At 40.8% G+C, this 127,534-nt stretch overlaps 2 protein-coding genes and 1 non-coding gene across 3 annotated transcripts; 1 reads left to right on the top strand and 2 right to left on the bottom strand.

Annotated features, from left to right (window-relative positions):
• Window positions 1–14,147: 14,147 nt before the first annotated feature.
• On the bottom strand, window positions 14,148–49,466 carry UBXN8 (UBX domain protein 8). Its single transcript, XM_039221144.1, has 9 exons — window positions 49,120–49,466; window positions 48,325–48,673; window positions 39,007–39,129; window positions 34,738–34,808; window positions 29,258–29,380; window positions 26,607–26,747; window positions 24,563–24,604; window positions 17,487–17,561; window positions 14,148–14,935 (listed from the first exon to the last, which is right to left on the bottom strand). The coding sequence occupies exons 2-9, from the start codon at window positions 48,410–48,412 to the stop codon at window positions 14,768–14,770; spliced, it is 831 nt and encodes a 276-aa protein (XP_039077075.1). The 5' UTR covers window positions 48,413–48,673; window positions 49,120–49,466; the 3' UTR covers window positions 14,148–14,767.
• Window positions 49,467–61,049: 11,583 nt separating this feature from the next.
• Window positions 61,050–109,176, top strand: GSR (glutathione-disulfide reductase). The gene is made up of 13 exons (XM_039221163.1): window positions 61,050–61,381; window positions 76,687–76,713; window positions 79,926–80,014; window positions 81,186–81,255; window positions 85,585–85,732; window positions 88,801–88,855; window positions 93,069–93,168; window positions 96,980–97,066; window positions 98,459–98,617; window positions 101,845–101,956; window positions 104,266–104,397; window positions 106,040–106,173; window positions 108,574–109,176. Exons 1-13 carry the CDS (start codon window positions 61,088–61,090, stop codon window positions 108,721–108,723), a joined length of 1,557 nt encoding a protein of 518 aa, XP_039077094.1. The 5' UTR covers window positions 61,050–61,087; the 3' UTR covers window positions 108,724–109,176.
• Window positions 102,566–102,637, bottom strand: TRNAE-CUC. Its single transcript has one exon. It is a non-coding gene; the product is annotated as a tRNA-Glu (tRNA).
• Window positions 109,177–127,534: the final 18,358 nt, after the last annotated feature.

Here is a 127,534-nt window from a genome sequence, read left to right as displayed (position 1 = left end):
AATGGGGAAAAACTGAGAGCTTTCCCCCTGAGATCAGGAACACGACAGGGATGTCCACTCTCACCACTGTTGTTTAACATAGTGCTGGAAGTCCTAGCATCAGCCATCAGACAACAAAAGGAAATCAAAGGCATCAGAATTGGCAAAGAAGAAGTCAAACTTTCCCTCTTCGCAGATGACATGATACTCTACATAGAAAACCCGACAGACTCCACCGGAAGCCTACTAGAACTGATCCATGAATTCAGCAAGTTGCAGGGTACAAAATCAACGTACAGAAATCGGTTGCATTTTTATACACCAACAATGAAGCAACAGAAAGAGAAATCAAGAAACGGATCCCATTCACAATTGCACAAAAAACCATAAAATACCTCGGAATAAACCTAACCAAGGATACAAGAGATCTGTATGATGAAAACTATGGAAAACTTATGAAGGAAATTGAAGAAAACACAAAGAAATGGAAAAACATTCCATGCTTGGAATGGACGAATAAATATAGTTAAGATGTCATTACTACCCAAAGCAATCTACACATTCAATGCAATCCCAATCAAAATTGCACCAGCATTCTTTTCAAAACTAGAACTATCCTAAAATTTGTATGGAACCACAGAAGACCCTGAATAGCCAAAGTAATATTGAAGAAGACCAAAATGGGAGGCATCACCATCCCAGACTTCAGCCTCTACTACAAAGCTGTAATCATGAAGACAGTATGGTATTGGCACAAAAACAGACCCATTGGACCAGATCAATCCAGAAGACATATTCAGAGCATTCCGTCCAAAACAGAATATACATTCTTTTCAAATGCACTTGGAACATTCTCCAGAATAGATCACATTAGGCCACATAACAAATTCAAAATTCAACAAATTCAAGAAGATTGAACTCCTATCATTTATCTTTTCTGACCACAAGGGTATGGAACTGGAAATCAATCACAAGAAAAAGTCTTGGAGGGGCACCTGGGTGGCTCAGTCAAGTAAGCAGGTAGGTGTTTGATTCTTGGTTTCTGCTCAGGTCATGATCTTATGGTTCCTGGCATCAAGCCCCACTTTGGGCTCTGTGCTAACAGTGTGGAACCTGCTTGGAATTCTCTCACTTCTGTTTGTCCCTTACCTGCTCACACACATGTGCATTCTTTTTCTCTCAAAATAAATAAACATTAAAAAGAAATCTGGAAGAACACAAACGCATGAAGGTTAAATAGTGTGCTACTAAATGGGTCAAGCAAGAAAACAAAGAAGAAATTTAAAAATACTTGGAAACAAATGAAAATGAAAACACAGTGGTCCAAATCTTTATGATGCAGCAAAAACAATTCTTTAAATGTTTTTATTTTTTGAGGCAGAGAGAAAGCACTAGCTTGAGGAAGGGCAGAAAGGGAGGGAGAGAGAGAATCCCAAGCAGGCTCCACTCTATCAGCACAGAGCCTGACATGGGGCTTGATCTCAGAAACCATGAGAGCAGGACCTGAGCCAAAATCAAGAGTCAGATATTTAACCAACTGAGCCACCTAGGTGCCCCAAGCAAAAGCAATTCTAAGACGGAAGCTGATAGCAGTATGGGCCTATGTCCTCAAAAATCAAGAAACATCCGGGGCACCTGGGTGGCTCAGTTGGTTAAGCATCTGCCTTTGGCTCAGGTCATGATCTTGCAGTTTGTTGGTTTGAGCCCTGCATCAGGCTCTGTGCTGACAGCTCAGATATGGAGCCTTCTTCGGAATCTATGTCTCCCTCTCTCTCTGCCCCTCCTCCACTCATCTCGGTCTCTGTCTCTCTCTAAAATAAATAAACATTAAAAATAAAGCCAGAAACAACCTAACCTTACACCTAAAGTAGCTAGAAAAAGAACAAAGCCCGAAGTCAGTAGAAGGAAAGAAAAAATAAAGATTAGAACAGAAATAAGTGAAATAGAGACTAAAAAACACAATGAAACGGGGAGCTAGTTCTTTAAGATGAACAAAACTGATGAACATTTAGTAAGACTCATTTTAAAAAAAGAGAACTCAAATAAAATCAAAAGAGGAGAAATTATCAATACCACAGAAATACAAAGGATTCTAAGAGAAATGTTGTTAAAAATAATATGCCACTAAAAATAATATGCCAGCAAATTAGACAATCTAGAGGAAATGGATAAATTCCTAGCAACATAAAACCTTCCAAAACTGAATCAGGAAGTAATGGAAAATTTGAACAGACTGATTACTAGCAAAGAAATTGACTCCATAACCAAAAATCTCTCAACAAAAGTCCAGGACCAGATGGCTTCGCAGGTGAATTCTACCAAACATTTAAAGAAGAGTTAATACCAAGGCACCTGGGTGGCTCAATCCATTGGGCATCTGACTTCAGCTCAGCTTCCAGCCCCATGTTGGGCTCTGTATGGACAGCTCAGAGCCCTCCCCTCCTCGCACTCTCTCCCTCTCTCTCTCTCTCTCAAAATAAACAAACATCTAAAAATAATAAACAAATAAAAATTAAAAAGTCAGTACCTATCTCTCAAACTATTAAAAAAAAAAAAAGTGGAAAGAAAGCTTCCAAATTCTGAGGCCAGTATTACCCAGATACTAAAACCAGATAAAGACCTAACAAAAAAAGAAAACTAGAGGCCATCGTCTCTGATGAACACAGATGTAAAAATCCTCAGCAGAATGTTAGCAAACTAAATCCAACATACATTAAAAAATCATTTACCACAATCAAGGGGGATTTATTCCAGGAATGCAAGGGTGGTTCAGTGTTTACAAATTAATCAATGTGATACATTCTATCAACAAGAGAAAGAGTAAAAACCATATGATCATTTCAATAGACACAGAAAAACCACTCAGAGTACAGCATCCACATCCATTTATGATAAAAACTCTCAACAAAATAGGTTTAAAGGAAATATGCCTCAAAATAATAAAGGCCATATGTGAAAATCTCACCACTAACATCATACTCAATGTTGGAAAAGAGATTTTCCTCTAAGATCAAGAAAAAGACCAGAAAGCCCACTCACCACTTTTATTCAACATTGTACTGGAAGTCCTAGCCATACCAATCAGATAAAAAAACAAAAGATACCGAAACTGGTAAGGAAACAGTAAAACTTTCACTATATGCAGATGATAGGGGATTATATAGAGACTCCATCAAAAAAAAACTACTAGTACTGATAAATGATGAATTCAGTAAGGTCACAGAATACATCATTAAATACAGAAATCCACTGCATTTCTATACACTAATAACGACGTAGCAGAAAGTGAAATTAAGGAAACACTCCCATTAAAAATTACACCAAAAAGAGTAAAATATTTAAGAATAAACTTCACCAAGGAGGTATTCCAAAAATTTCATCAGTGTTAGACACTGATGAAAAAAATTGAAGATGACACAAACAAATGGAAAAATATCTATGCTTGTGGATTGGGAGAACTAATATTGTAAAAATATCCACACTGCTCAGAGAAATCTACAAATATAATGCAATCCCTATCACACTACCAATGGCATTTTTCATAGAACTTGAACAAATAACCCTACAATATGTATGGAACCACAAAAGACCCCACATAGACAGATGAGTCTTGAAAAAGTAGCACAAGACTGGAAGTATCATAATCCCAGATTTAAAAACTATAGTAATCAAAACAGTATGGTACTGGCACAAAAATACACACATGGATCTACAGAATAGGGTATAGAGCCCAGAGGGACACCTGGGTGGCTCAGTCGGTTAAGCACCGGACTTCAGCTCAGGTCATGATCTTGGAGTTGGTGGGTTCAAGCCCCGCATGGGCTCTGTGCTGACAGCTAGCTCAGAGCCTGGAGCCTGTTTCAGATTCTATATCTCCCTCTCTCTCTGACCCTCCCCTGCTCACGCTGTCGCGTGCTTTCACTCTCTCTCTCTCAGAAACAAAAACATTAAATTTTTTTTTCATTTTCTTCTTAAATAAAAAAATAAATCCACGTTTTTATGGCCAGTTAACTTACGACAGGAGAGGCAAGAATATACAGTACAAAAAAGGCAGTCTCTTCAACAAACTGTCCCGAGAAAACTAAACAGTACATGCAAAAGAAATTGGACCCCTTTCTTACACCATACACACAAAGAAATCTCAAAATGGATTAAAGACCTGAATGTGATACCTGAAACCATAAAATTCCTAGAAGAAAACAGGCAGCTATCACTTTGATATTAGCCATAGAAACACTTTTCTAGATAGGTCCCCTTTGGCAAAAGGTCCCCTTTGGACACAAAACCAAAAATAAACTACGGGGACTACACCAAAATAAAAATATTTTGTGCAGTGAAGGAAACTCCATCAGCAAGGCAAAAAGATAACCTACTGCATGGGAGAAGGTATTTGCAAATGATATATCTGAAAAGGGGTTAATGTCCAAATTATATTTTTAAAAACCTTATACAACGCAATACCAAAAAACCTCACAAATAATCAAATTAAAAATGAGCAGAGGATATGAAGAGATATTTTTCCAAGGAAGATATACAGATGGTTAACAGTCACATTAAAAGGTGTTCATCATCACTTACCATCAGGGAATGCAAATCAAAACCACAATGAAATATCACCTCAGTCCTGTCCGAACGACCAATAAAAAACACAAATAACAAGTGTTGGCAAGGATGTGAAGAAAAGGAACTGATGGGAATGTAAGCTGGTACAGCCATTATAGAAAATGGTGTGGCAGTTCCTCAAAATTTAAAAACAGGGGGCGCCTGGGTGGCTTAGTCGGTTAAGCATCCNGGGGTGGTGGGGAGCACCTGAATGGCTTGGTTGGTTGAGCATCTGACTTCGGCTCAGGTCATGATCTCAAGGCTTAAGAGTTCAAGCCTCTCAAACATTTAAAAAAAATTAAAAAAAAAAAAAAAAGGGGGGGGGCTCCTGGGTGGTTTAGTCGGTTAAGCCTCCGACTTTCGCTTAGGTCATGATCTCGCGGTTCGTGGGTTCGAGCCCCGCGTCGGGCTCTGTGCTGACTGCCAGCTCAGAGCCTGGAGCCTGTTTCAGTCTGTGACTCCCTCTCTCTCTGACCCTCCCCTGCTCACGCTGTCTCTCTCTCTCTCTCCTAGAAATAAATAAAACATAAAAAAAAAAAATTTAAAAACAGAATTGCCACATGATCCAAGAATTCCACTACTAGGTATTTACCCAAAGAAAATGGAAATACTCATTTAAAAAGATACGTGCACCCATATGTTTATTGCAGCATTATTTACAATAGCCAAGATATGGAAGCAACCCAAGTACCCACTGATAGATGAATGGATGGAGAAGATGTGGTGTATATACATAATGGACTATTACTTGGCCATAAAAAGAATGAAGTCTTGCCATTTGCAACAATATGGATGGATCAGAGGGTATAATGTTAAGTGAATTAAGTGGGTCAGAGAAAAGGAAATATCTTATGATTTCACTTATATGTGAAATTTAAGAAATAAATGAATAAAGAAGAAAAGAAACAAAAGAGCAGACTCTTAAATACAGAGAACTAGTGGTTGCTAGAGGGGAGGCAGGTGGGGGGGATGGATGAAACAGGTGAAGGAGATTAAAAGGGCACTTAATTTGATGAGCACCGAGTAATATATGGAACTGGGAATCACTATATTGGACATCTGAAACTAATATAACACTACAGGTTAATTATACTTGAATAAAAAAGTAACTAATGTTGGTGAGAACATAGAGAAATTGGATCCCTCTTACATTACCGTCAAAGAATGTTAGATGATTCAGTCCCTTTGGGAAACTTGGCAGCTTAACTGTAAAATTACCTTGTGACCTAGCAATTTCACTCCTACATATCTACCCAAGAGAAACTACAATACATGCTCACAAAAAGACAAGTATGCAAGTATTTATAGCAACGTTAATTGTAATAGCCAAAAACTGCAAACAATCTTAATGTCCACCAACTCCTGAATGGATAGATAGAGGTTATATTCATACAATGGTGAAATACTATTAATAAAAAAGAAAAAGGGGGGGGCGCCTGGGTGAATCAGTTAAGCCTCTGACTTTGGCTGAGACGTGAGCCCCACGTCAAGTTCTGTGCTGACCCGCTTGGAGCCTGGAATTCTGTGTCTCACTCTCTCTTGGCCCCTCCCCCACTCGCATTGTCTTTGTCTCCCTCAAAAATAAGTAAACATAAAAATATATAAATACATAAAAAGGAATGAATTGAAATGTATTACAACACAGATGAACTTCACAATGTGCTAGTGAAAGAATGAAACAAGAGAAACTACTTATTCCATTTATATGAAAAGTGCAGAAAAAGGAAAATTTATACGAACAGAAGTAGATTAGAGTTTGCCGTGGGCTGGCCAGTAGAAATGGCAACTAACTGTAAATAGGCATGAAGGATCTTACTGGAACAATGAAAATGTTCTAAGACTGATTTATCATCATAGCGGTTTCATTTGGTCAATTTACCAAAACTCTTTTTTTTTTTTTAAGATATTAAGTAATTTATATACCCAACGTGTAGCTCAAACCCACAATCCCAAATCCAGAGTTGCATGTGTACTGACTGAGCCAGCCACGCACTCCAAAAGTCTTTTATTTGTACCCTTGAAATGGGAAAATGTTATATATCAACTATAGTGAAGCTGTTTAAAGAACAAAATAAAACTTGTGCAATGTAGGGGCACATGAGTGGCTCTGTCAGTTGAGCGTTGGACTCTTGATTTCAGGTATGATTTCATGATTCATGGGATGGGGTCCCATGTAGGACTCTGTGCTGACAAATGGGAGCCTGCTTGGGATTCTCTCCCTTCCTCTCTCTCTGTCCCTTCCCTTCCCAACTCATTCTCTCTCTCTCTCTCGCTCTCTCAAAAATAGACATAAAGAAGCCACAAAATTCGAACAATGTAATCAGTATTTATAGGGAAATTTATAACTAAATGCTTGTATTGTAATAAAGGAAAAGCTAAATATTAATGAGCTAAGTGTTTACTACTCCATAAAAGTTAAGTGATTACAACAAATATTAAAAGAAATAAAATATTCCAAAGAAGAGATCAACAAAACCAAAGCTGGTGCTTGAAGACTAATAAAATATGAAGGAAAGGAAGACACAAAAACATGAATTTGCAAAATAGAAGATACAAAAGGGAACAAAAAATGAAAAGTGTACTATGAATACTATTTGCCAATATATTGAAAACAGAAGCAATGAGCAAATTACTAGAGTATCCTGACCTTATCAAAACTGACTTAAAAATAAATGGAATCTCAATACTCATCTTACCAGGGGTACCTGGCTGGCTGAATCAGTATAGCACATGCAACTCTTGATCTTGGGGTTTTGAGTTTGAGCCCCATGTTGGGTGTAGAGAAGACTTAAAAATAAAATCGGGGGCGGGGGGGGAAGGGCGGCTTGGGTGGCTCAGTTGGTTAATGGTCCGACTCTTGATTTCAGCTCATTTCAGCTCAGATCATCTCATGATCTTGCAGTTCCTGTGTTTGAACCCTGGGTTATGTCTGGCTCTGTGCTGAGAGCATGATGGAACTTGTTTGGGATTCTCCCCCTCTCTCCCCCTCTTTCTCTCTCCCTCCCCCTTTCTCTCCCTGCCCCTCTCCCACCTCACTCTCAAAATAAGTAATTAAAAAAAATAAATTTATAGTCTACCTTCAAGTGATATTCCACCACTTCACGTACAGTAGGCCTTTCTCTAGTGTATTTCCATCCATCTCCTCACATTTTCTGCTATTGTCATACATCTCTCTTTTACAAGTATTAAAAATCCCATAGGACATTATCACTCTTGTTTAAACAGTAGACTACTATTTAAAGGGATTTATATAATAAGGAAACCCTTTTCTGGACTTACTCCTATCAATCTATACCATTTGCAGTGCTCTTCATTCCTTCGTGTAAATTCATATTTCTATCTGGTATAATTTTTTTTCTTCTGCCTTAAAGGCTTACTTGAATATTTTTTTAAGGTAAATCTGCTGGTAATGAATTCCTTGAGCTTTTGTGGATCTTAAAAAGCATTTGTTCACGGGCACCTGGGTGGCTCAGTCAGTTAAGCATCTGACGTCAGCTCAGGTCATGATCTTGGGGTTCTGTTGAGTTCAAGCCCGACTTCTTTGGGCTCACTGCTGTCAGCTTCTACTTTCCCCCCAGGAGCAATAAATCTTTACCTATGTCTTGGGAGAGGCAGATGGATCTTAATTTTATTGCTTCTCTGGCGACAGTAGATCTTTGCCGGCGTCCTGTGGGTCTTGGTACTTGGTGACTCGCCTATGGGGGCTTAGGAGGGTTAAGACATTGGCTTTGTAGAGGAGAAGGATTCCAGCCAGCTAGAGGAGCTTTAAGCTTGTTCCGCCACAGCCACCCATCACCTTCTCATTTGCAACCAGGTTGGCCTTCCCTGGTCACCTGCATCGCTCGTGTTCCCCCTCACGAACACCTGGTGAATGAAGGCTGCTGGAGAAGTGCTTTCAGGTGAGTGGAAACTCCCTTCGTGTCTCAGACCGCCAGCCAGGACGGGCTTGGAGGTGTGTGCCCTCTGTGGTCACACCTAGAAGGTCCTAGTGCTTGACTGAATGCTCACTGCCACCATCTTGAATTCTTCATTTTTCAGCAAGATTTCCCACATTTTCATTTTGTACTAGGACCCACAAAGTAAATAGCCAGCCCCATTCCGAAGTGATACAGCAGCCCACACTTGGCCTTTAAAAATGTTCAAATCTTAGCTGGGTTTTTCTTATCTGTTTGTGTAGCACCCAAAGTTCTGCCAGGTTCTGCCCAAGGGAAAACTGTGTGTTCTGTCTCTCCCAGTTAGAGGTTATCCACCTTCAGAATTCTGGTTCCGTGAATCCTTTGCAGCCTCAATCTGAGGCTCAAAGATGTTATGATTTTGTATATCATCCAGCTGTTTCTTGTTAGAAACATTCTTTGCAGCTTTCTTTATCCTAAGTAGAAGGATATGTAGGGCTTAGAACTTGTTATTTTTAGGATCTCAGTTTCAGCTAGCAGAACAATTAACTGCTTAAGGACTAGTCTTCCTGCCCATCTCCCACTGCCTTTATTTTTTAAAAAAATTTTAATGTTTATTTTTGAGAGACAGAGCATGAGTAAGGGAGGGGGAAAGGGGAAGGAGAGAGAGAGAGAAAGAGAGAGGGAGGGAGGGAGAGGGAGAGAGAGAGAGAGAGAGAGAGAGAGAGAGAGAGAGAGAGAGAATCTGAAGCAGGCTCCAGGCTCTGAACTATGAGCACAGAGCCCAATGTGGAGCTCAAACTCACAAACCTGCATATGCTCAACTGACTGAGCCACCCAGGTGCCCCTCCTGCCACTAATTAAAGGGGAATGTCACAGGGGTGCCTGGGAGGTTCAATTGGTTAAGCGTCGGACTTAAGCTTAGGTCATGATCTCACCATTCGTGGGTTCGAGCCCTGCATCAGGCTCTGTACTGACAGCTCAGAGCCTGGAGCCTGCTTCGGATTGTGTGTCCCTCCCTCTCTGTTCCTCCCCTGCTCACACACACACTCTGTCTCTTTCTCAAAAATAAATAAAGAAAAAATTTAACAGGGCAATGTCACAATTTAAACCCTTTTTCCTTTAGAAAAAAAATTTTCCCTTTAGAAAAGAGATGGCTTTATGTTTTTTAAAAAATTTTCTCCTCATGACAAAATACACCTTAGTGTCACAATCATAATAGTAGGGTAACCAAAGGTACATTTATGTTGTTTCGACAGCAGGCAGCTATTGCATTATTAAACTCAAATGAGTAATCTCCCACATCAGTCCAGAACAGTGAGGTTTACAAAGTGAAGCATGAACAGGGATGAAAAGTAATACAATTAGAGGAAATTCTCTCAATAAGGATTGTGGCTCGTGGGCTAGAGAGAAACGGGTCATATCGTGTACTCCTGCTCGTTTTGACTGCATGCTGCGTTTAAATACTTGAAATAGGGGCACCTGGGTGGCTCCGTCGGTTACGTTCAACTTGGGCTCAGGTCATGATCTCATGATTTGTGAGTTTGAGTCCCACGTCAGGCTCTATGCTGACAGCTCAGAGTCTGAAGCCTCTCTGGACTCTCTGTCTTCCTCCCTCTCTGCCCCTCCCCTGCTCACATTTGTCTCTCTCTCTCTCTCTCAAAAATAAATAAACATTCAAAAAATTTTTTAATAAAAAACACTCAGAATATTCTTTAGTATACTTAACTTGTAGGTCTTTTTAAAGTTTTTCAACTTCATTCCTTCACTGAAGTATATTAAAAACAATAATAAACAAACTAAATTGAAACAGGATTCAAGTTAGTTTTCTCTGAAGCTTTTTTTTTTTTAATCTAAAGCTATTTTAAGTCACAGCTTTCTCATAAATCACTTGGCAAACTTATAAGTCTGTCCCCTTTTTAAAAAATCTTAAGCCTGTTGATATCATTAAATAGTTTATTGTGGAAATTATACAGAATTAGAAATGAGTTTAAGCTGGGGCGCCTGGGTGGCTTAGTCGGTTGAGCGTCCGACTTTCGCTCGGGTCATGATCTCGCGGTTCGTGGGTTCGAGCCCCGCGTCGGGCTCTGTGCTGACTGCCAGCTCGGAGCCTGGAGCCTGTTTCGGTCTGTGACTCCCTCTCTCTCTGACCCTCCCCTGCTCACGCTGCCTCTCTCTCTCTCTCTCTCCTGGAAATAAATAAAACATTAAAAAAAAAAAAAAGAAATGAGTTTAAGCTACTCCAATATATCTTTTATTTAGCTTAAATATTTATTCAGCTATATTCCCACCTACTGTTCTCTCCCCATATTGTGAAGCAGATTTTTACCTATTTATTAGAGGTTACCTAATATAATAAATTAGAATTACCTAATATAATTCCTATTATATTGCAGCATAGATCTTTAGAGATAAAGATTCTTTTCTTTCTCACCTAACCACATCACCATCATACCTAAAAATAATTCCTTAATTATGTTTCTAATTTTTCCTTGCAAAAGGACTATAGTATAAAAGAACAGTATTATTAACCAAGAATCTAAGGATTCAAGGCATGTGTCCTTCCAGGGGAAGAAATTAGCTTTGTAACCAAGGAAACAAATAACCATCTATCATTAGCATTACAGCTGTCCATCAACTAATAGTGTTTTCTCTTTGCTTAAAGAAAAATATATTGCTATGCAAAGAAATGTCCCTAATGATGTTTGTATTCGAAATTGGGGAGACAGGAGGAAACTTTATGCCACAGCTTTTAAAGACCATTTGCTAATTGCTAAAATTTTGGCTTTTTAAAAGAGAGCAAAGATTTTTTAAAAGATAATATTTTCTATAGTCCGTATCCTTGGAAATGGATGAGGAAGGACAACTGAAAATAGAGTCTATGAAAGTCTGTGATCAGAACAGGTAAATATGGAAATATTTGTTCATTTTCTATTTATTTCCATCTGCACTTGAGTCTATTTCAAAGAATAGTGGAAGCTTATTGACTCTTTGAAAGGAACCCTAATTAAGACATATTACCAGCCACAGAGACCGAAGCATCTACCAGAACAGCACAAGTCAGTCACCCGAAGGACATTTTAACCTGTTGGGGGAAAATATCCTGAATGTTTCTTGTGTGAGTTCTCCCTTTCCACATAACAAATTGTGGAGCCGGCTACCACAGTTCCTAAGTAGCAAAATTTCTTATTAGGTTTTACAATAATCAGTTTTTCCAGGAGTCCAAAAATGTGGGGTCCTTTCTTGCTTTTTTAATCAATTGTACATAAGCATAGAAAGTCCAGCAGGACAGACAGAAAACCATAATTTTAGTCACTTATTTCTGGGTATTGAGATTATGGGTTATTTTGTTTTTATAACTTTGTAAAGTTTGGAAACTTTATTGGTCCTGAGTGGCTCAGTCAGTTGAGCATCCGACTTCAGCTCAGGTCATGATTTCACGGTTCCTGGGTTGGTTGGAGCCCCGCGTCGGGCTCTGTGCTGGCAGCTAGGAGGCTGGAGCCTGCTTTGGATTCTGTGTCTCCCTCTCTCTCTGCCACACCTCCCCTGTTCATGCTGTCTCTCAAAAATAAGTATTTTTTAAAAATTAAAAAAAATTGAAACCCTTTCACAATTTATGAGTCTTTTATTCACTTTTTTAGCATTTATTATTTTTGAGAGAGAGCGCAAGTAAGGGAGGGGCAGAGAGAGGGAGACAAAGAAGCTGAAGCAGGCTCTAGGTTCTGAGCTGTCAGCACAGAGCCCGACTCGGGGCTCAACCTAACTGTGAGATCATGACCTGAGCTGAAATCAGACGCTCAACTGGCTGAGCCACCCAGGTGCACCCACCCTTTTTTTTTTTTTCTATTTTTTTTCAATGTGGGATATTCCAGAGACCAAAAAAAAAAAAGTTAAAGGTTGAGACAACTTATTTTTTTCAAACATATATTAAGTATATACGGTATACTAAGTACTTCTGGAGGGAGAAAAAGATACAATTCTTGCTTTTAATGAACCAAATGTTTGGGAAAACAAAAACATACCTATAGTACAGTGTAATAAATTCTACAGAAGAGGTAAAAGGAGCACTAAAGAGGAGTCAAGTTTTTTTTTAAATGTTCACTTTTTATTTTGAGACAGAGAGTGGGGTTGGGGCAGAGAGAGAGGGAGAGAATCCCAAGCAGCCTCTGCACCACCAGGGCAGAGCCCACCATGGGGCTCCACCTCACATACTGTGAGATCATGACCTGAGCTGATATAAAGAGACGGACCAACTGAGCCATCCAGGCGTCCCCAGAACAAGGAGCTTTTTACCACACCTGAGAGTGTAACTTGGTATTACCATAAATGAATATCCCATTGCAGGAAAATGAAATGACCAGCTACATTGAAAAAAAATAAACAAACAAAAACTCACCCAACGGTGCCTGGGTGGCTCAGTTGGTTAAGTGTCTGACTCTTGGTTTTGCCTCAGGTCGTGATCTTGCAATTCATGGGTTTGAGCCCCACGTTAGGCTCCATGCTGGCAGTGCAGAGCCTGCTTGGGATCTCTCTTCCTCTCTCACTGCCCCTCCCCTGCTCGCTCTGTCTTTTTCAAATCAAATAAACTTTAAAAAGTGTAAAAAACTCACCCGTATTTTAATATTTTCATTGTTTCATTATTTTTAAAGAGAGAACACGAGTGGGGGAGAGGGACAGAGGGAGAGAAAGAATCGTAAGCTACCATGGAGGCTGACATGGGGCTCGATCCCATGGCTCTGGGATCGTGACCTGAGCTGAAATCAAGAGTTGGACACTCAACTGAGTCACTTGGGCAGGCTTTCATTGTTTTAGTTTTAAAAATATTGAACCACCTGAACAAACTTCCAATGTTTCAATTTAAAGCAAGGTGAAATGAAATAAACTTTGACACTGATTAAGTAAACAAAACATACCTATTAAAAAGAACTTTATTTTTTTTTAAAACCTTAATACCCCCCCTTTTTTTTAGTTTTTATTTTAATCACCCAGTGTTCATCACAAGTGTACTCCTTAATCCCTGTCACGTATTTCACCCATCTTCCCACTTACCTCCCCTCTGGCAACTGTCAGTTTGTTCTCTATAGTTAAAGAATCTGTTTCTTGGTTTGTCTTTTTCCTTTTGCTCATTTGTTTCTTAAATTCTACATGAGTGAAATAATATGGTATCTGTCTTTTATTTTGTTTAGGATTATACTCTCTAGCTCCATCCATGTTGTTGCAAAGGGCAAAATTTCAATCTTTTTTATAGCTGAATGATATTCCGTTGTGTATATATACCACATCTTCTTTATCCATTCTTCAACTGATGGACACTTGGGCTGCTTCTGTATCTTCACTATTGTAAATAATGCTGCCATAAACATATGGGCACATGAATCCCTTTGAATTAGTACTCTTGTATTCTTTGCCTAAATACTTAGTAGTGCAATTACTGGATCATAAGAGTCCGATTTTTAATGTTATGAAGAAACTCCACACTATTTTCCACAGTGGCTGTACCAGTTTGCATTCCCACCAACAGCATAAGAGGGTTCCCGTTTCTCCACATCCTCACTAACACCTGCTGTTTCCTGTATTGTTGATTTTAGCCATTCTGACAGGAGTGAGGTGATACCTCATTATAGTTTTAATTTGCAAGTCCCTGATGATGAATAATTTTAAGCATCTTTCCATGTGTCTGTTGGTCCTCTGTGTGTCTTCTTTGGAGAAACATCAGTTCATATCTTCTGCCCATTTTTAATTGGATAATCTGTTTTTTGGGATTTGAGTTTATAAGTTCTTTATATATTTTGGGTACTAACCCTTTACTGGATATCAAAAAGAACTGTAAAGCATTAAAGACCTTTGAAATGTTTAGTTTCATTTCTGGAAATACAGCAAAACAAACATTTCTACTTAATGGATTTTAAAGAGTTTTGACTGAATTGTGAAAACTTCAGTATGGCAAGGTGGACTGAAGAGGCAGAAAACAAAGTCATATGATTTTGTTTTTCAACATAGTGATAAATGATGTCAGCTAGGAAAAATACAACTCATGGAGTGCCTTACTGTATACATTTTTATCTAGTGTTTAGGTGGTACATTATGACGGCACATTCCAAAAACTATTATCTACAGAGAGCAATCCTTTTCTAATCCTTTGTGTCCATACGTTCCCAAGGATATCAACATTAAAGTGTTTACTGCCTTGAACTCAGTCAAGGTATGGCATGATTTTAACGTGAATCCTTTATTGTCCTGTAAGATCATGGCATAACTGATTTTAGGTAGAGCAGGTCATTCTCATTTCCTAATTAGTTGCTCTGGTCTTTCTCTTCCACGTTGAGTACAGTATCCACAGTTATTCCTATGTCCTGCAGGGACCAGCCTTCCTGCACTTCCAGAGGCCTTCTGGGAAAGGAAGTAGAAAGGCTGTATATGGATGTGTGGTACCCGATTTTCATCATCCAGTGAAATAAGACCTAAAAGATAAAAAGTTTAGTTATCAAATACTGTGCATAGTTGTACCCCTCTAGATCACCATGATATTTTACAATTCTTTCATTGTTAAATCATGCACTGAGTAATAAAACAGAACCTTCTAGAATTTAAAGGAAAATAGCATACCATGAATTGTCAGATGCAAATAACCCTTAGTACCTTTTGGAAGTTTCAGAGAAGGCCTAGGGACTACAAGCACCTATAGACAGCATTTAACAACTAGGAAAGTCCCAACCACAAGGAATGGGACATTTATTCAGTATAGAAAAGTTGAGAACAAAAGTTTAGTTTGGGAAAGAAATTATTTAGATCAAAAATCTAAGCCAAGAGTCCACATCAAAATCATACAGGAACTTTGTCACCAAAGACATAACGAAGCCCTAGGGACTCTGCCTTAGGATAGCCCAATTTGCAATGGGCCATCCCTATAAGCTGAAAACATTTCCTGTTATGAGGATTTCCATAGTAACCATCAAAACTTCCACTTAACTATTGCCTAAAAATGCCTGCCAAAGGACAGTTTGATGCTTTAGGAAGAAGCTGGATACTACAATGTTCTCGAAGGAAGTTGGAGTATCAATTACAGATCATCTCTGACTTCTCTTGCTAACCATCATCCAAGAACCTACTGATATTCCACATAATAAATGTACATCTAGGTCATAAAGCTTCCTAATTTTCCAGTATTTGGATATACCTTAATTCAACCAATCCCTGCATTATTCTTTTGATCATTTACCTTATTTCTATAGAATTCTCATAAATGAAATTAATGAAACAAAAGATCTATTTTAAAGATTACACTGGTAAATTATCCCATAGGAAAAGTGTCCCAATTTATAAATTTATATTCATAGGAACAGTTAATGAGAATCACCATTTTCTCCACACACTGGTCAAAACTGGGTTACTCTTTTTTTTTTTTCATTTCTTTTTTTAATATTTATTTACTTTTTGTGAGAGTGCAAGCGGAGGAGAGACAGAGAGAGAGAGACAGAGGATCTGAAGCAGGCTCCATGCTGTTAGCGTAGAGCCTGATTCCGGGGCTCAAACTCAAGTGGCGTGAGGTCAGGAGTTGACCCATTAACTGACTGAGACACCCAGATGCCCAGGTTACTCTTCTTTTTAATCTTTGACAATCTGATAGGTAGAAAATTATGTCCCATTTTAATTTATACTGCTTTGATTCTAGGTAAAGTCAAACATTTTTTTCCTATTTTTATCTGTCACTTTTTTTTTTCTCTAGGAATCCTAAATATTTATTTAATCTACTGAGGTATTTATCTTTTCCTTGATTTGTATATTAGCTCCTTATAAAGAAATGACTCTAGGGGCACCTGGGTGGCTTAGTCGGCAGAGTGTCCAACTTTGTCTCAGGTCATGATCTCACGGTTCGTGGATTCAAGTCCCACTTTGGGCTCTGTGCTGACAGCTTGGAGCCTGGAGCCTGTTTCAGATTCTGATTCTATGTCTCCCTCTCTCTCTCTGCCCCTGCCTTTGCTCACGCTTTTTCTCTCTCTCAAAAATGAATAAACGTTAATAAAAAATTTTTAGGGTGCCTGGGTGGCTCAGTTGGTTAAGTGTCCGACTTCTGCTCAGGTCACGGTGTCTCGGTTCGGGGGTTCGAGCCCTGCATAGGGCTCTGTGCTGAACATTTGCTCAGAGCCTGGAGACTGCTTAGAATTGTGTCTCCTTCTCTCTCTGCCCCTCCTCTGCTCAAGCTCTGTCTCACTCTAACAAAAATAAATAAATGTAAGGAATTTTTTTTTAAAGAAATGACTCTATCATACACAGATGTAAAATATTTTTTCCAAGTATTTAACTTTATGAACTTTTTCTTTATAGAATGTTACATTTTTTATGCAGTTGAACCTGTCAGTATTTTCCATTACAGTTCATAACATGTTCATCCCAGAAGGTTAAATGCAATCCGGATAGAAAAGTATTTAGCTATAGTTCAATACAATGCACAATTATATGTTTAAATGCACTTAAAAGTAGAAATACACCAAAATATTAGCAACTGACCTTGGCATCAAGACTGCAGATCAAGCCTTTTTTCTCTCCACTTTTCCACATTTTCCAAATTATTACTAACGAACAGAGCATTGTTTTTAAGAGAAAAAAATCTACTGGAATAAAGGAAAATAAGCCCTAAAGAATGATCTGAAAATTACGTATAAGCCATAGGGCTTAGGTTAATAATCTATCAGGGATATTGGGAACCAAGTTAATACTGTCTGCTTCATAAGGATTTGAAAGCATGTTATCTACCAAGCTGTGAAAATGTAATTAATTAAAAACAACAAATAAAAAATAGGAAAAGAACTGGGGGGTGGCGGAGGGGAGGACTGAAAAAAGATCCAGCATGCTTAATTATCCAAGTTTCTGCAACACAGAGTATGTATCAATGGCTTTTACCCTTACCCGAAGGGAGCGCCAGACAAGGGAGAGGTAATATCTCCCCCACTGCATGGGAGTAAACTATTGTCAAATTCAACAAAAACATTTCTGAAAATATGAATTTCTCACCTGTGAACTGCAAGACTTAAAAAACCTTCTTCTCAGGACCTTCCCACTTGGACATCGGAGAGCAATAGCAACTACCTGAGGAATAAAAATGTTCGAATAAGAATTCCAAGTCACTGTGCTCTGCAATTCCAGAATACTACTCCTGTGAAACATCTGTAATTCTAAAAAGCTTGTGTGGGGTTTTGTAGGCATTTAGATCTGAGAGTAGGAGGTCCAGATAAAATTCACTCGAAATATAAAAGTGTCTTCTGAAATGGAAGAGACATCTTCCTCTTGACTGAGATCAGTGGCAAAGCCTCCTGGAGAGGACACCAGACACTAGATGCTTCTATCTGTCCAGATAATATCAACGCTGCACAGGGGCTTCCAAATTTATCTACCAAACCAAGAAGATCCTTTCCACCTTGGAGTCTATAGACAAGAAAAACACTGGGTTGCAAGGAAACAAATGTCCCAAGTTACTCTATCATCGTAAGCTGTGCGCCATGCCCACGTCCCCCAAACAAATGATAGACCGGCATGGAGTTGGTCCTGGATGCTGGAAACTCAAAGAACTCCTCTCCTGGAGGAGCTGCTGCTCCATTTGCTTTACACATTCAGTTTCCCCACCATCTCTCCTTTGTTAAAACAGTTAAATAGCTAAGAAGAGCTTACAAACTACCAGTTAATACTATAAGGCATTTTTTTAAAAAAGGATAAGGAATTAATAATTTATTCTGATGTCCATTATATACTGGTTAGGAAACCCTTTCTTTTTTTTAATTTATTATTATTATTCTTTAACGTTTATTTATTTTGGGAGAGATGCAGGGGAAGTTGCAGAGAGAGGGGGACAGAGTATCTGAATCTGGCTCCGAGCTGACAACAGAGAACCTGATGCGGGGCCTGAACTCATGAACCAAGAGATCATAACCTGAGCCAAAGTCAGACGCTTAACTGACTGAGCCACCCCAAGAGCCCCCAGGAAATTCTGTCTTACGGTTAAACATTATCGTAACGGTCCTGGGAGTCACGGAGGCACCAGAGGATATAGAAATGGTGGTTTTACAGCAGCACCTACCCCTTCAGGAAAGCCATGTTAGAAAATACTGCCATTCAAGTAGGTCACGTATTTGATTCACATCCAAATCAGTTCAATGCTGATCTCTGTTAGTACTTCTACTAATGAAAAGTTTTATAATAACACACAATAAAATCACAAAACAGGTGAATCACAGATTAAAAGCCAAGTATGCTTGTTTATAGATGTGATAAAATTTAACTTTTACAGGTTGTTCAAAAGTTAACGACCTGAAAGCAGAATTAAGCCAAATGGTTTATGAGAAACTAGAGTTTCAAGTACACTGAATTAAAGGGGCACCTGGGTGGCTCAGTAGGTCAAGCATCTAACTTTTTAGTTCAGGTCATGATCTCACTGCTTGAGTTTGAGCCCTGCGAACGGGCTCTAGTTTGACAGTGCGGAGCCGGCTTGGGATTCTCTCTTTCCTCTCTCTGCCCTTCTCTCTTTCTCTCAAAAAAAACCAAAACAAACAAACAAAAAAAACAAACACCAAAAAAACCAAAAATAAAACCTTATTATATATAGTATATAATATATAAAAAATATATTATATATAAACATTTTCCATTATGACTAGACACTCAAGAGAAATCAACTATCATTGTTTGAAAATCTAGCAATTATTCTGTTATTACAATTACTATGAAAATCGGTTGTGCCGTTTCTCATGTTACTGATAGCGTAGAGGAGTGACATATGAATGGGTAAAAGACCTAGGACACAATCCAAATTGGAAAGTAAATCACTGTGCCAAACAGATTGCTAAATGAAAGCTAAACTAAAAGCGGCAGCAGGGGCACCTGGCTGTCTCAGTCAGTGGAGTGTGTGACTCTTGATCTTGGGGTGGTGAGTTCAAGCCCCAAGTTGGGTGGAGAGATTACCTAAAAAAAAATAATCTTAAAAAAAAAAGAAGGTAGTAGCAATAACTAAAATTTAATTCCCAGGGACTCTTTACAATGAAAGATGGTGTACAATAATGAAAATAGTTGCAGGGAGCCTGGGTGGCTCAATCGGTTGAGTGTCCAACTTCGGCTCGGGTCATGATCTCGAGTCATGATCGGTCATGGTTTGTAGGTTCCAGACCTGCATCGGGCTCTACACTGCTTTGTGGAGTCTGCTGGGGATTCTCTCTCTCTCATGCTCTCTCTGCTCTTCCCCAACCTGTACTTTCTCTCTCAAATAAAATAAATACTAAACTTAAAAAAAAAGAAAATAGTTGCTATGGTGGTATGGCTACATTATATAATGAATTACAAAATTATTTTCAAGTTCTTTTAAATTCTATGGTCAGTCTTTTCAAGTTAAAAGTAGAACTGTAATATATGGTAAATATTCTCATGTTTTATTTTATTTTAGAGAGAGAAAACGTGAATGGGGGGCAGGGGCAGAGGGAGAAAGAGAGAATCTCAAGCAGCCTCCACATTCAGTGCAGAGCCCAACCCTGGGATCGTGACCTGAGCTGAGATCAAGAGTTGGACGCTCAACCAACTGAGCCACCCAGGCGCCCCATATGGCAAATATTCTATTGTGTTCTAGACTACCATGAGTTATTTCCTCCTCTCATTTAAAAATTTTTCCCATATTATTTTAGAACTCTATCGATGGCTGTAATAATAAATAACAGGCACTAAGGGGCATCTGGGTGGTGTCTGGGTGGTTCAGCATCTGACTTCGGCTCAGGTCATGATTTCACGGTTTATGAGTTTGAGCCCCACAGTGGGCTTTCCACTCTCCGTGAGGAGCCTGCTTCAGATCCTCCTTCAGATCCTCTGTCTCCCTCTTTCTCTGATGCCTCCCCTACTTGCTCTCTCTCTCAAAAATAAATAAACATTAAAAAAAAAAAAAGACAGGCACTAAAAGAATCAGAGTATACTGCTTAAGTAACAATTGCATTAATTATGTTTCAGATCCCTCTCTTCCCTATCAGAAATCCCATAGAGGCATTAGTTTCCTCATCTATTAGTCCACTCCTAAATCCAAGCAGACTTCTGCTATAATAGCAACTTTCTCATGGTTCATTATTATAGCCATAGCTACCACCTATACAGAAATATCTATATCTATAGTGAAAGCTCCACCTCATTCTGATAACCTTTTATTAAAAAAATGTTTTAATGTTTACTTTTTTGAGAGAGAGACACTGAGCATGAGGAGGGGAGAGGCAGAGAAAGAGGGAGACACTGAGTCTGAAGCAGGCTCCAGGCCAAGAGCTGTCAGAGCCCAACGCGGGGCTTGAATTCAAAAGCCATGAGATCATGTCCTGAGTTGAAGTTGTAGTTCAACCGACTGAGCCACCCACGTGCCCCAATAACCTTTTAAATCAATGTTAGTTTTTTCCCCTAGCAATGCAGAATTAGAAAGATATCCCTCTGTTCTACCAGAATTTAATGGACTTAGCTTCAATAAGGAAATAGAGAATTTCCTGAAAATCATCATTTCCAGTATCCCTAAAGATGAAATTTTTTTGCATATGTACTCATAAATCAGTTATGTAGCTTGGGGATTCAAATATATTGGTCATGACGGGCAGGCTTTACATATGATGATAGGTGATGACTATGCAGTATGATATGTAACGACTGCTACCGGAGCAAAACTGTTAACTTGACAATATAGGAAACAGCATTCGCAGAAAGCCAGGAACAATGAGACTATATAACTTACAAAGACAAATATCCTAAAACTTTGGGTAATTATAGTAGATCTCTCATTCCCTGCTCCAGGCATGCCAGTTTTATTTTGAAAACACTTTATTAGGGTGAGAGGATGGGTTGGAGAGGCACACTTCCCAAACTGAAATGCTTTTTCTTATTTTTAACTTTTATGATGATAATGACACAGCGCGCTTAAGGTCTGTTTTCATTAGTCTGAATAAGTGGGTTACAACGGAGCGGAAAAGCCAGGAAGAGACGTCTGGAGGGACCATGACTGCCCAGAAACAGGGCTTGAGATCAAAGGTAGGTCCACGTCACTGAAAGATGGAATAGGACATTTAAAGTCATCCAGGGAAGGAAAATTGATGGCCTGTGAATGGCTGGTGAGGAATTGAGGGTTTCTGCATTGACTTCTTAGAAATCTAGGAGTAACAGCCACTGCACAGACAGAAAGTCCCTCACCCAATGGGGACTCTGATAGAATCAAGGTATTTTCATATTGATTTTTCTCCTCCCCCTCCAGTTTTATCGAGAAATAACTGACATACATCACTGTAGGAGTTTAAGGTGTAAGCTTGGTGGCTTGGTTTATATATACAGTGAGACGGTTCCAACAGGTGCTTACATAGACACAGTAAGAAAAAGAAAAAAAAAGAAAAAAGGAAAAAAATGTTTTCCTCATGAGGAGAACTCTTAGCATTTACTCTTTTAACAACCTTCCTGTGTGTTACACGGCAGCATTAGCTATGGTCATGTTGTAGACAGCTTTTCTCAGTCGCTACAGAATAGAATATACCGTAAAGTATCAAGTAGAATCAATTCTACATTAGTGGCATTCTTTTTTTTTTTTTTTAACTTTTTTAGTGTTTTATTTATTTCTGAGAGAGAGAGAGAGTGAGCGATCAGGGGAGGGTCAGAGAGAGAGGGAGACACAGAATCCGAAGCAGGCTCCAGGCTCTGAGCTGGCAGTCAGCACAGAGTCCAACGTGGGGCTCGAACCCACGAACAGTGAGATCAACCTGAGACGAAGTCGGATGCCCAACCGACTGAGCCACCCAGGCGCCCTGACATTAGTGGCATTCTTGACAAAACTTCACTATGTAATCTAAAAGTTGCTTGTCCTGATTAATACGATATATACATAAGGTGCATACGTGTGACACGTGATTTTCAGTGACGATTATTTGCCAAAACTGTGTTGACTTTCTTTACCAAAAGCAGAGCGAAGAGGCCCAAAAATTCAGAGGAAGACCAGAGAAGGGCAGAGAATAAAGGGACAGTGCCGCTCAGAGTGAATGAGAGGAGTGCAGGCTATCGCCGGGGAGGCCGGGGTTCTCCAGAAGCACCTCAGACACAATTTCTACCTGTGCCTTCAGCCTCAGGTGAGGAGATGGGGCAAGACGTTTATTCGGGTTGAGTCCAGCTCTAACGTTTCGTTACTCTGACATAAGATTTAATGAGCAAACAATACATTATCTATCATGTATGAGAAAAGGGTAGGGAGGAAATGAAATGGAATGGCTTTAAATAATTTATAAAGGCGAGAACAGTATTGGCTTGCCTCTGTGACAGAGGCTTCTTAACTTTTTAGGGTCGCAGACCTGAGATCCTGAAGAAAAACAGTGTCCATCTACCTACAATCACAAAAGGTACAACTTCCAAGCATTTACTGACAACCTGATGTCTATAATCCGTGCACCCTGGGTGACAAAGTTTCTGTTCTGTAGGAATAATGTCATGCGTTTTATTTATTTTTTAATTTTTTAAAATGTTTTATTTATTTCTGAGAGAGAGAGAGAGAGAGACAGCGTGAGTAGGAGAGGGTCAGACAGAGAGGGAGACAGAGAATCTGAAACAGGCTCCAGGCTCTGAGCTGGCTGTCAGCACAGAGCCCGTCGCGGGGCTCGAACCCACGAACTGTGAGATAATGACCTGAGCCAAAGTTGGATGCTTAACCGACTGAGCCACCCAGGCGCCGCTGTCATGCGTTTTAAAGACCGAGTAAAGCAGATGCTTCCAATCAAACGTGAGCTATGTTTAATTACATCTGTATTATAAATGGTTGTGAGAATGTATAAGGGTGTATGTCAGAACAGACATATCACAGACATGAATTTTTTGGGTATAACAGAAAGAAATGAGAAGTTCCTTCCTTCCTTCCATTGTGTTTTTCCTGGAGGTTCAGTATCTGGATTGCATGCTTCATGGTCTCTATTTTTGTATGACGTTCAGGTTTTCCTCAGACAGCCAGAGTACTCCACTGAAATGTTGCCAGTGTGTTGACAAAATTAAGACCCTCCCAGTGGCAGATTTCGCCACTGGCTTTCAAGGAGTATAATAGTTGCCCAGCTCTAAGAAACAAAACCATCAGGGCTTCCCTTTGCCTAGAGGACTTGCCGGTGTAGAAGACACATGCTCCCAGTACATTAGAGACCTGTCTGAACCTCTGGGCGACCACAGGAAGGTGGCACAGACTGCGGCACAGCAGCCGGGCAGGTGGCTCAGTACAGAGTGGAGGTTCTGTCGAACCCGCCCCCCAATACAGCAAACCGTCCTTCAATTCGAATATCTGCACGGTAGCTGCATCCTTCATTTTCTCTTTGTTAAGGGGAAAACTACAATTTGAAGTCATCTGCTTATTTTTGAGAGAGAAAGTGTACACGCGCACATGTAGGGGAGGGGCAGACGGAGAGAGACTCTCAAGCGGGCTCCAGGCTCAGCAGGGAACCTGCGAGGGGCTCAATCCCACAATGCGACCCTGGGATTGTGACCTGAGTCGAAATCAAGAGTTGGTCCCTCAAATGACTGGGCCATCCAGGTGTCCCCGATTCTCTTTTAATAACAAGTAACTCCTGGGGTTCCTGGGTGGCTCAGTCAGTAAAGCATCTGCATTTGGCTCAGGTCATGATCTTATGGTTCATGGGTTTGAGCCCCATCAGGCCCAGTGCGGTCAGTACAGAGCCCTCTTCAGAACCTCTGTCTCCATCTTTCTCTGCCCCTCCCTGCTTGCTCTCTGTCTCTCTCAAAGTAAATAAACAAACAAACAAAATCTAGAAAAAGTAAGTAACTCCTTTGCTGACCTAAAGTTTTGGAATTTTGGAAAAGCCCATGTATCCTATCCTCTGCCTGATGAGGTGGGGGGGCTCTATGACCCACTTGGCTCAGACGGCGGGCTCCAAAACAGGACACAGGCTGAGAGATTTGCTATTACACCACGTTCAAAACGGACCTAATTATGGGACAATCACATAAACACTTCTGCTCTCTTCTCTATCTAAACCCAAACCGGGACAAAATATACCCACTTGGTGTTAAATAAAACAAAATACATTTAATTTCTAAAGTTAAAAAAATGGGCTTACTTCTTCAGCTGTTTCAGGAGGTTCTTCAGGTAGATCAAGAACCTAAAGAAAATTAAGTATTAGAAGAATGTAAACATTTTGAAGAAAAAAAAATAATCTCGGTGAGAGAGTTCCTTTTAGTTTAGAGTTTAGACACATCTAAGCTGAATGAAGTCTTTTATTTATTTTTTTAAATTTCTTTAATATTTATTTATTTTGAGAGAGAGAGGGAGAGCGAGTGAGCGCACACACAAGTGGAGGAGGGGCAGAGAAAAAGAATCCCAAGCAGCCTCTGACATCAGCATGGAGCCTGATGTGGCGCTCGAACTCAAACTGTGAGATCATGACCTGAGTGAGACAAGAGTTGGATGTTTAACCGACTGTGCCACCCACGTGCCCCTAATGAAATCTTTTAATATACATGTATGAAAAATGTACAATATGATAGGGTTCAACTAAACATTTTTGGGTAATTCTTGCTAAATAGATTATAACAACAGGATATAGTATGACAGCTACCAATCTATGCATATTTAAGAATCTTATTTTTATGGGGGCGCCTGGGTGGCTTAGTCGGTTAAGCATCCGACTTTCGCTTAGGTCATGGTCTCGCGGTTCGTGGGTTCGAGCCCCGCGTCGGGCTCTGCGCTGACTGCCGGCTCAGAGCCTGGAGCCTGTTTCAGTCTGTGACTCCCTCTCTCTCTGACCCTCCCCTGCTCACGCTGTCTCTCTCTCTCTCTCCTAGAAATAAATAAAACATTAAAAAAAAAAAAAGAATCTTATTTTTATGATGGTCCAAGATACTATATAAAAATATACTATTTAAAGAAACAGAGGATAAATATTAAGTTCAACAGACCCCAAAGTTATTTAGGTTCATACATGTACACACTTTAAATGTTTATTTTTCTTCACTGGCACTTCTAGGGGACTGGATAACAAATATTCACTTTGTTGTCTTCATGATTTACTCATGTTTCCTTATTTCTGTTTATCTGTTACAAAACTAGGTGTTCAGACCACTTTCTCTCATTCAACAGGGTTACCAACAATGTAACCTTCAGGGACACTTTTTGTTTTTTAATACTATAGACTCACGTTTTCTAGCATCATATCTAGCCAACATTAATTGCATTTTATCAAATAAACCGTTTATTTTCCTTTGGTATCAAAACCTGTCAACCAAAATTACCATCAACATGAGATGATTCGTGTTAGTAACAAAAAGCAAAGAATCCTGAATTTTAATTAGTCCATAAGATCTTTTTGAAATGCTGGAAATAGGTCAGTGACTTGGCTACCACCCTCAGGCTCCATTATGGAACTAAGAAACCTCAGACCAAGAGGCAACACATTAGAAACTATTTTCAGGGAACATATGGCCTCCCTGTTTTCCCTAAGAGTCAGTGCAAAGAGATTTATTTCCAACCTTTGCAAGATCCAAATGCGAATCAACTTAAGGATTAAAGATTTGAAAGAACAGAAGGAATAATGAACCTCAACACTATTTCAAAGTGAATGGTTGCTAAGCCATTCTTGAGAAGGGCTACTGAGAAAAATATTACCCATGTTAATAATATGAGCCACTCAGGTGCTTGGCTGGCTTGATTGGTGGAGCATGCAACTCTTGATCTAGGGGTTATGGGTTCAAGCCCCATGGTGGGTATAGAGATTGGTTAAAAATAAATCTTTAAAAATCTTTTTAAATTAAAAAAATAAATAATATTAGCCACTCAGTAAATATGGGTTAATCATGTCTTAGTTACCTGTAGGAATATTTCCCATAGTAAACATTGTATTTTTCATTTCTGCATAACCAAATTACTTCCTCAAAAGAACTGAGTATTTTGTAAGCCTATCATTTATCTTCATAGCTTCCAGCTGTGGTTCAGAACGTTAATATTAGTATCAAATAGGAAAAATGATTCTTAATGAAGCTGATCCCTTTGTAAGGCAGTGGGAAGACACCATGTGGATGAAAAGCCAGCCCTAATCTTCACTCAGTATACCACCTTGCCCAGAGGCACACTGATACAATTACATGAGTAGGCATTTGGTAATGAACCTTCTTCTGCGTGGGCTGTTCAGCAGATGGTGAAATTTTGGTTAAAGGCTTAGGCAAGTTCCGTCTCTTTGCTGCTTCTCTGCTATCTGAGGTTTCAAAAGATGTCTGACTCCCATTTTCAAGCACCAACTCTTCATCACCCTGGTCAAAAACAACAGACAATTTCTAAACAGTCTCTATTATAAACTTTATTCGATTCACAGTGGTTCTTTTACCCTAATGGCATTTCAGTAAAAAATGGCATTTTGGTTAAGAAAAAAAAATCAGTAAAAAATACTGGCTGGCTCAGTTGGCAGGGTGTGTGACTTTTAATCTCAGAGCTGTGAGTTCAACCCTCATATTGGGTGTGGCGCATACTTAAAAAAAAAAAAAAAACTTGGACAATATTAGGTCCAGAAATTTAAAGTGTTATCTCCTTGGACAAGAAAACATCCTGTAGAAACTACCCTTATCTACCCTGGGGCTCCCTATGATAGACACAAGACTGAGACAGGTCTTTCCATTTTAGTCAATCCCCACATTTTTCAGTAGGATGGTAGAAAAGAAGAAAACCTGAATGATATTCTTTTCTCCTTTCATTAAAGGATGCAAGACAGTGCCTTAAAAAAATTTTTTTTAAAAAAAAGACAGTGCCTTAAAAAGCTATGAAAAGAGACTATGTATGTAAAAACATGTCTGTGTATGTAACCATGAAATACTTCCATAGCTGAATATGGTCCTAGTATTCTGTTACATATAAACATATTTCAGTTCTCAAATTCAAACTCTGATCTTCCTTTTGAATTAATCACTTTAGAAGGCAAAGGATTTTATTCCAGAAATCATAAAGATTACTTTTTATTAATATTATCCATTAAAACTTTTTCCTGAGCAAAATAATGAACTTAAATGTCAAATTCTCAGATACATACTTATTAGTTAAATAATACCCTTTTCTACATCCACTGACTTGTAAAAGTTCTCATCAGACTAAAATGGCCACCATTTTGGGGGTGTTTTCCCCATTCCTTTATCCTAAGAAAACCTTGTGGAAGGGGCAAGAGCAATGGAAATCAAGAAATCTGGATGCTCAATAGTTAACTGGCCAAACAGGCTGGCTGACTGCAAAGTACCAGGCTCCATCAGCTGACGCCTACACCTTTTCTCAGCAATTGACATTCCGATTCTCACATTCTTCTTTTTTTTTTATTCATCTTTTTGTTAAAAGTGTACGTACATATGTATGTATGTATATAAGTATGTATGTGTACATATGTATGTATATAAGTATGTATGTATGTATGTATGTATTGAGAGACAGAAAGAGAGAGAGAGAGAGGGAGAGAGGGAGGGAGAGAGAGAAAAAAAAAACCAGTGGGGAAGGGGCAGAAAGAGGGGAGAAAAGGCCCAGAGAGCCAGATGCAGGGCTCATATTCACAAACCATGAGATTATGACCTGAACCGAAGTTGGATGCTGAACCGACCGAACCACCCAGGTGCCCCTTGATTCGCGCACTGTTGACAGTCCTAAAAGCCTTAAGTCATAACAATACTAATGGTCTCCCTGGTCCCTGACTTCTTGTTGTCCCCACTAATTAGGTTAAAATATATACTACTCGTGTCATGAAGACATAGCCTAAAAGCAAGGGGCAGAATGACTAATTCACTTTGTGACCATTTCAGAAAAAGGTGTGGCCAGCTAAAATCAGGCTTCCAAACAGAAGACAAACTGAACAGAAGACAAACTCATCTCAGAGGTGAACTCACTCCACAGAGCAGGCACATTTCATGCTGCACATCTTTCACATTAATTTTGTTACCCACCCTTGATGGTTCTATGACATATTTACTATTACGAAATGAATAACAGCTGATTCTACTTCATGATAAGAATCCTGTTTACCTTTACCAGATCATTTTATTTATAGGATGGTAAAAGATGCAATATAAACAGAAAGCAATAAAACCAAAAAGTCTTTGGAATAGAAATGATCTTACATATAAAATCTGTGACTAGTTACTCTGAAACTTAATTTTTTTTAGGTAGGCTCCAGGTCCAACCTGGGGCAGCATGAACTCATGAACTGGAGATTAAGAGTGGCATGCTTTACCAACTGAGCCAGTCAGGCACCCCTAAAACTTAACTCCTTTATAAATATCCCTTTTCCTCTGTAAAAAACAAAAAAACCCTTTAAATTGGAAACTTCCACTAGCAAATGAGAAAGTTCATATTTAATGCCAAAGGAAAAAAGAGTCAGAGGTTAATTTGGCTTTATAGAAACAGAGAGAAACATAAATGAGTATAATGTGAGCTTGTAGTACCTTGGAGATCTTATTTAAGGAAAGATCTGAATTTCCTCATGTAAAATATGGTAATTGGTCAACAGTTTTCACAAAGACAGCTTTATGTTAGAGGTTCTCAAGTATCTGAGTTATATGCTCTTTGGGCACCAAAAGCACTTGACCCTTCGACACACAAATATGCTCTATGTACACTCATTAGCAGTAAAGATTCCTAAAAACGAGACTGGTTTAACACCAGTTGAAATTTTAAAAGTATATATATGTAATATGCCTATACATTGCATGTACTTATACATTATATGTAATATACATATACTGCATGTACGTAGTAGCAGAATTCAAAATATAAAGTGAGACCATTTTCTAACCCCAAGTTTGTGACCATTGCTTAACTTCCAGGTTTCACCCGTCATCTGATAAAAGCGCTCTTTCAGTTTTCTCAATTTCATCTCCTGGTGAGGTTTTAGAACATTCTCTATGTATCTGCTGACCTGTTAAAATAAACAAACAAACAAATAAATAAAGTGTTATTACCACAACATTCCTAAGATCTTACATTGTCTATAAAGGTGTAAATAAGAAACACGTTAACAAATTGTGTTTTCTTTCACGCTAACTCAATTTTGTCAAAAAAGCAGCATCCTCCATTTGTACATTACTCTCTAAAAATCTGCATATACACCGAAAGCAGATAAAAACAAATGTTCAATGCTTATGCTTATTTGGCAGTCAGCCTCTAGATATTTTAATGTGTTTTCAGTGTAACGAAAACTTACTAGGAGCTAGGGATACAAAGATGCATAGGATGTGAGGCTTGGCTTCTAGGAGCTTTAAGTCAAAGCTGTTTGCTCAAGGCATGATGCCCAAGGCATGAAGTCATTTGGAAAAGTGTTAACGAATAGCTTAATCACAGTAAAGTAGAAATATTTTGGGGCTTAAAAGAAATGGAGATTCTGGTGGGGTTTTTGGTTTCCTTTGTTTTTATAAGTTTATTTATTTATTTTTGGGGTGGGGAGGCACAGAGAGAGAGGGAGACAGAATCCCAAGCAGGCTTGCACTGTCAGTGCAGAGCCCAACATGGGGCTTGAACTTAAGAACTTCAAGATCATGGCCTGAGCCAAAGTCAAGAGTTGGACACTCAACCAAATGAGCCACCCAGGTGCCCCAGAAAAAAATATTGTGAACAATTGTAGACCATCATATGAGAAAACCAAGATGAAGTGGATAAACTTCTAGAAACATATAAATTGCCTAAACGGACTCAGGAAGAAACAGGAAATCTCAATATATCTAACAAGATATTGAATCAGTAATTAAAAGCCTCCCAGTAAAGAAAAGTAGATTTACAGGTGAATTCTATCAAATCTTTAAACATTTTTTTCTGTCGTTTTTTTTTTTAATGTTTTATTTATTTCTAGGAGAGAGGGAGAGAGACAGCATGAGCAGGGGAGGGTCAGAGAGAGAGGGAGTCACAGACTCTGAAACAGGCTCCAGTCTCTGAGCTGGCAGTCAGCACAGAGCCCGACGCGGGGCTCTAAGCTACAAACCGCGAGATCATGACCTAAGCGAAAGTCGGACGCTCAACCGACTAAGCCACCCAAGCGCCCCAAATCTTTAAACATTTTTAAATGTTTGTTTATTTATGAGAGAGAGAATGTGTGCACAAGTGGAGGAAAGGCAGAGAGAGGGAGACACATAATCCGAAGCAGGTGCCAGGCTCTGTGATGAGCTGCACGCAGGGCCCAAACCCACGAACTTTGAGATCATGACCTGAGTGGAAGTGGGATGCTCAACCGAATGAGCCACCCAGGTGCCTTCTATCAAACCTTTAAAGAAGAGTTAACACTGTCCTGCTGAAACTCCAAAAAATATAAGTAAGAACAGTTCCTGATTAATTACATGAGGTCAACATTATCCTGATACCAAAGTCAGGCAAAGACACTGCTAGAGTAGTACAAACCAATATCCCTTATATAGATGCAAAAATCCTCAACAAAATTCTAGCAAACTGAATCCAATTAACAGACTGAAAGGATTATATACCAGCCATGTGTGATTCATCCTAAGAATGCAAGAGGTTTCAACATAAGAAAACCAATCAATGTAATACATATCAATAAAACAAATGGAAAAAATACATGGTCATCTCAATTGATAAAGGAAAAACTGGGGCACCTGGGTGGCTTAGTCGGTTAAGCGTCCGACTTTTGCTTAGGTCATGATCTCGCGGTTCGTGGGTTCGAGCCCCGCGTCGGGCTCTGTGCTGACTGCCAGCTCAGAGCCTGGAGCCTGTTTCAGTCTGTGACTCCCTCTCTCTCTGACCCTCCCTTGCTCACGCTGTCTCTCTCTCTCTCTCCTAGAAATAAATAAAAACATTTAAAAAAATTAAAAAAAAAACATTTGACAAAATTCAACACTCTTTATGATAAAAATACTCAGAAACTAGGAATAGGAAGGAACTTGCTCAACATAATGAGACAAATCCCATGGCTAACATCACATTCAGTAAGACTAAAAGCTTTCTGAGACCAGGAAACAAGACAAGAAGGCCTTCCTTCACCACTACTATTCAACACCACCTAGAAGTCTTAGCTAGAGCAATAGGCAAGAAAGAGAAATAAACACCAATTCTGGAAAGGAGGAAGTAAAACTATCCCTATTCACAGATGACATGATCTTATATAGGCATATATTGGAGATATTGCAGGTTCAGTTTGCAATAAAGTAAATATAGCAATAGAGGAAGTCGAATTAATTTTCTGGCTTCCCTGTATATATAAAAGTTATGTGTAGGGGCACCTGGGTGGGTCAGTCAGTAAAGTGTCTGACTCTTGGTTTTGGCTCAGGTTCATGGGCTCGAGCCCCAAATTGGGCTCTGTGCTATCAGCGCAGAGCCTGCTTGGGATTCTCTCTCTTCCCGTCTCTCTCTGCCCCTCCCCTGCTGGTTCTTTCTCTCTCTCCTTGTCTCTGCTCTTCCCCTACTTGTGCTTTCTCACTCAAAATAAATAAACTTTTAAAAAGTTATGTTATACTATACGGTAGTCTACTAAGTGTGCAATAGTATTATGTCTACAAAAAAGCACATACCTTAAAAAAAATACTTTATTGTCTAAAAATTCACAGATTACCATAAAAATATAATAATAAAAACATTTGAAATATTGCAAGAATTACCAAAATGTAACACAGAGACATGAAGTGAGCAAATGCTATTGGAAAAAATGGCACTAATAGACTTGCTTGATGTAGAGTCGCCATAACGTTCAATTTGTAAAAAAAAAAAAAACAACAAAAAAACCCTGTATCTGCAAAGCACAATAAAATGAAGTACAATAAAATAAGGTTTGCCTTAAATAGAAAACCCAAAGAATCCATGCACAGCAATCACTAGAGCTAGTAAACAATAAACAAAGTGCCGGGTACAAGATCAACACACAAAAATCGTTTGTATTTCTATATACTAGCAATGAAAAGTCAAAAAAGAAAACCACAATTACATTTAAAGCAGCATCCAAAATAAAATATATAGAAATAAATTTAGTCAAAAGGGTAAAAACTATGTATACTGAAAACTATAAAATATTGCTGGAAGAAATTAAAGATATAAATAAGTGGAAAGATATTACAGGCTTATGGCTGAAAGTTAATATCATTAAGATGTCAATACTAGACAAAGCAAGGAAGACTTAATATAAAATGTCAAAACTACCCAAAGTAATCTATGGATTTTGATGTAATCCTTCTCAAAATCACAAAGGCCTTTTTTACAGAAATGGAAAAGCCAACTCAAATTCACATGAAATTGCAAAGAGCCCCAAATAGCCAAAACAATATGAAGAAAGAAATTGAATCCCCATCTCACACCATATACAAAAATTAACTCAAAGTGGGTTAATAACCTAAATATAAAAGCTACAACTATACAACTCTTGAAAGTAAATCTTCATGGCTTTCAATCTGGCAATGGACAATGGAATTTGGCAATGGACGCCAAAAGCATGCACAACAAAAGAAATAACTGGATTTCATCAAAACTTTTGCGCATCAATGGACAGTATCAAAAGAATGAAAAGACAACCCACACAAAGGGAGAACATACTTGGAAATTATGTATCTGATAAGAATCTAGGATCCAGAATACATAAAGAACTCTTTAAAAAAAACAAAAAGACAAATAACACAATTCAAAAATGGGCAAAGAACTTGAACAGACATTTCTGGGAGAAGATATAAGAAAACAAAAGACATTTCTCCAACAAGCATATGAAAAGATTCTCAGCATTATTAGTTGTTAGGAAACGTAAATCAAAACCACAATATGATACCACTTCATACTCATTACAATGAGAATTTATTATTTATTTTTAAGTTTATTTATTTTGAGAAAGAAAGTGCATAGGAGGGGCGGAGAGAGAGGGAGAGAGAGAAAATCTCAAGCAGGAACACGGGGCTTGAACTCATGAACCTCAAGATCTGAGCCAAAATCAAGAGTCAGACGCTTAACCAACTGAGCCACCCAGGCACCACTACAATGAGTATTTTAAAGGAGGTAGGAGTGGGAATAATATATGTCCGTGAGAAATGGGAACCCTGGGAAATTGGTGGGAATATAAAATGGAATAGCTGGTGGAGAGAACAGTTTGGTGGAACACAGAATTACCAGATGACCCAACAATTCTACTCCTATGTATATACCCAAAAGAACTGAAAACAGATCCTCAAAGACTTGTGTCCAAATATTCATAGCACCACTATTCACAATAGCCCAAAGGTGGAAACAACCTAAGTGTGCATTAGCAAATGAATCGATAAACAAATTTTGATATGTCCATATAGTGAAATATTCACCCACAAAAATGAATGAGGTACTGATACAGGTATATGGATGAACCCCAGAAAACATTATGCTAAGTGAAAGAAGCCAAACACAAAAGGTCACATATTATGTGATTCCATGCATATGAAATATCCAGAATACACAAATCCATACAAACTGGAAGGAGACGTGGTTGCCAGAGGGTAGGAGTGGGGAATGGAAAAGTGACTATTTAATAGGGACGAGGTTTTCTTTTGGGGTAAAGAAAATGTTTCAGGATTAGAGAGAGGTAGTGATTGCATAACACTGTGAATGTTCTAATGCCACTGAATTGTACATCTTATTTTATTTATTTTTTAATCTTATTTTTTAAAATTTTCCAAACATTTTTTAAATTTATTTCTGAGAGAGAGAGAGAGTGTGTGAGAAGGGGAGGGTCAGAGAGAGAGGAAGACACAGAATCTGAAACAGGCTCCAGGCTCTGAACTAGCTGTCAGTACAGAGCCCAATGCAGGGCTCGAACCCATGAACGGTGAGATCATGACCTGAGCCAAAGTCGGCCGCTCAACTGACTGAGCCACCCAGGCGCCCCTGAATTGTACATTTTAAATTGGTTAATTTTTTTAATTGGTTACTTTTAAGTCATGTGAATTTGATCTCAATAATTAAAAAATTCGAGCACGTGGGGCACCTAGGTGGCTTAGTCAGTTAAGCATCTCACTCTTGATTTCAGCTCAGATCATGGTCTCAAAAGTTAGTGAGTTTGAGCCCCAAGTCAGACTCTGCACTGAAAACACAGAGCCTCCTTGGGATTCTCTCTCTCCTCTCTCTCTGCACCCCAACCCCCTACGATCGCAAGTGTGTTCTCTCTTTGTCAAAGTAAATAAACTTAAAAAAAAAAACTTAAATAAACTTTAAAAAAACTTAAAAAAAAGTCTGAGCACAAACAAGGAAAAGCAACAGACCTCAATTTTAAACACCCCAGATATTCTGTATTCTCTGTATATATACTGTCTAAAAATTATCCTTTACCTTTTCGCCCTGTGCCTCCTGTTGTTTTTTCCTGACAAGTTTTTGCTTTTTTTCATTCTTCTCTTCTTCTTCTAAGACATCAAAACAAAAAATTCTTTTTAATTCTCAAATATTGTAAGTTGAATGCTCTGAAAGTGGTCTGTAGATAACATTTTGGAAGAGACAAGCCTTCAAAAAACAGACTGTATTTTTTAAATGATGAAAATGAGGTACATGTAGACAGTTCAAAGAAATCCACAAGTAAAATCCGTAAGAAAAGGTCTGTTCTGAGACAAAAATTCTTTCATACACATTAATAAATATTACAGTTTTGGTGAGGAGGCTTCAAGAATGATTATATTGGGTTTTTTGTGTTAAGGCTTCAGCTGCTCCAAGACATGGCATGAAAGCCCATTTCTGCACATCAAGTGCAGAGCGGTGCCCTATAGGCATGTGTGCGATTTGGTCACCCTTGACATGACAGCAAAGCAACATGCCTGGGTGCCTGGTTAGCTCAGTCAGTGGAGTGTGCAGCTCTTTTTTTTTTTTTTTAATGTTTAGTTATTTTTGAGAGAGAGAGACTGAGCATCAGCTGGGGAGGGGCAGAGAGAGAGGGAGACACAGAATCCGAAACACGCTCCAGGTTCTGAGCTGTCAGCACAGAGCCCAACGTGGAGCTCGAACTCACGAACTGAGAGATTATGACCTGAGCCGAAGTTGGACGCTTAACTGACTGAGCCACCCAGGCACCCCATGTGCGACTCTTGATCTCAGGCTTGTGACTTTAAAGCCCATGTTAGGTGCGCCTGGGTGGCTCAGTCGGTTAAGCGTCTGACTTCGGCTCAGGTGATGATCTCACGGTTCGTGGGTTCGAGCCCTGCGTCAGACTCTGTGCTGACAGCCAGCTCAGAGCCTGGAGCCTGCTTCGGATTCTGTGTCTTCCTCTCTCTTTGGCCCTCCCCTGCTCATGCTCTCTCTCTCTCAGAAATAAATAAAAAAGCATTAAAAAATAAATAAAACCCATGTTAGATGTAGAGATTACTTAAAAATAAAATCTTTTTTTTTTTTAATATTTTTATTTTTTATTCTAGGAGAGAGAGAGAGACAGCGTGAGCAGGGGAGGGTCAGAGAGAGAGGGAGATACAGACTCTGAAATAGGCTCCAGGCTCTGGGCTGGCAGTCAGCACAGAGCCGAGCCCGACGCGGGGCTCGAACCCATGAACCGCGAGATCATGACCTAAGCAAAAGTCGGACGCTTAACCGACTAAGCCACCCAGGTGCCCCCAAAAATAAAATCTTTTAAAAATAAATAAATAAAGGGGCACCTGGCTGGCTCAGTGGGTAGAGCATCTGACACTTCATCCCAGGGTCATGAGTTCAAGCCCCAATTTGGGCACGGAGCCTACTTTAGAAAATACATACAGGGACACCTGTGTCCCTGTGTCCCTGAGCGTCCAACTCTTGGTTTCGGCTCAGGTGATTTCTTAGTTCATGGGTTTGAGCCTCAAGTTTGCATTGATGGTGCAGAGCCTACCTGGGATTCCTTCTGTCTCTGTCTCCGTCTCTTTCTCTCTCTGCTCCTCCCCAACTCTCTCTCTCTCTCTCTCTCTCTCTCACACACACACACACACACACACACAAAACTTAAAACAAACAAACAAACAAACCATACGTACACATATATAGATTCCAAAAGTGGAGTTTGCTTGGAAACTCCCATGACTGAACCAATATTAGGTTATTATCCACTGAATGGTAAGAAAAAGGATTTTTGCTGTTGTATAACCTTTTTTATTCCAGGTACACTAAGTATCATTTGAATTAATTTCATTTAACTGTATTCCCTTGAGGAATTATATATCTTCTTAGAAACTATATCCTTTAACCTGCCTGGCTCCTTAAATAGGAGTGTTCCTTTCTGTCAACAACTTTCTCTCCTGGCAATAAATATTTCCTCAAGTTTATTAAGGAAAGATCAGGGCAGCAAACCACATAGGAAATCAGAAGGCCACTAACTTGCTATGTGATGAGTCAGACTTAGTGATCTTCAGGCTCTCCCTTCTGACTCTGAATCAAAGAATATAGCTTCTAAATAAATCAATAGCAGTTGATTAAGGGGCTTTAATACTTTTCTTTTTAAGTAGGTTCCACACTTAAAATGAGACTTGAACTCATGACCCCAAGATCAAGAGTCACATGCTCTACTGACTGAGCCAAACAGATGCCCCAAAGGGCTTTAATCCTTAAAGCCACTGAGCACTGACTGCTTCTGAAGTTTTAATACACTTCATCATGCAAATCTTTATAAAACATGGGGGATTAAAGTTTGGGATGAATGTGAAGTCTTGTATATTAATATCTGATAACACTAGGGAAGACAGAAACTGTATAAACGAGAGGATTTTTTACTCATTTGAAGAAAATCTGACAATAATTAAGCAATTTTATACGGTCTTAATTACTTCTTAAATAGTTTTAGCCTTCAGTGATGATTATGCCTCAAAATCATTAATCCATAAATGTACCAGAATGATGTACACTCCAACAACAAAAAGGTACAATTTAAACTACGAAAACTATGTCAAATACACGTTTCCCTTATTTATAAAACATAGATTGCTTGACCATTTAATGCATACAGTAAATATCCTTCTGATGTCAATGCACTTAACACAACATTTCCAAGAAAAGTTACAATGCTCTTATTTAATTTTCCAATGGATAGTTTGAAGTATAATTTACCAAATAATTTACTAAAAGAAGAAAACAATTTCCAAAATCTATGATTGAGAGATCCTAAAACATCCAGATTGTCTTTTATGTTTGGGTCGAACAGTATAACCTTTTAGGATTATGGGTATATTCATGGTTAATTTGGAAGGGCTATACATGAAACACTGCTCATTTTCCTGTTATTTATTTACATTTAAATAAGTAGCAAGATGAAACAGAATGTACCAAAATCACTATTAGCAAGCTTCTTTGTAGAAGGGTACAAGAATGCAGGCTGGGTGGCTTAGTCGGTTAAGCGTCCGACTTTCGCTTAGGTCATGATCTCGCGGGTTCGAGATCATGGGGTTCGAGCCCCACGTCCGGCTATGTGCTGACTGCCAGCTCAGAGCCTGGAGCCTGTTTCAGTCTGTGACTCCCTCTCTCTCTAACCCTCCCCTGCTCACGCTGTTTCTCTCTCTCTCTCTCTCTTAGAAATAAATAAAAAAAAAACATTAAAAAAAAAAAAAGAATGCAGGCTTTAGTTTTAGGATTCATCCATTCTGAAGTGAACTACAATATTGAGTTGTTTTTTTTAAAGTTTATTTTTATTTTTGAGACAGAGGGAGACAGAGCATGAGCAGGGGAGAGGCAGAGAGACAGGGAGACACAGAATCCAAATCAGGCTCCAGGCTCTGAGCTGCCAGCACAGAACCTGATGCAGGGCTTGAACCTGAGAACCGCGAGATCATGACCTGAGCCACCCAGGTGCCCTTACAATATTGTTTTAAAAGGCTTCTAACATTTTTAACACTGTCAAAGTCTTTGACAAATATTTACCTACCAAAATTAAAGTAAAACTTTTTGCTTATCAAACATAAAATATGAACAAGCATGGTTTCCTAAAATTAAGAGTAAGCACTTAACTATACAGATAGATAAGTGTGTAAACAAAAACTGCCAAAGTAAAAGGAAAAATAAACTGGGTTGAAAAGCCTCTCCAGATTAGTGGTAGATACAATTACCATTTGTTGTATCTTAATAGTTTATAAACTGAAAATATAAACATCAAACAGCAATGAAACTGCACAATTTAAAATTAGAAAATCTGTAATGTATCAATATAGAAATGCTATCATTTCAAATGTATATACAAGGATAATGTACAATTTCCCATAAAAATGTTGGGATTTATAGTCCATTAAAAATCAAGACTAATGTGAGGCGCCTGGGTGGCTCAGTCGGTTAAGTGTCTGACTTCAGCTCCGGTCATGATCTCATGGTTTGTGGGTTCAAGCCCCGCGTCAGGCTCTGACAGCTCAGAGCCTGGAGCCTGCTTCAGATTCTGTGTCTCCTTCTCTCTCTGCCCCTCCCCTATTCATGCTCTGTTCTCTCTGTCTCAATAATAAATAAACATTAAAAATTTTAAATAAATAAAATCAAGACTAAAGTAATGATCAGCTGAAATTATATGTCACATATTAGCGGTAAATGATTCTAATTATGCAATATCTTAGAATACATAAAGGAAAGAAATTTGAGTAGAAAATTATAAAAGGGTAGCATAAACAATAAACTTACCTTTAAGATACACTTGGGAAGATTTAAATGAATTAAACCATGAGGTAGTCACAGAAATAATTAAAGTAAGAAGAGCAAGCAGTAAGAAAATCCGGCCACACAGCAAAATTAGATCTTTAATTCCTTAAAAAGGAAAAAAAAAATTATTAAAATTCAAAATATTTTCCTTTTTTAAAATAATTAAATTAAATTTATATTATGTTTAAAAATTTACATACAACTTAGTTAGCACATAGTGCAATCATGATTTCAGGAGTAGAATCCAGTGATTCATTCCCTCCATATAACACCCAGTGCTCATACCAATTTAGCCCATTTAGCCCATACGCCCACCCAAAACCCCTCGCCAACCCTCAGTTTGTTCTCTGTATTTAAGAGTCTCTTATGTTTTGGGGTGCCTGGGTGGCTCAGTCAGTTAAGCATCCAACTCTTGGTTTCAGCTCAGGTCATGATCTCACAGTTTGTGAGTTTGAGCCCTGCATTGGGCTTTGTGCTGAGTTGGCTTGAGATTCTCTCCCTCTCTCTCTGCGCCTTCCCTGCTCACACACACTCTATCTCTCTCTCTCTCAAAATAAACTTTTTTTAAAAAAGTCTCTTATGTTTTGTCCCCCTCTCTGTACTTTTTTAAAACTTTTTTATGTCTTTATTTTGAGACACAGAGACAGAGAGCAAGCAGTGGAGGGGCAGAGAGAGGGAGACACAAAATCAGAAGCAGGCTCCAGGCTCTGAGCTATCAGCACAAAGCCTGACGTGGGGCTTGAACCCACGAACCGTGAGATCATGACCTGAGCCAAAGTCGGATGCTTAACTGACTGAACCACCCAGGCGTACTCCCCACCCCCTCTGTTTTTATATTATTTTTGCTTTCCTTTCCTTATGTTCATCTGTTTTGTATCTTAAATTCCACATATGAGTGAAGTCATATGATAATGGTCTTTCTCTGACTAATTTTGCTTAGCATAATACACTCTAGTTCCCATCCACGTTGTTGCAAATGGCAAGATTTCCTTATTTTTGACTGCCGAATAGTATTCCATTGTGTATATATACACCACATATTCTTTTTCCATTCATCAGTTGATGGACATTTGGGCTCTTTCCATGCTTTGGCTACTGTCATCATCACTGCTATAAACATTGGGGTGCATGTGCCCCTTTGAAACAGGACACCTGTATCCTTTGGGTAAATACCTAGTAGTGCAATTGCTGGGTCGTAGGGTAGTTCTATTTTTAACTTTTTGAGAAACCTCCAACTGTGTTCCACAGTGGCTGCAACAGTTTGCATTTCCACCAGCAGTGCAAAAGGGTTCCTCTTTCTCTGCGTGCTCGCCAACATTTGCTGTTGCCTGAGTTGTTAATGTTAGCCATTATGACAGGTGTGAGGTGGTAGGTGTCTCGTGGTTTTGGTTTCTATTTCCCTGATGATGAGTGACATTGAGCATTTTTTCATGTGTCTGTTAGCCATCTGGATATCTTCTTTGCAAAAGTGTCTCTATTCATGCCTTTTGCCCATTTCTTCACTGGATCATTTGTTTTTTGGGCATTGAATCTGATAAGTTCTTTATAGATTTTGGACTCTAACCCTTTATCTGATACATCATTTGCAAATATCTTCTCCCATTCTATCGGTTGCCTTTTAGTTTTGCTGATTGTTTCCTTCACTGTGCAGAAGTTTTTATTTTGATGAGGTCCCAATAGTTCATTTTTTGCTTTTGTTTCCCTTGCCTCCAGAGATGTGTTGAGTAAGAAATTGCTGCAGCCAAGGTCCAAGAGGTTTTTGCTAGCTCTCTCCTCTGGATTTTGATGGCTTCCTGTGTTACATTTAGGTTCTTCATCCATTTTGAGTTTATTTTTGTATGGTATAAAAAAGTGGCCCAGTTTCATTCTTTTAAAAGTTCCTGTCCAGTTTTCCCAACACCATTTACTGAAGAGATTATCTTTATTCCATTGGATATTCTTTCCTGCTTTGTCAAAGATTAGTTGGCCATATGTTTGTGGGTCCATTTCTGGGTTTTTTTATTCTGTTCCATTGATCTGAGTGTCTGTTTTTGTGCCAGTACCGTACTGTCTTGATGATTACAGCTTTGTAATACATCTTGAAGTCTGGAATTGTGATGCCTCCAACCTTATTTTTCCTTTTCAGGATTGCTTTGGCTATTTGAGGTCTTCTCTAGTTCCATACAAATTTTAGGATTGTTTGTTCTAGCTCTCTGAAGAATGCTGGTGTTATTATCATAGAGATTGCATTGAACATGTAGATTGCGTTCCGTAGTATCGACATTTTAACAATATTCTTCCAATCCATTAGCATGGAATGTTTTTCCATTTTTGGGTGTATTCTTCAATTTCTTTCATAAGCTTTCTAATAGTTTTCAGTGTATAGATTTTTCACCTCTTTGGTTAGGTTTATTCCTAGGTATTTTATGGTTTTGGGTGCAATTGTAAATGGGATCAATTTCTTGATACTCTTTCCACTGCTTCATTTTTGGTGTATATAAATGCAACTGATTTCTGTGCATTGATTTTATATCCTGAGACTTGGCTGAATTCATGCATCAATTCTAGCAGGTTTTTTGGTGGAATCTTTTGGGTTTTCTACATAGAGTATCATGTTGTCTGTGAAGAGTGAAAGTTTCACTTCCTCCTTGCCTATTTGGATGCTTTTCAGTTATTTGTGTTGTCTGATTGCTGAGGTTAAGACTTCCAACACTATTTTAAATAACAGTGGTGACAGTAGACATCCTTGTCATGTTCCTGACTTTAAGGGGAAAGCTCTCAGTTTTTCCTCATTGAGGATATTAGAGTGGGTCTTTCATATATGGCTTTTGATCTTGAGGTATGATCCTTCTATCCCTACCTTCTTTGAGGGTTTTTATCATGAAAGGATGCTGTATTTGTCAAATGATTTCTCTGCATCTATTGAGAGGATCATGTGGTTCTTATTCTTTCTATCACATTGATTGATTTGCGAATACTGAACCAGCCATGTTTCCCAGGTATAAATCCCACTTGAATAATATATTGCTGGATCTGGTTGGCTACTATCTTGTTGAGGATTTTTGCATCCATGTTCATCAAGGAAATTGGTCTGTAGTTGTCCTTTTTAGTACAGTCTTTGTCTCATTTTGGAATCAAGCTAGGGTTGGCCTCATAGAATGAGTTTGGAAACCTTCCTTCCATTTCTGTTTTTTGAAACAGCTTCAAAAGAATAGGTGTTAACTCTTCATTAAATCTTTGGTATAATTCCCCTTACTTTCCTTGATACTAATAACAAATACTAAGGCATTAAGAAGAGTATTTGTAGTAGTAAAGAATAGTAAAAGTTAAGTAACCATCTTATGATTTTTTCAAATTCTCCTCTGTGAACTAAAATTCATCATGGTCGATTATTATCAGAACAAGTTTTCAGAAAACAATTTTAGAACATCTTCTGTCTCATGAATATGGGTATAATTCATGTGACTAGCTACATTATAAACATAATGACTATCAATAATGCATAAATCCTGGTTTCCCTCTGTCTAGAGAAGTAGATAATATTATCCCATTGTAACATTAGCATCTAGTCAAATTCTAGTTTGTTCATTCATTCATTTAAAGATTCTTTAAAAAAATGTTTTTAAGTTTATTAATTTACTTTGAGAGAGAGAGCAAGTAGGGTAGGGGCAGAGAGAGAGAGGGAGAGAATCCCAAGCAGGCTTTGCACTGTCAGCAAAGAGCCTGATGCAGGGCTTGAACTCACAAACTATGAGATGGTGATCTGAGCTGAAATCAAGAGCCAGATGCTTAACTGACTGAGCCACCCAGGCACCCCTAAAGATTTATTTTTATTTTTTTAAGTACTCTCTATACCCAACATGAGACTTGAACTCACAACACTGAGATCAACAGTCACACACTCTACCGACTGAGCCAGTTCTACTAAATTCTAGTTCTACTTAAACACAGTCATTCTGAAACAACTTCCTATTTCTCACAGTTCAATTACGCAACTGTATACTTCCCTATTTCTCAATGTTTATTCAGTCACTTGAAAATAAAATCATTATTTACATACCTGTTTATCTAGAAAAAAGTAAAATTTCAGCATTTAGTCTTATTTTAAGAACAAAGATGAACGACCCAGCAATCGCACTACTAGGTATTTATCCAAGGGATAGAGGTGTGCTGTTTCAAAGGGACACATGCACCCCAATATTTATAGCAGCACTATCAACAATAGCCAAAGTATGGAAAGAGCTCAAATATCCATTGATGGATGAATGGATAAAGAAGATGTGGTGTATATATATATGGGGTATTACTCAGCAATCAAAATGAACAAAATCTTGCCATTTGCAACTGTGTGAATGGAACTAGAGTGTATTATGCTAAGCAAAATTAGTCACAGAAAGACAAATATCATATGACTTTACTCATATGGACTTTAATAGACAGAACAGATAAACATAAGGGAAGGGAAGCAAAAATAATATAAAAACAGGAAGGAGGATAAAAAACATAAGAGACTTTTAAATATTGAGAAAAAGGGGCGCCTGGGTGGCTTAGTCGGTTAAGCGTCCGACTTTCACTTAGGTCATGATCTCGCGGTTCGTGGGTTCGAGCCCCGCGTCAGGCTCTGTGCTGACTGCCAGCTCAGAGCCTGGAGCCTGTTTCAGTCTGTGACTCCCTCTCTCTCTGAACCTCCCCTGCTCATGCTGTCTCTCTCTCTATCCTAGAAATAAATAAAACATTTTTTAAAAATTTAAAAAAAAATATGGAGAACAAATAGAGGGTTGCTGGAGGGGTTGTGGGAGGGGGGATGGGCTAAGTGGGTAAAGGGCACTAAGGAATCTACTCCTGAAATCATTGTTGCACTGTATGCTAACTAACTTGGATGTAAATTTGATAAATTAATAAATACATAAATAAATAAATAAAACAAAGATGGAAATTAAATGGGCAAAAATGTAGTAAGTACCTACTTTGTGTAACACAATTTGCTAAACGGGGAGGGAGCGGATACAAAGATGGGTTAAAATTGGTTTCTACCCTCCAGGGGTGTTCTCAAAAGTCACCAGGCAGAGGTACAGAGGAACCATCTTACCTATGTGATCAGGGCAGGTAGTCAATTAATGATTAAAAAAGGATTTATATATACAGACTTAAATATTTATTTTTATTCAAGTATAGTTGACTACACTTGTGATAAATATTTTATTTTTCATTTAAAACTGATATATAGAGGTGACTGGGTTGCTCAGTCAGTTAAGCATCCAACTTTTGGTTTCAGCTCAGGTCATAATCTCACGGTTTGTGAGCCTGTATCAGGCTCTGAGCTGACAGTGGGGAGCCTGCTTGGGATCCTCTCTCCCTCTCTCTGCCCTACCCACTGGTGTGCACTCTCTGTCTCTCAAAATAAATAAATAAACTTAAAAAAGAAACCTCAGATACATGCTATCCATGAAAAAAAAGCAATTTAATGCTGTTTATTTTTATTTATTTATTAAAACCAATTTTTTAATGTTTTATTTATTTCTGAGAGAGACAGAGACAGCGTGAGCAGGGGAGGGTCAGAGAGAGAGGGAAGTACAGAATCTGAAACAGGCTCTAAGCTCTGAGCTAGCTGTCAGCACAAAGCCCAATGCGGGGCTCGCACCCTGCTCATGACCTGAGCCCAAGTTGGATGCCCAAACTACTGAGCCACCCAACTGCCCCAATTTAAAGCTGTTTAAAGAACTTGTTTTGTTTTGCCCTCTAACTTTTTGCCAGCATTAGCTGTTGATTCAAGAGTTGTTCAAGACAACACCTAATTAAATCTAGGGTGTCTCTGGCTATTACAAAAGTAATTAAATACCTAGAGTATTGGTACTTAAAGAAACTGAGTTATGGGATTTATGTTCTATGATACTGCTTTTTGTTCAAACAAGCAAGGAAGTTGCAAATGTCATATGGGAATATAAAAGAACTAGACTTGTGTTTGTTTACAACTTTCAAGTAAAACATTTTTTTATTAAATTGAGTTTGTTTTGGTTTGGTTTTTTTTTTTTTTTTTTTTTTTTTGGTCCATATTCTCAAGAGCCCATATGCAAGACACTTTAAGGAACAACAAATGAACAAATGTAAGGAAGCAGCATTAAAAAATTAGGCGTGTGGTGCCTGGGTGGCTCAGTTGGTTAAGCGTCCAACTTTGGCTGAGGTCATGATCTCTTGGTCTGTGAGTTCAAGCCCCACAACAGGGTCTGTGCTGACAGCTCAGAGCCTGGAGTCTGATTTAGATTCTATGTCTCCCTCTCTCTCTTCCCCTCCCCTGTTCACACTCTGTCTCCCTCTCTGTGTCTCTCAAAAATAAATAAATATTTAAAAAGTTTTTATTTTATTTTTTATTTTTTTTTAATGTTTTATTTATCTCTAGGAGAGAGAGAGAGAGAGACAGCGTGAGCAGGGGAGGGTCAGAGAGAGAGGGAGTCACAGACTGAAACAGGCTCCAGGCTCTGAGCTGGCAGTCAGCACAGAGCCCGATGCGGGGCTCGAACCCACGAACCGCGAGATCATGACCTAAGCGAAAGTCGGACTCTTAACTGACTAAGCCACCCAGGCGCCCCAAAAGTTTTTAAATAAAATATTTAGCTTTAAGTACAAGTAAAAATGTACTGACAATAAAGGCTTTTACACAGTAGAAAAAGACAGGAATCATTTTTCAATGTTTGTCCAAAAATACAGCCCAGTTGAATGAATGAGTCTGGGAATTCTAGTTTTCCAGCTAGGAATTCAATTAGCAGCCCAGCTAAAAGTATTAGTATCTATTAAGGACTGTACCACACATAACTAGCCCTGCAGCTGTTACACTGGGATGTGTGATTTGTAAAACAGACTTAAATACTATTACTGGATATTTGGAAAACAAGTATCAGGAAAGCAAAGCAGGAGTTCCTGGCTGGCTCAATTTATAGAGCATGTGACTCTTGATCTCAGGGTTCTAAGTTTGAGCCCTACGTTAGGTGTAGAGATTTCTTTAAAAAAATAATAGTAATGGGGCACCTGGGTGGTGCCCAACTCAATCAGGGCTTAGGTCATGATCTCTTGGTTCATGGTTTAAGTCCCTTGTCAGGCCCTGTGTTGACAGCACAGAGCCTATTTGGGATTCCCTCTCTCCCTCTTTCTCTCTTCCCCTTCTCCACTTGCACTCTCTCCCTCACTCTCAAAATAAACAAAATAAACTTAAAAAATAATAGTAATAGGGGCACTTGCGTGGTTCAGTTGGTTGAGTGTCCAACTTCGGCTCAGGTCAGGTCATGATCTCACGATTCATGAGTTCAAGTCCTGTGTTGGGCTCTGTGCTGACAGCTCGCTCAGAGCCTGGAGCCTGTTTCAGATTCTGTGTCTCCCTCTCTCTATGCCCCTCCCCTGCTCATGCTCTGTGTCTCCCTCTCTCTCAAAAATAAATGAAAACATCAAAAAATTTTTTTTGAAAATAAAATCTTAAAAAGAAAAGAAAGAAACCAAAGTAAACAACCATCAGTTCACAGCCAAGAGGTTTCTAGGAGAAAGGAGTTAATTAAGTGAAAAAATTCAGGAACTAGATGGAGATACTACTAGGAGTCCAGTTGCATTTTCTAGAATTTTTGGCTTGCTCTATTAAATTAGGCATTGTGGGGGTATCTGGCTGGCACAATTGGTATAGCATGTGACTCTTGATCTTGGGATCATGAGTTTAAGCCCCCCATTGGGCATAGACCCTACTTTAAAAAAGAAAAAAATTAAAAATAAATAAATTAGGCATTGTGATAATTGATGGGAACACAAAATCAAATCAGATGTGGTCTCTGCCTTCAAGAAGTGTATTTTCCTGTTATCAGAGATGATTATGAGATTTCCTTCTGCAACCCTCCTTAACTACCTTCTCATTGACTAGTAACTTAAACATTAATGCAAAGTAGAAGAGATTCTAAATTAACAGAACAGAGGTGGATGCTGTAAAGACAAGAGGTGGAGCATGTAAATTCTGGACTAGATAAGTGTGAATTTAACATTTCTGTGTATCATTCGGATAAAGGTCTTGTTAGATTCCAATATAGCCTGAGTGAGTAGGAGGCTTCTAAAAGGACTTTGAAGATTTTTTTTAAAAAGCATTTCATTTTAAGTTATTTCAAGAAACATTTCCAAGTACCTGACCTCTTGGGGGAAGGAAGAGAGGAAATCTACAAAGCTAAGTTTCAACAGGGTCTCAAACTTTAGAAATGAGTATAGTAAGGGAGACATGCATGTAAACCCATGACTAATATATCCAAAAAAAGGACTGATTCTCCCCAGGCCCACCATTTTCCTTTCACTTTTCCTTTTATCACTGGCACTATCAAGTACTTAGGGTTGTTGAACTTCATAGGTAGGAGTTATCCTTGAATACCTCCTTTCCCTCTCTCAAACATTAATCCATCCACAAATCCTGTTGATTCTACTTTGTAAATATCCCAAATCTGTGCATGATCTGGATCATTCTAGTCCAGGCCATCATCACTACTTGCCTACTGCTAGAGTTTCAGTGCTTCCACTACAGCTTCCCTCCAAAACATTCTCCTCAGAATCCAGTGACTATTTATTTATCTATCTATGCATCCATCCATCCAGTAATTCCTACACCCAAAGTGGGGCTTGAACTCACCATCCCAAGGTCATGAGTCGCATGCTTTACTGACTGGGCCAGCCAGGCGCCCCTTCAATAACCCTCCTTAAATCTCAGTTTCCTCAAGTGTAAAATGGGGATTATACCCCACCCCCACCATGGTTATGATGCAGATTGGAAGAGATAATGAACAAACAACACTTAGAGTTAGGTTTATAAGAGGTGGTCAGTGAATGTTGTTGGCTCCAACCACTCTCCCCCTTAGTCTCCCTGATGCATCCACAGTGCTCTTCATTCTTTTTCTCCAACTTGACAATTCCTTTGATGTAGGATGTTTTTGACCCAGGCTCGTATTATTTAAATCTCTGCTTAAATTCCTCAGAAGGCCTATATCACATCACATCACCCTATTTCCTTGTGGGAGTTCAAAACACTGTGAAAATAGTGTCTACATATGTTCCTGTGCTTCTGATCCCTTGCACGCAAAACTGGAGGCACACTTCCTCCGCGAAGAGAAGCCGACTTCCCCAAGCCCGGAGAGTCTCGCTCCCTGGAATGGACCCCCGGCGCCGGATGAGAGACGCAGGCGCTATGCAGCCTGGGAGTCGTAGTCCGCGCTGCCCGGAGGGGACGTCGTCGCGAGACTGGAACCCTACGCAACATTCATGGGAAAGTTACGTGGATGCGAGCGTCAGAAGGGAAGGGTCAACAGTTACCTAGATCGGGGATCCCACGCCGGAGCTCTAGACACAAGAGAGGGAGAGCAGAGAGGAGGAAAATGCCAACGACTCCCGGAGAAACCATGATGGCGGGAGGTCCGGCGTCCGGCGGGAGGCCCGCCCCTTCCGGTTGCGCCTTCCCTTGGACTGTGGTGTGGAGCCCTTCCTAAGGGAGGGATTTTCGGGGACAGCTAGAGCTTGGAGCCCGGCGGTTGGTTCGACTGAGATAAGCCCGTTTTTGAACTTATAGGCTGTAGCCTTATATGATTAGAAATGCAGGGCACTTCCCCCATGTCACATGATGTCCAGGAGAGAGAGCCGGTCTGGCAGCCCGCCGAGCCCAACCCTGTGAAAGCAAGCAAAGCGTGGGCATTAGCACCGCAGCTCCTCAGAGGAAGACCCGCAGCGCTTGCCCCTTTGGACTCTCTGGAACTCTCAAGTGTAAAATGTACTGGAACGGAAAGTGTAAGGGCAGCTGTGAGAGGGCAGCCCCGTGCCTCGGCCTTGTGTCCTAGGGGTGACTGCGGGCTTTTGGGTCGGAGTTACTAAGCGCTACTCTTCTGAAGCACCGCCCTTCTCTCCCTAACGGTGCCTGGCCCCTTCTGCAGCCTCTTATTACTCTAGGAAGACGCTTGTAAAGTGGGGCCTGGCACCTAATTCTAGATCCTGGAGACCATAGAGTCCCCGCTACCCCTTGCTCTGCGCCTCAGTTTTGCCAACAGGTGTTGTTATTGTTAATGACTAAACTTGACCTCACAGTTCTTTCGACCTCATTGCCATCCCATGACTCACCTCTGTGGCGCTTCTGCCAAAGGACAACTCAATTAAGTTTCGGCGGTCTTCACAAATTGCACAATTTTATGCTTTGGAATTTCGTTTTATGACCCACCCATCAGCCCTCCCATCTCACCCTTTAATTGTCAATAATAATGAAGTGGTGGCTTGCAAGCACTCCAGATTTGCTGTGGGTCATACACATTTCCCCAGCTTTGTTGATTGTGAAGTCTCTTCACTGTGATTGTCTACTGCTACCTCCTCGCAAAAGACCACCAGAACAACCTGGTAGAGTAAAACCAAATTTCTTCCTGCATTAAAGAAGAACACGATTTTGACAAAATCTTAGTAGTGTCTCAGAGAGGAGGTCAAGAGTGATTTTTATAAGGTTTTGGAGTTTTGGTTGGAGTGGCTTACGGTGGCTTTTTTAATTCGTCTGTGGGTATCTCCCTGGTATTGAATATGATAATAGTTTAAGACTGGTGGACTGAGCAAGATGACGGACTTGATTAGATCCCTTTTTATGGTAAGGAAGGAGATTTGCCAATTGAGCGATCAGTTCAACTTGTCAGTACTTTAAAAGGAAGCTTTTTACCCAGATGAGCAACCTATTCAGATAAATGGATTTTCAGGAAAATTTAAAGCTAACAATTAAGTTATGTACTGATTGACAGCCTCCTTGTGGGCAAGAATTTCCTGGAACAAATAGTAAAGTCATTATGTTGATTTATGTAGTTCTAAGTGATTATAATTAAGCTGTGGGCTAGAGATGTCTCATTTCTGGCAATAAAATATTAATAACATCCTTGAGTATAAGAGGAAAGGATTTTAAAATCTAGATAGTTTGTATTAAACGATTATTAACATTCTTAAGACACAAATTTCACATTTTTCATAACAAGCGATAAAACTCGTTTATGTATAAAAAAGTAGGATTGTTATTTAACACATTTAAAAATGATATATAATCGGGGCGCCTGGGTGGCTTAGTCAGTTAAGCGTCCGATTTAGCTCAGGTCATGATCTCACGGTTCGTGGGTTTGAGCCCCATGTCAGGCTTTGAGCTGACAGCTAGCTCAGAGCTTGGAGCCTGTTTCAGATTCTGTATCTTCCTCTCTCTCTGACCCTCCCCTGCTCATGCTGTCTCTATCTCTCTCTCAAAAGTAAACAAAACATTTTAAAAAATGATACATAATCATATTTGGTTAGGGGGACAAATGTTTATTATAATGTAGCCTGAATTATATATATTAAGTGTATCCAAACTGCTTTTGTGACCTAAATTAGAACTTTTGCATAAAAAATATCAACTAATGGGGTACCTGGGTGGGTCAGTTAAGCTTCAGACTCTTGATTTTGGCTCAGGTCATGAACTCACAGTTCGTGGAATTGAGCCCTGCATTGGGCTCTATGGAGTCTGCTTGGGATTCTGTCTCTCCTCTCTATGTCTCTCAAAATAAATGAATACGCTTTAAAAAAAAATCAACTAGTTCTTTTTTTCAATATTTTATTAAGAAATTTTTCAGACAAGGGGCACCTGGCTGGCTCAGTTGGAAGAGCATGTGACTTTTTTTTCTTTTAATATATATATAAATATATATATTTAATTTATTTAGTTTGAAAGAAAATACGCAAGAGAGAGCAAGCAGGAGAGTTTCAGAGAAAGGAGAGAGAGAATTCCAAGCAGGCTCTATCCTGTCAGCACAGGGCTCAAACTTCACGACCTGTGAGATGACTTGAGCTGAAACTAGGAGTTGGATGCATAACTGACTGAGCCACCCAGGCACCCCACGGAATAGTACGTTACACACTCTTGATCTTCATGAGTTCAAGCCCCATCTGAGGTGGAGAGATTACTTAAATAAAAGGTAAAAAATATTTTTTCAGGGGCGCCTGGGTGGCTCAGTTGGTTGGGCGGCTGACTTCAGCTCAGGTCACCGTCTTACGGTTTGTGGGTTCGAGCCCCGCATCGGGCTCTGTGCTGACAGCTAGCTCAGAGCCTGGAGCCTGTTTCGGATTCTGTGTTTCCCTCTCTCTCTTACCCTCCCCTTCTCACGCTGTCTCTCTCTCTCTCTCTCAAAAATTTTAAAAAAACAAAATTTTTTCAGACAAAAAAGTTGAAAAGAATTTACAGTGAGTATCCATAAACCCACTCCACCACATAATAAAATAAATAATAAAACTGATTTTATCAAATATCTATCAACCTGTTTTTATTTATTTATTTTTTATTTTTTTATTTTTTTTAGCGAGAGAGAGCACAAGCTATGGAGAGGGGAAAGAGGGAGATAGAGAGAATCCCAAACAGGCTCCATGCTCAACACAGAGCCCAATGTGGGGCTTGATCCCATAACCCTGGGATTATGATATGTGCCAAAATCAAGAGTTGGATGCTCAACTGACCAAGCCAACCAGGCGCCCCACAACCTGTCTCTTTTGATGCATTACAAAGACATGCATGATGCAGACATTAGTACATTTCCCCCAAAATACTTCGGCCTGCATATCATTAATATATGAATATATATACTTCACATGATATGCAACTTCAGCATATCACTAACTACAAAGAGATGTAAATATCTTGCAAAGAGATGTGAATATCTTAACTGTACCATTCCTTGTGTTCCAATATAAACATTGTTAAAAGATAAACTGTGGCATATTAAAAATTTTAAGTGTTTATTTGAGCAAAAATCTATTTGAATTGGGAAGCATCCAATCCCATAGATACAAAGGAGCTCTGAGTTGCTATACAAAATGAAAGGCTTTTATAGCCAGAGGGAGAGTGAACAAGGAAGTTATTTTAGGCAAAAAAAAAAAAAAAAAGAGTTGGTTATTGCAACCTTACTTTCCTTTAGGGGATGGCAGGAGTGTATCAGGCAGATTACTTAAGTAGTGCTGAACAGGCAATTCCATTTCTAGGAGAGCCAAAACCGTATTTAAGCCTCAGTTTGGCGACACGGGGCTTAGCACAAGATTTGACAAATCTTGTTAAAAATGGGGCCTGTAAGTCTTCTCTTTAATAGCATACACCACTGCAACCCATATCCCTATCAAGACAAAACTGTGCCTGGAAAATAACCATCATTCTGTCATTTTTTCTATCATGGATTAGTTTTGCCTCTTCTAGGACCTCTATAAATGGAATTATATAAAAAGTAGTGTTTGGATTAGGCCTTGTTTATTCAGCATAATTGTTTTTAACTTTTTATTTTGAAATAATTATAGGATCACATAGAGTTACAGGAAATAATACAGAGAGATCACAAACATCTCTGTATTCACCCAGTTCCTCCCAATGATAAATCCATGCATAACCATAGTTCAGTGTCATAAACAAGAAATCGATATTGGCACAATCTACCAATCTTATTCAGATTTTACCAGTTTTACATACAATTGTGTGTGTGTATGCATGTGTATTTGGTTCTATGCAATATTATCACTTGTACTGATTCATGTGACCACCACCGGTCAAGATACAGAACAGTTCCATCACAGGCATCTCTTGTGCTCCCCTTTTATAGTCATAATCACCTCATTTTCTATCCCTTACCACCACCAAACCCTAGGTAATCATTAAATGGATCTCTACCTTTTTAATTTTGTCATTTCAAGAGTATTATGGAGGTGCTGGGTGGTCCAGTTGGTTGAGCATCTGACTCTTCACTTCAGCTCAGGTCATGATCCCAGGGTCTGCACTGAGCATGGAGCCTGCTTAAGATTCTCTCTCTTCCTCTGCCCCCTCTCCTGCTTGCACTTTCCCTCTCTTAAAAAAAAAGAGAGAGAGACAGAGAGCATTATGTAAGTGGAATCCTACAGTATGTAACATTTAGAGATTGGCTGTTTTCACTCAGTATAATCTCCTTGAGATCCATATAAATTGTTGTGTATAGATACTCCTTAATTTTTTTTTTTTAATGTTTATTTTGGGATGCCTGGGTGGCTCAGTTGGCTGTGTCCAACTTCGACTCAGGTCATGCTCTCCCAGTTTGTGGGTTCGAGTCCCACATTGGTCTCTTTCTGGCAGCTCAGATCCTGGAGCTTGCTTCAGGTTCTGTCTCGCTCTCTGCCTGTCCCCTGCTCTCTCTCTCTGCCCCTTCCCCACTTGTGCTCTCTCAAAAATAAATACACATTATTTTTGAGGGAGGAAGGGGGGGGAAGAGAGAGAGAGAGAGAGAGGGCGAGAAACAGAATCCAAAGGAGGCTCCAGGCTCTGAGCTGTCAGCACAGAGCCCGACATGGAGCTTGAACTCACAAAGTGTAAGATCATGATCTGAGCTAAAGTTTGATGCTTAACTAACTGAGACACCCAGGTGCCCCTCATTCCTTTATTATTATTAAGTGTTTATTTATTTATTTTTTTGAGAGAGCAAGGGAGTGAACATGTGAGCAGGGGAGGGGCAGAGAGAAAGGGAGAAAGGGAGAGAATCCCAAGCAGGCTCTGTGCTGCACAGAACATGACTCGAGGTTCAATCTCATGAACCACAATCTCATGACTTGAGACAAAATCAAGAGTTGGATTCTTAACCGACTGAACCACCCAGGTGCCCCAATATTTGTTTCTTTTTATTGCTGGATACTATTCCTTTTTTATTTTTCTCTTTAATTAAACACTGTGCCAAACGTGGGGCTTGAAGTCATGATCAAGAGTCACAGAAGGGGTGTGCCTGGGTGGCTCAGTTGGTTAAGCATCCGATTCAGCTCAGATCATGATCTCATGGTTCATGGGTTCGAGCCCCGCATTGGGCTCTTTGCTGACAGCTCAGAGCCTGGAGCCTGCTTTGGATTCTGTGTCTTCCTCTCTCTCTGCCCCACCCCTGCTTATGCTCTGTCTCTGTCTCTCAAAAATAAATAAATGTAAAAAAAAATTTTTTTTTAAAGAGTCACAGAAGGCAGAGAGGGAGGATGATGTGACTGGAATAGTTATATAGAGACATTAGTATGGTAGTACTTCATTTGCTTATCTGAGAGGTGTGGATATTCATTACATTATTCTTTATATTTTGCATGTCTTAGATATTACAAATACATTTTGAAAGTAAACAGTTACAGAAATAATAACATATTGAGATTCAGGATAGGAATATTAGTGTTATTTCCAAAGCTTTTTATGATCTCCCCCATTTTCTTTCAAATACACTGGTAACACAAATAGAGATGAAAAGGTGAAAGAGCTATTGAGTGCATGTGTGATTTTCCCCTAGATGTGTCTTCTCAGCTAGTGTCCAATTTCCCAACAGCAAGCACACTTGCTGTATGTTAATCTCACATTCAGTTACACTTATTGTTCTCTGTCTCTTCAGTGTTTATCCTTTGCCTCAATATTAAACACTTAAATTGTGTAACTGAGTAATATTTGTTATGTTCATTTCCTTATAAATGACTGTAATTATCTTTATACGTGCATTATGAGAAATACATTTCATTGAGCAACTTATAGATAATGTATCTTGATCTATAATCTCAAATAACACAAAAGTTGTGATATAAATTAGTCACTGATGAGTCACGAGTACATTTCCCACAAATTACACTATGGAAAGACTGCAGAGGGAGAGAGGCTGCATTTATTTTTTTAATTTATTTTATTTTTTATTTTATACAGAATGCAAGTGGGAAGAAGGGCAGATAGAGGGGGATAGAAAAAAAAAATCCTATGCAGGCTCCATGCTCAGCACAGAGCCTGATGCAGGGCTTGATCCCAAGACCCTGGGATCATGACCTGAGCCAAAAATCAAGAGTTGGACACTCAACTGGCTGAGCCACCCAGGTGGCCCAAGAGTCTGCATTTAAAAAGAGTATAATGCTAAGTGAAATATGTCAGAGAAAGACAATTACCATACAATTTCAGTCATATGTGGAATTTAAGAAACAAAACAAGGGAAAAAAGAGAAAATCAAAAAACCAGACTCTTAACTATAGAGAAGAAACTTATGGTTACCAGAGGGGAGGTGGGTAGAGGAATGAGTGAAATAGGTGATGAGTTTTAAAAGTACACTTATCATGTGGTGCCTGGGTGGTTCAGTTGGTTAAGCATCCAACTCTTGATTTTGGCTCAGTTCACGATCCCAGGGTAGTGGGATCAAGCCACTTGCTGGGCTCAGCATTGACAGTGGGGAGCCTGCTTGGAATTCTCTCTCTCCCTCTCTCTCTGCCCCTCCCCCCAAATAAATAAGTAAACTAAAAAAAAAAAAAAAAAAGAGTGTACTTACCATGATGAGCACTGAGTAATGTATACAATTATTCTTTTGGTGACTTTTTTCTATTCTTTTCTTCTTCTTTTTTTTTTTTTTTTTTTTACCCAGGCTCCACACCCACCATGAGGCTCACACTCACGATCCTGAGATGAAGACTTAGATGCTCTTCCAAATTAGCCAACTATGTGCCCCAGTGTATAGATTTATTGATTTACTATACTGTAAACCCGAAACTAATATAACACTTATGTTAATCATACTGGAATTAAAATTTTAAAAATGAATCAATTATACACTTACAGTAAGTAAATTTTATGTATGTAAATTCTCAATAGTTTAAAAAATAAATGAAGGGATAAAAAATTATATTTGACATTTTCTCCTACACAAAATATTATTTATTTATTTATTTATTAAATGTTTTATTTCTTCCTCATAGACAGACAGGCGCATGAGCAGGGGAGGGTCAGAGAGAGAGGGAGATACAGAATCTGAAGCAGGCTCCAGGCTCTGAGCTAGCTGTCAGCATAGAGCCCGACACGGGGTCGAATCCACAAACCGTGAGATCATGACCTGAGCTGAAGTCGGATGCCCAACCGACTGAGCCACCCAGGCACCCCACACAAAATATTATTTAAAACATCTTGGATCTTGTATTTTTACCACAGGACACTATGTATAATGGTTTCTTTCCAGTAATGGTTAAGACCACAATCCTAAAATTTGTATGGAACCAGAAAAGACCCCAAATAGCCAGAGCAATCTTGAAAAAGAAAACCAAAGAAAGAGGCATCATAATCCCAGACTTCAAGATGATTACAAAGCTGTAATTATCAAGACAGTATGGTACTGGCACAAAAACAGACACTCAGATCAATGGAACAGAATAGAGAACCCAGAAATGGACCCACAAACATATGGCCAACTAATCTTTGACAAAGCAGGAAAAAATGTCCAATGGAATAAAGACAGTATCTTCAGCAAGTGGTGCTGGGAAAACTGGACAGAAACATGCAGAAGAATGAACCTGGACCACTTTCTTATACCATACACAAAGATACACTCAAAAAGGATGAAAGACCTAAATGTAAGACAGGGAGCCATTAAAATCCTCAAGGAGAAAGCAGGCAAGAGCCTCTTCGACTTTGGCTGCAGAAACTTCTTACTCAACACATCTCCACAGGCAAGAGAAACAAAAGCGAAAGTGAACTACTGAGACTTCATCAAAATAAAAACTTCTGCACAGTGAAGGAAACAATCAGCAAAACTAAAAGGCAACCGACAGAGTGGGGGAAGATATTTGCAAATGACATATCAGATAAAGGGTTAGAATCCAAAATCTATAAAGAACTTATCAAACTCTACACCCAAAAAACAAATGATCCAGTGAAGAAATGGGCTAAAGTCATGAACAGACACTTGTCTAAAGAAGACATCCAGATGGCCAACAGACACATGAAACAATGCTCAATGTCACTCATCACCAGGGAAATACAAATCAAAACTACAATGAGACACCATCTCACACCTCTCAGAATGGCTAACATTAACAACTCTGACAACAGCAGATGTTGGCGAGGATGAGGAGAAAGAGGATCTCTTTTGTGCTGCTGGTGGGAACGCAAACTGGTGCCACTCTAGAACACAGTATGGAGGTTCTTCAAAAACTTAAAAATAGAACTACCCTCCTACTCAGCAACTGCACTACTAGGTATTTATCCAAGGGATACAGGTGTACTGTTTTGAAGGAGCACATGCACCCCAATGTTTATAGCAGCACTATTAACAATAGCCAAAGTATGGAAAGAGCCTAAATGTCCATCGATGGATGAATGGATAAAGAAGATGTGGTACATATATATACAATGGAATATTACTTGGCAATCAAAAAGAATGAATTCTTGCCATTTGCAACTACATGGATGGAACTCGAGGGTATTATGCTAAGTGAAATTAGTCAGAGAAAGATAAATATCCTCTGACTTCACTCATATGAGGACTTTAAGATACAAAACAGTTGAACATAAGGGAAGGGAAGCAAAAATAATATAAAAACAGGGAGGGAGAACAAAAACATAAGAGACTCTAAAATATGGAGAACAAAACAGAGGCTTACTGGAGGAGTTGTGGGAGGGAGGATGGGCTAAATGCGTAAGAGGCATTAAGCAATCAACACCTGAAATCATTGTTGCACTATATGCAAACTAACTTGGATATAAATAAAACAAACAAACAAACAAACAACCCCCACCACAGACTTCAGATTTGAAGCCATTCATCAGGTAATCTTGTACAAGTTATTCTCTTTGAACCTCAGTCTCTTCATCTATAAAATGGAGATAATAATAGTATTTATTTCTTGGGATGAGGAGAGGACAACATAGTTCTTAGCACTATGCCTATTAAAGCTCTTAAGTACAGTGCTTAGTTGAATACCTATTAATTATTGGTTTATTATTTTGACAAATATTTCACAGTGTCTTTGTGGAAATCACCTAAGTGTGTCTAGTATTAAAAGAAAAATTCAATCCAATTATTTGGGCGCCTAGGTGGCTCAGTCGGTTAAGCATCGACTTCGGCTCAAGTCCTGATCTCACGGTTCATGGGTTCGAGCTCCGCGTTGGGCTCTGTGCTGACAGCTAGCTCAGAGCCTGGAGCCTGTTTCAGATTCTGTGACTCCCTCTCTCTCTGACTCTCCCCTGCTCATGCTGTTTCTTTCTCTCTCAGAAATAAATAAAACATTAAAAAAATAATGCAATTATTAAGAGGATGAAATAATTGCTTGGGGCCCTGCTATTTCTCACAAATCATGCTAGTTTGAAATGATGTCATAAGACTGTCACACTTGAATAACTTTGTTGATTTTCATTCTTAGCATTTTTTTAGAAAGTTTTTTGTTTGTTTAATCTTTACACCAAACATGGGACTCGAACTCAAGACATCAAGATCAAAAGTTGCATGCAATTATTAAGAGGATGAAATAAATGCTTGGGGCCCTGCTATTTCTCACAAATCATGCTAGTTTGAAATGATGTCATAAGACTGTCACACTTGAATAACTTAGTTGATTTTCATTCTTAGCATTTTTTTAAAAAGTTTTTTGTTTGTTTAATCTTTACACCAAACATGGGACTCGAACTCAAGACATCAAGATCAAAAGTTGCATGCTCTTCTGACTGACCCAGCCAGGCGCCCTCATTTTCAGCATTTACTATCATCCTGAAACTTTTATTAAGTACATTAACTAAATTTTTACTTTAGCTGATATATATACACACATATATATTTTTTGCTTGAAGAAAACTTAGAAATAGTCTAAAGTCTTTAAGTGCTTGGGACATGGCTACCCATTCCCCTTCCCATGTAAGTCAGAAACAAAAGGTAAAAACATTTATATGAAAATAAAATATTTTAATCCCAAACAATACCTTATAAATCTTTAGTTTCAACATATTGCATGGGATTAGGTAATTAGGTGGCAAAAAAAAGTTCTTTCCTTCTTTAAAACTAGCAGGGACATAAACCTTTACCTCCTTTCATCATCTTTATGTTGTTTTATGGCATCATTTCTCTCCCATATTTCCTGGTTCAAAACTTGTCATCATTGACTATTGTACCCTCCCCACCCCCCCAGTCTGTCAACTTCACTTCCTTATCCCTGTCCAATTGTTCTTCCTATCTGTTCTCAATATTGCCACCTTTGTCTCCTATACAGTCAATTTCACCATCTCCCGTTCATTTCATATATTTCCAGAGAAAGACACCTCTGAGAAATCTTCAGTGACCCCTTAATGCCTCTGGAGTGAAGTCCCTACACCAAGCAAGGCTTTCCAAGACTCCATCCATTTCCCATTATCCGCTTCAAAATGCCTACAGTCCAGCCAATCTGCATTCCTCTACTTCTGTATCTACAATTCCTACCAACTCATTTCCTCCACTATATTTGACTTGCCTATCTCCTTTTTGTCAGCCTTCCCATTTCACAGATGAAGAAACTGACACCTAGAGAGATGAAGGGTCTATGACAATGTCTGTGGCAGGAAATGAATCCAAGTTTCTCAGACTCAGACTCTTTATTCCTATCGTTTCTTGGCCTCTTGGCTACGATCAAGTGCGGACTCTTTATTCCTAAACACATCAGTGTGTATCTCTTAAGAACAAGGATATTCTCTTATATAGTCACAGTACAATAATCAAACTCAGGAAATTTTGCATTGACGTAGTACCATCATTTATTATACAGGCCACAGCTCAGATTTCACCAACTCCTTTATAGTGAATTTTCCCCAGTCCAGAATCCCATCCTGGGCCAAACCTTGTCTTTATTTCTCATATTTCTTCAATATTCTTTAACCTGGACTAGTTCCTTTGTCTCGCTTTATTTTCAAGACATTGATAGTTTTAAAGAGTACAGGCTAGTTGCTGTAAAATTCCCCTCAGTGTGGGTTTTTCTGAGTGTTACCTCACGCTTAGGTTCAGATAATGGATTCCCAGCAAGAATACTACATAAATGAAGTTGTGTACCTCTTATTGCACATCACAGGGCACACAATGACAGCTGTCTCATTACTGGCAATATTCAACTTTGATCACTTAGATATGGTGGTGTCTGGGTCCCTGTAGAGTTATGTTTCTTCCCCCTTTGTGATCAATAGGAATCTGTGGGCAGTATCCTAAGACTGTGTAAATAAGCTCCTCCCCCATGAAGTTTTCACCCAGGTGGTTTTAACAATTACTGATGTTTAATCTCACAACAATTATCACTATGATTGTTGCAAAATGCTGATTTTTCTAACTCTGTTTCTCCTACATTTATTACAAGGCATTGTACTAGAAGAGCTTTCCCTCTTCCCCTATATTACTTTTTAATGGGAGGGGGAGGAAGCTTTAAAAAAAAAAAAAGGAATTGGATACCATTTTAACTGGAACATAGGTAGCTCCCATTCCCCTTCAGTGTGCCGGGTCCGCTTCTTTGTGACGTGGACCTTCATTCCTGGTCCTGGCTGGCTCTGCCAGCCTTGTGGGCGATGGTCTGGGCCACAGCCTTGCAGACGGTGAATTACCACTACACAATTTCAAAGCCCACTGACGCCCCTGTGGTGCCGTTGGTAGTTCTAGATACTCTAAAATAACACTCCAGTCTCTATTGCTAGGGAGTAAAATGCTACCATTATCCCTAACCTGTGAATCGCCAACACCAAAATATTTATTCCAATGTTTCCCAAACTAAATGTGCTTTAGAATCACCTGAAAGCTTAAAGTGTAGATCGCTGGGGTCCGGCCCCCAGGACTCGGATTTAGTGTATCTGGATTAAGACCCAGACGTCAAAACTCAAACTCTGAGATCAGCATCTCCAAAACAATGAAGGGCAAACCTCCCTTCCTCGAGAAGTCGCCGCCACTGGCAACTTCCAAGGGGCCCCGCTCAGAAAAAGCCGAGTGAACCAAAAGAAGGCGTTCATGCTTCCTCCCCGCACCGGCCTTCAGAAACCTATATCCGGTTGATAGCCCTAGGGTGCCGGGGTTCCAGTTGCTTCGGTGAAGGCGATCCCCCTTATCCACTCTCTGTGGGCAGGGCCTGCTGCGCTGCGGGAGGGGGCGGGTCCCCCTCCGTGCCCGCGGGGCGGTGGCCAGGGAGCCCCACCCCTCCCCTCAACCCCCTCCCCCAGCGCCCGGGCCGGGTGCTTAGTCACCGTGAGGCTGCGCTTGCCCGGGGCGCGGCCCCCCCCCGCCCCTTACCCGGGACCGCCCGCGGGTCGCCCCGGTCGCGCACTTCCGCGTGCATGGCCCTGCTGCCCCTGGCCCTCAGCGCGAGCGCGGGGCGGAGCTGGCAGCGGGCGGCGCGCGCCTGTCCCCGCTTCCCGCTGCCTCAGCCTCGGCCCGCCCGCTCCCTCTCCCGCGCCATGGCGTGCAGACAGGAGCCGCAGCCGCAGCGCCCGCCGCCCGCCGCTGGCGTGGCCTCGTACGACTACCTGGTGATCGGGGGCGGCTCGGGCGGGCTGGCCAGCGCGCGCAGGGCGGCCGAGCTGGGCGCCAGGGCCGCCGTGGTGGAGAGCCACAAGCTGGGCGGCACTTGCGTGAGTACGGGGCCCCTGCCCGCGCGTCTGCGGCGCCGCGTCCCGCAGCCTGGCTTTCTCTTCGCTGTGCGGGGACAGCCTGTCTTTTCTGGTGCTGTCCGTCCGTCCGTCCGTCCGTCCGGAGATGGGTCCCCAGCGCCGCGCGCTCCGCTTTCCCACCCGCGTCTGAGGTCAGGGTCCCAGCAGGTTTAAAGGAGAAAAGTGTAAAGGGCTTCCTCGCGCCTCCCCCAGCTAAACCTTAGTCTGTTCCTGCCCGGGCGCTGTGTTAACCCGAGGTGGTTACTCCTCAAGGTGCGAGAGTACTGGATTCCATGTTGATCTCATCACCAGATCCTTGAAGCAGAATTGCCTGTGGGAAAATTGCAGCTGGCTGGGGAGTGGGATTGGGGTTGGGGATGTGCCCTTGAGGAATGCAGATCCTGATCCTCTCCTTTCAGTCTCAGGGGCAAAAATGATTTACCGCACAGCCGAATCACCTGAGGAGTTGGAAAAATTCTGCTGTCTGCGTTCTGTGCCCATGGCTTCCGATTTCTCTGGTCTGGAGTGCAGCCTGGGTTTGGGGATTTTTAGGAGCTCCACAGGTGATTCTGGTTGCAGCCAAACCTGACAACCACTGCCTGCAGGTTACCTTAATGTAGGATTTACAGAAATTCTCAGACCTTTATATTTTGTCTTGTTGAGGGATTTTAAAACTGCTCCCAAATAAAGAGGGTTGTAGATCTTATGATTGAGAAGCTTTATCATTAAAAAGAAGCTTTTATTCCCATGCTATTGGTGTGGCTTTTTCTATGACAAGACATGGGAGAGGTACTTGCTGTTAATATTGAAATTCTGCATCCAAGAGTAACCTGGGATTGGGGATGCGCTCTCCAAATTCTTTTGGAGACTGATGTTTAAATTGTACCAAATTGGGAACTTCTTAAGGGCATCGATGGGCTCACGTGTTTGTGTACCTCATATAACCCCAACGAAATATCTTGCTTAGTAACCATATGTGTAATAAATGAAACTCAAAATTGACAGTTTGTGAAAGGACTGACTCCACTGCCCTGTAAGCAGTTTTCAAGTTCAAGGGGCACCTGGGTGGCTCAGTAGGTGAAGCATGGGACTCTAGATTTTGGCTCAGGTGATGATGTCACAGTTGTGAGATGGAGCCCATCATCCAGCTCTGCCCTGAGCATGGAGACTGCTTGAGATTCTCTTTCTCTCTCTTTCTCTCTCCTTCCGTCTTCCCCTCTCCCTCTTGCCCTTCCTCACTTGTGTGTATGTCCGTGGGCTCCCTCTCTCATTCTCTCCCAAACTAAATAAAAAGATAAACATTCAAGTTCAAAATGAAAGTGGGAATAGAGGAAAGGATTGTCAACTTGGACCTTGACATCTTAGTCCAGACTCCCTTAGAAGTTTGTCTATGCAGAAAACAGATTGAGGGGTGCCACTATGAGGCCCTCGGGACAGCTGCTGCAAGCACTTGACGACTTCTCATCTTTGTACCTCTTTACTTTTCTCAGTTTTCTTCCTCCTGCATTATGTCATCATCTGCTTGGGGCATCCATCATCATTGCCTGGTTCCACTGGTATTAGTCAAAAAGGGACTGGCCTCATTTTTACGTTCTGGTTAGGAATATGAATACATTAAGAGACGAACTACTTCCGAGAGGCAAAGGACAGCTTTGGACAGTTGGCCACTTACTGCTTTCTTTTAGCGTGCCCAGACTTGCTCATATCATTCAGACGCAGCAAATTTTATTTTCCTGTAAGCATTGGTATCTTGGGTGAAATCCCCCATTTCACATTTTCATGACATTCCATTTGGGTTTTTCCCGAACTGGCTTTTGGTTTTGAATTACAAGGAAGGGTAGGTCTGTGTTGAATATCAGAGAAGATACAACGATAAGACATGAGTTTAGATTTAAGAATTCCAGTTATTTAGCTCTCCATAGTTGCAGTAGTAAACTTCTGGTGTCCAGTGATGTCCAAGTAGGTGTAGGGGAAATGAAGGCACTCCGAAGCACATCATTTCATTTGTTCATGCCTTCATTTCCTGTATTCTAAGTGCTAAGTACTTGGATTGAGACTGACGAGAGAAAAGGGTAGATGCAAACATTTTGTTTGCTTTAATGTTTATTTATTTTTTAAAGAGACAGAGTGTGAGCAGGGGAGGGGCAGAGAGAGAGGAGACACAGAATCCAAAGCAGGTTCCAGGCTCTGAGCTGTCAGCACAGAGCCCAACGGGGGCTTGAACTCAAGAGCTATGAGATCATGATGTTTAATCAACTGAGCCATCCAGGCACCCCTAGATACAAACATTTATATTATAAAGGTCCATTCCCACAGGAAATTTGCAAAGTGGTGGGGGAGCAAAGTGGTGGGGGAGCAAAATGTAGACCGTCTACTCCAAAGTGACGAGGCCAGTGTTAATTATTCCTGATAGTAAAAAATTACAGTAGTTGAGAGAAGAATTGGAATCGTTGCTTTTGCCTGGGCACCATGGGATGTATGGTTTTGTGAAGAAGAGAGTGTCTTTCTGAACTTGAACAGATAAATACCATTTTTTGACAGGGTAGAGTCAGAGGCAAAGGCAGAAAGGCAGGGCATATTGTGTAATTGAATTTGATTACCACACAGGGTATCTTAGAAGTAAGATATGGGAAGCTGATGAGTACATTGTAGTAAAAAATGAAGTTTCTGGGGTGGCATGGCTGGCTCAGTTGGTAGAGCACATGACTTTTTTTTTTTTTTTTTAATGTTTATTTTGAGAGAGAGAGAGATAGAGATCTGAATCCAGCTCTGCACTGTCAGCACAGAGCCCAATTTGGGGCTTGTACTCACAAACTGTGAGATCATGACCCCAGCCAAAGTTGGGCACTTAACTGACTGTGCCACTTGGGTGTCCCTAGAGCATGTGACTTTTGATCTTGGGGTGGTGAGTTCAATCCCCCCATTGGGTATAGAGTTTCTAAAAAAATGAAGTTTCTGGAAGCACAGTGAACTGTGTGGAAGGGTTTTTGAGCATGAGAGTGACTTAATAAAAGTGGTTTTATGGTAGTAGTACTGCTGAGAGATGTCCTTGGGGACGTCAAATATAAGTGTCTTTAATACTGACTCTTTAACCATTTTTTTCCTAAATATTTTGATTCGGAGCTTGGTGAATTTTCTTTTAAATTTTTTTAATGTTTTATTTATTTCTGAGAGAGAGACAGCGTAAGCAGGGGAGGGTCAGAGAGAGAGGGAGACACAGGATCTGAAGAGAGTCTCCAGGCTCTGAGCTGGCTGTCAGCACGGAGCTCGACTTGGTGCTTGAACCCACGAACCATGAGATCATGACCTGAGCCAAAGTCGGACGCTTAACGGACTGAGCCACCCAGGCACCCCATGGTGAATTTTCTAAGTTGCTGTAGATACTTTCACATGGAAATTTCAAATTAAAATCTTCCTGTAGATAGTGGGGTTGTGTTATGTTTTTAATTGTTTTATTTTGGTTCATTTATTTAAATTTCAGGTATACAGGTACGTTTTTAAATGCTGGGGTCATAGCAGCAAACAAAGCAGTTAAAAATCCCTGTCCTCATGGAGCTTACATTGTACTTGCATGCAATATTTTTGTAATATTTTTTTAAAAAACAAGTTTTTGTTTTTTTAGGGCTTTTTTGGGTTTTTGGTTTTTTTTTTTTTTTTTTTTTTTTTTTTTTTTTTTTTTTGTTTTTTTTTTTTTTTTTTGTCTTTCTTAAACCTTCCTGCATTAAAGTTTAGACTCATGGTGTGATAAAGCTAGAAGTGATTTTGGAGATCCACTAATCCAGCCAGACTATAGTTTTATTTTGTTTTACTTTTTTAATGTTTATTTTTGAGAGAGAGCACTAGTGGGGGAGGGGGGGACAGAGGGAGAGGAGAGGGAGGATCCAAAGCAGGCTCTGCACTGTCAGTGGAGAGCCCGATGTCAAGGCTCAAACTCACAAACTGTGAGGTCATGACCTGAGCCAAAGTCGGACACTTAACCAACTGAGCCACCCAGGCGCCCCAGACTATAGTTGTTTTAAAAAAAATGGAAGCTCTAACATAAGCTTGCTGACTTTAATTTTTTTAGGGTAATGGCCATTAAAAAAATTCTATCACTATCTTTTTTTTAATCAAGAATGATCTTTTCATAACAAGTGGGAAGCTTATAATTTCAAGTAAAGGACAGTCCTTTAAATTGAATATTTTTAGCTTTATGAAACCCTGCATGGGCCCTTTTATTTTCATTTCTTTAAGGATTAGAGGTGCCTGGTGGGTCAGTTGCGTAAGCGTCCAACTTCGACTCAGGTCATGATATCCTGGTTTGTGAGTTCAAGCTCCATGTCTGGTTCCACACTGAGTGGGGCGCCTGCTTGGCAGTCTCTCTCTCTCCCTCTCTGCCCCTCCCCCATTTGCACTCTATCTCTCTCTCTCAAAATAATAAATAAGCTAAAAAAGGAAAAAAAAGAATTAGACTTACACAGATCCTTGTAGGAATTTGGGAAGCATTATTCTGGTTCAGCAACCTCACTTTACTGAGTAGCACAGTGTCTGCTAAAATGTGGTTGAAAACAAACCAAGCAGAGCATAACCGCTGGAATTGGCTGGCCAGCCATCAAACTATAGCTTTGGTGTATTAATGTGGAGTAAACTGTTACTTGTTGAACTTGTTTAAGCATTGTTCTTTACTACAAGGGAGGAAACTTCTTACCCTTCCTTCTTAGGAACCAAAGGTCATTTACTCCAAAAACACTTAGTTAAATAGGGTCTACCACATAGCTTCACTCCATAGCTCCTGATTCAGTAGATGTAGGGTGAAACCCCAGCAGATGTATTTTTAAAGAGCTCCATTTTTTTTTTTTTTTTTGAGAGAAAGAGAATGCACACAAGCAGGGAAGAGGAAGAGAGAGAATCTCAAGCAGGCTCTGTGTTCAGCGTGGAACCCAATGCGAGGCTGGATCCCATGACCCTGGGATCATGATCTGAGCTGAAATCAAGTATCAGACACTAACCAACTGAGCCACCGGGCGCCCCTTAGGAGCTACATTCTGATTTTGTGATTTTGATGTAACATGAGCCAGACAAAATGGTAGGGTCTTCATACAAAGAAGGGACTGTATGAAGCATTAGGATGAATCCGGTGAATCCTGAATAATTGTGTTGGTCGGATGACAGTGATTTGGTCCTGGAGTCATTCATTTCCTGGTTTCCTAATTTTATGCTTCCAAGATTGTCTACACGGTATGACTGTCTTGATTTTCTGACTCTTCTTCAGTCTTCCTTTTATATTATAAATCTTTTTTATGTTTATTTATTTTTGAGAGAGAGCCTGGGAAGGCAGAAAGAGGGAGAGAGAAAGAATTTCAAGCAGGCTCCCTGCTGTCAGCACAGATTATGACATGGGGCTCCGTCCCATGAACCCTGAGCTCATGACCTGAGCCGAAGCGGGACGCTTAACCAACGGAGCTAACCAGGTCCCCAGTCTTTCTTTTCTAGGAGGCTTTTTTTTTTCTTTTTACTTCTGTGATCTGACAGAGTAGTCCCCTTCTAAGGAGACTTGTATTTTCAAGATGAGTGATGCATGTTGGTGTACTTAAGAGTTCATCTTTTCTTTGACAGAAATTTTTAAGCTGTTAAGTTCAGGTATGAGATGACTTTGCCCCGTATTGTGTTCTCTAGTGGGGGGAAGACTTTTCCTCTATCCTATGAGGTTCAATAGCTGGAGTCTGCAAATCAGACCAACAAGAGAGAGATTAATAGGGGTTTATTTCACATGCATGTGGGACTGTCACAGAGAAGTAGTGGGGGAAAAGGAACACTTAGGCCTGGGAGCTTGATACCAAAATAAGAAAGGGTGATAAATTGTGGAGGTGACTAGACAAAGGAAAGGGGTTTGGGCTTCTAAGAACAGTAAATTGTGGGAAGGTAAATATAGGAGGAAACTAACAGAAGATAAAGGTTACTTTAATAAGATTTTGTTGGTGCGGATTCTGCTCTGCTGTCTTTCCATTTTTAGTGATAAGGGTTCTTCTCCTGGTGCAGGAGAGGGGTCATGGACACCTTCACAAAGGGAGATTTCTGCCTTGCGTTTAGGCAGAAAGGGAGGAGGCAGAGAGGCCCTCCTTTGCTCTATCTTAATTATCCTCGGTTCAAAACAATCTGCATGCCAAAGTAGCATATTTTGGGGTGCCTGGGTGGCTTAGTCGGTTAAGCGTCCGATTTTCGCTTAGGTCATGATCTCGCGGTTTGTGGGTTCGAGCCCCGTATCGGGCTCTGTGCTGACTGCCAGCTCAGAGCCTGGAGCCTGTTTCAGTCTGTGACTCCTTCTCTCTTTGACCCTCCCCTGCTCACGCTGTCTCTCTCTCTCTCTCCTAGAAATAAATAAAACATTAAAAAAAAAATTTACAAATTAGCATATTTTGGGGTGGCATATTCTGATTTCTACTAAACTTCTAATGGCCAAACCAGGTCAAAAGGCATGTGTAGTTCAAATAATATGATTCCATCTTTAAATTCGTCTTTGTTTTTCTCCATCAGGCAAAAAAACTGTGGTAGTAGGGTATTAGGTTAGACGCTGAAAGTAGGAAATTGAAAGATCCTTTAGGGGCGCCTGGGTGGCTTAGTCGGTTAAGCGTCCGATTTTCGCTTAGGTCATGATCTCGCGGTTCGTGGGTTCGAGCCCCCCATCGGGCTCTGTGCTGACTGCCAGCTCGGAGCCTGGAGCCTGTTTCAGTCTGTGACTCCCTCTCTCTTTGACCCTCCCTTGCTCATGCTGTCACTCTCTCTCCTAGAAATAAATAAAACATTAAAAAAAAAAAAGAAATCCTTTATTTTTCCTTAGAATTCAATTGAAGATAGTAATCTCTTATTGCCTGCTGCAATTAAGTCATTTCTGGGGGCAGAAAAATAAACGAGATCATCTTTGAATTCAGTTTTTGGCATCTCTGAAAAGTTGAAATGTAGTACTTATCTCAAAATCAAGTGTAGACCAAGGAGAAATGCAAGGATTGTCCACAGCCAAGGTGAAAGAGAGCCTTCTGGGAGCTTTGTATCTGTGGTTCAGTTCTCTGCCTACGCATACGTGGGAAGAGTTCACCTGAGGAAAAGTTCTTTCTGGTTTACTGCTCCCTTTGCCCCAGGGCCTGTGGGAGCACATGTTCCGGTGTTCTTGCTGAGTGTACGGATTCTGTGATAAAGAGTAACTGGGTTCTTGTGGTATAGGCGTGTGATTCTCACCAATGAGAGTTGGGTAGTTAGTAAGAGTTGATTACCAGGACAAAAGCCTTCTTTTCTTTTTTATTTAAGTTGAGGTATAGTTGACATATAACATTGTGTTAGTTTAGGTGTACAGCATAAAGATTCCATATTTGTACTGTGAAATGATCACCACCAGAAGCCTAGTTAACCTTGTCACCATACATAGTAACAAATCTTTTTTTCTTGTGATAAGAACTATTTTTAAAATGTTTATTTATTTTGAGAGAGAGAGCATGCGCACATAAATGGCAGAGAGGCAGAGAGAGGGGGAGAGAGAGAATCCCAAGCAGGCTCTGTGCTGTCAGCGAAGAGCCCACTGCGGGGCTTGAACTCATGAACTGAGATCACGACTTGAGCCGAAATCAAGAGTCAGACACTTAACCAGCTGAGCCACCTAGGTGCCCCTGTGATAAGAACTTTTAAGATCTACACTCGTAGCACCTTCCAAATATGCAGTGCAGTAATACCAACTTTAGGCACCATGCTGTACATTACATCTCCATGACTTATTTATTTTATAACTGGAAGATTGTACCTAGTAAAGTCCTTTATTTTTAATGTCATTGTGAACTGTGCCATACGGTGCCAATTGCAGGTGCCAGCAGAGGAGGTGGGGGTTTTTAAAAGATGCCTGTGAAACAGGCTGCTCAGTAGACTGTATTTATCTAGGCTGAAAACAATTACTTAGCAACATGCAAATCAACCTAACTTGGAGGTGATAGCGTGCACTTTGATATTATGCTGTCTGTGTCTCCATAAGGCTAAACATGCTTTTTAAAAATTTTCACTTACATGAAATCTACTCTCTTAACAGATTTTTAACTGTACAGTACAGGATTATTGACCATAGGTACAATGTGGTACAGCAGGATATCTAGAACTTACTCATCCTGCTTGACCGAAGTTTTGTGCCTGTTGATTAGTAACTTCCCATTCTTCTCCCACCCCTGTCTAGATCCTGGCAACCACCATTCCATTCTTTGGGTCTATGAATTTGACTCTTTTAGATATCTCAGGGGCACCTGGCCAGCTCAGTTGGTGAAGCATGCAACTCTTGATCTTGGGGTTGTGAGTTCAAGTCCCACGTTGGATGTAGAGATTACTTAAAATAGATCTCCTATAAGTGGAATCATGCAATATTTGGCTTGTTTCCCTTATTTTAGTATAATGTCCCAAGGTTGAGCATGCATTTTTATTTACTTTTTAAATGTTTATTTTGAAAGAGAAAAAGCATGAGCAGGCAAGGGGCAGAGAGAGTGAGAGAGAGAGCGTGCGAGAGAGCGAGCACGAGAATCGCAAGCAGGCTGTGTGCTGTTAGCACAGAGCCCAGTGCAGGGCTGAATCTCATAAACCATGAGCTAAAATCAAGAGTTGGATGCTTAACTAACTGAGCCATCCAGGGGCCCCCGAACATGAATTTTTAAATGGACATTTGCAAAAAGGAGATCATACCTTAAGTATTGACAGGTAGTCCTCAAAAACAGAAAAGTACCCTAATTTATTTTGTGGGTTTAGAGTTTCATAAAGTGTGGCACACCTATATTCATAAGGGCTTAATAAAGGAGTGATCAGAAAGGGTGGGGTTAGTTGAAGTAGGCAAATCCTAATGTTGAAATTGGTCTTTTGATTTACCCTGTCGATTGTTTAATTTTTTTGTACCAGGTTTAGTATAATACTGCTTAGCTGTCTGCCTAAATCTGCCGGGCCAGAAAAGAAAGGCTGCCTCTGAATCCCTCAGAGGGTTTTACCCTTCGTAAAAGGTACTTTGAACAAGTCATAACAGAGAATGTTTCTTGTAGAGTGGGATTGAAGGGATTTTGTGTAAAGACCTTGGGCATTCGTCAGTGGATTCCAGTCAGTCATAATTGATAACCATTTATTATTCAGGGTGTTGCAACATTAGATATTATATTAGGCTGCAGGATCCTAGATCATCATTTTCTTTTGGTGGGGGGAGCGGGAGATATGGGGCTAATGGGGTGACTCTTGGAAAGAACCTAAGGATGAAGGCTGGTTTGCTGGAGAATCAACCTTGTGATTTGAAGCTTACAATTTCATTCCCATCCCCCTGGCCTATGGGGAGGGGAGAAGGAAGAGGAGTTGGAGGTTGAATCAATCACCAGTGGCCAATGACTTAATCAATCATGCTTGTGTAAGAGAAGCTTCATCAGGAGCTCCTGGGTGGCTCAGTCAGTTGAGCATCTGACTCTTGGTTTGGCTTGGTCCACAGGCTCCTGGTTCATGAGTTGGACCCTCACATCAGGCTCTGCACTGACAGTGGGGATCTCTCTCTCCCTCACTCTCTGCCCCTCCCCTGCTTGTGTGTACTCTCTCTCTATCACAAAATAAATAAATAAACATTGAAAAAAAATTAAAACCAAAAAGGATGGGGTTCAGAAAGCTTCTGGGTTGGCAAACACATGGAGATTGGGGAGATGGTGTATTCGTGGAAGCTCTACACCTTCCCACATACCTTGCCCTATGCATCTCTTCCACCTGCCTGTTCCTAGGTTATATCCTTTTATAATAAGTTGGTAATCTGGTAAGTAAAATGTTCCTCTCATTTCCATGAGCCACTCTTGCAATTAAGCCAGCCCAAGAAGGGGGTTGTCAGAACCTCCAAGAGCTGGTCTGAAGCACAGGAGACTGCTGGACTTGAGATTGGCCCCTGAAGTAGGGGCAGGAGGCAGGCTTGGAAGACAGAGCCCTCAACCTGTGGGAGCTGATGCTATCTCCAGGTAGATGGTGTAGAAAAAGCAAATGCTTCAGAATTGGTGTCACAGTTGTATAGGCACAGGGCCAACTGGTCTTATTTAGTCGCTGTGGGTGGAAAGCTGATGAAACTCAACAAAGACAGATCTTTGTTCTGGTTGCCTACATATTCCAACCCCTAGAACAGTCAGTCATGCGCTAAGTAGTATTTAGTATAGAGTTGGTGAAAGAATGAGTTGATGAATGGATAGGGTTTTCCTTAGTGAATGATGGCTTGTCTGTCATATTCTACATGCTCCTTCTTCATACCAGTCTTGAACTAGATTGTGGGATGCAAACAAGGAAAACAGGAAACTGTAGGCAACTCTGGGATAGACAGAAGTGGGGTACCAGAAGACGGAAGTTTACTATTGAGTGCAGGTGACAGTCTTGACAGGTGCAACTGTAAATGGATTGAATCCTTATTTTACCACCGACATGGGCAATGTGAAGCCTACTTATCTCAGCAGAATTGAAGTTGAGAGGGCCCACCCTAGAAAAATGGTGAAGCTCCTGAGTTTTTCCATGTGTAACATCAGACTCTTTACACGTTCTGTCCCCGTCAGGAGATGCCCCTGCCTTCACGGTGAGCCAGGGCTGGCAGGCCGACTGAACGGGCTTCTGAACACAAGGCTGGGATAGGGAGTTCTTCGAGATGGATTGTAAGATTGCCAAGGAGGCAAAGCTACTGGAGTGTCTCTGGTGTTGAGTATAGTCAGGAGTGCAGGAGACTTATCTAAGGCTCATCAGTGGTTAATGCGTGCCCCACCCCCTCCCTGGGGAAGGAGGGCTCTGTAGGGGAATTTGCCAGATGGAGAGTATTGTATTTTTCAGGTTTTAACAGCTGTGGGTACTCCTGGGAAGTCAGAGCCCTGAGCACCCATCACCCTGGTGTCCCAGTCTGGGAGGCAAGCTTTCTGCCATCAGTTGATTTGTTCCTAAAAGGGAGCAAGGCACCAGGGGAATTTATCTCCTCTCTCTTTCCAGTAAGCCTTTTGTGAACTTGGGGGTCCAGGAGTCTGCAGAAATAATTCAGAAGGGTCAGTGTCCTCATCAGATCTATCATAAATTAGAAAAGATGTGCTTTTTATATGCATTATCTCTCATCTTCTCAAAACCTCTATCATGTATTACTATCCCCATTTTATTGAATAAGAAACTGAGCTCAAAAGATTTAAAAACTTACCCACCAATAGCCTGTAAGTGGGAGGGAAGTTTGGGATTCAAACTCCTGTCTGTCTTACTCTACGGTTATGCTCTTTCCGACAACCTGATGTACTCGTGAGCTAGAGAATAAGAAGGGTTCAGCATGACTATATATACCTCTCCACCCCTGGCTTCCTCAGTTCTGTTGGTAACTAATTGCTGTTTTTTTCTCTTCTAAGTTAGAGGCATCTGGTTGCTGTAGTGTTGTGCTGAAGTGTAACTAGGCTTCTAAAACCAGTGGAAAGTCTTGGAGGCTTATTACTAGGAGCTGCCAAAATAGGGCGAGTGGTATTTCAAAGTCACGAGCTTTTCAGTCATAGCTCTAGGGTGCCTGCGTGGTTCAGTAGGTTAGCATCAACTCTTGATTTCGGCTCAGGTCATGATCTCACAGGTTCATGGGATCGAGCCCCACGTTAGGCTCTGGCTGACAGTGTGGAACCTGCTTGGGTATCTCTCTCTCCTTCTCTTTCTCTGCCCTTCCCCCTGGTTGCACATGGAGTGCTCTCTCTCAAAAAAAAAAAAAAAAAAAAAAATCATAGCCCCAACCACAGATCCAATGAGTACTGTGCTAGAATATAGATTTTTTTTGACTCAAAAAGGTCACCATTTTCCACCTTCTTCTTCCTCTTATTTCTAGCCCAAGGCTTTGAAAATTTTAGGGAATGTCATGATTCTGCTGCTGTCCCTTGAGCCAGCAGCTCAGATAGGCTGAGAGACTGTGGGTGGAATAGTAGGCTCCATGAGAACAGGGACTAACTATATTCATTCAGTGCTTTCTTTTTTGCATAATGCCTGGCACAAGTGAGTGAATGCAATAATCAGTACCTTGAATGAATGAATAGTTGCAAGTTAAAACATTTTAGAAGTCAAAAAGGTAGAAACTCCTAAAAAGTAAATCAAATTCGTAACACTTGAAACCAGTTAAAGTCGGGCCATATTGGCCCTTAGAAGAAGCATGTTCCAAACTTTTTAAAAGTAGTGTCAAATATCCATGAGTAAAGTGATGATGTGTGAGAGTGGTTCAGAGCATTTAGTGCCTTGTGATGATTTAAATTGTTTTTAAAGGTTCCTGGGAAGTCGGAGAAGGTTGACTCAAGGGCAGGTGGAGTATATTTATTTAGGCTATTGAAATTATCTCAACTTTTAGAGACAGTGATTTTGTAGTCTGTCCCTGTTGAAGCCTCTTAGTGAACAGCAGGGTAGAGGGACTGTGGATAGAGGGACTAGGAGGGGGCGCCCAGGTGGCTCAGTTGGTTAACTTTCCGACTCTTGATTTCGGCTCAGGTCATGATGTCACAGTTCGTGGGATCAAGTCCCACATAAGGCTTTTAGCACAGAGCCTGCTTGGGATTCTCTCCCTCTTTCTGTCTGTCTGTCTTTCTCTCTCTCTGCTCTTCCTCTGCTCATGAGCTCCCTCTCATGCTCTTTCTTTCAAAAATAAACAAACATTTAAAAAATAAATAGGTTAAGCACTCAACTCCTGATTTCAGCCCAGGGCATGATCTTGCAGTTAGTGAATTCAAGGCCCAAGTCAGGCTTTGCTCTCCCTTTATCTCTGCCCCCTCCCCTGCTCTCTCTGTCTCAAAAATAAACAAACTTCAATTAATAATAAATAAATAGATAGATAGACAGCCTTTTAAAAAAGGGACTGGGAAGCACTTCACCTGCCAAATGAGCTGGAAAAGGCAGGTGTGATGATAAAGTCATTGCCACCAAGGAGCTGGCATTCAGCTGGCTATCTTCCTCTCCTCTACCACGTAAGAAACATTGTCCTCATCTTTCCTTAGAATTGGCTCATTCCATCTATTTCCAGAACTCAAATAGTTGGGAGTTGAGAAATAGCTTGTCTTCTGCTTAGACAGATGGGAGGGCAGTGAGGGAGAAGGCCATATATTATTCTGATTGCTAGTAGAAAGTACTTCCTGCATAACCTGCTTGTAATGCTGCTGTAGGTGTGATTCTTTCATTTTACTGGGCTTGAATTCTGCACCCTTCTCTCAATCCTGTGAGTTTCTACTTCTGTTGCCTTCTGACTTCTTATTGTAGCATAACCTCATAAAAAAATCCAAGTCCACCACTAGATGGTAGATGACTTGTCTCTTTCTACGGAAAAACCCTCCAAATGACTGATAACTTGAAACTGCATAGAAACAAAGCATACCTCACTCTTTTATAATTCCTGAGTGCAGAATAATAGGAAATAAGAATGTTAAAATGAAAATGCAGGAGGTATGCTGCGAGCAAGTAGCACAACTAGAGGAGTAGAAGGTGACTGTTCATAAGACCTTCTCTTTCCGATACCCCAGATCTCGATGAGATTTGGGTGGGCTTCTTTTACTCTAGCATTTCATATAATAAAGTCCCTTGGGAAGTGCATATGTAGTTCAGATTTCACTGCCCAGAAAATCTGTAAGACGTAGGCTTATATTTTTTGGACTTATAGGGAGCCAATCTAGTTCCTTATGGTCATGATCAGCAGAGCTGTAAGCACCTGATGTAAATTGTGGCGCCAGTATTTAAATATTCAGTCTTTACTCTGTCAATAGACATGAGTGAACATGAGCCTGAGTTTTTAAAGGTTCTGCAGTTGAGACCTTGCTTAAATCTCATAACTTCATTGTGATGGCCACCACATCACCAACACCTCCCAGTGAGTATTTATAAAGTTAAAAGGTATCTGGAATATATACCACATGGCAGGTTTCCAGAGCTGAGGGGTCCCTAATTACAGTCTATATTCTGATTAGTCTTATTCCTAACCTAGCTTTTACCCTCATATTATAAATTTAACATGTGATCAAAAGGAAATAAACAGATGTAAACAAATTTGTATGTAAACATATCACAGCTTGTTTACATGGACTGTTGGGAAGAATTTCTCTGTAATCTAAAAGGGTACGAATAGTTGTTTTCTGAAAACAGCTGGTTAGTTTTTATGTGAAATCTTAGAACTATTTGTGTTTTCCTTTGTGTTTTGGCTGCTAGAAGACTGAGAATCAAATTTGTCGGGGGGGCCTAGGTGGCTCAGTTGGTTAAACATCCTACTCTTGATTTCGGCACAGGTCATAATCTCACAGGTCATGAGACTTGAGCCCTGTGTCAGGCTCTATGCTATGATCACAGAGCCTGCTTAGAATTCTCTCTCTCCCTTTCTTTCTACCCCTTCCCTGTTCGCTCGTTCTCTCTCTCTCTCTTAAATATATATTTTTTAAATTTTTTTTAAAAAAAATAATCAAATTTGTGGTCTGTCTCTAGCAAGCATGCAGGTAAGCGTGGATACACACACACACATATATACCTGTACATACAATAGCATGGAAGAAGAACCTTATTGCTTGATTCCTCATTATCCTTTGGTCTTGAAAAGTAATGTAGATTTCCACTAGAGATTTTTTTTCAAAGGGGCATTCTGAATGTTTTACCCAGCATATGCCATTATACGTTTCCCGAAATCATCTAAAATAGCTGCTCAGGTGTTTCAGTTGCCCTTATTCAGCTGGGGTTTTCTTACCTCTTGCTGCTTCTCTTCTTTTCTTTTCTTTTTTTTAATTTTTTTAAAATTTATTTCTGAGAGAGAGAGACTGTGTGAGCAGGGGAGGGTCAGAGAGAGAGGGAGATACAGAATCTGAAACAGGCTCCAGGCTCTGAGCTGGCTGTCAGCACGGAGCCTGACGTGATGCTTGAACCCACGAACCATGAGATCATGGCCTGAGCGGAAGTCGGACACTTAACAGACTGAGCCACCCAGGCACTCTCTGTTGTGTCTCTTCTGCTTCATCTTTCTGTGCAAGCTCAGGTTTTGGCCTCCTCCTAACCTATACAATCCCTGAACTGTATAGCCCCTGGGCATAGAACTATTTTCCTCTCAATGACTGCTTTTCTTGAGAAAATGTTAATGACTAAAATTCTCTGCCTCATCAAGTAAGAAAAAGAATATTCCTATCTTTTCCAACTCCATAAGAGAAAAGGAAATACTGTAGATTTTGACTTAGAACTTAAAGAAGTCTCCTGGGTTGATGCTTGGGGTTCATTTCTTTCAGGTTTGTTTGATGATTTGAGTTTAATATTCTTAAAATTTGTCCTTTTTTTTTTTTTAGGTGAATGTTGGATGTGTACCCAAAAAGGTAAAATTTTTATTTCTTCTTCCTTCCACACTCCTTTTACATATTTGATAAAGCAGTGCATTGATTTATTAGTTTTGAGTGAGTGAGATTGCATCTAGGTCTAGTAATTAGGACTGGTCATCTGCACAGAATTACTTTTTCTTAATCTAAATTACTGAATGGAATCTTCTAAAGTATTCTCATTCAATTCTGTAGCCTAATGGACTTTCTTAACAACTGTGGTGATATTTGTTCCTGGCATCTGTGGTGCAGGTTACATTGAATGAACTTGTCCTTTACCTCTGACAAAGAGGAGGAAATGGCAGCTCTTATTTCCAAAGGTGCATCTTGTTTATACTTGCAAGTAATTTTACTCCACATTTGAATATACTTTCAAAACATGTTATAATCCCCAGATGACAACCTTTTGTTACTGAGATTACATTCTAAACTGACATGTTTTCGGTAAGAGGTAAGCAAATACTCCTAATCTCATCAGTGACACATAACAAAAAATAATTCCAGGAGAGTTTTTTATAATCTGTTCCATTGTGTGGTTAGGTGTTTTTTAATCATAGGAAAGTTTCTTTTTTACTGTGGGACACTTCCTCAGTTATTTGGAATCTGTTCTAATTGAAGTCATATAGTTGTGATATATGAATCATGTAAATCAGTTAAAAGGTGGTTTTATATAGTTTAATCCAGTTATGGTAGTAAATCCATTGATAGGCGCTACCTCATTATTTAAAAATATTACCTGGGCATAGTCACCTGAATTTGTAATATTTTGTTCCCATATATTAAAAATATTTTGAGAGAAAGAGAGAGAGACAGTGCAGGTGGGGGAGAGGCAGAAGAGTGGGAGACCCAGAATCCGAAGCAGGCTCCAGGCTCTGAGCTGTCAGCACAGACACCAACGCAGGGCTCATAAACCATGAGGTCATGACCTGAGCCAAAGTTGGATGCTTAACTGACTGAGCCACCCAGGCCCCTCTGCTGCCATATATTATGTTTCCTTTATTCCTTCTATTCTGACCATTTACTGATCAGAATATAAGGAAACACAAGGACTTTTACCTTATATTTTCAAAGGGCTCTGACTTCAAAGTGCTTTTGCATTCTTGAAGATCAGTTGGTAATTACCTCCTGTTTTCTAGAACAGATTGAAGCCTGGAGTAACTTCCCTCCAGGAGGGTAGAGTGAGGTAGCAGCAGAGAAGGAATCAGATGGGTGGGCCTGCTACCACCCTCATTTAGATGAGCCTAGAAGCCCAATGTAGTTCATATACAGCACCTTCTCCGGAGGGCATTTGAAGCTATAGCATCATACATAATACAAGTTGGAAGAAAATAAATATGGCCCCTCATGAGGAGATGAGATGAGGTATGGTGATGTTTCTTTTCTTTCTTTTTTTTTTTTAATTTTTTGTTTAAAGTTTTTTTTTTGAGAGAGAGCAGGGGTGGGTCAGAGAGCTAGGGAGCAAAGGATTGGAAGTGGGCTACGAGCTTATAGGAGAGAACTTGATGCAGAGCTTGAACTCAAACTGTGAGATTATGACCTGAGCTGAAGTCAGACACCCAATGGACTGAGCCTCCTGGTGCCTTTATAATGATGTTTTTAAAATTTTTTCAATTAAAAATTTTTAAATTTTATTAAACATTTTTTAATGTTTTATTTATTTCTGAGAGAGAGAGAGAGAAGACCGCGTGAGCAGGGGAGGGTTAGAGAGAGGGAGACACAGAATCCAAAGCAGGCTCCAGGCTCTGAGCTAGCAGTCAGCACAAAACCCAACACGGGGCTCGGACCCACGAACCATGAGATCATGAATGACCTGAGCCGAAGTCGGACCCTCAGCCAACTGAGCCACTCAGGCGCCCCAATGGTTTTTTAAAATAACCTGTTTTATTTTGTAATACTGAGAAACCTTTCATATGTATCAAGATAAACAATCTAGCAGATAAAATGGTTAATACTATATTATATGAGTTTCACATCAATTAAAAAAATGAACAGAGTGCCTGGGTGGCTTGGAGGGTAAGCATCCAACTCTTGCTTTCGACTCATGTCATGATCTCATGGTTCGTGAGTTTGAGCTCCACATAGGGCTGTGTGCTAATAGCCTGGAGCCTGCTTGGGATTCTGTCTCCATCTCTCTCTGCCACTCCCCCACATGCTCTCTATCTCTGTCTCAGGATAAATAAAAATAAACTTCAAAAAAAAAACCCAAAACCCCAGAATCCAGCAAGGCCATCAGTTCTTCATTTTTAGACATAAAGAGAGAATGGTACAAAGAAGGAATGAAATCAAAGGCTTGTCAAAAATGGAGTATCAGGCTTGTCTGACAAAGAAAACTGATAGTTTGTCATCTAGAGTTCTGGATGCTCTCGAATTCTGTTTGTTATCTTGATGATGAGTTGACATAAAAGGCCTTTACAGATTTCAGGCTGCATTCCACAGAAATGTGCAACAAATCTTTGAGTTCCAGATGTCTAATTACACACGTCATTACAAGGACATATTCATAGGTACTGAGTATATAATAGGGATTTATTCCCTTAAGGTTTTCAGGCCTCGTCTTTATCTCATAGCCTCTTCTAAATCACTTTACTGTAAAGCTACAGATGCAATTGAGTTTCCTAGAACTAATTACAAAATATAGGGTTTCAGGAAATCTGAGACTTAAAAAGAGTCTGTAAGCAGTAATAAATGTTACCGGAATGCTTATAAACGCTTATAACATTCTGCTGTTACAGAGTTTATAAGATAGGGAGTGTAATAGAAGTAATATCCCCCAATATTTCAGCAGCCTCCCTACAAAATCTGTCTGCTCATATTTCTGAACTTTCCTTTTTAATATGTTCAGTTTTGGTTTTACTTTAAAGTTCAGTATTTTGAGGGGCGCCTGGGTGGCTCAGTCGGTTAAGTGTCTGACTTAGGCTCAGGTCATGATCTTGTAGTTTGTGGGTTCGAGCCCCACATCAGGTTCTGTGCTGGCAGCTCAGAGCCTGGAGCCTGTTTCAGATTCTGTGTCTCCCTCTCTCTCTGCCCCTCCCCCTCTTATGCTCTGTCTCTCTGTCTCAAAAATAAATAAAAACTATTAAAAAAATTTTAAAGTTCAGTATTTTTATCTGCTTTTATGTGGTTACTTTTCATGCATAGTTTCTTTTTTTTCCTCAGGACTCATGCACTACTGTTGTCACTATAGTTTTTTTTTTTTTTTTTTTTTTTTACAGGTAATGTGGAACACAGCTGTCCACTCTGAATTCATGCACGATCATGTTGATTACGGCTTTCAAAGTTGTGAGAGTAAATTCAATTGGCGGTAAGTGTTAATGCTTAGAGGGTTCTGTTTACAAATACTAATTTTTTCTTTCATAATTAAATGAGCTATAAACTTTTTTGGAAGGGTGTTCCTGTGGTAAAATATATATAACATAAGCTGCTGGAGGTGATGGATATATTTGTGGCCTTGATTGTGATGATGGTTTTAGAGGTATATACTTATCTCTAAACTTACCAAGTTATATACAGTAAATATGTACTGTTTATTGTATGTCAGTCATACTTCAATAAAATGGTTTCAAATGCACGCACAAAGTCCACCTTAGCTATTTTTAAGTTGTCAATACAAGGCCATTAAGTATATTCGTAGTGATGTGTGACTATCACCACCATCCATTTTGAGAACTTTTCTACCATCCACAACAAAAACAATGTGTTCATTAAACAATAACTCCTCAGCTCCTCTCCCCCCAGCCCCTGGTAGCACTCTTGTACTTTCTGTCTCCATGAATTTGCCTGTTTTAGGTACTTTGTATGATGTTTGTCCTTTTATGCCTGGCTTATTTCATTTAGCATGTTTTCAGAACTCATCCATGTTGTGACATGTGTTAGAATTTCATTCCTTTTTAAGGCTATTCCCTTGTGTTCATACCACATTTTGTTTATTCAGTTCATCCCTCAGTGGACTTTTAGGTTGTTTTCACCTTTTGTCTACTGTGAATAATGCTGCTATGAACATTGATCTACAAGTCCCTGGTTTCAGTTCTTTTGGGTCTGTACCTAGAAGTGAAATTGCTGGGTCAAATGGCAGTTTTATGTTTAACTTTTTAAGGAACTGCCATAAACTTGTAGAAGCCATTAAATTTTCAAAATTTTAGCAAATTCATTCATTTACTCAACAAATATTTATTGAGTGGCCACCACGTACTTAGGCACTGTGCCAAAGCAGCTGTCCTTCTCTTCTTTGCAGGAAGATATTTACATATTGTGGGTGTCTACCGAACATTCTCCTTGGAGGAGAATAAGGGTTCTCTGCATGTGGCAGAGGGAAGGGGCGACGGCCTCCAGAGCTACTCACTCAAGGAGTTCTTACTGACTCTTCTCTGTGTATGTGATCCTCTGCTGATAGGGGTATCCAGGGACAGATGCCCTACTCACTGACTGAAAGAAGAGAATCTTGTCTCTCAGTTCTGATTTAAGTTTCATTACAGTGTTATAAAGGAAAAACGTGATGCCTATGTGAGCCGCCTGAATACCATCTATCAAAATAACCTGACCAAGGTGAGCGTGCTGGGGACTCTGATGAGGGGGCCATTCTGTGTTGGAGTATGCTACCAATCTGACCAGACAAAAACATAGCCTTTGCACATGCAGGTCTCTTGTTTCTTTTATCTCTTTTGCAATTAATGACTTCAAGGTTGACCTGCCAGAACAAAAGTGTCTGTCTCAGTAAGCCAGTCTTTCTTCTTCTTCTTCTTTTTTTAAGTTTATTTATTTTGAGAGAGACCGAGCGTGAGTGGAGGAGGGGCAGAGAAGGAGAGAGGGAGGGAGACAGAAAATCCTAGGCAGGCTCCTTGCAGCCGGCGCATCAAGCAACACAGGGCTTCAACCCATGAAACCATGAGATCATGACCTGAGCTAAAATCAAGAGTCAGACACTTAACTGACTGAGGAACCCAGGTGCCCCTGGCCAGTCTTTTTTCTACAGAGTGGGCAGCGCATGCCATGACTGGTAGACAGGTGTCACCTCAGGGCTGCGCCTTGAGTAGGTCTGGCCCTCCTGTGAGTTCCAGAAACCAAAAACACAGGAGACTGATGTACACAACAATATGCCAGTTTATTCATTAAAATCAGAAGTACTGTCTGGCTGGAAAGCTCTCATTGTTCGTTTGTTCACAGCAACCTCGTCCTTGGTGGCTAGATCTGCTCAAGAGACCAAATTATGGTTCAGAAGGTTGTTTCTGTGAATGAAGTCTGATTACTTTGCCCAAGAACACTAGGCAAAGCTGTGTTTGCTTTTAGCAAACCTACATGGTCCTTCGTTAGTCTGAGGCTTTTTCTGCTTTAGTGCTTAAGTGTCGCACTTCTTCCACTAAGATAAACAATGCACCCTCCAGCTGTGCTTTTCCTTGACAGCATATTTCCCATCACCCTTCATTTCCTTTTGTGGTTTCACTTTGCAGTTTCTAAGATTTCTGCATAGCTTAGATTATATTTAGATCTGTAGTTTCTTGGTGATATTTGGGCCACCATAATCCCATGGCAGCATGGTTATAAACCAGTTTTTAGGATGAGTTACTTCTCTAGGTGGCTAACCTCATATCTTTTTGTGTTGATTCTTATTCATCAGGTTTATTTTTTGGAGAGTGATATTTTCTGACCTTAATCCCCAGTTTAAGGGGGAGATATTCAGGGCCTTCAGTGCCCTATACACTGATGACAAGAGACTTTAAGGCTGTTAGACATGAATGTAGAGGTACCACTTGCTATACTAAAACACCCACATCAATTTTTTTTTTACATTATTGACTTTATTTTCTTTATAGCACTTATCATATATGTAACAATCTTATTTGTTTACTTGTCTTTGATGTGTCGTTCTCACCATACTCAAAAACCCTAAATCTATATTATTGAATTTGATTTCTTTTTTTTTTAATAGTTTATTGTCAAGTTGGTTTCCATATAACACCTAGTGATCATCCCCACAAGTGCCCTCCTCCATGCCCATCACCCCCCTTCCCCTCCCCCACCCCCATCAGCCCTGTTTGTTCTCGGCATTCAAGAGTCTCTCATGGTTTGCCTCCCTCTCCCCCACTATTTTTCCCCTTCTTCTCCCCCATGGTCCTCCATTAAGTTCCTCCTAATCCTCCTATACATGCAAACATATGGTATCTGTCCTTCTCTGCCTGACTTATTTCACTCAGCAGAACACCCTCAAGATCCATCCATGTTGCTACACATGGCCAGACTTCATTCTTTCTCTTTGCCATGTAGTATTCCATGGAATAGATAAACCACATCTTCTTGATCCATTCGTCCGTTGATGGACACTTAGGCTCTTTCCATGTTGTGGCTATTGTTGAGAGTGCTGCTATGAACATTGGGGTGCATGTGCCCCTATGCATCAGCCCTCCTGTATGCCTTGGATAAATTCCTAGCAGTGCTTTTGCTGGGTCAGAGGGGAGGTCTATTGTTAATTTTCTGAGGAACCTTCACACTGTTTTCCAGAGGGGCTGCACCAGTTGTCACGCCCACCAACAGTGCAGGAGGGTGCCCGTTTCTCCACATCCTCGCCAGCATCTAGAGTTCTCTGATTTGCTCATTTTAGCCACTCTGACCGGCATGAGGTCGTATCTCAGTGTGGTTTTGATTTGTATTTCCCTGATGAGGAGGGACGCTGAGCATCATTTAATGTGTCTCTTGGCCATCTGGATGTCCTCTTTGGAGAAGTGTCTGTTTGTGTATTCTGCCCATTTCTTCACTGGGTTGTTTGTTTCTTGGGCGTGGAGTTTGGTGAATTCCTTATAGATTTTGGATACTAGCCCTTAATCTGATATGTCATTGGCAACTATCTTTTCCCATTCTGTCGGTTGCCTGTTAGTTTTATGGATTGTTTCCTTTGCGTGCAGAAGCTTTTAATCTTGATGAGGTCCCAGTAGTTCATTTTTGCTCTTGATTCCCTTGCCTTTGGGGATGTGTCAAGTAAGAAATTGCTGCAGTTGAGATCAAGGAGGTTGTCTCCTGCTTTCTCCTCTAGGATTTTGATGGCTTCCTGTCTCACGTTCAGGTCCTTTATCCATTTTGAGTTTATTTTTGTGTATGGTCTGAGAAAGTGGTCTAGTTTCATTCTTCTGCATGTTGCTGTCCAGTTCTCCGAGCACCATCTGTTAAAGAGGTGTCTTTTTTCCATTGGATACTCTCCCATTTTGTCAAAGATTAGTTGCCTGTACATTTGTGGGTCCAGTTCTGAGTTCTCTATTCTATTCCATTGGTCTATGTGTCTGCCACATCAATTTATTTTATTATTATTATTTTTTAATGTTTTATTTATTTCTAATAATAGAGAGAGAGAGACAGCGCGAACAGGGGAGGGTCAGAGAGAGGGAGAGTCACAGACTGAAACAGGCTCCAGGCTCTGAGCTGGCAGTCAGCACAGAGCCCGACGCGGCGCTCGAATCCACAAACCGCGAGATCATGACCTAAGCGAAAGTTGGACGCTTAACCAACTAAGCCACCCAGGCGCCTCTGCCACATCAATTAAAAAAAAAAAAAAAAAATGGAGCGAGCTAAAATACTTTTGTAAAAGAGTCAAGAAAATCGCTCAGAAAACAGCATTAAAAAAAAAACAAATCTTGGTTTGTCATAGAACTTAACTATGTGTGACCTTATGGAAAAGGAATTACTTATAGTTGATTCAGAAATTCTGAAGAGGAAAGGAAACTTATTTTTAATGGAACTTCACTGTGTGTGTGTGTGTGTTTAATGTTTATTTATTTTTGAAAGAGAGAGAGAAAGAGACAGAGCAGAGCGCAAGTAGAAAAGGGTCAAAGGGAGATGGAGACATGGAATCCAAACTAGGTTCCAGGCTCTGAGCTGTTAGCCCAGAGCCCGACATGGGGCTTGAACTCACCAACTGTGAGATCATGACCTGAGTCGAAGTCGGCTGCTTCAGCGTACCAGGAAAGGAAACTTTCTGTCAAATATCTTAGGAAATGAAAATAAACATTATATCAGTTCCTCCCCCAGTTGATTGTTATTGCCAGTTGACTCATACCCTTTTTGTCTTTTAAAGGAAGGTTTTTCTTGTGGCTTCTGGCATTAATCTAGATTCAGCTTGGCTAAAGCAGGACATCTATAGAACAGGCCTGGAGGGCTGTTTGGAAAGGGGGAAATAACTTAATTCAGAACCAAGCATGTTCCAAAATGTTAAAACCTGCTATGTTGTGATCAGGTTTCCACGGTCCCATTATCGTGGTAAGTTGCCCACATTTGCTTGCCAGCGCACGTATCGGGCTTCAGAAGCTTGCCAGCAGTCCCCACACGGAGGCCCGGGCTCAGGGGATGCCAGAGGCTGCATTCTCCACATCTCTAGCACAGACCTGCATTGTCATGTTTGTGGTATTCTTCCATTTTGCTTGAGAAAACAGAAGGACTGCATTTTCCTCCCTTGGCCAGAGTATCCTTCCTTTGCCTCTACTCCCTTCACCTTTATTCTTTTGTCTTTCTTGGCCTTCTGTCCCTTTTTCAGACACACCATTCTTCAGTGTGATTTCATTGCAAGTGAGGAAGACTTTCCCTCAATTCCCGGAGACAAGGATGTGTAGCATTTTTTCTTGTGGAGGTGACTTGCTCATGTTTTTCAGTCTCTGGATTTTGGCCCAAGATAGCATCTTCTTACGGCACACTTCCAACAATCAAATGGCAACCCCCTTACCTCAGTGTCAATTAACAGAAGTTCTGCAGAAACTCAAAACTTTAGAGAGTTGTCTTGGCATCAGCAAACCCAAAATCCAAATCCTCTATAGAGAAATGAAAAGAGCTGATAAGTTGCCGCAGGTGTTTTCCTTTTATCTTGAGAACAGGCTAATGGCACGGTTCCTTTTCCAGTCCCATATAGAAATCATCCGTGGCCACGCTGCATTCACGAATGATCCCAAGCCCACGGTAGAGGTCAATGGGAAAAAGTATACCGCTCCTCACATCCTGATTGCCACAGGCGGTGTGCCCTCTCGTCCTCAGGAGAGCGAGATCCCTGGTGAGTCCTCTGAAGGCAAATGCTTGTTGTTAACAGTCAAGGGGCATTTACTGTTGTCTTCAACCTTATGAGCCATGCCAGGGGATCTGCCTATACCAATTCTTGCTCTTGGACAAGGCCACACGGCTGTGAGAGAAAGTCTCTGTAGAACCTAGATGTAATTGGCATTAGTGGTGTCTTGTGATGGGGCAAAGAAAGATATTTCTTCCAGTTCCAAGCTCATACATACTATAGGTAACACAGGAAGAAAAATCAGCAAAGAGTCTTATCCTTTCCTTCTCCGCATGGCAGAGATTGTCATCTGCCTGAATTTGTCACATGGATTTTATTTACAAGGCACAACTTATAGTTACCTTGTTCAAGGGAGTGAAATCTTGTAGGGATGCAACTTAATTACCTATTAAGCCTTTGTGTGCATAGTTTTCTCACAAAGAGAATTCTAGGATTAAAGCAGTAAGGATTTTCAGATAGTCATATTTGCTCTTGCATTCTATGGACACAGGGATGAGCTATGAACATACTGCCTTATTCTCACATAAGAGATACTGTTCATGTCTTTCTCCTCAACTAGATTATATGGTCTTTCTGGGTGGTGATCATAGCTTATACATATTCTGTATTCTTCCTGGATTGGCTTCAGAACCCTTGTGACCAGCATGAGTTTATATGAGAAAATTTGAGTGTACATGCATTTATGTATTTTGTTCTCTCTGGGGAGAGGAGCCAAAATTTCCCACCAGTTTTTTAAAGGGAGTTCATGACTCCCAAAAGGTCAAGAACAGCTACTGTAAAAGATAGTAACAGTCTTCAGGATTGGTTGTTAAGTGAAAAAAAGCAAGGTGTGGAACAGGATGTATAGTATACTCCCAATTTGTGTCTTTTTGAAAAGGCAGGGAGACTAGACTATATGTGCACTGGAATATCTGTGGAAGGACATTCCAAGCCTGTCATGCTGACTCTCTCTCAGAGTTCTAGAGGTCAGGGGTGGGAAGGACTTTTGTTTTTCACTAGATGCTCTGTTGTGCTTTTTGGATTTTTAAGATACATACATTTATTAATTTAAAACCTGTAGTAAAAACAAATGCAGAGAATAAAAGGTAAATGTTCCAAAGTTCTTTCTTTTTTTAAAAATTTTTTTAATGTTTTATTTATTTCTGAGAGATTGAGAGTGTGAGCAGGGGAGGGTCAGAGAGAGAGGGAGATACAGAATCTGAAACAGGCTCCAGGCCCTGAGCTGTCACCACAGAGCCTGATCCGGGGCTCAAACCCACGACCCGCGAGATCATGACCTGAACCGAAGTCGGACGCTTAACCGACTGAGCCACCCAGGTGCCCCTCTTTTCTTTCTTTCTTTTTTTTTTTTTTAATGTTTATTTCTTTTTGAGACAGAGAGGGAGGGAGAGAGAGCATGAGCAGGGGAGGGGCAGAAAGAGAGGGAGACACAGAATCTGAAGCAGGGTCCACATTCTAAGCTGTTAGCACAGAGCCTGACGCCGGGCTTGAACTCATGAACCATGAGATCATGACCTGCACTGAAGTTGGATGCTTGCTTAACTGACTGAGCTCCCCAAGTTCGTTTCTAGACAGCGAGGCTTGGGTTGTTCACAGGTGGGACAGATTACTAAGGGAAGACATCAACCAAAATGACTTCCTAGGAAGGGGGCTCACACACTGAGTGATATATGCTGAGGAAGATGAAGATCAAAAGAACCAGTGAGTACAGGACATCGGCCAATTCAACCCTTTTTTCCAGCACTGAAGTTCTGAGGGCAAATTCATTAAGCTGAGACTAGAAGAGGGTCAGGGCCAATTGTGGAGACTTAAAGAGTCAAGTGAAGGAATCTATAATTCATGACAACTGGGTCAAATAATTGTTAGCTTTTAAATAGGGTAGTGACAAGATCTAAGTGATAATTTTAGAAAACTAATCTGACAGTGACTTGCAGCGGAGGGCGGTCAGTTTAGGAAGCTGTCACAGAAGAATGTACAGGTGGTGAAGACATGGTTGTGAGGTCCAGCATTAGCATGTGACCCATACAGGAAAAGCTCAGTTCTGCAGACAGTTACTGAGGCTCTGCTCCGTGCCAGCATCAGAGAGAACAGGTGTAACAGACTCCGAGAAGGGAGAGTCAGCTACTGTATTTCACTGATTCCAGGACACAGTAAAAAGCATATTCATCACACCTGAAATCAGGATGTGTCCTTTCATCATGTTGCCTTGAATTTGGCAAAGTGCAGATTTTTTTTTCTTAAATGTTTATCTATTTTTGAGAGAGAGAAAGCTCAGGGGAGGGACAGAGAGAGAGACAGGGTCTGAAGTGTGCTCTTGTGCTGACAGCAGCGGGCCTGACGTGGGGCTCGAACCCATGAATCATGAGATCGTGACCTGAGCTGAAGTCGGATGTTTAACTGACTGAGCTACCCAGGCTGATGAGATATAGTGGGGGAGCCTTGAGAGAAGGAGTCACAGATTGACAACTCAGGACTTCATCTGGATTATTGGTGGAAGGTGGTCCATTTAACTGCAGTGGTGAACTTGAGAGAGGGATACAGTTGGGACATAAAGTTAAGGTTCAGTTCTAAACATACTGAGTTTGAGGCAAAGTAGAGTTACATGGCAGAGCAGTTAGAAATATGGGACTGGAACTTGGGGAGAAGGTCACAACTAGGATATTTGGAAGTCATCTACAGTGAGGGAAGAGTTGGTTGAAACCTTTGAGGGAAAAATGGAGAAGAGGGTCAAGGCCGAGCCAAGGAGCTCCCGCCTACATTGGGGATAGGGGAGTGATGCAGACTGACAGAGTCTATTCATGACAGCCAAGAAGATTCTAGTTCCTCATAGAAATGTTATCGGTAGTTGTTACTGCTCTTTCTTATTTTTAGAGAGAAAACAAAAATGTACACTCAGGGAAGACTGGGCTGGAAAGTTTCCAAGTGGAGACTTTGACAAAACTTGTCGAAACAGAATGTGATGGCTAAGAAAGTATCCGGGTCCTATACAAAATGTTGGTGTTGTTTTACAAGAGAAAGCTCAGTCTGTGTGAACTGTATTGCATTTTCCTAAATAGGTGCCAGCCTAGGAATTACCAGTGATGGATTTTTCCAACTGGAAGAATTGCCTGGGTAAGTTGGTTTCTGTCCCAACCTCAGTGTCCATTCTTCCCCAGTCTCTCCAGCTAACATTTCTTCTTCCTCCCGTTCCCGACCATCAAATGCAGGCATTCCTGAATTGTCTTCTCCTACGTTTCTTTTTATGACTTTGGGTATCTCCTCCACTAATACCCCAGTGAAAGACATGGATCTTTCATTGCAGTTTTTAGGACCAGAATCAAATATAGGGTGGTTTTGAAGATTAAATAGTAAAGTCCTAAAACAGTCTTCTTTCTTCACCTTGATACAGCATCAACTGATCATGTTTCTCAAGGAACTGATTCTGGTTTCCAAAGCAGCTAGTGTAAAGGGAATCTCCATGAATGAAGGCTCTCTCGCTGTCACAGAAAAATAGGTTTTCCGAATTTGTCCTTTCTGTGTGTTTGTCCAAAAAACCTTAGTATCAACCTCTGTCGTGGGTTTAGATACACAGAGAAAAAATATACTGAGGAAAATTGTTTCTCTAATTTGAAGAAGCTTCCAATTGCAGGTTTTCTAGATGGAGGGAGCTTCCTTTCACTCCTTTCACTCCTGATAAGGGCACCTAGGGGCTGGAGGAAGGACCTTTTTGGCCCAGGGACTGGCCTTTGTGCCCTTCTGATTAGCGCTCACTCTGGAATCAGTATTGCTCAATTCTTCTGCACCCTCGGCGGTGCTGCCAGTCCAGTTGAGGTCTTAATCCTGTGTTTTTCTAAAGGCCTTCATGGAGGATGACTAATGATCCAAGTCTGTGCCACTACCTTTCATGACCTGGAGCCACAGATGGTTAATAAGGGGTAGGAGGGCTTCTTTGCAGTTGCATAGCTGCAGTGAAAAAAAACCTCCCATTAAGATAATTCAGATCAGGCCATCTATTGACTCTGAGAAAAGCAGTCTTTTTAGATTTGCTGTCTGCAGGGCATACAGCTGTGTTAGAGAACAGCTTTTCTTTCCTCATGATCCACCCTGTACTGCTTGGTTTTAGGATTGAATGATGACACATGTGAGAATGTTCCCAGAAATGTGCTCATGACTTGTCATGTTTGGATGATATAAGTCAATCTAGATTCACCCTCAGAGAAGCTTCTTTATAGATACCTGTCCGTTAAAATTTTTAAAATAAATGATTTGGGGTGCCTGGGTGGCTCATTTGGTTAAGCATCAGACTCTTGATTTCAGCTCAGTTCAGTATCTCATGATTCATGAGATAGAGCCCCGCCTTGGGTGCTGCCCTGACAGTGTGGGGCCTGCTTGGGATTCTTTATCTGTTCCTCCCCTGCTTGTGTTCTCCCTCTCAAGAATAAATAAACATTAAAAATAAATGCTAGTGGGACACCTGGGTGGCTCAGTCAGTTGAGTGTCCAACTTCAGCTCAGGTCATGATCTAGCCCTGCATTGGGCTCTGAGCTGACAGCTCAGGCCTGGAGGCTCTTTCAAATTCTGTCTCTCTCTCTCTCTCTCTCTCTCTGCCCATCCTCTGCTCATGCTCTGTCTCTCTCTCAAAAATAAATGTTAAAAAAATTTTTTTAAATGCTACCAATACAAATTTAATAAGTGAATTTATACATTTTAGTAACAAAGGACTCTGTGGGGTGCCTGGATGGCTCAGTCGGTTAAGCGTCTGACTTTGGCTCATGATCTCATCTTCAGCTCATGACTTCGGTCATGATCTCACAGTTCGTGGGTTCGAGCCCCGCATCGGGCTCTGTGCTGACAGCTCAGTGCCTGGAACCTGTCAGATTCTGTGTCTCCCTCTCTCTCTGACCCTCCCCTGCTCACGCTGTCTCTCTCTCTCTCAGAAATAAATAAAACATTAAAAAAAATAGAAACAAAGGACTCTGGAAGCAAACTCCTATGGAAACATAAATGGACAATTTTTTTCTTTTAAGGGTCCTTTGTAATTGTTAATTTGGTAAATAAGTAAATAATTGAAGAAAGGACAGATTCTGTAGGTAAGTTACCCTGTGCTATGGGCTGTATGATTCAGTTTTGCATTCATTGGGCTTTTTTTTTTTTTAAGTTTATTTATTTATTTATTTTGAGAGAGGAAGAGAGAGAGAATCTCAAGCAGGCTCTGTGCTATCACCAATGCGGGGCTTGAATCCACGAACTGTGAGATCATAACCTGAGCTGAAATCAAGAGCCAGATGCTTAACCAACTGAACCACCCAAGCACTCCCTCATTGGGCTTATGTTTGGTGGAGGCCGGAGCATCGACTCTGTGGAATGCTGTGGTCCAAGTCATTCTAAGGGCCATAAATGATGAGAAGTGCTCTGAGGACTTGAGGACATAAGATAATTTCTGGGGGATATGTAAGTGGGAAGAGGTGGAAGAGAAGTGCCTCTGGGAGCTGAGAGCAAAACACTGAGTTCACAGTTCTCTGAAAAAGCCAATGTGTTTACAGCTGTTTCTTATATGTCCCCTCTGCTTGGAAATATCCATCGCCCCTGTGGGAGCTGCTTACCTTCCGGAATCCAGAGCATTTTCTGAGCCCTCGACCCTGCATGCACTGACTTGACTCTGCTTTGGCACATGCCAGCACGTGTCTCCCCTTAGGAATTCCCCCAGGGTGGGAGCTGCTACCCACCCCGCCTAGTGCGATGCTTGACCAAAGTAGTTATAACAAATGTTTGGGGAAGAAAGATGGATAAATGAAAGAGGAGGAGGGAAGACTCAAAGAAAGGAGAACAGATCAAGTATCGTAGCAAAAGAGGGAGGTGGCGCTGGAAGAAAAGCTATTTTGTGATTTCCAGGCTACGTAGACATTTCTCTTTTCAGATCCTGGGTTGTGAGATAAACTGACTTGCAACCGTTTGGGTTCACACTTCGTTCTTTGTCTAGACCAGAGCCCTCTGATTTCACAGACTCACTGCATGGATACCTTGCCATTAGAAGGTGGTAAAGAAAGGTTTCCTTTGTTCTTTCCAGATGGCCTACTTTTTAAAAAAAATTTTTAATGTTTATTTTTGTGAGAGAGAAAAACAGCATGAGCAGGAGAGGGGTGGAGAGAGAGGGAGACACAGAATGCGAAACAGGCTCCAGGGTCTGAGCTGTTAGCCCAGAGCCCAACACTGGGCTTGAACTCACCAACCACGAGATCATGACCTGAGCTGAATTTGGATGCTTAACTGACTGAGCCACCCAGGCACCCCCAGGTGGCTTACTTCTTATCCAAGTGTTGTAATGATGCTAGAGGACTGTGCTTAGAGTGTTCGAGAACTCCAGCTTGAATGGGATAGCTCTGGCTAAGGGGCACTGACTTTGTAAGCTACAGCACAGAAGTACCGTTCATTGCTCTAGGGCCAGGATCACCTTCTCCACCACTGATTCAGACCTCCATCTGCATTTATCTAGTGTTTTTAAGATGCCTTCTTAGACTAACATTTATGCAGGGAGTCTAGTTTTAATTCAGATCTGACAACTTAAATGGCTTGCTTTAATTTGTCTTTAACCTAGATTGGTAGAATTAAATAATCATCAAGGAGAAGTTCTGAGCAGGGAAGAATTGTGGTGAGCATGTTGCCAATTTTAGTTTTAGGTGTGAAGGTCATTCATAAGGTATCATCTCTAGTTTCAAAGGTTTTTTTTGTTTGTTTCCTCTCTGAAGAAATGAGGCTAAAGAAATTTTAACAACTAAAAATATATTTCCCTTCTACAAAGGGACATTTTCTTTTTAAAAAGAATTTTTTTTAAATTTATTTCTGAGATTGAGAGAGAGAGAGAGGCAGCGTGAGCAGAGGTGGGTCAGAGAGAGAGGGAGATACAGAATCCGAAGCAGGCTCCAGGCTCTGAGCTGGCAGTCAGCACAGAGCCAGATGCGGGGCTTGAACCCACGAACCGTGAGATCATGACCTGAGCGGAAGTCAGACACTTAACCGACTGAGCCACCCAGGTGCCCCCAAAGGGACATTTTCTACATAAAATTGCAATGTGGTATTCAGGATTGGACCTTGGAGCAGAGAAAGGAAATGAATGGAAAACTGATGAATTCTGAATAAAGCCTGGAGTTTATTCAATAGCAGTGTACCAGTGTGGATTTCTTAGTTTCGACTATTGTTTCATGGTTATGCAAGATGTTAACTTGTAGAAGAAACTGGGTGGAGTGTATACGGGATGTCTCTGTGCTATCTTTTCAACTTTTCTGTAAATCTAAAACTATTCCAAAATAAGTTTATTCACAAATATTACCCCCCACTCTCATTTTAGTCGCAGTGTCATTGTCGGCGCGGGTTACATTGCTGTAGAGATAGCTGGGATTCTTTCCGCTCTGGGATCAAAGACTTCGCTGATGATACGCCATGATAAGGTAAATCCTATCCTTTTCCCTTCCCTTTGCTTGATGTTAATCTTTTAAAAATCCACACTGAAAACGTTCTCTTACGTTGTCATTAAATCCTAGGGTCCAAAGCATGTGGAGGTTGGTTGGTTTGTTCTGTGTGAAACCACATAGAAGCTGTTTGAATTGGGCCTCATGTTCCTACCACCTGCCGGTGGATGATACTGATTTTCATTTGATCAGACTGGCTGGTATTTTTTTCATGAAGTGCTAGATAATATCAGGTGCCTTGGTAAGGAAACATGTAGGCCTAAATATAAATTAGTTAAATTGAACAGACTGTCAGGTTAATTTCTTATTCTAGAAATCAGTTTCACGTGCTCAGGAGGTAGTGTTAGATTATTAACATTCAGTCAAAAAAATTTACGAAATTCTTTGCATTGAAAGAAAACCTACCAAACCTACATGCACAACTATGTTCATGGCAGCATTATTCACAGTAGCCAAGAGGTAGAAGCAACCCAAGTGTCCACTGACAGACAAATGAATAAACAAAATGTATATATCTGTACAATGGAATATTTTTCAGCCTTAAAAGGAAGGGCATTGTGACACATGCTGCAGCATGGGTGAACTTTGAGGACATTATGACAGATAAAATAAGCCAGTCACAAAAGGACATATCTGATATTATTCTACTTATATGAGGTAGGTAGAGTAGTCAAGCTCAGAGAAACAAAAAGTAGAATGGTGGTTGCCAGGGGTGAGGCACAGAAGGAAATGGGGAATTGTCTAATGAGGACAGAGTTTTGTTTCAGGAGAAGAAAAGTTTGGGAGTTGGGTGGTACAGCAGCGTGAAAATACATAACACTACGGAGCTGTATCCATAGAAACGGTGAAGTTGGTAGTTGGTGAATTTACTGTTACATATTTTTTTACCACAATAAGAAGACAATAATGATAGAAGCAACTTATAGATCATCTTATTGAAATGTCATTTATAGATGAAATTAAAGCCAAGTGAGGTTTTGTGACTATTAATTAGCATCATAACTGAGAGTCAACTAAGGTCTTAGAAATCCCAGGCCAGTTGACCCTTGAACAGTTGGGGGTTAGGGGTGCGGACTGTTTGTGTGGTGGAAAATCTGAGTGTAACTTTTGACTCTCTAAAAACTAATAGCTTCCAGTTAACCTTGACATGAAGCCTTACCAATAACATAAACAGTCAGTTAACATATTTCATAAATGTGGTATGTATATATATTTTTAAAATTTTTTTAATTAATTTATTTATTTTTGAGAGAGAGAGAGTGTGAGCGGGGGAGGAGCAGAGAGAGAGAGGGAGACAAAGAATCCAAAGCAGACTCCAGGCTCTGAGCTATCAGCACAGAGCCTGATGTGGGGCTCGAACTCACGAGCCGTGAGATCATGGCTTGAGCCGAAGTCGGACACTCAACCAACTGGGCCACCCAGGCGCACCTATATTTTTTTAATGTATTATTTTTGAGAGAGTGTGCAATCAGGGGAGGTACAGAGAGAGGGTGGGGAAAGAGGATCCAAAGCAGGCTCTGTGCCGAGAACAGCAAGCCCACTGCAGGGTTGGAACTCACGGACTGTGAGATTATGACCTGAGCCAAAGTTGGATGCTCAACTGGCTGAGCCACCTGGCTGATTGCCTGGCTGGCTCAGTGGGTAGAGCATGTGACTCTTGATCTCGGGGTTGTGAGTTCAAGCCCCACACTGGGTGTAGAGCTTACTTGAAAAAAAAAGAAAAAAAATCCTAAGAGAAAATACATTTACAGAATTGTACTGTGAAAAATCTGCGTATAAATGAACCTATGTAGTCCAAACATGTGCTCAAGGGTCAATAGTTTTTTTCTGCTAAAATGTAGCCTCCATGTCTTACCTGGTGAAGTGTTACTTCTGTTTTTTAAAATTAATCATGGAAGTACCACTGGACTTTAGCACAGTATTAGAGCTTTCAGAGTCCTGGTTTGAGGCAATAGCAAGAGTGTTGGCCTAAGAGTATAGCTGGCCTTAACAAGTGTGGGACTTGGGTAAGTCATTTAATGCTTTAAGGACAAGATTTATCGGATCCCTAACCAGTCAGATGCTGTAGTTCTAATTCTTGATTATTTGAGCAAATAGAAGACGACTAGGGAAACTGATAGCCCTGGTCAACATGTACTAGAAGTAACTTTCTTTTTGGCTTTGAGACTTGTTATATAATTAACCCCCAGGAGATTTACATCCTGAATAATAATATTTTCCCCAAGTAGATGTTGTTATTTTGTGTTGCAGGAATATATGCAGCAAATTGGAAGGAAGGAGAGAGGCAGTGGGATGGCTGGTCTGAATTTAATGTATAAATTAGTAAACAAGCTGCAGCAGTTTGTCAGTAGAGTGCATAATTCCTGCATTTGGAAAATAGGCTTATTTGCACCTGGACTTGGCCTTCCTGCCCTCCCCATACTCCAATGCATCAGACTCATTCTCCCTCTTTTCCCTGTCCAGGTATAACTCTGTTTTAGAACTACTCTATGAATAACTCAAAATCTCCCAACTTTTTTTTTTTTAAGTTTATTTATTTTGAGAGAGAGAAAGAGAGAGAGAGAAACAGTGCATGTGCATGTGCACGCGTGAGAGGAAGATAGTGAGGGAGAGAGAGAATCCCAAGCAGGCTCTGCACTGTCAGCACAGAGCCCAACACGGAGTTCAAACTCATGAGCTGCGGGATCATGACGTGAGCCAAAGTCAGATGCTTAACTAAGTGAGCCACCCAGGTGCCCCCAAACCTCCCATTTTTACCCTGCCTGGGGTTTGTTGCATGCTGATTATCACAAAGAAATCTCCAGGCCATGTTCTTGATTCTTTTGTTTAGATAGGAGATTTTGCTAGAGAGATCCTCCCTTAAATCGTATCAGAGCAGAAGCTGCTCTGGCATACTGAAATGGGAAGGAGAATTTTTGATGCTGAGACATAATTACAGAAAAGAGCAAGTCTGGGAGGAGAAGGACATGGCAAAGATAGTAGAAGCCTGAAGGTTGCCTGTTTGACTCTAAATCTGGGGTTGGTGAAATCAGACATAATACAGACACTGGTGGTGATGTAGGAAAATAGATTAAAACTCCACTTAGAATATGGCTGTGAATGAAGAAAGAGATAGGAGGGAGGTTGCTGATACTTGGTTCCCAAGTTTATAACATGTCTCTCTCTCTTTTTTTTTTTTTTAATTTAAATCCAAGTTAGTTAACATATAGTGTAATAATGATTTCAGGAATAGAATTTAGTGATTCATCACTTACATATAACACCCAGTGCTCATCCCAGCAAGTGTCCTTCTTAATGCCCATCGCTCCTTTAGCCCATGCTCCACCCACCTCCCCTCTAGCAACCCTCAGTTTGTTCTCTGTATTTAAGAGTCTCTTTTGGTTTGTCTCCCTCTCTGTTTCTATCTTATTTTTGGTTCCCTTCCCTTACGTTCATCTGTTTTGTTTCTTAAATTCCACATAGGAGTGAGATCATATTTGTCTTTCTCTGCCTTACTTTGCTTAGCATAATATATTCTATTATATAGCCCCATCCATGTTGTTGCACATGGCAAGATTTCATTCTTTTTGATCACTGAGTAATACTCCATTGTATATTTATACACACCACATCTTCTTTATTCATTCATCTGTCGATGGGCGCTTGGGTTCTTTCCATACTTTGGCTATTGTCTATAGTGCGGCTGTAAACATTGGGGTGCATGTGCCCCTTTGAATCATGTAACGTGTCTTTAATCAAGTTTTATTCCTTTCCTACCATTCATCCTTCTGGTGCCTCTGTTTGTATACAGGTACTTAGAACTTTTGATTCAATTATCAGTTCAAACTGCACTGAAGAGCTGGAGAATTCTGGCATAGAGGTGCTGAAGTACTCACAGGTATGGCCAGGCCCCGGTCATGCTTACAGCCCTTGGTCATCTGTGTGTTGTGAATGATGCTTTCTGCTTGCAGCTTCACCTGAGGGTTTTATAAACACAAACTACGCCGGTCAGTGGTTCCCATTCTAAAGTGCTACCAATTCTTATCTTTATCCTAAGAAACTGTATTTCTCAATGTATTAGTGAAGGCAAGGTATAAAAGATTAAAAATCTGGTAGTTGAATTTAGTTAGAACTAAAACTTCATTTTTTAAAAAGTTTTTTTAATGTTTTGATTTATTATTGAGACAGAAACAGAGCACGAGTGGGGGAGGAACAGAGAGAGAGGGAGACACAGAATCCAAAGCAGGCTCCAGGCTCTGAACCCATGAACTGCGAGATCATGACCTGAGCTGAAGTTGGACGCTTAACCGACTGAGCCACCCAGCCGCCCCTGTGGATCTACTTTTATCTGCTTTTAAAACTTTTGAGTTTTGCAGATGGACAGAATTATAAAGTACTCTACTTCTTAGGGAGTCACTAAATTTTAGAATTTTCCTGGAGCATTAGGCTTATAAAAGCAATCTTTCCCCCTAGCTGCCCCCTCTCGGCCATGGCCCTATCAAGTAAAATAATAAGTGTGAACTTGCTTTATGAATGTGAAAGTGCTACACTGGCAGTGGGGTCAGCACCCTGTAGGATCTCTACTAAACTGTGTGCATGCAGCTCTTCTGACCCACTGTCACCCTCTCACCGTTCTGATTAGGAACATGAGGAGGATATCGCTCGTGAGGTGTGAGGAAGTGTGTTAGGGATGCTGCGGAAGCCCGCTCCCGCCCTACACTACTATCACGAATCACTGCTTCTATTTGTGTCTTACATTTTTATCATGATTTTTAAGAGGCATAATTTAAAACACCTTGTTTTTAAATTTTTTTTAAGTATTTACTTTTGAGAGAGGAAGAGTGAGTGCAAGCGGCAGAGGGGGAGAGAGAGTGGGGAACCGAAGATCCCAGACAGGCTCTGTACTGACAGCAAGAGCTGGATGCGGGGCTCAAAACTCAAGAACTGTGAGACCATGACCTGAGCTGAGGTCGGATACTTACCCGACCAAGCCACCCAGGCGCTCCTACAGTACCTTGTTTTTAAGCTGAAGCATTAGGGTGTTGACACGAGGTGACATTTCTGGCCATTGGCCGGATGATTTGGGCCAACCTAGGAAACGTCTTGGCTCCTGGGAGTTGTGGTGTTGGTGGCTTTTGGGCAAAAGTGAATGTGTCAACATGGAGGATCCACATGTAGGATTCAGTGGGGACTTTTTTCTAGTTTCGCCACTTCAGTGGGGAGTTCTAGTTTCCTCTTTGCTTTCCTTCTTCTCTTCCTATCCCCATTAACACATTTTATTTGCCAATAGGTCAAGGAAGTTAAAAAGACTTCCTCAGGCTTGGAGCTCTGCATGGTTACTTCAGTTCCTGGTAGGAAGCCTACCTTGACCACGATTCCAGATGTTGACTGCCTGCTTTGGGCCATCGGGCGGGACCCAAATTCCGGTGGCCTGAATTTAAACAAAGTGGTAAGCTGACTTAGTCTGACCAAAGCTTTCTTGAATCTGTTAGCAGTCCTGTGTTCACCCGATGGACTCCTAAACTTTGGTGGGTTCTGTTAGGTTTGTTTTTCTTTATTTCATGCATCCATTTTGTCATCAAATACCATTGCTTCTTTGAAATTGAAAAAAATATGTATTTCCCCTTTTTAGTGTTGTTACCCTACATCAGGTCTCTGCCACTTCAAATTTAGATTGTGCAGAGTGCCCTGACTAGCCTCTTCCTTACATATTTCCTTTTTACTATGATACTTGTCTCTTTAAAGCCCTGTAATTATCCTTTATTATCTGCAGCTCTAATCTCAATCGCTGAGTGTGTCAGTCATCCTGGACATTGTGGGCATTGGGGGATGGATGTGGATGTGAAGCTGATCTACCAGGGTTATAATTAGCATTCTTAGTTGTTCTTTTTCATTTATTTTTTAAAGCTTGCTTATTTGTTTGAGAGACAGACACAGCGTGAATGGGGAAGGGGCAGAGAGAGAGAGAGAGAGCGAGAGAGAGAAACTACCAAGCAGGCTCTGTGCTGCCAGCACAGAGCTTGACTCGGGGTTCAAATTGCAAACTGTGAGATCATGACCTGACCTCAAACCAAGAATTGGTCGCTTAAGCAACTCAGCCACCCAGGTGCCCCTTTCTTAGTTGTTTTAATTTCTTTTAAATGTTTGTTTTGAGAGAGAGGGAAAGAGAATACCAAGCAGGCATAGCACTGTTAGCACAGAGCCCATTGTGGTGCTCGAGCCCATGAACTGGGAGATCATGACCTGCGCCGAAATCAAGAGTCGGATACTTAACCAGCTGAGCCACCCAGGTGCCCCTGTTCTTTTATATTTTGAAGGAACGTCTACTGTAGTAGCTTGGGGTCTAGGTCCCAGAGTTGGACCCAATTTTGAATCTTAGTTCTGCTACTTACGAGTTAGGTGGTCTTAGGCAAGCAGCTTAATTGCTCTGAAGTTTCAATTGTTTCATGTAAGTACAGGAATAAAAATAGTACTTGTCCCACTGGTTTATAGAGAAGAGTAGATGATGAGAAAGTGCATGCAAAGTAATTAGTTTAGATGCTGGTGTACAGTATGAACTCAGTCCATGTTAACCAGCTGCTTTTGTTATTGATGATGATTTTCCTGATATGCTATAGCATGCTACAAGTAACAATAGGATTGCTTAATGTTTGAGGCTTAGGTATTTGATGGAACCTCTTGAATGGTGTGTAACATTTTGATTTAGGTTCTAATATTAATATCCTTTATCATGTGGATTCCTTTATCATTTCATATAAAGTACTTTTTAGCATTTTCAAAAGTAAACTATCCAAGATGTTTTCCTTGTTTTTAATCTTAATATTTGATGAAATTTAGTAAAACTAGGTGTCAGTTTTTGTATTAACAAAACCAGTCATCCAGGTTTTCACCTTTCAAGAGAGATTTTGTCATTGTACAGATACAGGCAGCGGTAGGTCCAGTTTTCAACTATATTTGCTGAATCTTTAAAAAATGAGATAAAAGTTTTCATCCTCACTCAGTGTTTAGATATATTTATATAATACAAATGGAATTATTACATTGTGTAGGTCTTTCCAACATGTTACTAACCTCCTTTAATCTTGCCAATTCTTTGAGAGGTAAGGACGAAGAAACCAGGAATGACACAGAGCTAATAGTCAGTCTACCAGGCTGTAAACTCCATGGGGTAGGCAGTGATTACTTATCACTATTCACAGCGACCAGGTTAATGCCTCATTTGTACTAGAAGCTCAAGTGTATGTTAATAAATAGGTGGTTATACAAGGTCGCATAGCTAGTAAGTGGCAGAGCTGGGATTTAAATCCAGGTCTCTGTCCTTCTGAAGGGTATGCTCTTAATCACTGTGCTACCTATGTCTGCTGTCTCTTTTCTCACATGCGAGTTTATAGGCCTGGGATCTGTAAAGCTATCTTCTTGGAGCAAAAATTTAACTCAAGATATAGGGGAAACGTTTGGTAAAGAAAACAGCGTTATGTTTTAGAGAGAATGCCAAACTTACTCAGAATTTTTAAATTAAAATGGTAAGCCACGGGGCACCTGGTTGCTCAGGCAGTTAAGAATCCAACTCCTAATTTCAGCTCAGGTCATGATCTCATGGTTAAGGAGTTCTAGCTCCACATTGGGCTCCATGCTGACAGTGTGGAGCCTGCTTGAGATTCATTCTCTCTCTCTCTCTCTGCCTCTCCCCCACTCACGCTGTGTCTGTCTGTCTCAAAATAAATAAGCTTAAAAAAAAAGAATTTGTTTAATAAATAAATTAACATGGTAAGCCTCAAAGAAACCTGCTTTTGATGACTGCTTCAGGCTGTCCCCTCTGAGTTATGAGTTAGTATGCTTCAAGAGGAGCACTTCAGTGGAAAAGAGGGTGTTGTTTTTTTTTTTTAACATTTTTTTACATTTATCTATTTTTGAGAGATAGAGTGAGACAAAGCATGAGCGGGGAGGAGCAGAGAGAGAAGGAGACACAGAATCTGAAGCAGGCTCCAGGCTCTGAACAAGCGTTCAGCACAAAGCCTGACATGGGGCTCAAACCCATGAATGTGAGATCATGACCTGAGCCAAAGTTGGACGCTTAACCGACTGAGCCACCCAGGCGCCCCAGAAAGAGTTTTAAAAGGGTGCCTCTGTCGCTCAGTGGGTTAAGCATGCGACTTCAGCTTAGGTCATGATCCTCACGGGTCGTGGGTTTGAGCCCCGTATGGGGCTCTGTGCTGACAGCTCTGAGTCTGGAACCTGCTTCAGATACTGTGACTCCCAATCTCTCTGCTCCTCCCCTTCTTGCACTCTGTCTCTCTCTCTCTCTCTCAAAAATGAACATTTAAAAAATTATAAAAATAATAAAAGCACTGTCTGTGGTAGACCCTGCAGCTATAGGAAATAGCCCATCTGCTAGCTGGGTGTTTCCTTTTCATGCTTACTGGCCGGTTGAATTGTATTGCAAAGGCAGGTTCTTATTACACACCTCCAAACTGGGTAAAATATTTACATTTTAAATTAAGCAAAAGATCTGAACTTGCCAACTTGTTGAGATGTTTTTCATCTTGTGGTTGAGTGTTGTGGTTTTTAGAGATTCAGGCTGAAGAGGTGCTTGAGGTGAAGTAGATCCAGAGATTGGATCTGCCGTTTGTTTGTAAAGAGGCCAAATATTTACACGGTATCCTTTCAATGTTTTAGGGGATTCAAACTGATGATAAAGGTCACATCATAGTAGATGAATTCCAGAACACCAGTGTAAAAGGTGTCTACGCAGTTGGGGACGTGTGTGGAAAAGCTCTTCTTACTCCAGGTACTGTGTCCTCTTTTCTTGGGTAAGAGAGGCTCTGTGTGTATAAAACTGTTTATATAACAGGCTAGTCAGCCTATGCAAAGTTAAAAGGATGAGGGAGTATCTTTTTTTTAAGTTTATTTTTTATTTTTGAGAGAGAGAGAGTGAGCAGGGGAGGGGCAGAGAGAGGGAGAGAGAATCCCAAGCAAGCTCCACACTCTCAGCACAAGTCCGACACGGGGCTCTAACTCAACGTACTGTGAGATCGTGACCTGAGCTGAAATCCAGAGTCGGACGCTTAACCGACTGAGCCACCCAGGTGCCCCAGAATGGGTGAGTGACTTAATGTTGTCAAAATAATAAGCATGTCCTGAAATAGTTTGGTCCCTTATGTTTTCTGAATAATATTCATTTTTCTTTAAAAGTGCTTAGTGAAGACTGAAATTGTTATAGAGATGATGTGGTCACCCTCTGAAGAATGCTTAAGTTAGGATCTGAGTTGCATGTGGTGACAGTGGAAGGAAGTGGCTTTGGAAAGAAGTAATTTAGAGTGACATTCCTACATGATTATATAGTCTTTCTTTTTAAAAGTTTTTATTTTTACTTATTTATTTTTTTAAGTAGCTTCCATGCCCAACATGGGGCTTGAACCCATGACCCTGTGATTGAGAGTCATTGCTCTACTGACTGAGCTAGCCAGGCACCCTGATTATTTAGTCTCGATATGACCAAAATTGACCCACCTCCCCTGATCCCATACCTCAACCTGCTTTCTGAGTTAACTGGCACAATTTCAAGCTCTTTGTCCCACCTATATAAGCAACATCACTCTGTCTGCTTTCACTCTGTACCCCGTGTACCCCTGTGGTACCTCACCAGCCTTTCCAAAATGGCCGAGACTCTTTCCTCAGAATGGAGACCTATCCTAGTCTCACACCCAAAGCCTTTTAGCCCTTTTAGGGAGTTCCCTTAACAAAAGCAAAATAACAAACAAAGTTTCAAAAACTTGAAAATGTAATCTAATAGTCAAATATTATATCAAAGTGAAGAAAATTTCTTATGTATTCTACTGATACTATATTTTGGGAAAAAACTGTCAATTTGAAATCAACAAAATTAATAACTGATGTTTTTACTGAATGCAGTCATTTTTTTCTAAATATAGAGATAAAAACAGGCTAAGGAGAATAAACTTAAGTCAGAAGCAAAAATCATTATTTTAAAATTTTTTTAGAGAGAGAGAGAGAGAGACCCTGAGACTGAGAGGTAGAGGAAAAAGAGAGAGACTCTCAAGCAAGTTCCATGCTTAGTGTGGGGCTTGATCCCATGACCCTGGGATCATGGATCTGAGCCAAAATGAAGAGTCAGATACTCAACTAGCTGAGCCACCCAGGCACCCTAGAAGTGAGAATAATTTTTAAAATATACTTAAGGGGTACCTGGGTGGCTCAGTTGGTTGACCATCCAACTTCGGCTCAGGTCATGATCTCACAGTTTGTGAGTTTGAGCCCCGTGTCGGGCTCTGTGCTGACAGCTCAGAGCCTGGAGCCTGCTTCAGATTCCGTCTCCTCTCTCTGCCCCTCTCCCACTCACATTCTGTCTCTTTCTCTCTGTCTCAAAATTAAACATTAAAAATTTTTTTAAAATTAAAACACATCCTACTGTGTCAAGTCGGTAACAGTACGACTGAGTATGTAACTGGTGACTGTCTGAACTATGAACACCAGAACCACATAGGACCAGGACTCCCCTTGGTCAGCAAGGGAGAGTGTGGGGTCATTCACCATCCAGAACTGTGGTCTTATGCTTGCAAACCAGAGTTTACCCCAATCCATCAGGACCAGCCAGGGACGAGGAGCCACAATGGTCCTGATAGAGAGGCTGAGGGGCCTTCTAGGGAATTTAAAACAAACAAAAAACCCCATCTTTCTGTGAAATGACTATGATTATAAAGTAAAACTGCAGTTGCTCACAACTGATGTAGTTTGAATCATTCATGCTGTATCAAAGAACTAATATCCTAATTAATTCCATAATTGGGAATCCTAATTAATTCCCAATCCTGCCAGATGATTGGAAACTAGTAAGTGTGTCCCCCCCCCCTTTTTTTGCCTTAATGAATGTATAGAATTCATATAAACTGATAGTTTTGAATTGTTAACTAAGGCATTGATAGGCCTTCATATTGAGCTTGATCTTATCATGAGCATTGGCATAAAACTTTGTCAGAAGTAGTATGTTAAGCCAGACAAATAAATGGTTAGTAGAACGATTCTGCTGTTTTAAAAGGAGCAATAAACTGAAGTGCGGATTTAAAAATATCTTTATAGTTGCCATAGCTGCTGGCCGGAAACTTGCCCATAGACTTTTTGAATGCAAGAAAGACTCCAAACTGGACTATGACAACATCCCCACGGTTGTCTTCAGCCACCCCCCTATTGGGACAGTGGGACTCACAGAAGGTAGGTATTTAAAAATGAAGGCAATTTATAGTTTCCTTCTTCCTCTGAACTTGAAGTTGCTGGCTAAATCTGTCTTCACCCCCTAAGTTACATTCCTTCTTGGTTGGCTTCTTACCTCAGTTCCAGTTTCCTCCCTAACTACTACCTCCTGGAGAATATAATCCCTTTTCTTCAAATCACCCTGTGGATCTCTTTGACATTTTTTTAGCTTATTTATTTTGAACCACCTTCAAATTTAAAGAGAAGTTGCGAAAGTATCATAGTTCCCCTTATCCACGGTTTCAGTTTCCTGGTTTCAGTTTCCCAGGCCAACTGCAGTGTAGACAGAGATGATCCTCCCAATTTATCGTCAGAAGGTCAGGGGTTGCCTAACACGAGGTCTCAATGCCTACATCATCCACTTGACCCATCTCCTTACGGAGGCATTTTATCATCTCTCATCTTCACAAGAGGGATGAGTGTAGTAGGTTAAGGTATTTTGAGAGAGAGCACATTCATACAACTTTTATTACAGTGTATTATGGTTCTATTTTTGTTATCAGTTGTTAATCTACTGTGCATAATGTTAAACTTCATCATGGGGTTTTTTTCCTATTTATAGGAAAAAATAGCATACATAGGGTTTGGTATTATCCACAGTTTCAGGCATCCATTGGGGATCTTGGAACATTTTCTCTGTGGATGATAGGACACCACTGTAGTACAAAGGACTCCTGTATACCCATAACATTTCTGCTTTACCATGTTTTCTCTCTCTGCCCATATACACAGACACACACACACACGCGTGTCAGTATCTATTTCCTAAGAACAAGGCCTTTCCTTTACATAAGCACAGTACAGTTCTCAAATCATAACATTTAAATTGATACAATACTGGGTGGAGGGATAGGCAAAATAGGTAAAGGAGATTAAGAGGTACAGACCTCCAGTTATAAAATAAATAAGTCAAGGAAATGAAAAGCACGGGATAGGGAATATAGTTATTAATATTATAATAACCTTGTGTGGTAACAGATGGTGACTACAGTTAATCATGGTGAGCATTTCCTAATGTTTGTAGTTGTTGAATCAGTATGTTGCACACCTGAAACTAACATAGTATTATACATCAACTATACTTAAGTTTACAAAAAGGTTATTAAAAAAAGAAATAAATTGATACAGTATTATCCAAACTTTAGATCTTATTCACATTTTGCCAGTTATCTCAAATAATGTCATTTTTTTTTCTTTTTTCGATTTTTTTTTAAGTAGTCTCTACACCCAGGGTGGCACTAGAACACACAATCCTGAGGACAAGAGGCCCACACTTCACCAGCTGAGCCAGCCAGGTGCCCCTCAAAAACGTCATTTTTAATGTCCCCCACCCCCAAGGCCAGGATTCAGACCAGGATGATGCACTATATTTGTTTTCATACCAGTTTGGCCTCCTTTAAGCAAGAGACAAAATTCCTTAGCCTTTCTTTGGTCTTTCATGACATTGACATTTATGTTATAGAATGTCTCTTGTTGTAGTTTTGTTCATTATCACCTTGTGATTTGATTCAGGTTATATATTTCTGGACATCTCTCTCTTCAGTAGCTCAGTGGAATTGCTCAGGTTTTTGACAGACGACTTTTTTCTGCCTGTGCATTATAGATGAGGCCATTCATAAATATGGAAAAGAAAATGTGAAGACCTATTCAACCACCTTTACCCCAATGTATCATGCTGTTACCAAAAGGAAAACAAAATGTGTGATGAAAATGGTTTGTGCCACCAAAGAAGAGAAGGTATGGGAAAAATGCAGTAAGTGTAAGAATGTCTTCAAGCCTGGCAGGGATGGGGGGTATTCTGGTGGGGTGGGAAGTGGGGAGATAAAGGAAAGAGTTAAAGCCTTCTTTGATTCAGCTGATGCAATCCCACTTTTATCTGCCTACATATACTGGAGTTCTTTGTAATACTTTATTTAGAAGGAAGGATCTATTGGTTTTTTTTTTTTTTTTTAATGTTTTATTTATTTCTGAGAGAGAGAGACAGCGTGAGCAGGGTAGGGTCAGAGAAAGAGGGAGACACAGAATCTGAAACAGGCTCCAGGCTCTGAGCTAGCTGTCAGCACAGAGCCCAACGCAGGGCTCGAACCCACGAACCGTGAGATCATGAACTGAGCCGAAGTCGGATGCTTAACTGACTGAGCCCCTATTGCTTTTTTTGTTTTTTTAATGTTTATTTATATTTGAGAGAGAGAGAGAATGGGGACTGGGGAGGGGCAGAGACAGAGAGGGAGGGAGACAAAGAATGCGAAGCAGTCTCCATGCTGTCAGTGCATGCTGTCAGTGTAAAGTCTCCATGCTATCAGTGCAAAGTTCGTGAGGCTCGAACCCACGAACTGTGAGATCATGACCTGAGCCGAAGTCAGGCACTCAACTGACTGAGCCACCCAGGTGCCCCAGGATTCACTGCTTTTAAAACATAAGAGGGAAAGGTTGAGCACCACAGAAAACCCACTGTCATTGATTCATAGGCTAGAATAGATAGGTACCTCAGAAATACTGATAAGTGTAAGGTAAATTTATTTTTTCAAAGTTTATTTTTATTTATTTTGAGAAAGATACAGAGAGCAAGCAGGGGAGGGGCAGAGAGAAAAGGAGACAGAATCCCAAGCAGGCTCTTGCTGTCAGCACAGAATCAGATGTGGGGCTCAAACCCACAAACCATGAGATCATGATCTGAACCGAAGTCAAGTGTCAGACATTTAACTGACTGAGTCTACCAGGTGCTCCTATTCTTGATTCATTTTAAAAAAAATATTTTTATGCGTAAATTTTATACATTCTGACTTTGCTAAGAATATTTGCTGGAGGTGAACATTAACATAGGTTTAAAATTATTGAGAAACCAAAGTAGAAAATGCCATATGAAACAAATGTCTCGGGGCACCTGGGTGGCTTAGTCGGTTAAGCGTCCGACTTTCGCTTAGGTCATGATCTCGCGGTTCGTGGGTTCGAGCCCCGCGTCGGGCTCTGTGCTGACTGCCAGCTCAGAGCCTGGAGCCTGTTTCAGAGGCTGTGACTCCCTCTCTCTCTGACCCTCCCCTGCTCATGCTGTCTCTCTCTCTCTCTCTCCTAGAAATAAATTAAAAACATTAAAAAAAAAAAAAGAAAAAAAGAAACAAATGTCTCTTAATGGTCCTTCTGGCAGTCATCCAGTAGGTATGGACTGAGTGCTTTCTGGGGGCCATCTTTGTCCTTGGTCATATGGAGAGGGTGGGAAACAAATGTAGGCAGTTCCCCTCTGTCCAGAGATTAAAATCTGCCGGGAATATGGACTGTAATTTTTCTAGCCCCCAAATACATAGAACATTGTAGTTGTGGTAGAGTCGTGACGGACATGTACACAGAGATCACGTGATAGGTAATGTAACTTGGTCGGGGAGGCACGTGTAGCTATCTGAAGAATGAATGGGCTTTCACTTAAAGGAGGGGAAGAAGAATTGTCCAGACAGAGGGAACAACTTGTGCAATGGAGACGGCATGGTGAATACTCAGGACAAAAGGAAACCTGGTGGGGCCACAGTGAGAACAGCTCGAGGGAGGGCTGTGTGGGATAGGCTGGGGAGGGAGGTTGGAGTAGGACTCGATAGCAGTAGGCAGGCTCTTATGCCTTACCCAGATAAGAGATTCAAGGTTTTTAGAGGTTTTAAAATGTCATGTATTTTTCAGGACTAATAAAAAGTTTATTAGCATCCCTAATAAAAACTTAATGTTAAGAATTTTTCTTTTTTGGGGGCACCTGGATGGCTCATTCAGGTAAGTGTCTGACTTTGGCTCAGGTCATGATCCCGCGGTTCATGAGTTCAGGCCCCATGTCGGGCTCTGTGCTGACAGCTCAGAGCCTGGAGCCCCCTTCAGATTCTGTGTCTCCTTTTCTCTCTGCCCCCCGCAAAAGATAAATAAACGTTTAAAAATTTTTTTTTAACATTTATTTATTTTTGCAAGAGACAGAGCACAAGTGGGGGAAGATCAGCGAGAGAGGGAGACACAGAATCTGAAGCAGGCTCCAGAGCCTGACATGGGGCTTGAACCCACGAACTGTGAGATCATGACCTGAGCCAAAGGCGGACGCTTGACCAGCTGAGTCCCCCACCCCCACCAAATTTTATTTTTTAAAGAAATTTTTATTTTTTTCCCCAGGTGGTTGGGATTCATATGCAAGGAATTGGGTGTGATGAAATGCTGCAGGGCTTTGCTGTTGCAGTGAAAATGGGAGCCACAAAAGCTGACTTTGACAACACGGTGGCCATTCACCCTACGTCTTCAGAAGAACTGGTCACACTTCGTTGAGAACCGGGGACTCGAATGGCTGGCAGCTGGACCAGCAGACCTTCTGAACAATGAACCAAATTATCATGTTTACTTACTGTTCCCATGTTATTTGTTTCTTTATTGTAATCAGGATATTCCAGTAGTGGAAGTTTTCAGTGAATAGTAGAACTTATTTATGTAATTAGAAATTTGTTTTGTCATCCATGCTTTCCATTTGATTTGCATCTCACAATAATCAATATTTTAAATTTTTTTTTATTAACAGCTCTGTGCTAGCTGGGTTTTTGTTTTGTTTTGTTTTTATCTCAGCCTCATCCCAGGTATAAAGTTGTATGAAGTACAGTTAATTAAGGTACTTGAATGAATATAGCTCGCTAATTTTTATAAATGAAGCTGACGGCAGCTCTTCACATTTAGATAATGCAAGTGCCCACGTCATTTTAATGTCTTTTTTTTTTTTTTTTTTTGTAAGTAGGCTTCATGCCCAGCTTGGAGCCCAATGTGGGGCTTGAACTCATGACCCTGAGATCAAGATCTGAGCTGAGATCAACAGTCAGATGCTTAACTGACTGAACCAGCCAGGCGTCCCTTGAGCTTTTTTTCTTTGAAGCCAGTACTGTGCTCTGCACATCACAAAGCTGCTTCAAGGTGTGACCTTTCTGTAAAAGCATATGACATGAGAGACCTGCCTCCCCTATTTTTTTTGTTTAAAAGATTAAAAATTTTGTTCCTTTTATGAGGTGAAGTACCTCAAACTTGGGAAAGATTTACCCAAGGGAGGGACATTTTAGAAGTAATTTCTACTTTCAGGAGAGGAATTCAGATACTTTAGAGTCCCTTCCTCTGCTAAGAGTTCATAGTTCAGCGAATGACTTCAACTTTTTTATGTGTTCATGTAATTTGTTTTCCGAAAACTATTTCCAAAAATCTGAAAATAAAATCACAGCCTTTTCTTCTTATGAAATTTGTTACTATAGGATTTATACGTAACCATTCATTTTCTAAGAACGTTTCACATTGGAGCATTACATGCTAACTGAGCTGCCTTAAGTAAGTTTAAGGCCTTATGGGGGAAAAAAGATTTTTATAGATTAAGAGCAGAGGTATAAAAGAATCATTTAGCAAAGGTAATGGTTGAGTTGGAAGAACAGCCTAGAAATTAGTTAGGTTTTTAGCATTTTCTGTCCATTAGCTTTTACCAACTAGATAAGTTAGTTAAAATTTTCCATGGGTTTCATTAGTGACATAGTGCTAGTGACTTCTTTCATTAAGCTTCTACTGAGTGTCTTTCTAGTTAGCCATGGCTAGGTTGCAGCCCTGAATTATTAAGTAGATCTAATGTCAATAGAAGAAAAATACTACATCAGTAACTAGGTTATGTAACTATTGAGGTAAGAAAATGGGGTCTAAAGACCTCGACGTGGACTGACATAAGCACTCCCCATGCCTTTCCCAACAGCTTAAAGAGTAGTGGGCCAAGGTTCTGGGCTCTGCTGACCTGGTTTGTTTCTTATTCTGCATAGGGCCCAGACTTCGGGTGTTTCTTTGTAAGGAACAGGGGAGACCCGAGTAGTTACACCCATTCTAACACCATGTATTTTTTTTTTTTTTAATTATTTTATTTTAGAGAGAGAGCGGGGGAGAAAGGGAGAGAGAGAGAGAGACAAGCTCCATGCTAAGCGTGGAGCCTGATGTGGAACTTGATCCCATGACCCTGGGAGCATGACCTAAGTCTGAGCCGAGATCAAGAGTCAACTGAACCACCCAGGTGCCCCTAAACACCATGTATTTTAAAAAAATTTTTTAAAAATATGTATTTTGAGAGGGAGAGCGCGTGCACATGAGCTAGAGACGGGCAGAAAGAGCAGGAGAAAGAGGATCCCAAGCAGGCTCCGTGCTGTCATATGCGGGGCTCAAATTCACGAACCACGAGATCTTGACCTGAGCTGAAACCACAAGTTGGATGCTTAACCAACTGAGCCACCCCGGCGTCCCAATCCTATCATGTATTTTATCTTAGGGGTCCTTTGCACTGCTTTCCCCTCCCCCACCCCCCCCACCGGGTCTATAGTAGGTTTAGAAGTTACCTTTTTCAAGTTGCAGTCTTCTTTCTCATCAGTTCCCAGTCTAGAAATCTAGCTCTAGCCTGTGAGTGATCTGGCACCACAGCATCCATTATTCAGAGCACTGGGGGATGTGGAAGATACACAAGACAGCACACTGTATACTATCTGGCACATTGTAGGCACTCGGTAGGTATTTGTTGAAGGAAAGACAGGGTATGGTTGACTCTTGAACAACATGGGTTTGAATTGTGTGGGTCCACTTATAGGTGGATTTTTTACAGTTACAGAACCGTAAATGCATTTTCCTTCTGATTTTCTTAGTAACCTTTTCTCTAGCTTATTGTATTTTTTTAGTGAGCTCTATGCCCAATTTGGGGCTTAAACTCATGACCCCAAGATCAAGAGTTGCAGAGTCACATGCTCTACCAACTGAGCCAGTCAGGTGCCCCTCTTCTAGCTTATTTTATTATAATAATGCATATAGCATACAGAGTAATGTGTTAATTGAATATTTATGTTATCAGGCTTCTGGCCAACCATTGGCTATTAGCAGTTAAGTTTTGGGGAATTAAAAGTTATATAGGTTTTTTTTTTTTTTTTTACTGCATGAGGGCTTAGTGCCCCTAACTCCCACATTGTTCAAGTATCAACTCTACTTGCTTTCAAGTAATCCTGTAGTTTGGAATAAGAGATAAACTTCTACACCAATAACTAATTCAAAGCAGTATGTTAATCACAGTGACCATATAACCTATTGACTAGAATGGGGCACTTTTGTGAGTGAAAGAGGGCACAATTAATTGGGACAATAGGCACTAATTTGTACTGTTGCAGGAGTGCCACCTTAAGCAAGCAGCATTGGAGAGGTGGAAGTATACAAGTTCATAAGAGACAAAAAGTGCCATTTTTGGGGGGAAAACAGGGCTATAAGAAAGATTATGTAGGGTTTGGAATTTGTGATTACGGAGGAGGTCAGAACATGTGGAGGGGTACAGTGAGGCAGACTTGGCAAAGTACATATGAGAAGTGATAAAGTTCAATTTGGAGTATCAGAGCGGATGTTGGTTTTGTGTAAAATAATTTTTGTAGAATATTCTTACCGACTTACATCTTACATACCTGAAGATCTGGTTCTGTATTGTTGCATGATAAACTTCCTGAAAGCTTCCAGGCTTAAAATAGCAACTTTTTTTTTTTAATATTTTTATTTATTTCTAGGAGAGAGAGAGAGAGACAGCGTGAACAGGGGAGGGTCAGAGAGAGAAGGTGATACAGACTCTGAAATAGGCTCCAGGCTCTGAGCTGGCAGTCAGCACAGAGCCCGACGCGGGGCTCGAACCCACGAACCGCGAGATCATGACCTAAGCGAAAGTCGGACGCTTAACCGACTAAGCCACCCAGGCGCCCCGCAACTTTTTTTTTTTAATGTATCACATTTGTGTGGGTCCAGAATTGGAGTAAGACTGCATTTGCAAAGATGACACTTCTGTTGGTGTTGACAAATATCATTTGTTGGTATTCAAATGGTAGATGGGCTGGTCTAGAGAGTCTAAAGCCATCATTCACATCTGGCACTTAGACAAGGATGTCCAATTGGAACGCTGGCCTTAGCTGGGACTGTGAACTTGAGTGCCGACATGTAGTCTTTCCAGCTTAGCAGTCTAAGCGTTAACGGACTTACATGGAAGGTCAGGGCTCTCAGAGATTGTTCCAAGATTCCCAGGCAGATGCTGCAAGCCTTATGATCTAACCACTGAGGTTCTAGAACATAATCTCTGCCACATGCTGTTGGTTAAGCAAATCATTAAGGCCAGCCCAGATTTATGAGGAAGTGAACTGGACTTCACCTCTCAGTGGGAGGAGCGGTAAAGAATTTGTCAACCTACTCAGTTTACAAGGCTTGCCTTAAACCACCTTTGTGAAGACTTCTTTGATAGTTTTATGGATTATATGTTCCCATAACACCTTGTCTCATAATAGGTTTATAGTCACATAGTAGGTTTGTGCTACGTATTCACCTGGTGTATGTCCTTTTACCATCCGTTTTATATTCTCAATGTTGAGTTTCACAGCACTATCCCTGATATATCATGTAGCAACTTAGTTTGTAAGAAGTCAGAGGTATATTATTGTGTGATGTTTTTGAACTAAAGTAGTAGAAAAGGCCAAAATTTTATTCTTTTATTTTTTTGAAAAATTGGTAGGCAGGATGTTCAGGTCTTCAACAAACTTTTCCCTTTCTATGAATCTGACCTGGATGTAGATGAAGAGCTGTTAGAGGTACATATGGAAGATGGTTTCCATTGTGCCTGACTCTGAAATACTCTTATTGCCATTACCTCTGGTACAATATTTTAGCATATTGATTCTTAAATGAAAATCAGAGTCAATGTTTATTTTTTTTAATTTTTTAAAAAATGTTTTATTTATTTCTGAGAGAGAGGGAGCGAGACAGCGTGAGTGGGAGGGTCAGAGAGAGGGAGACACAGAACCCGAAAACAGGCTCCAGGCTCTGAGCTGGCTGTCAGCACAGAGCCCGACATGAGGGTCGAACCTACAAACCATGAGATCATGACACGAGCCGAAGTCAGATGCTTAACCAACTGAGCCACCCAGGCGCCCCTGAGTCAATGTTTTATAAAGGTAAGAATGATTGGGGGGCCTGGGTGGCTCAGTTGGTGTGTCAGTTGGGTGTCCTACTCTTGATTTCATTTCAGGTCATGATCCCAGAGTCATGGGATCGAGCCCCATCCCAGGCTCCGAGCTGAGCATGGAGCCTGCTTGAGATTCTCTTTCCCTCTGCTCCTTTCTCTCCCTCGCATGCACTCTTTTTTCTAAAAGTAAAAGATAAGGGGCCCCTGGGTGGCTCAGTCAAGCAGGTGACTCCTGATTTCTGCATAAGTCATGATCTCATGTTTGGTGAATTCAAGCCGTGCATCCAGTTCATGCTGACAGTGCAGATCCTGCTGAGAATTCTATCTCTCCCCCTTTCTTACCTCTCCCTGCTCCTAGTCTTTCTCTCAAAATAAACTTATGTAAAAATTTAAAAAGTTTTAAAAGATAAATGATTATATACAGTTATTTCTGTATTCTGTGTAGTATAATTTACATGCTATTTAATTTGTTGAGGCAGTGTCAAAAGGTACTGTGTTGGATGCTAGGGCTGGCTTGTTCCTAAACTTTAAAGGTTTTTGTTTGTTTGTTTTTTAATGTTGATTTATTTTGAGATAGAGTATTTATTTTGGGAGAGGGAGAGAGAGAGAATCCAAGCCGACTCCGTGGTGATAGTACAAAGCCCAAAATGGAGCTCGAACTCACAAATCTTGAGATTGTGATCTGAGCCAAAGTCCAATGCTTAATTGACGGAGCCACCCAGGTGCCCCTAGACTTTATAAAGTTTTATAGAAACAATTCCCCTTTTAAATTCTTCATCTTTAAGTTGTAGTAGCCGACATTTGTCCTTTTTAGCTGTTCAGCATCTAGATTCCTTAAGTTTGGGGAATCCCAACCTTAATGAGCCTTGGAGACAAAGCCCATTTCCCGATATAAACCTGAAAGTGCCAGATACATGTTTTCCCTGGCTCCCTTGCAGCTGTGGAGAAGGCACATGATATAGGCTTGACCAATCAGATGTTCCCACCCCTGACTACTCAGAAATCAGTGATGCAAAGAAACAGGGACAGGAGAATCCATTCTAGTAGCAGGTGATGGCAGCTGTGGCAACAATACCAAGGGGTGGCCTGGCAGCAGTAGGAGTCCCTCCCATGTCAGGTTCCAGCTATGGTGGCTGGAACCCCATGGCAGCAATGGTGAGCTCACTGGGCCATTTCTGAATCATGATTCTGGCCACCATGGGTGTGGCTTCTTAGCCTCAACCTGGATCATCAGCCCTTCTGTGAGCCACCCTATATAGGATACATATCATTCTTAAATTAGCCCATGTGAATTTCCAATGTTTAACTAAGAACTGTGACCAGTAGTTTTATTTCAGAAAACAATCTTGAATGACAAGAAAGCTTATTTATTCTAGAACTTGTTGCCTTGCCATTAAGTATTTGTCCATGTATCTCTCCATTTGCTCCTTTAAAAGACAGGGAGCATGCTCTGTGTATTTTCACTGTTTACTAAAATGCCCCATAGTTTTGAATGAATGAGAGTGTGGAAGATGATAGTAGAGAATTAGAATGTGCTGTTTGGAGAGGACCTTGATAGATGGATGAAAAGATTAGCAGTAAGGAATCATTAAAGATGGTGATGGGGTACCTGAGTGGCTCAGTCGGTTAAGCATTCAACTCTTGATCTCAGCTCAGGTCTTGATTTCAGGGTCTTGAGTTCAAACCCCGTGATGGGCTCTGCACTAGGCATGAAGCCTACTTTTAAAAAGTGATAATAATTTAAAGATGGTGAAAGGAAATGCAGTCAAAGTAGGATTGGAAGATTAAAGTAGAAATAGGAAAGGGGCGCCTCGGTTAAGTGTCGGACTTTGGCTCAGGTCATGATTTCATGGTTCATGGGTTTGAGCCCCACACTGGGCTCTCTGCTGTCAGTGCAGAGCCCAATTCATGTGTCTCCCCCTCTCTGCCCCTGTCCTTCCCTCAAAAATAAATAATTAAAAAAAGTGAAAACAGGAAAAAAGTGGAGTAGGGTGGGAGATCAGAAATGATCACAAAACAAAAGGTCTGGATTGAGGTGGTGGCAGTGGGAATGGAAAGAGACATATACAAGAAAATTTGCAACAGAAGAATCAACTGGATTTGTGAACTGGTTGAACTTAGGGCTTGAGGGATAAGGAAGAGTCAAAACCAGCCCTGAAGTTTATAGCATAAGAGACGGAGAAATAGGATACCATTAATAGATCATTCATAAAATAAAATCCCCACAGGTGGAGAGAGTTGTTTAAAGAGGGCAGATGCTAAGTTTTGGATTTGTGGGCCCAGTATTTACCTGGATATGGAAAAGATGGAGTTTAGGAGAAAAGTAAGGACTATGGAGACAGATTTGTGAATTACACACTTGGAGGTCATAGTTAAAGCTACCAGTATGTATATATGTATTTATATGTGTACACACACACACACACACATACATATATACATATATAACCCTTAAGGCAAGAAGGCATGTTGAGAGACAGAGGGCCAGAGTGTCAATATTGGCCACATTGAGGGAGATTAAGGAGCCAACACCTCAGAGAAAGAGAGCAAGAGTAAAGTCATGGGGAAAGAGCTCAAAGGAGAAAGGAATGGTACACAGGAGGCTACTGAGCCTAACGACTTAGGAAAGCTACAGGAATTCACAGGTGTGTCAATGTTCTTTAGACAAGGACCAAAGGAACCCCTGTTGTTGGACAAGTTGGATTTGTTACTTATTGCAAGGGGTAACATGGGGCCATAGGGAGTCTCAGCAAGAAGTTTTTTTGTTTTTCTTTGTTTGAGAGAGACAGAGACAGCTTGAGTGGGGGACAAGCAGAGAGACAAGGAGAGAGACAGAGAATCCCAAGCAGGCTCTGCTCTGTCAGTGCAGAGCCGGACACGGGGCTTGAACCCATGAAACTGAGATCATGATCTGAGCTGAAACCAAGAGTTGGACACTTAACCGACCAACTCAACCTCCCAAGCACCCTGGCAAGAGGTTTTTTGAATGTTTATTTTTGAGAGAGACCAAAACAGAGTGTGAGCAGGAGAGGGGCAGAGAGAGAGATGCAGAATCTGAAGCAGGCTCCAGGCTCCAAGCTGTCAGCACAGGGCCCGATGCGGGGCTCGAACTCATGAACCATGAGATTTATGACCTGAGCTGAAGTCAGTTGTTGCTTAACCAACTGAGCCACCCAGATGCACCTCAGCAAATGTCCAAACAGAGAACCCATTTTAGAATATGGACTTTCATTGGGTAACTCTGGGGAAAGTATCAGGATGCAGAGATTGATCCTAGATTGGTAATGTTGAAAGCAGAGGGTAATCTTCTGATTTGATATTACATGTAGGGAGGCAGCTCCACACATACCCATACATCAATTACTAGTAATTGGTAAAGAAGTAGCGACAATTAATTCAGCAAGAGGAGGGTGTGTGGTATTTTGAGCTGCATAGTGATCTTGACTACAGTGACTGTTCTATGAAATTTTATGTTCAACAGGGGAAAGATAGGATTTAGCTGAGAGCATCAGATTTATTCTCAGACATCATAGGTTGATTTTTTCTTAGGATATTATTGGTGACTTTTGAGATTCCAAGTTAGGTAGATATGTAGCGTGAAAGCAAAAAATTAAAGTGCCTTCCTTTTTTCATATATAAAAATAGGGATAGTAAATGTATTACTCCATTGGGTTCTCGTGAGTTAATGTACATACAGGAATTGGTATAATAACAAGTACATAATAAATTCAGTTACCAGGGGCTATTTTTTTTTTTTTTGTCAGACCAGGGAAAGCTTCACACACAATGCCTCATTTGAACCTGTCTTTGAAGTGTGAGTGGGGTTATGATAGAGACCAGAGAAAGGGGAAGTGGAGTTAAGGGAACAAGGTGACACACAGGTTTAACATTCTACAAATATTTGCTATGCTTTTTCTTTTTTTAAATGTTTTTAATGTTTTATTTATTTCTAGGAGAGAGAGAGAGACAGCGTGAGCAGGGGAGGGTCAGAGAGAGAGGGAGTCACAGACTCTGAAATAGGCTCCAGGCTCTGAGCTGGCAGTCAGCACAGAGCCTGACGTGGGGCTCGAACCCACGAACCGCGAGATCATGACCCAAGTGAAAGCTGGACGCTTAACCGACTAAGCCACCCAGGCGCCCTGCTATGCTTTTTCTATAAGCCAGACCTTAAAGCAGAGAGAGGCTTTGGGTCAGGAAAGAAGCAGAGACCTTGTGATCAAAACCAGAAGCTCCACTTTAGGGATGGGGAGGAAAGGGAGGGGACACAAAGGTTCTGGGCATTTGGCCTTTGGTCTCTGGCTCTGTGATAGGCCATCTGCTGCCAACGAGGCCCACCTAATGTATACACATTCAAAGTACATTAAAAGTGTACACATCCTCTTTGTTGTCCTCAGACAAACATGGGCTTTTCTTCCTAAATGTAGCTGTATCCATTCACCAAATTGCCTATTACGGGGAGGGAAAGCTGACAAGTGCAGTGTAGTCAGAGCCGTGATAGGGGAAGCATCCGGAGCTATGGAGCAAACCAAGGGCGCAAGCAACCCACACTCAGAGGTCCAAAGAAGTTTTGGACTTGATGACTTTCCTTTTGTCTCTGCCTCATAAATTTCTCTTTCTTTATTGGATCAGAACCATGAACATACACAATTTGGATACCTTAGCTCCCATTGAACCCAAATCCTTCTTTGACCTTGTATCCTCTCTTGCTTTATTCTTTTGTATCTATTTCTAGCAAAACCTTAAAAGAATTGTCTAGATATTCTGTCTCCTCTCTCCGTTCTCAGCCGTTCATCCGTATTATGGAAACTGCCCTAGTGACTGTCATTAGTGACTACATGATATGAAATGATGATGTCAAATGGTTAATTCTCCTAACTGTTAATTCTCAAGCTTCATCTTGTATGATCTCTCACCAGTATTTGACTTTTGGTCAACCTTTACTTTTCTTGAACTTTCTTCACTTGCCTTCTGGGCACCCATTCACTCCTGGTTCTCTTTCTCCTTCACTGATACCTTCTTCTCAGCATCCTTGGTGGTCTTACTTTGAGTGTCCTAAAGCTCATTCCTTGGCCTTCTTTTCTTCTGTCTCTGCATTTGCTTGGTAGATGACTGGATGCAGTTCCATAGCTTTGAATACTATCTCTAGGCTGACTCCTACAGCCAATTGTTTATCCCACAACTCCACCTAGATCTGGTAGGTATTGTCAGCTTAATGTGGCCAAACAAAACAATTTCCTCCTCCAAACTTGCTTCTTTCCCAGTTCAGCCCATCTCATTGAATGGATCACCATTTCTTCAGTTACTCAAAGCCAAGATTTGTAGTTATTCTTGACTTCACACCTTAAGTGCAAGTCCTTATAATGGATTGCAAGGCTTTATAAGATTTGCTCTGTTCCACACTGGCTTCCTCTCAGTTCCTCAAAAAAAGCATCCGTTTGTTCTACCTAAAAAAACCTCTCCCCACCCCCATACCCTCCGTGGTTCACATTTTCTCTTCAGTTCTCTGGTCAATTCTCACTTTATCAGAGGTACTTTCTCTGATTCTGTAAATCCCTATCCTCTGGTCCTTTCATATTCTTCATATTGCTATCCAGCATTATGTCATGTTTTTCATATATATGAATAACATAAATATATAAATTATATACACAAATACATAATTTATTTATTTATATACACAAATACACATTTATATATCTACATATAGATACAGGTATATAGGTCCGTTTATATTTGTGAGTGTGTGTGTGTGTCTATCTGCCCCACTAAAACAACTCCACTAGGATAGGAACTTTGTATTGTTCAGCTGTGTGTCTAAATAGTGTTGGGAGTAGAACCTAGATCATGGCATTTGTTGAGCAGGTAGAATATGGCCATGGGGTAATGGGCATGATGATTGGGGCACTGCATCAAAGGGATTGGAGATGATATTGGAAAGCAGGTCAGGTTGGGATATAGATCATTCAGAGGAGACAGGACTTTATAATAAAGATACATGTCTGGGCAAAGTATTATTTTTGTTTAAGAAAGTTACCTGGAGGGGCGCCTGGGTGTCTCAGTCGGTTAAGTGTCCGACTTCGGCTCTGGTCATGATCTTGCGGTTTGTGGGTTTGAGCCCTGTATCAGGTTCTGTACTGGCAGCTCAGAGCCTGGAGCCTGTTTCAGATTCTGTGTCTCCCTCTCTCTCTGCCCCTCCCCTGATCATGCTCTGTTTCTGTCTCAAAAATAAAAACTATAAAAAAATAATAAAAAAAAGAAAGTTACCTGGAGAGGGTGGTGGCTCAACACCCAGCTTTGTGGATGTGTCTAAAGGAGACTAGCCTGAATCTCAGATGAAGAGGAAGGGACCGGATGAAAAGGAGGCTCTCACGATCTGTGGATAGGATAGAACTTTTGGGTAGGGCTGAGCACCCTGGTAGGTAAGAAGCTCTTTTCCAAAGGCAGAGGTGAAAGGGGTTAGTCAGGACTCAGAGATCAAGTTGAAGTACTCAAAATAGATTCAATCCAACAAATTGCTCCAAAAGAAGGAGTGAATTCAAAGAATGAGAATGAGTCCAGGAGTCCACCTAGTCAAAAGCATAAGGTAAAGAGTGGCACTGGAGAGGTCTGATAGAACACTATGTGTATACGTCCTTAACAGGAAGACAATGAGGACACTGCCAGGCAAGGGGTTATTAGGATAGCTGAATGTGTCAGAGAAAGATGGTGTTGAAAGTAGAGACTAACTATAGGTGTTGTGTCAGAATACCAGTTGACCACTTATGAAGAGTCTTGATGAAGTCAGTAGGACACAGGTTGGTACTTCACTTCATAGCTTTATAGGAGCAAAAGCTAAAAAGTGTCAGTGAACTCACACTTTTTCAGGCTGGGGAGGAATTCAATGGCTTTCAACCATCAAGTTTATTCCTCACTCGTGCTACATGTTTATTACAGATGGGCCATGCTTATGCTTCATATCATCTTCATTCCAGGATCAGGTTGACAAAGTGCCCCAATCTGGAATATGGCAGTGTCTTATGGCAGAGGGAAAGCAAGACAGTGTTTTTTAAAGCTAGCTCTTAAAATCTCCTTGGATGTCACACATGTCATTCTGTTCACATTCCATTAGCTAAAGCAAGTCACATGCCACTCTTGGGTTCAGAAAGAAGAGGTGAATAATTATGAAAAATTATACAATCTACCACAGATGCCATTGGATTTGGCAACTGGGAGAGCCAAATTGGTGACCTTTGAAAAGAGTTTAACTGGAGAATTGGGTTCTAATAATAATGGCTAGAATTTACTGACTACTTGCTATAGTTCACATACTGTGGTGAGTGCTTTATATTTATTATCTCATTTTAATTCTCCTTACTTTGGCTCCTCCTTAATTTGTATGTTGAAACCTAACTCCCAGTGGGATGGTATTAGGAGGTGAGGCCTTCAGGGGGTAATTAGGTCAGAGGGTGGAGTGTTCATGATAGGGTTAGGGTTTTATAAAGAGCGACAGGAGAGAGCTTGTTTGCTTCCTCCCTTTCTGTCTCTCTCTCTCACACACCCACTTCCCAGCCCCTACCATGCAAGGACACAGCAAGAAGGCAGCCATCAAACCAGGAAGCAGGCTCTTATGAGATACCAGATCTGCTGGTACCTTGACCTTGGACTTTCCTCCAGAATTTGGAGAAATAAATGTTTTGTTTAAGCCAGTCACCCCGTCTATGGTAATTTGTTATAGCTGACCAAACTGACTAAGACAATCCCTTCCATTACAAATGAGGATTACAGAGGTCAAGCGCTGGCTCAAGATCATAGGTGCAGAGATTCCGGCCAGTTCTATCTGGCTCCAAGGCCAGTATTTTAACTGCTGCAGAGTAAAAGTTACTAGATGGAGGTAACAGCAAATGTTTTCTTTTTGGAGAAATTTTCTAAGAGTGAGGAATGTAGGGTAGCAGAATATGCTATCACAAAATATGCCACTTTGGCATAAAGATTACTTTGAACTTAAGATAATTAAGAAGCAGATATTAGAAAGTTTTCTACCCTCTCTTCTATTTGCTTAAAAGTAGGACATAAATTAAAAAGGTGTTCTCCCGGGGTGCCTGGGTGGCTTAGTCGGTTAAGCGTCCGACTTTCGCTTAGGTCATGATCTCGCGGTTCGTGGGTTCGAGCCCCGCGTCGGGCTCTGTGCTGACTGCCAGCTCAGAGCCTGGAGCCTGTTTCAGTCTGTGACTCCCTCTCTGACCCTCCCCTGCTCACGCTGTCTCTCTCTCTCTCCTAGAAATAAATAAAACATTAAAAAAAAAAAAGGTGTTCTCCCTACTGTATCTAGCAGGAAGGACAAATTTAGTCACTGGAGACAACTTTAGTTTCTTAAGGACTTTATTTATTTCTTAAATATTTCTTTAATTTTGAGAGAGAGAGTATGTGCGAGCAAGCAGGAGAGGGGCAGAGAGAGGGGGCGGGGGGGGAGGGGACAGAGAATCCGAAACGGGGCAGAGAGCCTGATGTGGGGCTTGAACTCATGAACCATGAGACCACAACCTGAGCCAAAGTTGGGCGCTTAACCAAATGAGCCACCCAGGTGCCCCAAGGATTTCATTTTTTTTTTTTTTTAAATTTTTTTTTTAAGGTTTTTTTAATTTATTTCTAGACAGAGAGAGAGCGTGAGCAGGGGAGGGCCAGAGAGAGAGGGAGTCACAGACTGAAACAGGCTCCAGGCTCTGAGCTGGCAGTCAGCACAGAGCCCGACGCGGGGCTCGAACCCACGAACCTCGAGATCATGACCTAAGCGAAAGTCGGACGCTTAACCGACTAAGCCACCCAGGCGCCCCCCAAGGATTTCATTTTTAAGTAACCTCTATGCCCAATGTGAGGCTCAAAGCTATAATCCTGAGATCAAGAGATACATGCTCTACTGAATGAGCCAGCCAGTCAGTTCTTTTGTTATTGTTCTTTTGCTAAAATGCTAAATAAGCTCAAGTTCTATCCACACCTTTGAGTTACTCATCTCCAGGTATTCCTGTGTTTATGTGTAATACTCACTAATAAACTTGTTTGTCTTTTGTTAATTTATCTTTTATTAGTTTAATTACAGGGCCCCTGCTGGAAAACTTAAAATGGGGTAGGGGAAAAAAGACTTTTCCTCTTCTATGAGATGAATGTTTGAGAAGGAAGCAGGGACCTGGGAAGATATTTACAGGATTGGGTAGGCTAAGAAGGCTGGGGAAAAGACTCTAAGGGAGCAGAAACAGTTAATGCTAGGGAACTCCAGGACAGGTGATGAGCAAAATACTTACTTTAGCTCTTGATTTGTGTGGATGTGAGCTAATTTGCTTTTTTGAGCTAAATTTGCTATTTTGGATATTTTGAGAATTTAGATATCAATTTCACTTGTTGAGATAGATTAATAGGTGAGGGGAGTTGAAAGGCAGTTATTATTTGATGGTAGAATGAAGTAAACTTATTTGTCCTAACACATTTTTCCTCTTCCAAGCAATTACATAATTTGAAAAATCAAATTGTAAAATTAAACTACTACACAAAAAAGAATAAAGTTCTGATACATGCTACAACATGGATGTTCCTTGAAAACATTATATCAAGTGAAATAACCCAGACAGTAAAAGACAAATATTGTATTATTCTACTTATATATAATATCTAGAATTAGGGCAAATTCATAGAGATGGAATGTAGATTAGGAATTGCCAGGAGCTGGAGGGAGGAGGGAATGGCAACTTACTGCTTAAAGAGTAGAAGTTTCTGTTTGGAGTGATGAAAAATTTTGGAAACAGTGATGATGGTTGTACTATATTGTGAATGTAGTTAATGCCACCAAATCATACACTTTAAAATGGTTGAGGAGCACCTGGGTGGTTTAGTCAGTTGAGTGTCCAACTCTTGATTTCGGCTAGGTCACGATCCCAGGGTTGTGGGATTGAGCCCTACATCGGGCTCTATGCTCACTTTGATATTTCCTCTTTTTCTCCCTCTGCCCCCTTCCCCAATTGCACACACTCTCTCTAAAAGAAAATAACAATTAAAAATTAAAGAAAAAAATAAAATAGGGGCTCCTGCGTGGCTCAGTCAGTTAAGCATCTGACTTTGGATTAGGCCATTTTCTCGTGTTTCTTTTTTTTTTTATTTCTGAGAGACAGAGAGAAAGACAGTGTGAGCCGAGGCGGGTCAGAGAGAGAGGGAGATACAGAATCCGAAACAGGCTCCAGGCCCTGAGCTGTCTATCAGCACAGAGCCCGACGCAGGGCTCGAACCACAAACCGTGAGATCATGACCCGAGCCAAAGTCAGACGCCCAACCGACTGAGCCACCCAGGCGCCCCCATTATCTCATGTTTCTTGAGTTCAAGCCCCGTGTCGGGCTCTGTGTTGATAGCTCGGAGCCTGGAGCCTGCTTCGAATTCTGTGTCTCCCTCTTTCTCTCTCTCCCTCTCTCTCTCTGCCCCTCCCCAACTCACCCTCTGTCTCTGTCTCTCTCAAAAATAAACAAACATTAAAGCATTTTATTTTATTTATTTATTTATTTTTTAAATGTTTTATTTATTTCTAGGAGAGAGAGAGAGAGACAGTGTGAGCAAGGGAGGGTCAGAGAGAGAGGAAGTCACAGACTGAAACAGGCTCCAGGCTCTGAGCTGGCAGTCAGCACAGAGCCCGACGCGGGGCTCGAACCCACGAACCGCTAGATCATGACCTGAGCTGAAGTTGGACGCTTAACCGACTAAGCCACCCAGGCGCCCCTAAAGCATTTTAAAAAGGCACCTGGGTGGCTCAGTCAGTTAAGAATCCAACTTCAGCTCAGGTCATGATCTCACAGTTCGTGAGTTTGAGCCCCGCATCGGGTTCTGTGCTGACATCTCAGAGCCTGGAGTCTGCTTCTGATTCTGTGTCTCCTTCTCTCTCTCTGCCCCTTCCCTGCTCGCACTCTGTCTCTCTCAAAAATAAACATTAAAAATTTTAAAAATTATTAAAAATAAATAAAATAAATGGTTGAAATGGCAAATTTTCTGTTATATATCATAATGAAATAAAATAGTAAAAAAATTAAACCACTATATTGGAATCCTGTGGTTATACTGAGTTAGGGTAGTAGGTCAGGACAGAAGAGTGTTTCATAAAATATGCAAATTATATTTATCTGACGGGGTGCCTGGGTGGCTCATTTGTTTGAGTATCTGACTTTGGCTCAGGTCATGAACTCAGGGTTCGTGAGTTCAGGCCCTATGCTGAGCTTTGCACTGACAGCACAGAGCCTGTTAGGATTCTCTACCTCTCTGTCTGCCCCTCCCCAACCTGTACTCTTTCTCTCTCTCAAAAGTAAACATTAAAAAAAAAAAAAAAGTCACCATACTTCCCACCAAAAAGCATGCAGGGTATTATAATCATTTATGACATAACACATGAATAGCTATTAGTGGCTTGGATCATTCTTCATAAAATTTGACGCTAGACCTGTAAGTACTGAGGCTGCCAATATGTAGGTGGTCTGAATTATTAAAAAGATTTATTTAAACATCAAAGAATGTCCAACTTTGGCTCAGGTCATGATCTCAGGGTTGGTGAGTTCCAGCCCTGCATTGGGCTCTGTGCTGACAGCTGAGAGTCTGGAGCCTGCTGCAGATTCTGTGTCTGTCTCTCTCTCTGCCCCTCCCCCATTCACACTCTGTCTCGGTCTCTCAAAAATAAACAAACATTGGGGCGCCTGGATGGCTCAGTCGGTTGAGTGTCCAACTTCTGCTCCGGTTGTAATCTCGCGGTTTGTGGGTTTGAGCCCCGCGTCGGGCTCTGTGCTGACAGCCAGCTCAGAGCCTGGAGACTGTTTCAGATTCTGTGCCTTCCTCGCTCTGACCCTCCCCTGCTCACGCTCTCTCTCTCAGAAATATATAAAACATTAAAAAAAATAAATAAATAAACATTAAAAAATTTTAAAAATGTTTAAACATCAATGGTGGAGACTTCAAGGATATTGAATAATCATGTCACTATAAATAATCATGTCACTCACCTCAGAATGGGTACTTTTCCTATGTCATCATGAAGCCCTGGCTAGAGGCTGCCTCAGAAGCAATCCAGATGGTGTATATATTGTATAGTAAGGATGAGAAGGCAGAATAAAAATCTCTGTGTTTATCTCTAAATCTTGAATCCTCTGAAAACAAGCTAATTTGGGTTGAAGTTATTTGGAAATGGTTAAGTTGGTCATTATCATGGTCAATATTACCAGCAAACAATCGGAATCCTTTTTTAGTTCATTTGTAGTGTGGTGTCCATGTGGAAGCACTTCTAACACAAAAACAGCCTAATTATGGACCGTATAGGGAGCCCATTTTGTCTTCACTTGAGTATCGTTAGAGAACAGTTTATCAGCCACAAGTGCCTTGAATGAACGCAGTCACTGCTTTCAGGGTTATGACATAGTCACAGGCAACAGGCAGTACAGACAGGAGTGACACCACTGGTTTTCCAGATTCCACACTTACATATATTAGCGATTTGCTGGGGTATGTATGGGAGGGTTTCAAGTTGGGCAATGATAATAACAACAGGTAATATTTGGGTGAAGAAGGAGCAACTGAGATTTGAGGGTTTGGATTATAAATAATACACTCTACCACTGGCATTAGAAAGTTTACCTGTCTAGTATCTGTCCCAATTGGACACTTTGTTACAGTAATTAAACAAGGAGGCTATTAGACTGAAGAAGCTCTAAATGCCTTGGTAATCTACATAAATAAACTGAAAGGCCAGAGTCAATGCAACTGAATCTGAGAAAATGAAACTTAATAACTACTAATCACAAGCAACTAAGTAGGCTTTCTCAAATAAAGCAATTGCTTATTCAAATACTTCTTTTGATTTGCTTCTGAATCTTCCCTATTAAACTCCTTTCCCCTAGCTCCTGTAAGTGGAACACTCCTAACCATTTTCTATCTGGGGCTATCTGCTTTGAATCAGTGTTTACTCAAATAAACTTTTCAAAAATTTAATGTACTTTAGCTTATCTTCTTTCTGTGTGGCAGATCTAGTTCCGTAAAAGCACGATTCTCTAATTGTTAAGCTCATAATTCTCAGGCTGCTAGAAACTGAGCAGGTGTCAAAGTTTTATTTAAACACAGGTGAAAATGAAGGCCACTCAAATGAGGAAGACTACAGAATGTGCCATATAGCAAAGGAGTCAGCCATCATCACTTGTGTTTGGTAGAGATTCATAGGCAGTCAGAAAGCTTTATAATGAAAAAAAGAGGGGGATGCTTCTGGTAGATTCTGATTAAAGGTTGTTGGCAGGAGAAGCTGGCGGTGAAACCACTATAAGTGGGGTCATCAGTGTGAGTGGTGTGGGAAGCATATCTATCTGGTTTACTTGGTTCTGATGCACATGAGCGACTGTGTGTGTGTGTGTGTGTGTGTGTGTAGGTTTCTTAAAATAGAGAAGTTGGCTGCCTTTGAACAAATCTTGACCATCGTGAACTGATAGCTGCAGAGGTTGTAGCCTGGTTTCTTATGTGGGTCAGAATTTTATTACATATGGTCTAGCCATTGTCCTATTTGTTTTTTTAAAAAATTTTTATAGTTTATTTTTGAGACAGAGAGAGACAGAACATGAGCAAGGGAGGGGCACAGAGAGAGGGAGATACAGAATCTGAAGCAGGCTCCAGGCTCTGAGCTAGCTGTCAGCACAGAGCCCGACACCGGGCTTGAACCCACGAACTGCGAGATCATGACCTGAGCCGAAGTCGGACGCTTAACCGACTGAGGCACCCAGGCGCCCCTGTCCTATTTGTATATTAAGTCTTTCATTCATTAATAAAAGAGCCAGCAAAATTATGGAACTGGTTCCATGAGGATATGAGAAACAGGAATTTATATAATGATTGGGGAAAGGAATGATGAAATAAAAATTAATAAATTGATACAAAACTGGCTTATGTTTCTCAAGACAATATAATTTTAACTTTTGGAATAATTCTTTTCACTTGGTGCCTGCTCCTTCTCCCTATTACTCCTCACCAGTTTTTTTTTTTTTACCAATCTCTGAATTTACTGGGTTGCACTATTCCAGCAAAATTACATTTCCTGAGGGTGTCAGGTGAACATCAAGTAGGTTTATTAGAAAATC

Source organism: Hyaena hyaena, unplaced genomic scaffold, assembly GCF_003009895.1.
Source record: "Hyaena hyaena isolate Hyena2069 unplaced genomic scaffold, ASM300989v1 scaffold_17, whole genome shotgun sequence".
In the NCBI taxonomy this organism is placed as follows: Eukaryota; Metazoa; Chordata; class Mammalia; order Carnivora; family Hyaenidae; genus Hyaena; species Hyaena hyaena.
The sequence above is the reverse complement of the archived record's forward strand: the minus strand, read 5'-3'. Positions and strand labels throughout refer to the sequence as shown.

Coding starts and splice junctions, on each gene's coding strand:
- UBXN8 (XM_039221144.1), bottom strand. CDS start 48,412: ATGGTTTCTCCGGGAGTCGTTGGCATTTTCCTCCTCTCTGCTCTCCCT. Junction 29,381..34,737: donor AGGAGGCACAGGGCGAAAAG/GTAAAGGATAAT, acceptor TTATTTTAACAG/GTCAGCAGATACATAGAGAA. Junction 14,936..17,486: donor TTAAGTCTTGCAGTTCACAG/GTGAGAAATTCA, acceptor TTTATCTTTTAG/GTCTTATTTCACTGGATGAT.
- GSR (XM_039221163.1), top strand. CDS start 61,088: ATGGCCCTGCTGCCCCTGGCCCTCAGCGCGAGCGCGGGGCGGAGCTGG. Junction 97,067..98,458: donor AGGTGCTGAAGTACTCACAG/GTATGGCCAGGC, acceptor ATTTGCCAATAG/GTCAAGGAAGTTAAAAAGAC. Junction 98,618..101,844: donor GCCTGAATTTAAACAAAGTG/GTAAGCTGACTT, acceptor TCAATGTTTTAG/GGGATTCAAACTGATGATAA.